This window comes from Hylobates moloch, unplaced genomic scaffold, assembly GCF_009828535.3.
Source record: "Hylobates moloch isolate HMO894 unplaced genomic scaffold, HMol_V3 SCAFFOLD_1, whole genome shotgun sequence".
Lineage (NCBI taxonomy): Eukaryota > Metazoa > Chordata > Mammalia > Primates > Hylobatidae > Hylobates > Hylobates moloch.
The window spans coordinates 175,956,178-176,100,356 of NW_026652276.1; the positions used below are offsets into that span (position 1 = coordinate 175,956,178).

The 144,179-nt window shown below is 34.8% G+C and overlaps 1 long non-coding RNA gene and 1 pseudogene across 1 annotated transcript; one reads left to right on the plus strand and one right to left on the minus strand.

The window, feature by feature from the left end:
- Positions 1-26,622: 26,622 nt before the first annotated feature.
- On the minus strand, positions 26,623-78,251 carry LOC116809639 (uncharacterized). The gene is made up of 4 exons (XR_004369919.1): positions 78,120-78,251; positions 61,850-61,956; positions 39,825-39,953; positions 26,623-26,785 (listed from the first exon to the last, which is right to left on the minus strand). It is a non-coding gene; the product is annotated as an uncharacterized LOC116809639 (long non-coding RNA).
- A 1,881-nt stretch (positions 78,252-80,132) lies between these two features.
- LOC116810882 (60S ribosomal protein L7-like) lies at positions 80,133-82,613 on the plus strand (annotated as a pseudogene).
- Positions 82,614-144,179: the final 61,566 nt, after the last annotated feature.

Here is a 144,179-nt window from a genome sequence, read left to right on the forward strand (position 1 = left end):
CTAAAACAGTATTATTATCCCCATCATATTTGATTATTCTGAGCTTTATGTGATTGTTCCCAAGTAACTTTTTCCCTTTTTTCAAACCATGCTAGATAAATGGCATAATTTTTGGGGCATGATTTTCCTGACATGATTTTTCTTCCTGGTTAGCTCCTTCTTATCTTTCATTTCTAAACTAAAATAGCAACTTAGATCAACTCAATATTGATTTGAAAGAGACCACCTGCAGCCAATTTAATTATCATATGAGTCAGCACGATATTATTTCAAAAGGGTGAAACTAAAAATGGTTTAAACAAACAAAAAGATGAAAAGATGAAGTTGCTAGCTCACATGGGTAAACTTCGAGAAGGCCAGAGGTCTAATTGATGACTGTCCGCAAAGACTTGAAAATCCTAAGAACTCTCTTCATCTCCTGTCTGTCTGTGCTGCTCTCAGTGTTAATTTCATTCTTCTGAAAAGCTTCTCCATGAGGTAGGCAATTATTCCTTTGGTTATCCCTGAAGATGCGATATACTTAATGAAAAATAGCAGGGAAGCACTTCAGTGTGTTCACTTTACGCCATTCACCTGCCTTCTGGCAGGTAGGCAGTTTCTAGTGCAGGTCATACCAGATTCATATACTTTGAAAAATTTCTTCACAGAGAAGAACTAGGGGAAGATGTTGAAATGCACATCAGAAAAATTCATACTCCAAAGTAAGAGTAATTGTTTCATTGTCAATTCTTTTAATAGAACTTATACATTTTTCCTAGTTTATAACAAAACCTTTGAGTCTTAACAGATTTCTACCTCAGCATAAATACTCTTCTTAATTTTTTTAGGAAAATGTCCCAAGTTCATCTCTCTCCAAGCTTTAAACAAACATGACTTGGATGTGCTTACTCCTCTCACCTCATCACTTCAGCTGTGTGGGTTCTATTCATGTTTCTGAAAACATGCCATCCTCTTTCCTGTCTGAAACCTTTTAACCACACTTTTTCCTCCTCCTGGCATGATTTTTCTTCCTGGTTAGCTCCTTCTTATCCTAGCTTATCATTTCTAAGCTAAAATACTAATTCAAATAAACTCAATATCAACTCGAAAGAGACCATCTCTTGCCACTTAAATCATAATCTTTGTCTGTTGATTTATTCATTATTTGTCTATGTCATTGGACAGTAACACCCACAAATATAAGGACTTGGCCTCTGAGCCACCATTCTGTCTGCAGAGGTTTGCATCAATCGAGTAAGCCAATAGGAAGCTCTAAAAAGCCATTTGTCAATTTCTTTAATTAATTATTAAATCTGTTTGACACTTTTATATCTTTAATCAGTTGCAGGCCTTGCTCTTCTTTAGCCCTCAACTTCTTTGACCACCGTGTCAATTATCTTTGGCTTTCTATTGTTAACTTGGTTCTAACTCCTTTTGTTTTCTTCTCCCTCGCCAATATTAGTTTTCTGGCAATCCTTATTTTCTTCTCAAACTATGTGCTCTGATAAAATTTTATTCTTGTTTATGGTTTTGACTACTGCTTGTCTGCTTTTGATTCACAAATGTCTTTGGCTGTCTTGATCTTCAGAATTATTTTATTATATATGTATTATATCTCTTGAATATTCATAGAAGGAATATAGCATAAATTGACCCTAGTTTCTATCTCATTGAAAGCAATGTCATGAGACCAGTCACCCAAGACAGAAGCCTTGGAGTTTCATCCAGCAGTCTTACCCCATTCCATCATTTGCTAATTATGTTTATACTCACATATTTAGTCACCAATACTAGGTTGTATTAATTTTGCCTTCTATATGACCCTAAAACTTATCCTTTCTTCTATAAACAGTTCCCAACTTGTCTCCTTACCCCATAGTATCTATTGTCCAGATGATAAATACTGCATACTGCCACCAAAGTGGATTTTCTCATCATAAACTTGCCTTTGACAGGATTTAAATATATCCATTTAATTTTCTTTTCCATTTGCCTTCAGAATCTTCCTTATTTAAGCTACATAAAATCAATTAGAAACAAACACAGTTGGTGTTCAATCGAAACCAAATCATTTAATACCTTATATTAAGTTATTATATAATACATAAAAATACTTATATCTTAAATGTTTCTAAGTTCTTTTATATCTCTGTGCCATTTACTCATTTTTCACTGTCAGTTGTCTAATCCTAAAATTACCAATCCAGATTTAATTATGGATCCCCTTTCCTGTAACATTTCTGAACTACTGCATCTCATAAGTACTTGTGTCTTCTCTTTACTGTTATAACGTTGCATGCTTCTACCATTATGGCATTTATCACACTGTGTCATAATTATTAATCTGAATTCCTCATGTATCCTTTGCACTTGAGATCATCTGGTTAAAATCAGAGTTAACACTTGTTACAATTCCAGGTGACTACTCAAGTTCTTCAGTGAAGTGGACTTGTTTGGTTTAAAAAAACAGAGCTCAGTCAAAAAACATTTCAGGTAAAAAGGAGGCTTAATATTAATGCAACCCAGATATAAACTCAAAAACTCTACTTTTCCAAATTCAGGAAAAGTTACATCAAACTCCTCACTTGTAAGATCTGAAGATGTCTAAACTGTTCCCCCAAAGTTTCCAAGAATTTCTTGGATGGAGAGGTGGGGGAAGGAAAGAAATAACACTCTCAGGGCTCCAACTGACTGATTCCTTTAAGGAAGTTACCATATTAATATGAACCTGAAATCCCACCGCTTTTTCATTGCCTTCTCTCAGACACACACACAAACAAATATATAGTCTTCCTCACACAGACACAAAAAAGATAACTAGCTTAATAGATAGTGATGAAGTGCTAGGGGAGAGAGGGGATATTATACTGCACTACAAAACAAATTTACAATTTCTTTTTGAAATTTCTTGTACTGAAAATTTCTTTAAACTGCACCTCTATCCACAATATCTTTCTTGGCTCTTTTAATTTTTCTGCAATCTTTAACCTTTACCTATGTGTTCCTCTTTGACAACCATTTTTCATTGGATTTTTCCCTGGAGCTCCAAATTCCTCTTTTTCTATTAACAAGAATTGTGAGTTCAATATGGCCTGTGTTTTTAAACTTTTACCTCCAAAGCCCAGTTTATGGCACTTTAGTATAGCAGCCCAAATGGACTAAGACAAATAGAATACAGAAAACAAAGCATTTTTTTCTTTCTAGTTTTTCCAATGGTTTTGGTCTCTGCTTCTCTTTTAAATATGTTTTATTAATCATTTTGCAGATGATAAATGACACCTACATAATGATCACCCCCAAATGGTGATCTAGAATCCCAAATACACTGGTTGTGCCAATTCATTTTAAGTTTCTAGGAGAGAAAATGAAGTTAACCCATCTTGGTCAAGGGTCCACCCAAAGGGCAATAACCTATATTTGAGATGAATAGGCTCTCTAAACAAAAAGAAAATTATTGACCTCTTTAAAAACTGTCCTTTTTATTCTCATGCACTTGGCCTCTGACAAATGCTACTTGTTTATCTTTTGTCTAACATTCAGCACAGGTAGTATTCTAGGGTTTATGTTACTTATTCACTGCACTATTCTTGCCCGTTTTAATGGTTTTCTGATGATTTAATAAAAAAAATTTCTTGCGGAAAATACTGAAAAAGCAATCAAAGATGAAATTGTTAGTTAAACAGGACTAGAGAATGAGAGTATAATAAGGGGAAATATAGAATATGCCAATAGAAATGTATAGAAAATATTACATTCCCATTAGTCGTTCTTTATCTGAAGGATAATGAGAATGAGCATTACAAACATTTCTTTCTATATATACAACTTAGTCTTAGAAGTAGTTTTTAGATACTTCTCCAAAAGTCCTCAAAACATGTCTGTCTCCTAACCTATGTCAAACTTTCAAGAGAATGTTTCATTTATTAATTTTTCTAAAGCTTTTTAGTAATTTTAGTTTTCCTAGATTTTATAAATTTGATTTAATTTTGAAGCAATCTATGCAATGCAATCAGCATAAATTTGGGAAAATCTGTTTGTAAAGATTGCACACTGAAACACATTTTATTGTGATTCAAGGTATTTAATTTTACAATTTCCTGAAGAATAGTGAGTAGAAGAATAACCAGAAGAAACAGTAAGAAGAAATTATTTAAGTATAGATATACATGATTTTTTAATCTTGATTCTCAGTCATTCTTGTTGCCAACCAAAAGTCTAGCCAGATCTTAATAATTTGAATGCATTGGTAAAGTAAAAATTAGACCAACCACACTTGAATGTGAGAAAAGTCATTGGCAGCTTTTAGGGGAACTAAACCTTCACTACAGGAAATGAATGTTATTCCATTTTGATTTTACAAACAAATAGCTTAATTGGAAAGACTCTTAGTGTGTTGGAGAAACTAAGCTCCATTATATATTTCTTAATCCATAGGCAATTCCTAAACGAAGACTTGATCATGAAAACTCTAGCTAATAATCCTGAAATTAATCTGCATTCAAAATGTTTACAGGTTTTCAGAAATTGGTTAGAATGTTAGTTTTTAAGTGCATGAATATGTGTGTGTGCACATATTTGTTATACATATGACATCATTTTTCAACTAAAAGTAATTTGTATTCTTTACTTATTTTATATATATTACAAATATATTAACATATTACTGATATAAGATATATGTAGGAATGGGTATGTGTTCTTAAATATTTGTCTATTCATATATTTTATTTATTTTTTATATATTTATTTTTATTTTACATTTTATAAATATAAGGTCTTGCTATGTTGGCCAAGCTGATCTTGAACTCCTGGCCTCATGCAATTCTCCTGTCACATCCTCCCAAAGTACTGGCATTACAGGTGTGAGCCACTGCACCTGGCTATTCATGTATTTTACATAACTGCTTTTCTAAATATTTCTAGGTTTTCAGAAACCCTACTCTATTGTTTCTCACAATCTACTCTCAGAAACCTACTCTTAAGTGATGAACATTAAAATGAACAGATATTCTTCCACAGTTTTCTCTTCCAAAAGGACTCCCAGAAATTTCCTAAGGAAATTATTATGCTTTCCATTTAAAACAGTGTGAAAACCAAAGAACCAGTTAATATTTGTTTAATAAACTTTACTTAAAATTTAAATTTTTAACACATTATTTGACATGACACTAAAACTGTTTATAGATAAGCATTGTTATAGGCAAGTTTGCCAAATGAGTTGCATTTAACTTGTAGCGTTTGTTAACACTGGCTGTTTGTTCTTCTGTCTCTGTGTGACAATTCCAAATTTCCTAGAGACCACGTGGAGGACTTTCTGGAACTGCCCTATACTTGACATCTTATCCCTAACACATCTCCTCATCAAAATGTATCTTACCAATGCTTCCCAGTTTATTGATGACAAGCTGTCAGCACTCCAAGTTTATTTTCTTGTTAAACCTTTTGGTTTCACATGTCTAGACAAACAGATTAAAATGACTTACCATAGAGTGGTATACATTCTAGAATCACTGTTTGGTCAAAAAGAAATACAAAGCATTTCCATTCTTTGTTTACGGTATTTGAAAGACATATCAAATACAACATAATTTACAGTCCTCTACTATTATTATATTTTTTTCCTACTCTGTGGGTTGTCTATTATTTCTTTTGCCGTGCAGAAGCTTTTTAGTTTAATTAGGTCCCTTTTATTATTTTTGTTTTTGTTGCATTTGCTTTGGGGGTCTTAATCATGAATTATTTACCTAAGCCAATATCTAGAAGAGTTTTTCTGATATTATTGTCTAGACATTTTATGATTTCATGTCTTAGATTTAAGTCTTTGATCTATCTTGCATTGATTTTTGTAGAAGGTGAGAGATGAGCATCCAGTTTCATTCTTCTACACGTGGCTTGTCAGTTTTGCCAGCACCATTTATTGAATAGGGTATCCTTTCCCCAAATTATGTTTCTGTATGTTTTGTTGAAGATCAGTTGGCTTATTTACTATTTTATCTGATATTAAAAAAAGTCTATATGTGTCTTTATGGGTAAGGTGAGTTTCTTGTAGGCAGCGGATAGTTTGATCATGGCTGTATCCATTCTACCAATCTGTATCTTCTAAGTAGAATATTTAATCTGTTTATATTTAAAGTTAATATTGATATGTAAGGTTTTGTTCCTGTCATATTGTTGTTTTCAAGTTTTTAAAATAAATTCATTGTTTTATTATTTTTGTCTTTGTGATTTGATGAGATTCCATTGTGTTGTCAGTGTGATTCCTTTCTCTTTTGCCTTTGTGCGATTGGTTTAATAAGAGCTGTGAGTTTTATATTACCATGTGTTTTTACAATGGTGAATGTCTACCTTTAATTTCCATGTTTAAGATCCTTTCCAGAACTTCCTGTAGGACTGGTCTTGAGTGATAGATTCCCTCATTATTAGCTTCTTTAGGAAAAAACTTTTTTTTCTCCTTCATTTATTAAGCTTCTTTGGCCAGATATAAAACTTTTGGCTGACAGGTTTGTTTGTTTGCTTACTTGCTTGCTTTCAGCACTTTAAAAATGTCTCTTCTGGCCTGTAATGTTTCTGCTGAAAAATCTGTTAGCCTGATGGTATTTAGATGCTTTTCTCTTGCTAATTTTACAGTTATTTCTTTCACTTCGACTTTAGGCATTCTGAACATAATATGCCATAGTGAAGTCCTTTTTGCAACGTCTTTTCCCAGGGATTTCTGGGCCTCCTGTGTCTGAATGTCTGACTGTCTTGCTAGACATACGAAGTTTTCATTGATTATTCCCTTTAACATGTTTTCTAAACCTCATGATCTCTCTTCCTCTTTGGGAATACCAATAATCATAAGGTCAGTTGCTTTATGTAGTCCCAGACATCTTGAAGGCCTTGTTTATTCTTTTACATTCTTTTTTTTTCTTATTTTTGTCTGACTGTATTATTTCAAAATACCTGTTCAAGTTTTACATTTTTTTCTTTTTTATTTTTGGCGACGGGGGGAGGATGTGTGTATGTGTATGTGTTTGGTATAGTCAATTATTGAAGCATTTGAATGTGCCTTGTATTTCCTTCAGTGAATTTTTTAGCTCCAGAATTTCTGCTTGGTTAGGATAGCCTGGTTCCCTGCCACTCCTTGTCCAGGTGGCAGCTACAGCTACATCAGCCTTAACTTGGCCAGGAGGCCGTGGAGTGCAATGCAGCTTTAAACTCTCAAAATGGCCTCAAACCAGAGAGGGCAGGGTCACTTCAAAGCAAGTAGCATAGGCAAGAAACTCTGGGGAGCGCACTTCACTCATATCTCAATCTTGGTATCAGTCCACAGTAGGGTGGTAAGGACCCTCCTGCAGTGCATGGGAGCACCTGGTTTCCCCCTCCTCCTCTGCAATACAGTGGCAGCAGCCATGTTTGTAGATCCCCTGTATCTATACTCTCAAAATGGCAGCCAGCTGAGGATAAACTAGGCCCAGATTCCTGTAAGATTCTATTTTGGGTGCCCCTTCTGGAGTAAAGTCTCTCTGCAATCTTTAGGCAGCTCTGTATGTCAGGCTGAAGTCCTTAGTGGATCAAAATTTTCTCTCATAGCCGTGATTATAAAATCTGAGCCTAGAGGGTTTCTCTCTTACTGTTTTCCCGTGTGCAGGAGCCTGTCATGGCAGCCAGGCAACCTGCCTTGGATCCTGTACTTACTCCTGGTGCTTCCTGTTTCTTCTCTAGTGCATCCAGGCATTTTCTCCTAAACTATCTGAAATGTGAATATATACTTACTATTCTGGTTCCTCTCTGTGGAAGAGGCACATACTAACTGCACCTAGTCAACCATCTTTCATATTTTCAAGTTTATATTATTAAACACAATACTAGCCCACTATAAGCAGATTTTTAAAAATAGAAGAAGGATGTATTTGCACAAAATAATCCAATAAATTTGAATAATACCAGATTCTCTTCAGAATGTCATTCACTATTCCAATGCCAATAACCTCTGTTCTGTCAAACTGGTGTACTTATTATGCCAGGACATGCTCACACTCTGAATTTGGCTTTCTTTATAATATTGACATCATCTAGAATGCTCTCTGCATCTTTGTCTTCTAAAATGCTATTCATTAGTATAAAACTATCAGAAATAGAACTTACATTATAGAGCTTTTTTTGAACTTTAACTATACAGATATAAGCTTGTTCTTTCTCTTCTTAAATTTCAAAAGCACATTTCCCAAAATCATCTTCACGATTTTATTTTTACTTTGTGTAGTGCTTGTTGAACTTTATTTCAGAATTACATGTATACAATCTTGAAAAGAAGTAATTCCATTAACAACATATGTCTCACTTGGCTTACTATTTTTCCCTTTATTATCGCTAAACAGATGAATGAAAGAAAGGATGTTTAGAATTAAACTGATGAGAGATAATCAAATGGTAGCTTCTACACCTTTAAAATTCTGTTTTACACAATGTTAACATACTTTAAATAAAAATAATGCCTAAAAACCCTTATTTATTCATTTTCTTATTGTAAAACTAAGTAGTTTCATAACTTTGGACATATTTCCACAGTTCTTATATTGCACATCATATATTTGGTAATATAATAATAAAAGCAATAATAAAATCTAGAAAATATTTTTCCAAGGTTGTATTTTAGCTGAAAACATCATTTCTCAATATTGTGTCTGCCATCTCTAAGAAGCCATAGCTTGTAGAATGAGGAAGAAACAATATTTATTATATTACTTGGTAGGATCAAAGTATTATACTTTACATTTACAGAGATTATTTAATTAATTTGGCACAACTTTGGAATGTAGATATCTTCATTTTTGTACTATCTGCGAGAAATAATAAATAACTTATTCAATATAACACAGCCTCTAAGAGCTCTATGTGAGATTTGGATACAAGTCTGTGATTTTTACTATATATTTGTCTTATCTAGAGGAACATCCTATTCATTTTGAAGATGAACACCTAAAAATAATGATGGATTTGGGTAGCAAAAATATCAGAAAATATTTCCATTTATTTACATGGTTTTTAGGAATAAATTGTTGTTCCTTTCTTGTTTGATTCTATTGTGGTCAGAAAAGAAACTTTCTATGATTTTAGTTCTTTAAATTGTTGAGATTTGTCTTATGTCCCAGGATATGGTCTATATCATTATGTATTTTGTGGATGCATGAAAAGAATGGGTGTTCTGATGTTGATGGGTGAATTGTCCCATTAAAGTCTATTTGATACTGTTGGATAATGACATTGTTGAATTCTTCTGTATCGTTGTTGATCTTTTTAGTTGTTCTGTCAATTGTTGAGAAGAGGGTATTGACTTCTCCAACTATCTTTGTGGATTTGTCTGTCTCTCCTCTCATTTCTATCAGTTTTTGCTTCACATAATTTTCTGATTTGTTATATGTTATATACACACTTAGGATTACTATGATTTCTTTATGGGTTGTCACATTTATCATTATGTAATATCTCTCTTAGTCTCTGGTAGAGTTCCTTATCCTTAAATCTATTTCATTTGGTATTAATATAGCCACTTTGCTTTTTTAAAATTGTACAATATAATGGTATTTAGTATAGTTACATGGATGCATAATCATAACTTTAATCATAATTAGTTATCAATAAAATATTATAATAGTATATTATAATATAGTGCTACTAATAATTATTACATTATGTTTTACTATTATACATAGTGTACATTATAATATATTAGAATAATCATAATACAATTAATAATTTAAATGGCATCCTGATCTTGATGTCAGTGTTGCTCAAGTGGGGGTAGCTGACTTGCTGGCCTTCTTTGTTGCTTCATACACTGCTGCTGACACCAGAAAACTTCACATTTCCCAGACCTCCAGGGATATTGTAGATTCAACCATGGGGGCTAATGGTTAATTCAAAGGGGTAAGGGAATACATACTTTATTCCTGGGGCCTGCAAAACACCAGCCAAAGTGACTCAATTACTAAGTGTCGAACACTTAGCTAGTGTACTTGGGTCTTATTAAATTCTGCTTCATATCAACATGAGAAAAGACTAAATTTGGACCAGGGAGTTAACTGTCTCAAGGATAGGCTGCTAGAGCTCTCTGAAATACAAACCCAGATGCCTCCAAGAGGGACTTACTGAGAAATTCTGAAAAAAGAAATGGCCACTGTATTAAGCCATTTTTGCATTGCTATAAAGAAATATCCAAGGCTGGATAATTTATTAAGAAAATAGGTTAAATTGGCTAACAGTTCTGCAGGCTGCACAGGAAGCACGGCATCAGTATCTGCTCAGCTACTGCTGAGGCTTCAGGGAGCTTTCACTCATGGTGGAAGGCAAAGCAGGACCAGGAATGTCACATGGTGAGAGCAGGAGCAAGGGAGAGAGTGGGAGGTGCCACACACTTTTAAACAAGTAGATTTCACATGATCTCACTGAGTGAAAAGTAACTTATCACCAAGAGGATGGTGTTAAACCATGAGGGATCTGAACCCATGTTCCACTCACCTCCCACCAGGTCCCACCTCCAACGCTGGGAATTATATTTCAACGTGAGATTTGGAGGGGACAAGTATCCAGGCCATATCAGCCCCCAAAAGGTAAGTCACCAAGACTCCTGTCCTCTTCTGTAAACACCCGAAGGCCCACATTATAAATCACCGAAAGATGACAAAAACAGAATGATAGCTTCACACAGCTAGAAACCCAAAAGAAGGGAAATAAGTGGGGAGGGGATTAGGAATAGAGTGGACAGTGTGAAAAGAAAAAGCAGAGCCATATGTGGTGGTTAATACTGAGTGTCAACTTGATCGAATTGAAGGATGAAAAATATCGATCCTGGGTGTGTCTGTGAGGGTGTTGCCAAAGGAGATTAACATTTGAATCAGTGGGCTGGGAAGGCAGACCCACCCTTAATCTGGTGTGTGCAATCTAATCAGCTGCCAGCAAATACAAACAGGCAGAAAAAAGTGAAAAGGCAAGACTGGCGTAGCTTACCAGCCTACATCTTTCTCCTGTGCTGGATGCTTCTAGCCCTCAAACATCGAACTCCAAGTTCTTCACTTCTGAGACACGGAATGGCTCTCTCTGCCCCTCAAACTTGAAGACAGCCTATTATGGGACCTTGTGATCATGTAAGTTAATACTTAATAAACTCCCCTTTGTGTATATGTATCTATCCTTTTAGTTCAGTCCCTCTAGGGAACCCTGACTAATAGACCATATCAAAGAGAAAATTCAGAGTTACATTACAGGGTGGTTTCAATCCAACCATCTTTGCGCTCTGAGACCTAGTGCTTTTCTGTTATACAACTATCCTACTTATGGCTGTGTTGAATAGTAGCCTAATTATCAGGGTTGCAAGGGAAAATACTCTGTACCTTTTGCCACAACAAAAGGATTAGTTCAATCAAAACGTAAGCCAGGCCCAGGGTCTTTAAAACATACAACCCTTACCATGGAGGAGATTCCTAACCCTGACAATACTAATTGGAAATTTTCTAGAGAAAAAAAAATTATATATATATAATATATACACATATATTATATATATAAATTATATATTATATATAATTTTATATATTTTATATTTACTATATCTAAATATATAATAGTATATAATATAATATATGTAATATATAAATTATATATAATTTATATACATAAAATATAATTTATATTATATATAATATATATGTTATAACTACTGCAAGGAGATGACATCAAAATATAACCAGTGCAAAAAATCAACAACGATAACACCAAAGAAAGAAGGAAACCTAAATACAAGGAGGAAAGGGATATGTGTGTGTGTGTGTGTGTGTGTGTGTGAGTGTGTGTGTGTGTGTGTGTTTGTGTGTGTTAGAGAGGGAGAGCGATTTATTATCAAAGTGAAACAATGGTGGACAGTTTGACCCATTTGGAAATACAAAGTTTAGAAAAAATAATTCATATAAGAAGCATATTTAAAAAGGTGCTGATAGGCTTTTATTTTTCTGTAACATCAGTTCTTAATTAACTTAACTTTTACTATAATGCACTAATTGGCAAAGATTTGTGGACTTCATTCTGGAGCTCAAATTACAGTTATATCTGGAGTCCCACTGAATATAAACATGTTAACTTCTAAAATCTTAGGAAAATAACTAAATATAAAATGGAGGAAATGTAGGTATACCTCACTTTAATTGTAGCCGTGCCTAAATTTCCCAAGATAATAGTACCCAGTGTCCTAAAATATCTCATAGTGGGCATAGAATCACTGATACAATGACTAATAAATTAAAATTGAATTAAATCTTTGGAACTTTTACAAATTGGCATGACAAGATATTACTTATGGAGTCCAGTTAAAATAGTTAATATGACCTAATGTAAGTAAAATAGGAATTTAAAGAATCAAAACTTGCTATATAAGTCTTAATTAGCTTTTCCATTTGACAGTTTTGCCTATTCTTTATTCTTTACTCATTTATTTATTTATTTATCAACTTTTATTTTAGATTTACAAGGTACACATGCAGGTTACTTAAATGGGTATATTGTATGATGCTGAGGTTTGGGGTAGAAAGTATCCTGTCACCTAGGTACTAAGCATAGTACCCAAAAGTTTTTCAATACTTACCTCCCTCCCTCCCTACCTCAACTCTTTAATAGTCCCTAGTTTCTATTGTTGTTGTCTTTAAGTCCCTGAGTACCCAATATTTACCTCCCGCTGATAAGAGATAACATGCAGTATTTGGTTTTCTGTTCCTGTATTAATTCACTTTGGACAATGGCCTCCAGCTGCATCCACGTTGCTGCAAAGGACATAATTTCATCCTTCTTTATGGCTATATAACACCCCATGGTGTACATGCACCATATTTTCTTTACCCAGTCCACTGGTGATGGACACCTAGGTTGATTCCATGCTTTTGCTATCGTGAATAGTGCTACAATGAATATGTGAATGCATATGTCTTTAGGTAGAATGATTTGTTTTCTTTGGGATATAAATCCAATAATGGGATTGCTGGGTAGAATGGTGGTTCTTTTTTAGGTTCTTTGAGAAATCTTCAACTGCTTTTCACAATAGCCAGATTAATTTCTATTCCCACCAACAGTGTGGGAATAAAATGTTCCCTTTCACCCGTAGCCTCACCAATGTCTGTGTTTTTTGATGCTTTAAAAATATCCATTCTGACTGAGTGAGATGGTATTTCATTGTGAATTTGATTTTCATTTCTCTGATGAATAGTGATATTGAGCATTTTTTCATGTCTGTTAGTTGCTTGTATGTCTTCAGAAGCGTCTGTTCATGTATTGCCAACTTTTTAATATGTTATTTGATTTTTCCTTATTCAATTGCTTAAGTTCTTCATAGAGTCTGAATATTAGACCTTTGCCAGGTATGTAGTTTGTGAATATTTTCTCCCTCTTTGTAGCTTATATGTTTACTCTGTTGATCATTTCTTTCACTATGCAGAAGCTCTTTAGTTTAATTAGTTTCTACTTGTCACTTTTTCTTTTCATTGCAATTGCTTTTAAAGACTTAATCATAAATTATTTCTGAGGGCTGATGTCCAGAATGGTGTTTCCTGGGTTTTTGTCTAGGATTCTTATAGTTTGAATTTTTACATTTAACTCTTTAATCTGTCTTGAGTTAATTTTGTATATAATGAAAGGTCAGGGTCCAGTTTCATTTTTTTAAATATGGTTAGCCAGCTGTCTCGGTACCATTTATTGAATAGGGAGTTCTTTCTGCATTGCTTATTTTTGTCAAATTTGTCGAAGATCAGATGGCTTTAGGAATAATGTCTTGTTTTTGGATTCTCTATTCTGTTCCACTGGTCTATGTGTCCATTTTTGTACCAGTACCATTCTGTTTTGATTGCTGTAGCCTTATAGTACACTTTGAAGTTAGATAACGTGACACCTCCAGCTTTGTTCTTTTTGCTTAGAATTGTTCTCGCTATTTAGGCTGTTTAGATTCCATAAAATTTTAGAATAGTTTTTTTTTTTTTTCTATTTCTGTAAAAAATGACATTTGTAGGCCGGGCGTGGTGGCTCACGCTTGTAATCCCAGCACTTTGGGAGGCCGAGGCAGGCGGATCACGAGGTCAGGAGATCGAGACCACAGTGAAAGTCCGTCTCTACTGAAAATACAAAAAATTAGCCAGGCGTGGTGGCAGGTGCCTGTAGTCCCAGCTACTCGGAGAGGCTGAGGCAGGAGAATGGCGTGAAGCCGGGAGGCGGAGCTTGCAGTGAGCCGAGATTGCGCCACTGCACTCCAGCCTGGGGGACAGAGTGAGACTCCGTCTCAAAAAAAAAAAAAAAAAAAATGACATTTGTAGTTTGACAGGAATAGCACTGAATCTGTAGATGCCTCTGGAAAATATCGCCATTTTAATGATATTGATTCTTCCAATCCATGAGCATGGAAAGTTTTTTCCATTTATTTGTGTCCTCTATGATATCTTTCAGTAGTGTTTTATAATTTTCCTTATAAAGATCATTTGTCACCTTGGTTAGATGTATTCTTAGGTATCTACTTTTTTGTATGTCTGTTGTAAATGGGATAACATTCTTGATATGAGTCTCAGCTTGAACATTATTGGCATATAAAAATGCTACTGATATTTGTACATTGATTTTGTACCCTGAAACTTTCCCAAAGTGCTTTATCTGTTCCAAGGGCCTTGAGGCAGTCTCTTTAGGGATTTTTAGTTATTGAATTGTATCATCAGTGAAGAGAAACAATTTGACTTATTCTTTTTCTATTTGGGTGCCTTTTACTTTTTTCTCTTGCCTTATTTCTCGTTAGAACTTTCACTACTATATTGAACTTTTTCCAGTTCTCAAGAATGCTTCCAGATTTTGCCTATTCAGTGAGATGTTAGCTTTGGGATTGTCATAGATGGCTGTTATTATTTTGAGGTGTGTTCCTTTGATGTCTAATTTGTTGAGGGTTTTTATTGTCAAGGTGCATTAATCTGTTCTCACATAGCTATGAAGAAATACCTGAGACTGAAAAATTTATGAAGAAGACAAGTTTAATTGGTTCATGGTTTTGCAGGCTGTACAGGAAGCATGGCAGCATCTGTTTGGCTTCAATCATGGCAGAAGGTGAAGGGGAAGCTGACACTTCACGTGGCGGAAGCAGGAGGAAGAGAGATAGAGCTGGGAGGTGCCACACACTTTTAAACAGCAGATCTCATGAGAACTCTATCACAAGACTGCATTAGGGGGATGGTGCTAACCCATTAGAAACCACCCCCATGATCCAATCACCTCTCACCAGACCCCATTTCCAACAACGAAGAATACAATTTGACATGAGCTTTGGGCAGGAACACAGATCCAAACCATATGAAAAGGATGTTGGATTTTACTGAAAGCTTTTTCTGCATCTATTAAGATGATCATATGGCTTTTGTTTTAATTGTTTGTATGGTCAATCACATGTATTGATTTGCATATGTTGAAACAACCTTGCATCCCAGGAATGAAGTGTGTTTGATCATGATGATTGAAATTTTTGATGTACTGTTGGATTCAGTTTGCTAGAACTTTGTTGAGGATTTTTGCATTTATGTCCATCAGGGTTATTGGCCTATAGTTTTCTTTCCTCGTTGTGCTTTGCCAGGTTTTAGTATCAGGATAATGTTGACTTCACAGAATGAATTAGGAAGGAGTCCCTCCTCCTCAATTTTTTGGAATAGTTTCTGTAGAATTAGTACCATGTCTTCTTTGTATGTCTGGCAGAATTCAGTTGTGAATCCATCTGGCCCAGAACTTTTTTTTAGTTGGAGGGTGTTTATACTTATTCAATTTTAGAATGTGAAATTGGTCTGTTCAGGGCTTCTATTTTTCCCTAATTTAACCTTGGGAAATTCTGTTTCCAGGAATTCATCCATTTTCTCTATATTTTCTAGTTTGTATGGGCAAAGGTGTTCGTAATATACTTAGAGGATCTTTTTTTTTTTGGGTGGTCAGTGGTAATGTGCTGTTTGTCATTTCTGATTGTGCTTATTTCAATCTTTTCTCTTTTTCTGTTTGTAAATGAATATAGCAGTGTATATCCTTTCAGAGGATATACACTGATATACAAGATAAAATATATAAAAGATAAAATATCTTGATATACAAGATAAAAATCTTGTTTATCCTTTCAAAGTACCAACTTTTGGTTTTGTCGATTCTTTGTATGGATTTTTGGGTCTGATTTCATTCAGTTCTGTGTTAATTTCAGTTATTCCTTTTTTTTCTGGTAGCTTGTTTTTTTTTCTTTTCCTCTTTCTTGTTTTTCTAGTTCCTCTGGGAGTGGTGTTAGATTGTTAATCGGAGGTCTTCCTAACTTTTTGGGTAGATATAAAATGCTATAAACTTTTCTCTCAACATTGCTTTTGCTGCAACCCAGATATTTTAGTATCTTGTGTCTCCATTTTCATTTACTTCAAATAATTTTTTGATTTCTGCCTTATTATTCTTGTTTACTCAAAAGTCATTCAAAAGCGAGTTGATCAATGCCATGTAATTCTGTGATTTGGGGAGATCTTCTAGCTATTTCTATATTTGTTCCTCTGTGGCCCAAGGGTTTGGTTGGCATAATTTGGATTTTTTTGAATGTATTGAGACTTGTTTTATAGTCAAGGATATGGTTGAATCACTCATGGAGCATGTTCCATTTTCAGAGAAGAAAAATACATATTATGTCATTGGTCATTGCAGTTTTTTGATAGCTATATATTAGGTCTAATTGGTCAAGTGTCGAGTTTAAGTCCAGAATTGCTTTTTCAGTTTTCTGCCTAGATTACCAGTCTAAGGCTGACATTGGGGTTTCAAAGTTCCTCACTGTTATTGTTTGTCTGTCAAAGTATTTTCATAGATATAGCAGCACTTGTTTTCTTTTTTTTTAATAGTTCTTTTTTTTATTATACTTTAAGTTCTGGGATACATGTGCAGAACCTGCAGGTTTGTTACATACGTATACACGTGCCGTGGTGGTTTGGTGTACCCATCAACCCATCATCTACATCAGGTTTTTCTGCTAATGCTATCCTGCCGCTAGCCCCCCGACCCCCGATACGCCCCAGTGTGTGATGTTCCCCTCCCTGTGTCCATGTGTTCTCCTTGTTAACTCCCACTTATGAGTGAGAACATGTGGTAATTGATTTTCTGTTCCTGTGTTAGTTTCCTGAGAATGATAGTTTCCAGCTTCACCCATGTTCCTGCAAAGGACATGAACTAATTCTTTATTATGGCTGCATGGTATTCTGTGGTGTATATGTGCCATATTTGCTTTATCCAGTCTATCATTGATGGGCATTTGGGTTGGTTCCAAGTCTTTGCTATTGTGAATAGTGCTGCAATAAACATACGTGTGCATGTGTTTTTATCGTAGAATGATTTATAATCCTTTGGGTATATACCCAGTAATGAGATTGCTGGGTCAAATGGTATTTCTGATTCTAGATCCTTGAGGAATCACCACACTGTCTTCCATAATGGTTGAATTAATTTACACTCCCACCAACAGTGTAAAAGCATTTTTATTTCTCCACATCCTCTCCAGCATCTGTTGTTTCCTGACTTTTTAATAATAGCTATTCTAACTGGAGTGAGATGGTATCTCATTGTGGTTGTGATATGCATTTATTTTAATGACCAGTGATGATGAGCTTTTTTTTCATATGTTTGTTGGCCACATAAATGTCTTCTTTTGAAAAGTGTCTGTTCATATCCTTTGCCCACTTTTTGATGGAGTTGTTTGTTTTTCTTTTGTAAATTTGTTTAAGTTTCTTGTAGATTTTGGATATTAGCCCTTTTTCGATGGATAGATTGTGAAAATTGTTTCTCATTTTGTAGGTTGCCTGTTCACTCTGATGATAGTTTCTTTTGCTGTGCAGAAACACTTTAGTTTAATTAGATCTATTTTTTAATTTTGGCTCTGCCCCAGATCAACAGGATATACATTCTTCTCAGCACCACATAGCCACTTATTCTAAACTTGACCACATAATTGGAAGTAAAATACTCCTTAGCAAATGCAAAAGAATGGAAATCATAACAAACAGTCTCTCAGACCACAGTGCCATCAAATTAGAACTCGGTTAAGAAACTCACTGAAAACCATACAATTACATGGAAACTGAACAGCCTGCTCCTGAATGACTACTGGGTAAATAACGAAATTCAGGCAGAAATAAATAAGTTCTTTGAAACCAATGAAAACAAAGACGCAAAGTACCAGAATCTCTGGAACACAGCTAAAGCACTGTTTAGAGGGAAATTTATAGCACTAAATGCCCACAGGAGAAAGCGGGAAAGATCTAAAATCGACACCCTAACATCTCAATTAAAAGAACTAGAGAAGCAAGAGCAAACACACCCAAAAGCTATCACAAGACAAGAAATAACTAAAATCAGAGCAGAACTAAAGGAGATAGAGAAACGAGAAACCCTTCAAAAAAATCAATGATCCCAGGAACTGGTTTTTTGAAAAGATTAACAAAATAGATAGTACTTTTTTAAAGAATCTGGGTGCTCCAATTTTGGATGCATATATATTTAGTTGAATTTAACACTTTATCATTATTTAATGCCATTCTTTGTTCTTTTTTACTTTTGATTTAAAGTTTTCTTTTATCTAAGTATAGTCACCCCTGCTTTTTGTTTATTTGTTTGTTTCCCATTTTTGTGGTAAAACTTTCTTCAATCCTTTACTTAGTGCCTATGAGTTTCATTATGTGTGAGATGGGTCTCTTGAAGACAGCAGATTGATGGGTCTTTTTAAAATTTTTTTTAATTTAACTTGCCACTCTATGCCCTTTAAGTGGGGCATTTAGACCACTTTTATTCAAAGTTAATATTGTTATGAGAGGATTTGATTCCGTCATGTAGTTGTTAGTTGTTTACTTTGTAATTTCCATTGTATGGTTGCTTTATAGGGTCTGTGGGCTATGTGCTTAAGTTTGTTTTGGGGTAGTGGGTATCTTTATTTCATTTGCATGTTTAAAACTTCCTTAAGGATCTTGCATAAGGCTGATCCAACGGTAATACATTATCTTAGTAATTTGGAATTTATTTCTCCTTTGCTTACAAATCTCATTTTTGTTATATGAAATTATTGGTTGCAATTTCTTTGCTTCAAGAATGCTGAAAATAGGCCCATGATCTCTCCTGGCTTGTAATGTTTCTTGTGAGAAGTCTGCTGTTAGCCTGACAGGATTCCATTTGTATATGATCCTAACTTTTTATCTAGCTGCCTTTAAGATTTTTTCTTTATTGTTGACCTTGGACAGTCTGGTGACTATATGCCTTTGTGATGTTTGTTTGTATAGTATCTTGCAGATATTCTCTGGATTCCTAGTCTCTGGATTTCTAGTATCTGGAAGTTTACCACTCTAACAAAATTAGAGAAATTTTATTAAATTATTGCCTCAAATATTTTTTAATTTTCTTTTTCTTCTTTTCTCTCAAGAATGTCAATAATTTGTAGGTTTGATTGCTCTACATAATCTCATATTTGTCGAAGACTGTTCACTTTTTAAAATTATTTGTACTTTATTTTTATATGACTGAGTTAGCTCAAAAATCAATCTTCAATGTCTCAAATTATTTCTTCTGCATGGTCCAGTCTATTAACAAAGCTTTCAATTGTATTTTGAAGTTCCTTAAATAAGCTTGCAATTTTAGAAGTTCTGAATAATTTCTTTTTAAGATGTTTATCTGTTCCTTCATTTAATGGATTGCTTTAGAAGTTTCTTTGTGTTGACCATGAAAAAATGCTTATCATCACTGGCCATCAGAGAAATGCAAATCAAAACCACCATGAGATACCATCTCACACCAGTTAGAATGGCGATCATTAAAAAGTCAGGAAACAACAGGTGCTGGAGAGGATGTGGAGAAATAGGAACACTTTTACACTGTTGGTGGGACTATAAACGAGTTCAACCATTGTGGAAGACAGTGTGGCGATTCCTCAGGGATCTAGAGCTAGAAATACCATTTTACCCAGCCATCCCATTACTGGGTATATACCCAAAGGATTATAAATCATGCTGCTATAAAGACACATGCATACATATATTTATTGCAGCACTATTCACAATAGCAAAGACTTGGAACCAACCCAAATGTCCATCAATGATAGACTGGATTAAGAAAATGTGGCACATATGCACCATGGAATACTATGCAGCCATAAAAAAGGATGAGTTCATGTCCTTTGTAGGGACATGGATGAGGCTGGAAACCATCATTCTCAGCAGACTACCGCAAGGCCAAAAAACCAAACACTGCATGTTCTCACTCACAGGTAGGAATTGAACAATGAGAATACTTGGACACAGGAAGGGGAACATCACACACCAGGGCCAGTCGTGGGGTAGGGGAAGTGGGAGGGATAGCATTAGGAGATATACCTAACGTAAGTGATGAGTTAATGGGTGCAGCACACCAACATGGCACATGTATACATATGTAACAAACCTGTACATTGTGCAAATGTACCCTAGAACTTAAAGTATAATAATAATAAAAAAAAGAAGTTTCTTTGTGTTGACTTTCAACTTTGTTTTGTATCTCCTTGAACTTCCTTGCAAATCATGCTTTGAATTATTTCTCTGTCATTTCTGAATTTCTGTTTTGCTTAGGAACCATTGCTGGAGAGCTACTATGACCCTTTTGTGGTATCACACTGTTCAGATTTTTCATGGTGCCAGAAGTTTTGCACTGGTTCCTTGTCAGCTGGAAATGCTGACACACTTCTAATTTGTTAAATTGTTTTTTGTGCAGGTAGATTTTTTTTTCCTTTTTCTCCCTTTTCCTGTAATATTTTTTTTTCTTTCCCACTCCCTAGAGGGTGCAACTCTAGAGAATGCTAAGTAGGGTCTTTTGGTGTTGCTTCTATAGCACTATGCAATTCTTTTAGCAGGTATTATATTGGGCTGGGAAGTTCAATGCATGAGCCAATAAAAAGCATGTACAGGTAATAGCTGGCTGCAGCTTATATGGTTGAGTGTACACTTGATCCATGCTTACTGGAATAAGCTCTCTGTTGTCTCAGAGAACGGGCTTATTCATATAATGCACAGTGGTCTGAGCCGTCTGTTCAGCTCTGAGGGTGTGGGGGCCATGATGGGTAGAGCCAGATCTGGCAGGTCCTCCTAAAGGTCTCCCATGGCAGGCACAAATACCTGTGCAGAAGGAAAAGCCAGTGGGTGGCCACCAAGAACCCAGAAGTATGTCTATGCATGGAGATGAGAAACCTCCTTGGGCTCAAGTTCTCTGCAAGAGGATGAGGATATATTAAATTTCTAATCCTGGAGAGTGGGCATTCCAGATGCCTGGAGATCTCCCTGGGCATGGAGCAGAGAGGGACCTACTGCACCAAGATGTCTCCACAGGACTGGTGGGGCAATTCAGGCTGTTGAACCAGGTCAGGAGGTTTTCTGAATGTCTGGAGATCTGCCTGGGTGTGGAGCAGATAGGGCCTTGCTGTACCACAATCAATGTTCAGGAGGAGTGGAGTGGCTTAGACTGCCGAACCAGATGAGTGGGTGCTCTGAATGTCTGGAGATCTGACGGGGTATTAAGCAGAGAATGCCTTTCTGCATCAGGATTTCTGTATGGGAAAGTTGGGACAGGTCAGCTTGCTGAACCAGGTGAGTGGGTGCTCTAAATACTTGAAGACCTGCCTGGGTGTGGAGTGAAGAGGGTTCCCCTGCAGCAAGATCTCTGCACAGGAGTGGAGGTGACTTAGGTTGGTGAACCAGGCAGACAGGTGTTCTGAATGCATGGAGATCTTCCTGGGCATGTAGCAGAGATCCTGCTCCCCACCTGTGCCATGCCATGCCCTGCACCAGGATCTCTTCACAGGAAGGGCAGGACAGCTTAGGCTGCTGATCCAGGTGATCTTATGCTCTGAATACCTGGAGATCTGCCTGGGTGTGCAGTGGAGAGGGTCTCACTGCATCACGATATATGTCCAGGAAGTGTGGGGTTCAGTTTTGCCTATTCTTAAACCTGGAAAAAATGAATAGTACATTACAATGTCTTACTGCAATCTTAATGCTCAGGTCCCATCCATTAAGGCCCCCCTAGCCAAAATTCAGTATTACTGAAATTAATAACTTTGTCAAATTAGCAGCTGGTAAATATTTTTCTATTGTACATTAGATGACTATGTTCTGTTTGGTGCTTATTTCAGCAGTATCTCAGCTGCAGTCTGCCTTCACCTTTGAAGGTATTACAATATCCCCTAGCCTATGCATGGGATATCTCAACAGATTTGTCTTTGCATGCCGTCTTTGCAGATAAGATCTTAGTTGCATCCAACTTTCTCCAGGAACACAAGTATGACACTTTCTCCTGAGTAGATTTGTTTGACACACATTTAATGGAAATATGAGTACATCTTTTTGTCTAAATTAAAATCAACAGACATTCCTGTTAGTATCCTCAGAGGCTTCCTCACTGTGGAAGCTTTAATAGTGTTCTCTCATGCCTCATGGTGTCTCTGAACCAGCTATGATGGACATAAATTGCCCATGGGCTTCCAGTGCAAGAAACTTTTCTTCTCAGACATCCACCATTAGAGTGGCAATTTCTGGCCACATGTTGGAATCTGTTGGAAATTGAAGCTCTTGAAGGCCCTGAGCCTGTGGCCCTGCACACCATACTGCCCATTATGACCTGGATCATGGAAGTAACATCCTACACGTTCAGCATGGCTAGTGAGTAGTCCTTGGTACAGGATGTACCTGAACCTGAGCCCTCTAGCATATTCCTCTTGCAGGAGAGAATGGCCTTGTCTGTCTTCAGTTCCTTGCCAGATGTCATGTTGCTGGATGCCTAGCTCCTTGGCTACCTATAAATTAAGTGAGATTAACTGAGTGAATAGCTGTGGGATTGCATAGACTGAACATATGGCATTACAACCATTAATAGTGGTGAAGCTCAGTAGAATGTTGCTGCTTTCCATAGTTAACCAAGAATTCCTTAATAATGGGCAGGGCAATTGGCCAAACTTTAGAAAGTCATTTTAGCACTGAATGCCCTAGCCAACAAATGACCCCATCTGCACATTTTTGCAAATTCTTGGGCCATTTCCTGAGCTGTTCTCTTCAGGATAAAGAGTTCTGAGATATTTCGCCTCACAGAAATCCAAACTATAAATCAAGTCCTCGTGTATCTTCACATATACTAAGACAACAATATAAAGCCTCACCAGGACGTTTTTTATTCCCTTCAAAGTTCCAGACATTACTAATGCATACACCTCACGTCTCAGAATACCCAATAATGGCTTTTAGAAAAGGCATTCAATGGAAATTTCATCTTCACTATAGGCCTCAGACCGAGGGTTTAATTGAGAGGCCTAATGGGCTCCTCAGAGAACGTATATTTAAGTTGTGAAATGACAAATAGACTTATAAATGGGTCCATATCATGCCCCAGACTTTCATCTATCTTAATTGAAGGCACATTGGCCTACTTTACACCTTATACAACTTTTAAAATCCTACCTTTTGCCCATTCCTATATATAATGAGTGATACGTTTCACTGCCGTATATATGAAGACTCTTTATTTATGAGTTCTCTCAATAATGTCTGCTCTTTCCTTTATAAATTTTCAGTTGTAACTCTGGCTCATAAGGCCTGGAAGCCATAGGGACAACACATACTCTCCTGAGAACCATTAGCTATAGATTGTCTCACAGACCAGACACCTGCCTATGTAGTATAGGACCCAATTGAACTTGAATTGCCACCACACTAAATACTTTCCTCAATATTTGGATTATAAGGGGTGGATAATTAATCTGGGTTCTCCTTCTCATCCCTCCATAAAATTAAAATTAGTGCTCCAGGGCCAATCCTACAGACAGTGTAGACTACACAGAAGGAAAACAAAAAACTCAACTTAGTAAATTAAAATTATCTTCAGAGATAATAATGGAATTAACACCATATTTCATAATGATAAAACCAGACCAACCCTCCTCGCTAATAACATATGACAGAGGAAAAGCGACATCAAGCAGCAAAACTCTGTCAAATCTAACTGCACACCATTCCATAGGCTATTAGTCTGGTCACTCTCAGTTTGGGTACTTTCATTGGCTTGTGATACACAGACTTAAACTTTCCAGGTCATTGTTTTAACCAAATATGGCAAATATTGAATTTGGCTAATGAAGCCCAAAGGCCTCACCAGCTTGTCCTTCACCAAACAAACCAACAACTGATGTGGAAGGAAGAAAAAGTGATTAAAAAAAAAAACTAACGAGAAAAAGCATAAACATTTATTTAATATGCTTTATGTTACATGAAAGTCCTCAGAAAATAAAGACTCAGAAAAATGAGGTAAACTCTGTACACATTATGATAAGTCTGAAGAAGTAGATCGTTGTGGATGAAGTAGATAATTGGATGAAAAAGGGTATGAAGTAATGGTAATAAATTGGGGAGGAAATTCATCAAGGCCTGGTGTTCAGATTCTTCTCTGTGTCTTTGTGTCTTCAGGGTTAAGGATGTTTTTCCCCTCTCTGGGTAGAAGGAAGACCCCTCTGGAATGAGAGTATTATAATCTATTTTAAGGGAAAGACAAGCTGGGTTTTATGGCCTGTGTCAGGATAGCTAGGGGGATTCTTTCTAGTTTCTAGGGTCTGCTTCTGCTCTTTTGTCAAATGCCAAGGTGCCATATTTTAGAGTAGCATTTTCCAAACCCTGTCTGATGCAAAGGATGCATAGTAATTGGTGAAATTGGAGGGCCTGCCTATAGGCTAATGTTGCAGCTCTACTCATAGCCACAGGTATTTTAATTGGCAAGCAACTTAACACCGTATTAACCACATGAACCAAAATCAGGCCATATGATTTAAAACATATTTGTATGAAAACCTTCTCCTCATCTATCTGGGAAAAACATGGAGCGTTAGGGGCCTTTAGATTCAGTCACCAATAATTGGCACTTTAATTGTGCCAGACAGGTTTGGCACTGTGCTCCAATTACTACCGTATCTGAGATGCTGGCATCATCTGTACCCAAAGGCCCCTTGACTTAAAAGATATTTTCAAGTCAAGCTCCCAGGTCAAAATTTTCCTTCAAATTTCATAGGTGGTTCAGACTCGTTATACTATAGAACCACAAAAATGTGATCCACAAGGCCTGAGTGGTTATCAGTTTGAGAAAGATACCGCAGTTCCACAGCCTAGATAACGTCTTCTCAGCCCGGGAGCTTGCTGCCGGAGAAGACTTCATCCTGTACACTGAGAACACTGCCTCAGCAATGGACTGCCTCTCCTAAGATGCAGACAAATTGGAGACGGGACATTTATTGCTTTTCTTCCTCCACTATTTCAGATTCTATTGTATTCTCTGAGCTCACTGTTTCCTTAGCCCATAATCCCTGCACTCTTCCAAAACATGCATTCCTACACTCTCAAGCCTAAAGGGAAATCTTGTAGCCATTACTACTATCTGTGCCATTCTAAAAGTTGATCAAGATTACTACTTTCTCCAGGAACTAACTGCCCCATATCAGTCCACTCCTCGGCCCCATGAAGAGAGAATTTCCCACTCCACAGCTTCTTCTCTTAAACCCCACTCCAGCTTTCCACCATGACCCCCCACACTACATCTCAGACCATGAGCACCATGACTGTCCCTTTCACCTTGATTACTCTTAACTTTGCATGTACCTTACTGAATATTAGTTCATGCCCTTTACAACGTAACTACTGGAATTGTCGCCTTGACTCAGGAATACACCGAGATATTATTGGCATACAAATTAATTCATACTTTTAACATACATTATAACATCTCAAAGATACTCTTAGACACCTCAGATATTTCAGATTTGTTTTTCTAGGTAATACTCTATACATGAGAAACTTCCTTTAAGGGAAACCTATAAAGATTTCTTGTACTTCTACTTGTTTTCTTCCTTTTTACTGTCATAATAAAATATTTTCTGCAGAGTTTGGGGCAATGTATGGAGTACCTACTGGAAGATTCTGCTATTTAGACCATTCAGATACCCCAAATAATTTATGTTAAAACTGATGTCAAGACACAAAGGGGTCAATCGTAACGTGGTTTGGTTTTTGTTTTAAATGCTGTCTTTACCAAGTTTTGAGGCCTTAACTAGAGGCTGACAGTTTCTTTTCTTGAGCAGCTAAGTCCACACCTCCAACATCTCTTTCTTTATAATTCTCAGACTCTAGGACCATCTAAACCTACCTCAATTGCCCAGGGCACATGCACCAGCTAGCTGGGACAGCACCTATGCTCAGAGCCCATGAAGTTAGTCAAATTAGTCCACAGAGAGCTCCTGACATCTAGCTAGTGTCACCCCACTTGCCCCACATAAATTACCCTCTAAATTTCAGCTTGCTGCTACCCTGGCCCTAGGTACAACTCCTTGTCTGGCCTTGAGTGTCAGCCTTCTCTTGTTTTGGAGCTATAAATAACAAAGAACTCTTCCTTTAATCTACCTGAATGCAACTGTGTTGTGTTCTGCCATCAAAAGAATCCTTAAATCTTATAAAACAATTGTATACACCTCAAGTCTCCTAATATGTTAATACTATGCTTTCCCTTTAGGCCTTCTTTGTTTAAAGAGTGAAAATGAATTAATAAATGGTGAACTGTAAACACTGAAAATTAATGCTTTTATTTCTCACGCAGTTATTATTGTTGTCACAAAAATTATGCTTTCAGATTTCTTCAGTAAGAGCAGTTTGCATATTTCTGCATGCTTACTGCAAAGATTATCAGTGGTATGTGGATTTTCATAAGAATTAGGATGTGGTACCTGAAAAAGAAAATTATATTTCAGAAATCTTTCTCTAATAACCATTTATACATTATATATTTTTCTATACTCTTTCTACTCTAGCCACTATAGATTTAGCCTAGAAAAAAATTATTTAACTGAAATTGCCACCCAATTAACAATATAACAAATTACAAAACATTATAGGAGTCCATATATCAGAATTTAACTTACAGACATTAGTAAAGTACGTAAAAATTAGTATTAATTTTATTTCTAATTATTTGTTTGAAAATTACACAGAATAATGAACAAAATTACTATATCTCTATATATAGTATATATGTATGTGAAATAGAATGAAATAGAATAAGCAAGAGAGAAAATAGATGAAAAATACAAAGCTACAGAATTATGTCATCATTCATTTCGAATCTTAAACATTCTGGTAAATTAAACTTTTAAAAATGTTAAATTCAGCACTTAAAATGGGGTTTGCATCTGTTTTTAGAGAGATGAGATAAAACAGTTCAAACTCAAGAAAAAAAATCTGAGTTTATAGAGATACATCATTAAAACACTGCAAAGCCCTGAAAATGTTAGATCTTTGGAGGGGCTCAGTGTTCCGGGTAGTAGAGTTTTAATAGATACCCGTGAGGCATTCTGGCAGAATGACAATTCCATTGGAGTAGTGGATAAATAGCTCTCCACTTGCAGTAACATTAATATTTGTAAACTCCTGTCTTTAAGAGTTAGACAGATGACTCTTTGTTTAAATTTGACAATAATAAACCAAATTGAAATACAAAGATGTGGATTTTAACATGTACTCTGTTACTTACTGGAAACTTTAAAAAAATGTGTTTGACCAATACAGAATGTGTTTAAAAGCAACATTGGAGAGTTTAGAGGGAAAGTTTAGTAGAAGAAAACAGAAAGAAAGCATCAACTATTGTGTTTATATATCTTAAGGTTACATACAAAAACGATTTTTCTTATGTCAATACAATTTGTCTTATTACGTCAGTATTTTATTAATCTTTTTCTTGGAAAATCCCTTCTACTTCATTAGTGGCATATGCCAGATATTTACTAATAATACATAACTTTGAGTAAATGGGTTTTATTTATATAGAAGTGATCCAATCTAGGAGTAAGCAAACTACAGCCAGATACCATATCTGGCTTGCACCTTGTTCTTGTAAATAAAGTTTTATCGAAACACAGTCACAGCTATTCATTTACAAATTATCTATGACTGCCTTCACACTACAACAACAGAGCTGAATACTTGAGTACTTGATGCACAGATCATTTGATCTGTAAATCCTAAAATGTTTGCTCCCCAGTCCTTCTTCTTCAAGGTAAGTTGTTCATAAAGAGGGTAGTTCTTTGTAAATGATCAAATTAGTCTAAAAGTTATCTGTGCCATTGATTCATATTACCTTGCCTGAAAGATACTATTAAATAAGATTATAGTGGCTGAATGCTTTCAATTGATATTTTTTATATATATATATATATATATATATTTGGTTTTATATATATATGCTTTAAGTTCTAGGGTACATGTGCACAACGTGCAGGTTTGTTACATATGTATACATGTGCCTTGTTGGAGTGCTGCACCCATTAACTCATCATTTACATTAGGTATATCTCCTAATGCTATCCATCTCCCCTTCCCCCACCCCATGGCAGGCCCCAGTGTGTGATGTTCCCCTTCCTGTGTCCAAGTGTTCTCGTTGTTCAATTCCCACCTATGAGTGAGAACATGTGGTGTTTAGTTTTTTTGTCCTTGTGATAGTTTGCTGAGAATGATGGTTTCCAGCTTCATCCATGTCCCTACAAAGGACATGAACTCATCCTTTTTTATGGCTGCATAGTATTCCATGGTGTATATGTGCCACATTTTCTTAATCCAGCCTATCATTGATGGACATTTGGGTTGGTTCCAAGTCTTTGCTATTGTGAATAGTGCTGCAATAAACATATGTGTGCATGTGTCTTTATAGCAGCATGATTTATAATCCTTTGGGTATATACCCAGTAATGGGATGGCTGGGTCAAATGGTATTTCTAGTTCTAGAACCTTGAGGAATCGGCACACTGTCTTCCACAATGGTTGAACTAGTTTACAGTCCCACCAACAGTGTAAAAGTGTTCCTATTTCTCCACATCCTCTCCAGCACCTGTTGTTTCCTGACTTTTTAATGATCGCCATTCTAACTGGTGTGAGATGGTATCTCATTGTGGTTTTGATTTGCATTTCTCTGATGGCCAGTGATGATGAGCATTTTTTCATGTGTCTGTTGGCTGCATAAATATCTTCTTTTGAGAAGTGTCTGTTCATATCCTTTGCCCACTTTTTGATGGGGTTGTTTGTTTTTTTCTTGTAAATTTGTTTGAGTTCTTTGTAGATTCTGGATATTAGCCCTTCGTCAGATGAGTAGATGGCAAAAATTTTCTCCCATTCTGTAGGCTGCCTGTTCACTCTGATGGTAGTTTCTTTTGCTGTGTAGAAGCTGTTTAGTTTAATTAGATCCCATTTGTCATTCCGTTGACATTTTTATCCCCCAAATTATCATTCCAACAAGCATTGAAAAATAAATTTATATATTTCTAGTTCACTTGAATTGCTTAAACTAAATAATCTGGAGATGAGTGTTTGAAGCACTCTGTATTAATAGCTTAATAATAAAATTGATGCCAAATATGGAATAGTCAGAACAGAGTTTCCATTTCAGGAATTTCTTTAAGATTATATCTGAGACTAGGAATTCAAATCACTCCTGGAAACTGAAGAAAGATACTAATATTCAGCTGGATACAATCCTTTCTTGTTAATACAATGCAAAATAATCCCTTCTATAAATAACAACACCTTGAATACTTTTTCCATATAGATATGTATTAGGAAATAATGAAGGCTAAAACCTTAACCAATTCTACTTTAAAAATTACTCCCAGGAATTAAAATAACAGGAAATAACTAAATTTAAGAGCACATACTTGGAAAAACTACTATGTGATATACTGTTATTTATATCTCTCTGAAATTTAAAGTTGCTTTAGAAAATATATTCCATCTTATTCCAGAGATTTTATATTGAAGTACCTCTCATAATTGCAAGAACTGTACAACAACTTGTATTTGCAAGAAACATGTTCAATAGTATTTCAAACCTCTTTGATTCAATGGCTGAACGCTGGTAAGTATATTACTAGATCCTTGTACTTATAATGGTTATTGTTAACATGGCCGAATTTTGCTAAATCAAGACTTCTTTTTCAATGAATATTAATTATGATAAACAATATTTTACTAAGTTTATGAGGCTATATATAAAATGGTCTTGCAAGTCAAGTCCAATTAGGTGCTCCCTGGTAAAATGCTTCTGTAAGATTCTGTATCATCCTTTAAGATATCTGCAATTGCACAAGCATCTTCAAGGCTCAGGTAAATTTAGCCTCCTCACGTCCACCCTTTTTAAAAATGTTCAGCTAATTGCCCCTGGAAACTTTAGATCATTCTGGTCTCACAGCATAACCTTGTAGATACAAATAAATTTCAGCTATATTGCTGAAATGATTGTTGCTATTGAAATGATGAAAGCTGTAGTAATTGTAACTCTGCTTATGATTGCTAAATTTCTCTAGTGAATTTTCTTCATTTCTTTTTCTGAAGACTACTGTACGGTTTTCCTTTTTCTCAAGTCTCCAAATTTCTCTTCTTTCCTCCATCCTATTTAAGCTTCTAATCTCATCTTTCAATTCATTAAGACAACAAAAGGATGGAAATATCATTATCTTCCCACCAACAATTCTATAAGCCAACTTTCTCCAGCACTGAAATATTTATCTTCCCTCTTGTTTCACTTTATATTGGTCCATATAGCTCATTCATTCATTTTTATTTCTCCAGAACACTCTAACTTATAATAATAACATAATTTACTGTCCCATTTTCCTACCAATATACATTCATTTTTATTGTAATTACCTGTGTATGTTAATGAAGCTGACAAGAGTCTCTCAGGTATATTCCCACATAAATTTGGGCACCTTCAACTTTACTTGATATTGATGAAGTGATCTGAAAGTGATTGGGTATAACCATGTTTCTACCAGCAGGGAATGTAATCCTTGTGAGACCTTATATTATGGTATTTTAATTTTTAGCAAATTTCAAAATATAAAATGGTATTTTATGATTTTTCTAATTTGCATTTCCTTATTTACCAGTGAGATTAAATGGTTTTATATCTATTTGTCTATAGCTCTTTTTTTTCAGCATATTACAAGTTGCAAAACTTTCTACCAACAAACTCCTATCAAGTCAAAAACATATTCCCTAACCTACGACGTAGACTATGCCCTGCAGCCCAGTATCAGTTGTTTACTTGATAGGATCAGGATCATGCCCTGTGGTTGCTGTCTAAACATATCATGCACCATCACACTCATTCTTCCAGCACGTTCTCTGATAGTGTAACCCTTCATGGTCTCCAGCATTGCTCTTCCAGTCTCCTGGACTACTTTGCACCTTTTCCTCTCTCTTCAAATTGTCAACAACTTTCTCCAACCCTGGGTCTCACTAATGCTCTTGCTTATTGTATCCCTGATGGGAAGGAAGAAAATCTACAAAACCACTTGTGTCTATATTTGTACATAAGATCTTCCTTCCTGAACTTATGGATGAAATGTCACTTCTTGTATTGAAGACTAATTCCTCCACAGCTTTGCTAGGTCCAATTCATTAAACTTCTCAAGGTTTTGTTCCCTAAAATAGCCATCTTGTTTTCCTATATAATCAGTTTTTCACTCTCTACTGTATAATTCCCATCATAATACGATCCATGTTTTAAAAGCTTTGTCTCATTCTCTAGTTGCCACCCTATTATTCTACTTCTCTTTATAACAACAGTCTTTGAAGCAATTATTACTTCTCCCCTTATATATTTCCTGAACTTAATTTTTTCTTTATTTCAACAACCCCATTGAAACTTGTCCTATTGAAGTTACTAGTAATCACCATCTTGCCAAGTTCTCAGTCCTCACCTTTTTGATTTCTTAGCAACTGTTAACTCAGTTGCATCTATCTTGAAATCCTTTCTTTATTTGGCTCTGTATTCCTACATCACTTTCTTTATCTTTGTAGCTGACTCCTGCATTTTTCCATAGCTCTAAATTATCAGGCACCTCAAGGATATCATTGGCCCTTTCTTCTCTAATTTTTTCTCTCCCTACATAATCTCATTTTGTCTGATGGCCTTGGTTAACATCTCTCCATTTTTTACTTCCAAGTATTTGTCTCCAAGCTGAACTTCTTTGTCAAACAGAAACCTCTGTATCCAATTGTCTAATTCATGCTTTCATTTGGTGCTATAATAGGCATGTTAAACTATGTCCAAAACATAACTGCCGTCCCCCCCACATATCATCCCAATCTGCTTTTCCTCCCCATCTCACTGAATAGAATCACTATTCACACAATGTGTCAGGGCCAAAGGCCTGGAAGTCATTCGCGATTGTTTTTTCTCCTTATATCTTATACCCAAATCGTAATTGTTTAAACTCTTAATTTTGCAAAGTCTAAAGGTAGGTACTTTTCTCTATCTTCAAAATCGAGAACAGTGATTGGCATGCCACAGGTGCTATCAAATAGCTGTTGAATGATTAATGAATGCAGCAGCAAAATTTATTTTTATGTAAAATATGTAAATCTTTTCTTAAACCATAGATGAGAAGCTTTCAGAAAAAATGCAATTTAGCATTCCTTTCATATGCGTATGTAAAAATGCTTTAGAAATAGTCAATCAAGATTATAATTATTTATGTTTTAAATTGTTATTCCATTGGCATAACTGTTATACTCTTTACTTTTTCAGGTGTGTTATTTTTGGCTTTCATTCCTGGGTGGATTTCCTGATATTTTATCTATTTCCACATCTTTCAATCTAAATGTATAATTTTTAAAAATTAATCATTCATGGAGAAAAGATAGTCTCTAGTGACATTTAAGGGTATCAAGCAAAAGAAAAAGACACATACAATTATCCAAGATAGATTTATAGTACTTCTGACAGCACAAGTTAAATAAATAGTTAACAAACCCAAAACAGAGCAAATCATATCCTTCATTAGAAGTATTCATTTCTATGTATGTCTGCTGAAGAAAGATTATAATAATAGTTAATTATTTTGATTTGGACTATGAACTATTCTCAATCATAGTTAGGAGTGAAAGAACACTATGTTTCTTTATACGGAAAAAAATACATACTTTGATAGATCACAATATCTTTCAAATACTGACTCTTGAAGTTGATATTTGTTGTTTTTATCTTCCTGGCATCCTTTTCTTTGCATCTTTTTCCTTAAGGAGGACAGCTCTTTCTTTCACTTGGTAGAGTCTATAATCACCTGGCTTCACTTCCTGAATTTTATGGTGCATATGAAAGAAAAAGCTTCAGTGACTTTATCTTCCAAAGATTGATATAAATCTTGGGAAGGGGATGCTATGCACTTTTCTCTGGCATTGCTAGTTGTTAAGTATAATCCAAACTATATCTGATGATGACCAGGAGACAAACTTCTTGAGCATGAAACCATTAGAAAGTAAAATTGAGCAGAGACAGAGCATAAAAAGAGGCAGGTTATCTGATATTTGATTATTTTATTGAGTTCTTGGATCCAGCTACACCTAAATGACCCTGAATTTTTATGTTTCTGAGCCAACATATTCTACTATTTATTGAGTTTTTGTGACTTGTAACCAAAGGGTGTTCTTGTAAATACAACCAATGATAGGGCTTTTAAGTAAATATTTACATAATTGTTTTTACTAATTTATAGTTAAAATGTGTCAATATGCTTTTCAGAGTACTCAAGTACTCCTATAAGCAAAATATTAGCAGTTAGAGCATTTGAATTTTACTTGGAGTGACCAAATAACAATTCGTGTCAAAGCATTAACTAAAAGTGCCTGACTTAAATAGAATCTGACATTGTTGATTTATTGTCTAGGAACTGCAGGATTATATAATTGATTGAATTATTGAATACATGTGATTTGACTTATCCTTCTGTTACTGTTGGTTCTGAATTTTATTTGTGAGTCCCTTTCTCCAAGTTAAATTTCTTTTTTGCTCTTTATACTCTCTCTGTGTTATTTCATCTACTTTTATGATTTCACCCCAACTCGTATGCTGATGATTTCCAAAATTTACCTTGATTTTCAGATTTCTGTATTCAACTGCCACTGGATATCTTTTATTAGAATAAAAGCATAATATTATCCCATTATTTCTTAGTCTCATGTGAAATCATAATTGTCATCATTGAGTAAATACCAAGAGAGAGGAAATACAAGGAAGTAACAGCTTCAAAACCTTTTAGAATATAAAATGATGTACACTAGGGGTTAGGAACCCCTACTATGTGCTTTTCTAATAACCTAAATAGCAACTCAGAGGAGATGGGGCATATAAATTAACTCTTCTCCCCTTGGTCCCTTACTTATCTAGTTATGCCTGGTAATTAAATTCAGCACTAATAGAATAGGCCTTGGGTGGTATGCTTAACTGATTTCCCATCTCCTCTTCTCTATGTTGTCCTAGTCTTGTAGGGCCCATCTAAATTAGTAGCTCTACATTCAAATTTTGGGAGTCATGATTGATTTGTCCATTTCCTTAACTCTTGCTAGCTAATCAAAAAATTTCGCACGTGGATATTTCTCCAGTCATTTCTTTTGTTCATTCCTAATTCTGTTATGCTACTCATATTTTGCCTGAAAACTGCTGCAACACACCATTGATCAAATAGCAATCACTGATGGCTTCACTGAACGTTCTCTGGGGTGAGTTAGAAACCCCTGTTCTGTGGTTTTCTAGTAACATGTAATAATTGGTATAATTGCATCAAGTACATATTAATGTCATCTTATTTTAGTTGTATGTCTATTTTTCTACGACAGGAGCAATTTGGTTTATTATTTTTCAACATGGAAGAGGTGGCGGGATATTGAGTCCCTTCAAAATATGACAAAGAACGTTAATCCTGTTTCATTTCTTTTTTTTATTTAAATGTACCATTGCTAATTACCTAAAAAAGTAAAATCTAGGAAACTAAGTTATCAGTTGATTTTTGTGCATTTCAGCATTGTTTCTAGGGTTAATAATTTGCTTCACAATCTTCAGCCTTTTATAAATGATGGCAACATCATATTAATCCTCTCATTCTGTGTCTTTGTAACATGTTCAAAGTAATGTTTACTCCTGGATGATGAGATCTGTAATAAACTTAAGCGCAATTCTTTTAGAGCCTTATCTGTCTTCAAATTTCAGAACCTGGGTGCAAGTTGAGACATTTCCTTTGACTGGAACATTTTTCTCCAAGAATCTTGTTTTCACAATTTTGCTCTGCTCCAATATAGCATCTTCAGAAAGGCATTCTCAGACTGTAATTGCAAAATAGTTACCACTTTCTGTAAACCACTCTGTGCCCTACCCTTCCACTTTCTATAATTGCCTGCCATTTTACCTTCTGTAAATCATTCTGTGTCTCGTTATGCTATTTTATTTTCCTCAACATACTAATAATTAACTGACATCACTTAATTTTATATTTGTTTATTTTTTATTGCCCTTATCACTCCTAAAATATAAAATCTTGAAGTCACAGACTTTGTCTTATACACTCTTTTATTTCCAGAGTCTAGAATACCACTTGGAATATAGTAGGCCTACCATATCTATTTTTAAAATAAAGAACTGGTGCATAAAATTACATTACTTTCCTGTCCCCTTCTATGTTTTTCATGAATATGTATTGTTTAGCCATTAAAGTAATTCACCTCCTCCCCCTTTTTAACTATATTATTGGCTTCATTCTTTTCCCATTTAGTAAAAACATAATACGAACATAATCATTTCACCTTTTCCCCTTCCATTTTGCTTTCCTTGCTATTGTCTGAAACTTCAAGCACCTTTGGTGGTTTACTTCTTCCCTAGTTCATTAACTAAGTATTCTTCCTTTACTTACTTATCTTATTTTTGGTATATCTAATTTTGAGATGTCCTATTAAATTATTTATTTTCTTATTTTATTTCTTAGGATTTCAGGTGATGTGAAATAATATTTCTTTTTTAGTAATAAGAATATTATGATATATAATATTCGAATACAATATTATATTTGCATTAAGAGAACTGTGCGCTCTTAGGCTCATCTCCTAAGATTGGCCTTAAGGGAAAAAAGTTAAAAAGAACTACTAACTTCCTATCTTAAATTATACTCTCTAAGAATGACAACTAAAAATAGTGGCTGTGAATGACACCAATAATTTATTCCCTTCTATACAAATGGAAACTGTGCAGTAACGAGAATTGAGCAGGGTACTTTCAAGTTACTAGATAGCCACAATAAAGATAATGAACTGGAAAATGGTACTTACAAACATAACGTAGTTTATACGGCATGGACATCTTATATAACTCCTGGAGGTTAGCTATGCTCCGGGACACTCAGAATAAATAATTCATTTTCCATGTAACATGATTCTGACCAATGACCTATAAGTAGAAGTGCCTTGTGGAATATCCAGGAAGTGTCTTAAAGGAGGAATCTGTTACTACCATGTTTTTTCTTACTTCAGGCATTTACTTGAGGAGCTGCCTTAGAAAATGATGTAGAAACTGTATATTGTGATCAACAGATCAGCAAAGGAGAAAGAGCTGGCATTCCTGATAATGTGGGGCTTCAGACCAGTGTTAGAGTGCTTACAATTACTTCAGAAGGATATAAACTTTTCTATTGCTTAAGACACACTTATATTGGATTTTCTGTTAATTACAGATTAATTTATCTTCCAAAGCAAAAGTCAGTTGGCAGAGTTGAAATTGTGTTTCAAGTTAGTTATATTGATAAACAATGTGTCATTGAAGGAATAAAATAAATGGGAAATAATGACTATCATAAGAATCTCTTGTCTCAAAAATTGGGCTGAGACATTTTGTTAGTATTTATGAACTTTCTCATTCCACATATGCAAACCTTTTCCTGATTGCACAGTTAGAGAAGGCTTTGCATTAGACAACTTAGCATTGCACAGAGATGAAAATGGAAGGGGAGGAAGAATGTAAAAGAAAGCCAAAGAGATTGTAATTCCCCCTTTTTGTTTAGAAATTTAAACCATTCATCATCTGAGTGAATTTTAAATATTTCTTAAACAGCATTACTTTGAACAAAGGAGATGATCTAAGTTTTGTGGAGCCCGAAGCTTAAAAAATGTTTTTATCCTCTTTAAGATAAAACAAGGATAAAATTATAAATACAACTTTGGGTGTTAAAGGATTTTTTGAAGAGAAAAAAATGCCAAACACACAAATATTTAACAGCTATAAAACCTATAAAGGTCACCTTTATCATCTTAGTAGAAGAGAATGATCACCATCGATCATAGTTGATTATTAGTTGTTTTTAATTTTAAAATTTAAGTATTTCAACTTATATTTTTATTAAATCATGAAATACTTATGGTTGTCCTTCTTTTGAGGTGTATTCTGATTTGTATAGTCTCTTTACCAATGCATTTTTTATCAAACTGCCATTTAAAATTTTTTAAAAATGTGTTCATATTTCATTACTGTTATTAAATAGATTGTCAAAAATCCAAGAGCCTATTTAATACTTCTTTTTGAAATTTATATCCCTGTAATCAATTACTTCATTTAGTATCATCTGAAAAAGAAACAAATGTTACAAATACTGTTATCTTTCATCTTTATCACTTTTATGTCACATTCCATTAATATTTATCTAAACTTTTCTGTTATTTAATAAATAAATTTTAAAATGACAAGAGAAAGCAACATACAACAATAAAAATGTGACTAAAAATTTAAAAAAAATTTTTTTTAAAGTGACTAAGTTCATAAAGTTAAGCTGGAGCCATTAAGGCCTTCACAGAATCATCTATTTTGGTAAGATAATCTAAAAACACTAATAATATGTGAAGTATGAAACCTGTAATATAGTTATAAATTCATCCTCACTTTTTGGAATCTAAGTTCAAAAGGTTATCCATATATGAAAGTTTAGAATACATATTTATCTTATATTTATATTGGTTAAAAGAAATAGTAGTCATTTTATTAAACTACTTAATATTAATATTTTCTTAATTTTACAAATAAGTAACTGTGATAAAAATATAATAACACTCAGGTCAAAAATTAGCACTGCAGCATTGAGATGAATATTTAACCAGTGAGTAAATTTTAAATGTAAATTCCCAAAGAACATAACAAAAATATTGTTCATTTACCATTAAAAAAAGCATTTCCCTCACCAAATCTTAAATTATGGTCTCACTTCAAAATCTAATAATGAAGTGCATTAAAAAAGCACTAGGTCCTCTGTAGTTCTCTTTATCAACACCTAGATAAACATTAAAAGATTGATTCTAATCTGAACAGGGAAGTGTTACTGTGAAATGAAGGTGAACATGTTGATAATTTCATTAAATTCTAATGATATAATTAACTTAAATTCAGAAAATTCAAAAGGCTGGTTAGCCCAGGAGAATTTCTTTTTTTTTTTTTAAATCCGACCTTTCACCTCTGTTTTACCATTTTGAATCCAAACCAGATTAAAAGTGACCGAAAATTGTTAACACATGATGTTGCTTGATGGTTTATAGGAAATTGGTTGGTGGTCTCAATCACAGGGACAGATATTCACATCATAAAAAAGACCATTAGCGTTTGTAGCAATTTATCTCCTTACATTTAGGCCTAAATGAAACAAAAACATTATTTCAAGACAACAACAACAAATTTTTTCAAGTACAAAAATTGTTTAGATTCTGAAAAAAATATATTTCAAAAGAAAACTCTCTTAAAGTATATGTAAATGTAAATGGAAATAAATATAAATGAAATAACTGTAAATGATGTTTGAATCACTATAGAAACTCTAAGATTAATAGTGTAATTTCTTTGATAAATAATCTATTCATTTCAAAGAAAATACAATGTTTTGAATTTTTCAGTATTTGGGAACAATGAGAAAAGTAGAGCAACAGATAGTTGTACAGAATTATCACAAAATCTGTAGTGTTTGTACATGCATATAGATTCCCCAAGAAATGTATTAAAATTTTCTCAAGTTAACCACTAAAGGATTAAACATAATATTGGTTCATACATCCCTAAATCCAAGTACAAATTCTACACAAATTAAGTTTGAAAGTTATTTTATAGTATATATCCATCTGATAAAGAAGTTTTACATTTAGTAAACTTTGTTTCTATAAATGAATATAGTCTTGAAATTCAAGTATAAAATATACTTGAATGAGAATTTAATTTAAGCCAATTCAATTAAACTAAAACCAGAGAATTTGAAAATCTCAGATTGGAAACATCTTTTGCTGCTTCCTCATGCAACCTCCCTTCTTTCTCATCTGATACATGCATTTCTTTCTTTAACTCGTAGTCACATTTTCTCTACTAAAATACATTTAAAGATGGAGAAATTGTGTGTCATAAAACACTAAATTTCATTTTGAAGTTGCTTCAATGAAGATTCTTCAGTGTATTACATGGAAAATATATACTCCTATCATATCTATCAGGAAATCCTAGTTTTGCCTTCTGTGGTGACATGTAAAACCTATATACCTCTTTCCCCTGAAGTAATGTTTTTAATACCTGCCTTTCAAACATAGTCAGCTACTTTCTGTGAGTATATAGCTAACAATGGAGAGCATCAATATAAACCCTGGCTTATCACCTTCCCCAAGTCTTGTGTTCTTAGGACCATCGCATGCTGACTTCACTATGCTGTGAAAAAGAGGACAATGGTTTTATGAAAAAGAAAGAAATAGTTAAGCACATGTTGCAGAAATACCAGTTTGAAAATACTGTCACAGATTTTTAAGGGGACAGGCCTTGGGCAAAGAGTTTGTTACAAAACCTCAACAGGTTGGCTAGGGTATGGGTATAAGTAACGCACAAATTACATGACTAGTTGGGTGTTGCAGGATCAGGGAGGGATAGGAAGTTAAACTCACTCGAAGATTTCTGGTTTATCATGTTGGGATGATGTAGCACAATCAGCCACAGGAGGGAGGGCATTTGGCCCGTCTTCATGGAGACAGCTCTTCTTTTCAAACTTCTAATACTCAGGAGAGAGGTACAGCCTATTTTCAAGATGAAACAGAAAGTGGGGAGGTGTCAGAGAGTTGAATTGCAATTTAATACATTCAAAACCTTTAACAGTTGGAATAGATTCTAGGGTGAAATTCCATCTGAAATTTAACATACTGTGATGAAAATATGAAGCTTAAAAAAAAACTCAATATACTACCCATAGACCAATGAGTTCAGCAACTTCAGGTTAATTTGCAAAATGGTTTTACTGTAAAACGTTTGAGTTGTGGCCATGAATTTCTAATGTGCTAATTAGAATGAGAACTTTCAAAATGCTATGGAGTCTTATTGAAGTTTTCTAAGGAATTCAGTGGATTTTTAGAGATCATATTTGGAATCTTAGAAATAATGATAAGAACTTGAGAACACAAATAAGGGAACAACAGACACTGGGATCTACTTGAGGTGGGAGGATGGGAGGCGGGATAGGAGCAGAAAAGATAACTATTGGGTACTGAGCTTAATACCTGGGTGATGTAATAATATGTACAACAACCCCCAAGACATCTGTTTATGTATGTAACAAACCTTCACATGTACCCCCAAACCTAAAATAAAAATTTTAAAAAATATATGAAAAAAAGAAATAATGTGACAAATTTAAAAATTCAGGCCCAGGAAGATTGGGATTTTTCCACAAATACACACCTAGTGAGTAGAAAAGCTAAAAATCAAATCCAGAAAGGTGAGGTGGATCAGATCTGAAGCATTTTATACCCATGGTTTTATGCCAGTCAGTCACAGATGCGTGAGGTTTTCATATAAAGCCTCATGGCCTCATGTCTGTCAGAGGGTTCTCACCCTGCTTTCCTTTGTAATAAATACCCTTAAAAAAGATCAAAGCATTTTTGGTACCAAACAACATAATGTAATTGATGGTTTTCCTTATTGAACAAAAAGCCTATATACACAAGATCAAAGTTCTGCTTTCTAAGAAAAGCTATCACTTGGGACATATGTATCTGTACTGAGTGGGTCAGTTTATGGGAAAGTTACACCCAACAATAAACACAATTCTATTGAAAAACATTTTTTCAGTAAGATGTAGAATTCATCCTACTGAAATCATTTCCATAAAACATCAACATCTTGGGCAATTTACAGGTTATTTAAATTAATACAGGAGCCAGCAGCTATCTCTTATGAATGAAGTAAGTTTGGTAGGGATAAGAGAGAGAAGTGGGGATTCTGGCAAACTAAACATACCATATCAGAGTCAATTTCAGTCATGTGGAAATGTAACTATTATGTTGCCAGATCTTTCATTTTTTTTTCAACATCAGTTGGAGATTCAGAATTTAGTTTTGTTTTTGTTTTACATGAAGGGAGGTGGGTGGAAATATACTGCCTTTAAATCTTGTTGACAAATAAACCTTAAAAACATTTTATCAGCCCAACAGACAACTTTAAGCTTCATTTAATCTGGGGTCCTTCAACTTCCAATCTCCATTGTGGTAGTATCAAATATTTTAAAATCTCCATTGTATTTATATCAAATGTTTTTGAGATGGAATATAATGACAGTGAGAGAAAACTTACAAATTTTTCTTAGTAACTTAAATCTCATGGAATATTGTTGAAAATCAGTAAGAATCTACAATAAATAGTTTCAGTACAAAGCAAACTTAATCAGCAATACTGTATAAATATACCAAATATGTTTTGAACTAATGAGATTGAGAAATAGTGTTTGTAAATGCTTTATTTCTTCCCCTTTGATTAAAATACAGGAGCCCACCAATAGTAGCTCTTGTTCATAGCAGTTACCCGGGGAACACATCTTTCAAGATCAAATGCAGGGCCACTTCACATACATCTGGGGACAGAAATCAGAAATCTATGCTTCTACACTTGTGATTAACTGCTATGTCTTGGATATTTCTTAATGGGTTAAGACACGGAGTCAGAAAAATAAAACTGAATTATCTATCAGGAACAGAAATCAGATTTCCAGGCTATGCTTGGAAACACAATTATCTGGGTTATGCAGTGAAACAGATGCAGCAAAATGAAAGTGAGACAAAACCATGGTAGCTTGTGTCAGACTGTACAATGCAGATGAGACACAGCGGAGGTCAGAGGTAGGAGGAGGAGAAGAAATATTGGGCTCAGTCTCTGAGACTGAAAGAATTTATAGGCAGATCATCAAAAGACGCAGAATATCTGGAAGGCTTGAATACCTGGCAAGATACAGTGGTGAATCCTCCACCAAGTCTGGTTCACATTAAGATGTGTGTTTCAGCTTGCATACTTCCATCCCTGGCCTAGCAGGACAAGCTGGGTCTATAATAGAGGTTAACACATGGCAATATTTTTATGCCTTCTCTTAATACTAAGTTCTGAGAAACAGACAACAACTACGAATCTACAAACAGAAATCTAGTTCAGAGGCCAGGGACTGCTTTCTGTCTCTTCACTCTTACTTTTCAGTCCACTATATCATCAGTAAATTTGGTCTTCTAAAACCCTTTTAAAAAACGATATATCTCGCTTATAGTAATCATGTTGAAAAAAGATATGGTGAGAGTCCAGTCTTGAACTGTTTTGTATGTCTCGTTTATTACTATTTTGAGTAAAAATCTTACTTAAATAACAATCTAGCTAAAATTCTAAATATGATGGCAAAGATAGTCTCATCGTTTTTTGAAGACATTTAATGAACGTGTACTATGTGTCATGTACCATTATAGGATTCTGAGGTTAAGAAGCTACATGTGGTCCCAGGCTTCTTCGATTTCGAGATGATGACAGAGACAGATCTGAAGATAAATGATCATAACCATGTGAAAAGCACTATTAACATACATATGAAACAAGTGCTATGCGGGTTCTGAAGAGCAAGCTGATAATTAACCAGCAATTATAGAAAAAATTTACCCTTCAGGATTATATAAAATAACAATCCTTCAAAATTGTATTAATTTCTCTTTTCTCTGCCCATCATTCATTATTCACCTGATTCATTATTTGCTATTGATTAACGATACTGAATTTTGTTGCATTATTTTGCTAAAAAGTCCATAACAAAATATCACCAACTGGGTGGCTTAAACAACTGAAATGGAATTGTTTCACAGTTCTGGAGGCCAAAAGTCTGAGATCAAGTTTTTGACAGGGCTGTATTCCCTGTAAGGATATGGGAAGATCAGTTCCAACCCTTTTTCCTAGCTTCTGGTTGTTCATTGGCTTGTAGCATTTTAACACCAATATTCACATAGAATTCTCCGTGTGTGTGTTTCTCTGTCCAAATATTTCCTTTTTATAAGGATACCTGTCATATGGTTTTGGGGCCTACCCTACTGTAGTATAACCTCAATTTAACTAGTTACATCTGTAATGACCCTATTTCCAAATAAGACCACATTTCAAGGTACTTTTGGGGTTAGGACTTCAATATGTGAATCTGGGAGATATACAATCTATCCATAACATTTGTCTGAAGCCTGTTTATCTTGTGAAAGGCCTGAGTTCCCTCCGGGGATAGGATACTCTGAATCTGAATTTAAGTGCAAATATTACCAGATGGATACAGAGCCAGGTGTGTTTTCTGTAAACTGTGGGCACTTGGGAAATATTGACAATGAGGTCTGCAAGTGATCTGGCAATCTGAATAATCCATATAAGAGAAATAGATGATTATAAAATAGTCTAAGTTCAGAACAAATGTCCCTAGTAACAGCAAAGTATATACTGGGTTTATGATTTTTTACAAAGTCACTGTAAGATTTTGCTGAAATATTTGTATGTTTTTCAGTTAATCCAGGAATTTGGCAATTCTTTCATGGTTTCTTCCAAAAGAGAATCTGTGGTGATACAAAACTATTTGATTAGATTTATTCAATCTGGAAGGAGTAAGAATAGGTTCACCACTGCTTAGTTTGATTTGTCTGACACTAGGCATTACATTGAAATGGTTAGAAAAGTGAGAGAGACACATTGTTTTATTTATACAAAGAAGGATAAACTATGGTTACTATACATAAGTGTTGGTGGAGTACCAAAGAGTGATTGACATATGTTAATAAGAAACCTATGTTTCATTGTGATTGATTTATCATATTAAAATACAAGACATAAGCTTTGCATTACAGCAAAGGCATGTTATATAGAGCATGGGATAGCAGTGGCAGGTCTGGGGACAGGGTTGGTAGATGGGGAAACTTGTTCTGGCTATTTTGACATGAGTGGCACATTTTAAAAGGTGGCATAAAAATAACAAGATTTGTACATTGTAGTTAAGTCATGAAACTTGTATCACTGTGGGTTAAATACATTTTTTTACAAGCACATCATTTAGGAAATTAGAGTGTTGATATAGCTTCTGTGACTTTTGACTCATCAGTCTAAGGTAAAAGATGATAAATTTAAAAAATTAGCAGTAGTGATGACGTAATCACATTTGGCATTTTCATAGAAAACTTTACATCAAAGGAACACATATGGATACTCAAATATTGATAAGTTTAAGAAAAACAACAACAAGGAGATTAGTTAGAAAGGTCTGAAAGGAAAAAGGTAGGAAACTTAAATACATAGAAATACCATATACCCTGACTGAGGATACATTATCAGAGATCTGTGAACACTGACAAAAGTAAATATGAAGGTTAAATGTTTGAGTTTGGAAAAGATGGAGGAGAAGTGATCAGAGACCACAATACTGATCTTTAGGGATAATGTTAAAAAAAAATCAAAAGTCATTCCCAAGTACATAATAAAAGAATTCCCTTCAGACAAGTGACAAGTATATCAGAAACGCAAAATCCACTGAAGATTATATTGACCTATTAGACGATGTTGGGAATGAAACATTCCAAAGAGATAGCAAAAAATACAAAGAGACTGAATGGATCCTTTGTGCTTGGCCTGCTTTCCAGGATGATGAAGAAGTATCTACTCTGGAATTACTTTATACAAAGAAAGAAGGTGGAGAACTGTCAGAGAAATCAAAACAAAGACCTGATTGAAAAAATATGAGAAATCAAGTGGCCATAAATCACTATGTTCAAATGGTCTTCATCTAAAACTTCTGAAAGAGTTAAAGAAGGATGTAGCTAAGCTACCACCAAAAATGTATCAACACCTTCCATCAAAGAGGAGGGTGATGAATGCCCATCCATCTTTAAGAATAGTTCAGTGTTACTTGTAAGGTTAGGTTTTAATAAAAAATATGGTGTTGTCTAGAATTATTCAAGTCTTTAAAAAAGAGTGTATTTTTCCCCTTGTGGAAACTGTGTACTTTTACAATTAGTTGTTTCTGGAAATGTTTCTCCACACATAGCCTTTCTTTCTTGTTTTGTTTGTTTTGTTACTGTTTTTGTTTTAATTTCTAAGTGTTTCTACGTAAGTTTACTACCCTGAACATTATTGAACACTGCTTATTAGACACACACTGATGGGTTACCAAGGAGAGGATTGTAATCCAGCCTACAACAACTCATAGCAGCATTTGTTGGTTGTCAACTTGGTCTGATTGATAAGGAATAGCTTTATTGTTACAACATGTGGTGGCACTTTAGATACTAAGAACCATGCTGAGAAGAGCACAACAAAACCTGCCGGGTAAACTTGATTTTCCAAAGCGATGCATGATACTATTTTGCCTGAGAATTTTCGCATATCTTGGGAGGGTGGTTGTTTTCAAGTTAGGGCAGTTCTATGGTGCCCAAACTAACACAAATTAATAAATGGCTCATTAGCTTGTTAGAGTTTCAGTGCTAAATAAATAAATTCAGTGCTGCCCATTAAACACCAGGCATTGATTGCGCAAGCTCTCTGTTGAACTCTTAGCAGGTGAGCACAAGCCATGCTTTCCCATCTTGCATTGCTGGTGAACCTCAAACGTGACCTCTCCAAAGGAAGGAGGAGAATTCATTTGCCATGTTTACTTTATATTAAACTCTTTTTAGATGGAGACTCCTAACTGAGCCGAATGTTCTTAGTTAAGAGTGTGAGATGTGCTGCATGATTGGTGTTTTTGACAGTCTCATGAACAATTATTTCATTTCTATCTTTCAGCCGTCACCATACCTAAAGAATAAGTTAATGTGAAATACCTGTGAAGTCAAATGTGTTTCATGATCCATTTTCATAAACGGTGTGATATTTAAAAACCAGTTCACTTTTTTTTTTTTGCTGAAAGATAAGAAGGGAGCTTATTCAAGGAACATTTCTCTTCTGTCTCATTCTCAGAATTACCTGTATGTTCTATGATGGCAATGAATACTCACACTGCTGCCTTCTCATTGCAACTATTTCATCTAAGCCATTCACATTTTGTGTTTTGTTTTTGTTTGTTTTACTGTTTTCCTTAATGGGGCAATTGTCCCAGAGCAATTATGGACATCCTTTTTTTCCTTTTATCTGGATTATGTCTCACTTTCTAAATTATGGCAGAAAAAAAATAATAGCAAATAATTGTGAATGAAGTGGTGAGAAAAAAGAATGCTTCAGCAGATAATCAGGACATTCGAAATGGGCACTTCTCTCAATGTTTTTCAATTATTCAATGCTTTGAATATCTAACAAAAATTATGTACTTATCCCTCAGAACAATGTACGATTACAGGTAAATATTTTGCTATGCAATTTCAGTGGTTTATAAATCTACAAATAACCATCTCCAGACTAGAAACTTTTGCCTGGCTGATACATTGAGTACAATAAACTACTATTACTTTCAAATAATATTATATCTACTAACAAATAATAGACACCTTGGCCGAGCATAGTGGCTCATGTCTATAATCCCAGTGTTTTGGGAAACTGTGGAAAGAGGATCACTGAGGCCAGGAGTTTGAGCCCAGCCTAGGTAACATAGCAAAATCCCATCTCTATAAATAAAAATAAATAAATAAACAAATAAATAAATAATTAAAACAAATAATAGACACCATGAAACCCTCAATCTATACAGGGATATTTAGCCTGTAAATATCTTAAGCAGATTGCGTACTTTTCCATCAAATGGAGGCAGAAGATTCTTTTCATACATGAGATGTAGTGAAACTGTTACTAGATTTACAATTAGAACTAGATCTAAATACAATTCGAACTGTAATTAAGTTGCTACAACATGTAGTTCTTCTAATTCTCTAATAGTTTTTTTATTGATAAATTAAACAGATTGAATTAGGTTTTCTCTAAGTCCAGTCCAGACTGGAAATTATATGACCATCTATATTTTACAGGAAAAAGTTCCTGCTCTCATTGCCTGCTGACTTATTAATAGGAGAAGTCATACATCAGTTGAAAACATATAGGAATGGTACAGTTATAGGAATGGGATGTCTGTCTATTTAAAAGTAATTTAAAAAGTCGTTAATTTATATTTTCAGAAGTTTATGTTTTTATATGCTGTTGAGATTTCATCTTTTTCTATCTTAAGCTCATGAACATGATTCCTAGAACATGTATATCTAAAATGTATTACTTTCAGATAGCTTCATTTTTTGAAACATATTGCAGTTTTCATGCCTAGTGAAAAAGACAGAAAATATATATTCAAAACTCAATGAATTTATTAATTTTGTCTTCATGATTTCAGAAAAAAAATCAATTGTTTTGTTTTTCTTAGTTTGTGTCTAGTTAGGGAAGGCAGAATATGCAAGACAGGAAGAGCGAAACACTCGATTTCAACTGCCTGGTTCAAATCCTGATTGATCTCTTCACTAACTCTTTGACCTTGAGCCTTCACCCCTGTATATTGGAGCAGCTAATAATAAGGCCTACCTCAAGGGATGCTGAGAAACTTAGATGAGATACATATACCTAAGTAAAGTGTTAGACCACCAGAGGTGATCTAGAAGTGTTAACTGTTATTCTACTTAACTTTGTCATTCATTTACAAAATATTTTTTAAGTGAGGGTTGTAAGATTAAAACTGTATTCATTATGATCGTTTGGCTCTGAATAATAGAAAACTCTGATATGCATATTTGTTTCTTTCTCCAATTAAAAAAAAAAAAAGAGCCCAGGATAGCTAATCCATGCGTGGGGGTGGGATGCTGGTCCATGGGGCCAGCGGGGACTTGGGCTCCTCTGTGTTTTTCTCTGCCATCTTCAACTTGCAATTATTACAGCATTGTCCAAAAAGACTGTTCCAGCTCCAGCCAACATGACTGTATTCTCACCACCTGTAAGAAGGAAGGGATAGAGAAGGATATGTTACTGTTTTTTAAGGACATTGCTCCTGTTTATATCCTATGGACCAGAACTTAATCATTAATTATAGACCAATCTTAGCTGCCAGCTTTATACTAGGCCTAGCTCCCTTACTGATAAAAAAGATAATGTATATCATGGGACAATGAGCAGCCCTGCCACAAAAATTAAACAGATCACTTTTTAATGATCAAAATTAACAAAATTCATATAAAATATAATTACTTTAATGACTTAGACTTAGTGATATATTAAAGCACAATTTTTTCTCCCTCAATGGTTATTAATCCCCCTACTTAATAGCTTTATGAACTTTTATATTATATCTTTCTCATTATTCTCTTCTTTTTTATGTGTAACTGAAATAGTTCATCTCTTCAAAAATTTTTTTAATCTCTCACCTTGTTTAGATACCCCTTCTATGTAATTCCATACCACCCATTCCATACTCTAATCATAGGCACTTATAACACTATAATTATGAATTACATGCCTATATCCCTTATTCAAATATTCCTTGTGGGCAAGCACTACATCTAACATGTTTTTGTAACCTCAGACTATTTCTGAGGTTTTGTAACCTCAGCGTATTTCTGGAACATAGTACATTCAATCATTACTCGTCGAAAAAAAATAAATCAATGGACTGTGTGAGGAAATTTATGTGCAGTGGAATGTAGAACACTTTGTCAATTATTTGATGCATGTAAAAACTAGAAATCAACTATCATGCATACAACACATACTTGTCTAAGCTCTCTAGTTATATAACAGGTCTTTGAATTATTGCTCTACTCTAACGTACCCAAAGGAATACTGCTCCCGATTTCCCGCATATTGAGGAAGGTGAGAGCTTTGAGCCATGATTACAATTTAACCTGTATTAATAGTAATCCCAAAATTCTGCAACTCTGTTCTTTTCACAGAGAGTGGACAATGAATCTCTACATTTTCAGCTACTTTCATATTCCAGACAGGCTGAAAGTGTTTACTCTGAACTCATTGACAAAGGAATGGAACTGACACTCTCTGACCTGACTGACAAAATTAAGTATTGTCCCAGAGAGAGGATGCTTGCACATTGTAAGACAGTTAGAAAATAGTTCTCCTACTCTTATTTATTTATTTATTTATTTATTTATTTATTTATTTATTTATTTATAGTTTTCATAGTTGTGAGACCACTTAACATGAGATCTACCCTCATAAGAAATGTTTAAGTGTCCAACAACAGTATTGTTAACTACAGGCACAATATATTGCAACAGATCTCTAAAACTGACATATTTGCATTCCTGAAACTTCATGCCAATGGATTAGCAACTTCCCATGTCACTCTATCTACCTAGACACTGGCAACAATTATGCTATTTTCTGTTTCTAATAATTTGACTATTTCAGATACTTCATATTAGTGGAATGTGCCTCTCTGTGTCTGGCTTATTTTACTTAGCATAAGATACTCAAGGTTCATCCACACTGTCACATTGGCAAAAATTCTTTCTTAAGGCTGAAAATATTCCATTGTATTTATATATCACATTTTCTTTATCCACCTGTCCTGCTGATAGACATTAAAGTTGTTTCCACACCGTGACTATTGTGAATAATGGTGTAATGAACATGAGAATGCATTATCTTGTTGAGATCCTAACTTAAGTTCTTTTGGATAAATACCTAGAAGTAGAATTGCTAGATTATATGGTAGTTCTTTTTTAAAATTTTTTGAAAAAATCCCATATTGTTTTCCATAAGAGCTGCACCATTTTACACGTTACCGACAGCTCACGGGAGTTCAATTTCTTAACTGCCAAGATTTGTTATTATTATTATTATTTAATATTAACCATATCAACATGTGTGGAGTGATAACTTGTATTGTGGTTTTTATTTGCATTTCCCTGATGATTAGTGATGTTAAGCATCTTTTCATAGGCCTGCTGGCCATTGGTATGACTACTTTGGAGAAATGTCTATTCAAATCCTTAGCCAATTTTTAAAATAGGATTAGTAGGTTTGTTTTTGTTGATATGATTTTACTTTGAATTTTAGAAATCCCTTTTTTATTTTGTAAATTAATCTCATTGGATATCTGGTTTGCAAATATTTTCTCCCATTTGATAGGTTGCCTTTTCATTTTGTTGCTTATTATCTTTGCTGCACACAAGCTTTTAGTTAGATGTAATCCCATTTGTTCATTTTTGTTTTTGCTGTCTGTGCCTTTGGTGTCATATTTATGAAATCACTGCCAAGACCAATGTCATGAAGCTTATTCTCTATGTTTTCTTCTCTTACTATTACAGTTTCAGGCCTTAAATTTAAGGCCTTAATTTATTTTGAGTTTGCTTTTTTGCATATGATGTAAGATAAGGGTTCAAATTAATTGTTTCTACATTTGGATGTTGTTTTCCCAATACTATTTGTTAAAGCAATTATCATTTCCCATTTTATATTTTTATTACCTTTGTCAAAGATCTGTTGGCCATAAATGTATGGATATATTTCTGGGCTCTGTATTCTGCTCTATTGATCTATATATGTCTATATTTATGCTAGTACCATACTGTTTCAATTAGTGTAGAGTTGTACTATACTTTTGAATTAAGAAGTGTGATGCCTCTAGCTTTATTCTTTCTCAAGATGTTTTGGCTATTTGGGGTCTTTGGGGCTTCCATATAAATTTTAAGCAATTTTCTACTGCTGTGAAGACAACAACTGCAAATTGTATGGGGATTGCATTGAATCTGTAGATTATTTTGGTATGGATATTTTAAAAACATCATGCTTGACAATTGATAAGTGCAGGATGTATTTCAACTTGTGTATTCTTTGTTTCATTGATGTTTTATACTTTTCATTACACAGGATTGTTCATCTCCTTAGTTAAGGTTATTCCTAAGTATTTTTAAATGCATTTTTAGATGGGATTGTTTTGGTAATCTCCTTTTCAGATATTTTGTTGCTAATGCATAAAAACACAAAAACTTACTATAAAAAAACTTATTTTTGTATCTTGATTTTGTATCCTTCAATTTTATTGTATTATTTGTTCATTCTAAAATATTTTTTCATTCTTGGTTTTTGGTGGAGTCTTTGGGATTTTCAACATGTGAGATCAGGTCATCCACAAACAGGGACAATTTTACTTCTTTTTTCTCTTTCTGAGGACTTTTATTTCCTTCTCTTGTCTAATTGCTCTTGCTAGGACATTTATTATTATAGTAGAATGTCAAGAATAGGCATATTTGCCTCATTCTTGAATTTAAAAGGAAGGTTTTCAGTTTTTCACATAGAATGTGATGTTAGCCATGGACTTTTCTTGTATGTTTTTTTATTATGTTAAAGTAATTTCTTTCTATACCTAATTTGCTGAGATTTTATCGTGAAAGTGTGTTGAATTTTTCAAATGCTTTCTGTGCATATATTAAGATGATCATGTAATTTATATTCTTCATTCTTTTAATGTGGTATATTATATTGATATTTATATGTTGAGTCATCTTTGCATCCTAGAAATAACACCTACATTGTCATGGTGTATGAACATTTTAGTGTGCTGTTGGATGCAGTTTGCTAGTATTTTGTTATGAATTTTAAATTCTATATCCATCAGAGATATTGACCTGCAGTTTTCTTTTCTTATTGTGTCATTGTCTTGCTGGGTTATCAGGGTAATACTGGCCTCATAAAATGAGTTCGGGAGTGTTCTCCTCTTCAATATTTTGGAAGAGTTTGGGAAGACCCAGCATTAATTTTTCTTTAAATCTAGTTTATTTCATCAGTGAAGTTATCTATTTCTTCTTTACTTAATCTTGGTAAGCTATATCTTTCTAGGGTTTGATTCATTTTTTCTAGGTTATTCAGAAAGTATACAATGGTAATATTCTCTCATTATCCTTTTTATTCTCATGGCATCAGTTTCAATGTCTCCTTTTTTATTTCTGATTATTTATTTAAATCTTCTCTTTTTTTCTTAGTCTAGATACAGGTTTTGTTTAGCTTTGAAAAGATAAATACTTCATTTAAAAAACCCTTAGTTTTGTTGATTTTTTCCTATCATTTTTGTATTCTTCATATATTTTGCTCTAATCTTTATTATTTCCTTTTTTTGCTAAATTTGGGTTTAGGCTGTTTTTTTCCATTTCCTTGAGGTTTAAAGTTAATTTGTTTATTTGTGTTCTTCTTTTTTTAATGTTAGTGTTTTATCACTATAAATTTTCCTTAGTATACACAGCCTTTGCTGCATCCCATAAGTTTTCTATGTTGTGCTTTTTTCATTTGTCTCAAGATATTTTCTATTTTCTATTTTGATTACTTCTTTGACTCATTGGTTGTTCAAATTGTGTTGTTTAGTTTACACATGTTTATGTATTTTCCAGTTGTCCTACTGCTGTTGATTTCTAGTTTTCTTCCATTGTGATTGGAAAACATAATTGGTAGGATTTCAATCTTCTTCGATTTGTTAAGATTCTTTTGTGGCATAAAATGTGATCTGCCCTGAGAAATGTTTTATGTACACTTGAGAAGAATGTGTACTTTACTCAATATATAGGCTACTGTTGGGTGGAGTGCTCTGTATATGTTTGGTAGATCTATCGATCAATACTTTTGTTCATGTTTGCTGTTTCTGGTCTCCCATTATTACACTGCAGTCAATTTCTTCCTTCAGGTCTGTCAATGATTGCTTTATATATTTATATGTTCTGATGTTGAGTACACACACACACACACACACACACACACATGCAACACCGTAATTATATATATGTATATCTTTCAGACAATTTTACTCTTGTATCCTTATATAATGTGCTTCTTTATCTCTTGTGAAGGTCCTCTACTTAAAGTGTATTTTGCCTGATCTAAGTCTAGCCACTTCTGCTATCTTTTGGCAATCATTTGCATGGAGTATCTTTTCCATTTCTTTACTTTCAGTCACTGTGTATCATTAAACATAAAGTGAATTTCTTGTAGATAGTATATGGATTGATCATATTTATTTCTGATTAATTCAACCCCTCAATGCTTCTAGCTTGAGTACTTTAATCCATTTACATTTAAAGTAATTATTGATTAGAAAATAATTTGCTCTTGCCATCTTGTTAATTGCTTTCTATGAAGTTTTGTTTTTTGTTCTGTCACTCTTCCGCTTGTGTGGTGTTCCTTTGTCTTTAGTAGATTTTTTTATTGATATGCTTTGTTTACGTTCTCTTTTGTGTTGTGTGATTTATATATATATATTTTTTTCTTTGTGGTTACAATGAGATTTAAATAAAATTCCTTATAGTTATATGAGTCATTTTAAGCTGATAACAGCTTAACTTCAATTGCATTAAAAACTCTACATATTTATTTCTCCCTTTCCCACACTTCGTTATTTTTGTCACAATTTCAACCAATTTATATTGTGTATCTATTAATATATTTTTACTTAGTCATTTTTAATACTTTTTGTTTTTAGCTTTTATACTAGAATAAAAAGTTATTTATCCACTGCTATTACAGCATTTTATATATGTCTATATATTTACCTTTACCAATTAGTTTTATACTCTCACATACTGTCATGTTATGGTTTAGCATCCTTTCATTTCGACTTGAAAAAAATCCCTTTAGTACTTCTTGTAAGGCAGATATAGTGGTAATAAAATTATTCAGATTTTCTTTGCCTGGGAAAATCTTTGTTTCTTTCAATTTTGAAAGATAGTTTTAATGAGTATAATATTCTTGGTTGTCAGTTTTTTCGTTTCTTTCAGCACTTTGAATATATCATCCTTCTAACTACTGGCCTGAAAGGTAAAAATCTGCTGTTAGTCTTATAGAGATTCTTTGTATGTGAAAGTTTCCTTTCTCTTTCTGATTTTGGAATTTTCTTTCAATTTGACAATTTGATTTTAATGTGTCTTGGCATGTTTTTCTTTTTTGGTGCATCTTATTTAGAATCCTTTGAGCTTTCTGCATTTGAATTTCCAGTTTCTTCCCCAGATTTTGGAAGTTTTCAGCCATTATTTCTTTGAGTAAACTTTATGGTTCTTTCTCTCTCTCTCGTCTTTTTGAAATTTCCATAATGCATATATTGATCTGCTTAATGTTTTCCCATAAGCCCCTTAAGCTTTTTTCACTATTTTTCATTTCTTTTTCTTTTTGCAACTCTCACTGTATAATTTCAAATGACCGGTCTTTATTTATTTATTTGTTTATTTTTGAGATGGAGTCTCGCTCTGTCACCTAGGCTGGAGTGCAGTGGCGTGATCTCAGCTCACTGTAACCTCCGCCTCCCAGGCTCACCCCATTCTCCTGCCTCAGCCTCCGAAGTAGCTGGGACTACAGGCGCCTGCCACCACACCCGGCTAATTTTTTGTATTTTTAGTTGAGACGGGGTTTCACCGTATTAGCCAGGATGGTCTCGATCTCCTGACCTCATGATCCACCCACCTCAGCCTCCCAAAGTGCTGGGATTACAGGCATGAGCCACCAAATGACCTGTCTTTGAGTTTTTTGATTATTTCTTCTGATTGCTCTAGTCTGCTGCTGAAACTTCTATATTACATTTTTATTTCAGTTATTATATTCTTCAGCTTCAAGATTTCAGTTTTGTTCTTCTAAAAATTTTCTATCTGCTTGTTCAACTTCTTCTATTTTTCTTATATTGTTCACCTGAACTCATTAAACATTTTATAATGGTGATTGCATGTTTTCTGTCAGTTAATTTATATTTATCTGTTTTATTAAGGTTGGTTTCTGGAGTTTCATCTTGTTGCTTTATTTGAATTGTGTTTTCTTGTTTCTTCATTTCCTTTACTTTGTACGTTGGTATGATCTACACATTTGAAAAAAAAAAACACTTCATTTAGTCTTCACATACTTGCCTTGTGCAGAAAAAGACCTTCTTCAATCAGTTTGGCCAGATTTTCTATTGATCTCCCAAACCTTTGTGGTAGCCCATACTGCTATCGTAGTTCCCAGCCACCCTCAGGTGTCTAGAGTACAACAGATCCTGCCACTGCTCCAAGATAGCAGAGATAGAAGCCATTCTCTCATATAGAACCCAGAGAGTTAGATCATTGGGTTCATCTTCCAACTCTTTACTTCCCTGGGGAGAAGATAGAATATAAGGTTTTTTCACTCATTCACTATTCCCTAGGCAGGGGAGGGGCTTGATGGAGGTTGCTTTTGTGCTTGTTTAAACCCCATAAATAGGTACAATTATGTGTCAATTAAAAAGTAAACATAATCTATAAAAAGGTAAAAGTAAAAATATTTCCAACAATGAAGAGAGGTTTCAGAGGTGATATAATGTTAAAAGTAAAATAATTTTTAATTTTTTAACAAAAATGAAGACACTATTTAGCATAGATTATTCAAAAATACAGGGAGAACATATAATTTAAATTTATGAAAGAAACAGCCAGAATAACTAAAAACAAAACAGTAAAAAGTAGTTGCTATTAAGAAATAGAACCCACAAGTAAGAGGCTGGAGATGGTTGGAAGGGAAATTTTCTGTCTGTATTTTGTAACTTTATGCATTTATTTTTATCTCTATTTCAATATAAATGGAATTTTTAACAGTAAAATATTCAAATTAAAGAAACAAGAAATTTTTAAAAATAATATTTATTTTCAGTGACCATCAGGCTTCTAGACTGTGATCGATTCTGTCAGCACTCCAAGAAAAGCAAGACAGAAGCCAGACTCTTGAGCAGCTCCTGAAAAATTTGGAACCTTGGATTTGTGGTTCAACTATTTTCTTTCCAGTGAAAAGCTATGAGCTGAGGCTCTTCTCTAACCACTTACTGTATGCAGTTAGTGAGATGATTTGTGGTGAATGTCCACATACTAGGTCAAACCACTGCCTTTGTTCACAGTAGCCCTGAGATGTTTGGTGTATGCTGGGTTCTGTCAGTGCCCCTAGACAGATGATGCAAAAAGCCAGTTCCTCAACAAATAGCTGAAAAAGGTGGAATGTTTAATGCACAGTCCAGCTTCCTCCCTAGGGAGAAGCTGGGAACTGAGGGGTTTTCTCACAATTGAGTGGAACTGTGCCATGAGTGGGGAATTATAGTGAAAGCATGTATGATCTATGGTGTGCAAAATAACTGAGGCGTGACAGGGACTTCATTCATATTTTGGTCATACTCAACCAGACATTGACTGGATGCAAGACATTGATCATCCAGTCTTGAGAAAACAGCAAGCACAGAATGATCTATTGGGATACATATTGCATACACACTTTTCTCTGCCCATTTTCCTTTTTCTCTTCACTCACTTGTGGGCCTTGAGCTCATATTAAAAACATTTTTCTCAAACCTGTCTCCAGTTCTTAGCTTTGCGTTAGCCCTGAAAAATCATCACTTAATCCTTCTAGCACTATCTCTTAGATCTCAATATCCACCCTATACTCTTTTCATACTCCTTCCCTAAACTACTGCAATGCTAACAAAGTTGCAGCCTTAGAAGTTCACAGGTTGCTACATTCTCTCAGCTTGTGCCTCTTTTCTTCCTCTTTGAGCTTCTGCTTCCTCTCAGTCCCATGGGTCCTTCCTGTGTTGCAGCCTCACATTCCCCACAGTGCCACATCTTCATATTTGAATTTCAGATTTAGAAGTCCTAAAAGCAATTTTTCATTCCTTTCTACCCCTAAGAGTGATCCAGTCCTTCTTTGTAATGTTTAAATTCCATAATTTAAAAAATGATAATTTTATTACACTACAATGAACTATCCCTGTGTAACTAAAGACGCTGTAAAACAAAAAAGTAAATCGAATTAAATACACACACACTAGGAGCAAATATTTGCAACATATATTATAAACAAATGATAAAATGCTGAACATATAAAAATCTCCCAGAAGCTGATAATGGTGGTGTGAGAGGGTGGTACAACTCAAGAAGAAAATAGATAATTATGAAGGCAAGTCACAAAAGAAGAATAAGGATATTTAAGCAGGGGGAAAGTTCCCTAAGAAAATAGCAATCAGTAAACAATTTAAAACTAGGAGACTTCATTTACTTCTCATGAGAGGTGCTAGTGTTATCAAGGATTAGGAGAGTCTAACAGCTCCATACATTGCCAGAAAGGGTGAAAACAAACATGCCTTCTAGAAATGCTGATGTTGGTAACTTTTTATTGCAATGTATTTAAGAAAATTGGGCAGTGTATATAAGATTAAATCTCAGTGGCAGGAACACTATTGTGTATTCTTAATTGCCTGTACTTTTCTGTTTGATCAATTTCATAGGAAAACAAATAGAAAAAACAGTAAATAGGTCCTAAGAAAAAATAAACACATTGAGTCTACCAGGCAAAATAACAGTGAGTCTGTAAAGCAGAGTAACAGAAAGAATATAACTTACATTGTTCGATTAGGATAGTTCTCTCAAACACTTTAGCTTTTAAAACTCGGACTTTTTATTTAGATAGATATTTCCTGAGGCACAGTTGGGAAAATAGCATTCGAGGCAAAGAAAGGGCAGATATTAAAGCTCTGATAACAAAAAGAGTTTGAACATTTCTAGAAATAGAAAAAAAGCCACTTTGGCTTGAGTACAGTGAAAGATGATATGGGCCTGAGAGAAGGTCACCATAGCAAGGAATATTCAATTTATTCACACACAATAAGAAATCAATCAAATGATTTGAAGAAGGGAATTGCAGAAAACAAGTTTATATTTTAAGATTGCATTAGATTATGGGAAGAGTAGATTAAAGGAAGTAAAAAGAGTCTAGGAGATACTAAGTTGAAGGTGGTTGTTCTTCTTCAGGAAAGAAACGATAGTAGTGTAGGCAGAAGAATGTAGACCAATCTAAGATATAGTTTGAAGTGGAATCATTGAAATGGGAAAGGTTCCCTTGTCCCCCTCATAGGGCGTGTGATGGGGATGTGTGGCTTGCTTCTTCAGTGCACTGCTGCTGAAACCTTTAGGGGAGCATACAGACGGCAGACTGTGGGGATCGGAAGTCACGATAGTGTCTAGGGGTGAATGTTTACAGCTCCTGAAGCCCCGGTGGGTGTGTGTAACAGGGTGCTCTCTTAGTTGCCATCTATAGGCAACTTGTGTTAACCAGCTCAATTAGACTCCCTTCCTTATCACAAGGACAGAAGGATTCCTGTATACACGGGTTTCTTGCCTTAGTGTACTGGCAGAATCAGATCACATGTTGGCTTAGAGAATGAGTGCAACGTTTTATTGAGTAGAAGTAGCTCTCAGCAGATCCAGGAGCCAGAAGGGAGATGGTTTTCCCCGACCACTCCAGCCGAACTCTGTGTTGTTCCACTGGTGAATGGCCTGCCTGAGTTCTGGCATCTGTTGGTGTGCTCCTCCCTTGGCGTGCTCCTCCCTTGGCGTGCTCCTCCCCTGGTGTGCTCCTCTCCACAACCAGCTGCTTGCGTCTTCTTCAGCTGATGTGCTTCTCTTGACATCTGGCCACCTCTGTGCATGCTAGGGTCTCGGGTTTTTATAGGCCCAGGATGGGGGCATGGCAGGGTCTGGGGAAATGCAACATTTGAGCAGGAAATACCTATCCTCACAGAAGTCCATGGGGGTGGAACCCTAGCCAAGGACCCGCCTTTCTCTATCCAGCACTTCTCTTCCCACCTTCCATATCATTTAAACGGACTATGCTCTTTCCTTCCCAGCACTCCCATATCGTTGTGACAGACTGCATATGGAGAGTGAAGAGGAGGCTTTTGAAGGGTGACACTAAGCCTTCTCACTTACGCAAATGTAGAGAGACAAAGAAAACTGAAAAGGAAAAGGTTGAAGTAAGGGGTAGAAGAATGAAGAAAGTCAAGTCACCAACATAGAGAGATATGTGTAAACACCCGAGACAGATACAAAACCAAGAAATGATCAAAATATATCTAGCAGTACAATGTAATGTATAGCTTACTTCCTCTTTCAGTATTCTTTAACATAAAAATGTTTACTTCTTCATTCATTCATTTATAAAATTTGAGCGCTTTCTTTGTGTTGTTTCAATTAATTTTGATTCTTTCAAATATATATTAATTCATTTATCAGAATTTTAAAATGTGCATATTATATTAGAGATTGGATAAGCTATTAGCTACTGTAAGCTTCTATTGGTTCTTTTGAAAAATATTAATGATTTTTTACTTGTAATATCTACATGGTAGAGATTTGCATTTTTTTTTTTTTTTTTGGACAGAGTCTTGCTCTGTTGCCCAGGCTGCAGTATGCAGGGGCTTGATCTCAGCTCCCTGCAACCTCTGCCTCCGGGGGTCAAGCAATTCTCCTGCCTCAGCCTCCTGAGTAGCTGAGACTACAGGCATACACGACCTCGCATGGCTAATTTTTGTGTTTTTAGCAGAGATGGGTTTTCACCATGTTGGCAAAGCTGGTCTCGAACTCCTGACCTCAGGTGATCCTCCCACCTCGGCCTCTCAACATGCTGGGATTACAGGAGTGAGCCACCGCGCCTGGCTGAGATTTGAAATTTTTATGTTTTTTTTTTAATTGAGAAAAGATAAAGACTTGCAATTAGGTGATATCCAAGAAGGTAAATATCTTTCAAGACTTTTTTAACCAACATATTTTTCATAACCTGTCCACAGATTAATTGATTTTTAAATCAATCATTTGCTCTTTTAATGGCATGACAAAGACTCTGTGCTTTAAAAGTAGGTAAAAACTATTACAGTTATAGAATTAGCTAAGATTTTGAGCACTTACCGTATGTCAGATAGTGCACAAAGCAATTTAGGAGCCTCATAACAACTCATGTGCTAAGTATTGTTATCCTCCATTAACAGATATAGAAATACAAGCAAAGTGGAAAAAAATGGCATACTTCGGAAAATAAGCAAAATGAGAATTCAATTATCTACTTGTAGTTCTACATGCCAGATAGCCAGACCTTTCATAGACCCAAAATTTGGAGGAAGACTGTCCATTAAGGCAATCTTTCAGACATAGAGTAGGAAGTGATTCTTATTTGGCTCCATATTATTGTAAAGAAAGTCATCTCTCTCACCTACGCAGGTTATTTAATAGTAATTTTGGATCCAAAAAAGACTATTTTTTTGGTGTAATCATGGCAATTGTACGATAATCATATTTTCATTTCCAAAAGCCAGATTATTGGTCTTAACTGAAGAGGGTAGCAAACACATTAAAACAGACTAAAGTTGTTTCAGAAATCTTGTAAGAGGCAATGAGAGGGAAAAAATTTAGTATATGGATTTGTTCAAAAGTAAGGCAGGTTTGTATTTATACAAGATGCCTGTATTTGAAAACAACATAAAATGATAAAACTATGCATTTTTAACTATTGTGCTAATATGTTTTGCATTGTTATAATGAATACCTGAGGCCGGGTAATTTATAAATGTAAGAGATATGGCTCATGATTCTACAGGTTGTACTAACATGACACCAGCATTTGCTCAGCTTCTGGTGAGCCCTCAGGAAACTTCTCCTCATGGTAGAAGGTGAAGGAGGAGCAGACCTGCCACATGGTGAGAGAGAGAGCAAGAGAACAGGGAAAGAGGTGCTAGACTCTTTTAAACAACTAGCTCTTGCTTGAACTAATAGAGTGAGAACTCACTTGTTACCACAAGCATGGCACCAAGTCATTTATGAGAAATCCACTTTCATGATCCAAACACATCCCACCAGGTCCACCTCCAACATTGGAGGTCACATTTCGACATGAGATTTTGAGGGTACAAACATCCAAACCATATCAGTTTTCATACTTTAGTCAACCTGAATATGTTATGTTTAATACATCAGTTTCTACTTTATACTTATAGATACTGATGAAAATAACCAGAGGAGACATGATGCTAATATTCATGCAGGTAAAAACAAAATAAAAATTAAGTGATATAGTAGTACTATGACAAATTATCAAATCTATAGAATTTTATAAGGAGTAATATATCTCACTTTACCACAGTAAAAGATTGTAAGGTTGCATTTGTCTTACGACATCAAAAGCTTTTACTTTTTTAAAATTGAACTCATAGGTTACTATTTACTTCCAATTTTTGAAAATCTCAGAGCACAGAACACTCCACACACAAAAAAAGTTAGTATTTTTATCTTTTCTCTGTAAGATTCCCTTCAGAATCTAAGTAAGGTTCTTTTCTGCCAAAAGAAGACAGGCTTTACCTATAAAGATGTTTAAGTTGATTTTTCTTATAATATCAGGATCTATGAAATACTAAATTTGCCATTGTTCCTGTCTCTTTTTCTATTCCAAGCAATGTTTTCAAACTAACAAACTATGGATTTAGCTTATGCTCAGCAATGTCCAAATAATATGAACAATCTTTTTATATTATTGTTTGACAGCATTCATTGACCCATATGCCTAGTCAGTTTAAATGCACTATTGCACCGTAATATATAACTGCTCCCTTAAGACTACACTGCTAGAAATAAAAGCAGCACATTTCCAAATGTAAAAATTATTTTTAAACCTACCTTACTAATAGCATCATTTGAAGGGTATTTGTTATCTTTAAATGAAACTTTTGAATTCTTTATAATGGTATGAAGTTTCTACTGTTCTTAAAGGGATCTTTCACCATTCAGATGACCTTTGTTCGAATCCTAAAAAGTTTGGCTTTTTTTGGTTTTGTCTTTTGTTAGTTTGTACATCTAAACAATTTTGCATATGCACAAGAAGGGACTAGTGACCACACAGGCCTAGCATATTTTGGGGCATTGGTATTCCTTTTAATCTTTACCTTATAGCTCATATCAAAGCTGTAATTGTTTGCTAGCCAGCAAAATCTAATGGCTCCCTCTGGTCAAAAGCTGTCAACAGCAATCTATCCAGCAGTGGGGGCACTGCCTGAAATAGAAAAAGCATCACATATGGTCGTATTCCTTGGTGAACTACAAACAAGGTAAGGCTTAACATTTTCAAACACAAAACCATTACTAACTCCACATAATAAGACTAGGACACTAACATATCATTGCTAGAGAATTTTGCTTTTTGGTTCATTACTGTCCTATATGTCAAAGAACATAGCAAGATATTCCAAGTATTTACACTGTTTTTTTTTCTTCCCTTGATTTCACAATATAGCAATAAGTCTCTCTTAGATGTTGGATCATGATTTATTAGGTGTCCAAAAGCAAACCCGTACTCCAAAATGTATAAAGAAAACAGGCCTCAAATGATCAGTCCAGATTTCCTGCTAAGTGTAAAGACTGCTAAATTCATTAGGAAATCTAACAAAGAAAAATACTACGATTTTTTTTATTCGCTACAAAAACTGTAAAGTTCTGTTTAGAAATTTCTGAGGTAGGTGGTTTATTTAACATTTGTATTATCACAATAGTATTGTATAATCCTATCGACACAGTTCAGTGTAATGACTCTAAACATCAAACCAGCTCTCGAACATCATGCTGAGTTTCCCATCCAGACTAATTAGAATTCTTGTCTTCTTAAAACATTTGCACTCTTGGCATTCCAGTGGTTTTTCCACTGGTGGCCGGGCCTTTTGGATATTTCTAAATCAGAATGAGCTGCATGCTGCTAGTTTTACATGCCTCTTGGTCCCTTCTGCCCTCTCACCTGAATGTCAGAAATCGTTTAGTAATTCTTCATAATGAAATCAAAGAAAGTTTCTCTTCGCTCAGTTTAGATGCATCCAGATGGAAGCAGCAAACTAAAAACAGAACATTCACCCAGTAGTTTTCATATATTCTAGAATACCCTCTTTGTTAACCCACTTCATATAATATATAATGTAGGAGGGATTGTGGATTGTTCTCTTATTAGAAGCAAAATAATTCATATATAAATAAGCTATGCTGGATTTGATGTACTACATAAAATATGTGTTCAATTTCAATTCATCTAAAAGAGTGATAACATAGAAGTAGACTTCAGGTAATAAAAGGAAGAAGAAAATAGTCTTGGATCAGTAGAAGGGGAACTCATTTTGTACACATTTGACATGAAGAATAGACAGCGTACAAGGTAAAAGTAAGAATTTGTACTGCTCTGTGTCTATTATGAGACATAATAAGGCTCTGAAAGTTCCTACAACAGGAGCGTATGGTGTGTGTTTTTACTAACATTTTTCTAATGCAAAAACTTCCATGTACCACTGCTAGGAAATTCATTCCCCAATATAAAATTTAGACAACTCATTAAATGCTGTTGTGTCCTTTTGTGAAAGTCTTCAAAGCATATATGCCCAATTCCATTTCAGAGATTATTATAAGCAACTGATGAAAAGTTTTATTGGAATCTGCCATTGGTTTAATCACACTAATTCATCTCAGAGCTGAATTAAAAATGGGATAAGTCTTTAGTAAAATTCAAATGCAAAAGAATGGCTTTGGTTAAGTGAAAGCATGATAACATATTTGGTATTTTGTCTGCTTTCCTGACACATATCGCCAAGGTTCAGTGAACTAGTAGTATGTTTTGTTCATTATAACGTCTTCAAGCATTTCTAAGATGTCTGGGGTTTGGCAAGATCCAAAGATACCTTGCCAAGTGCATTTTCCACTATTATTTACACTCGTATATATTTTCAAGGATACAGTTTGAGTGTTTCTGATTAAATAGAGCTATTGAATGTACAAATGGCCCCATTTAATACACTATAAGTAACTTAATTCAGTTTTTTGGGGAAAAATAAAAAATAATTTACATTTGCTAATAATCTAAAATTTCAGAGATTTGGATTCTATCTAACCTTAAATCAAAATATCATTAAATCGTAGAATTGAATAAGACACATTATTATCATGCTTAGCCTCCATGCCATTTTCCATTCATTTTGTCATCTCTGTCCAATTTACCATATCTCATCCTATACAACATTTTAAGTACTTTAACATGTGTATGTCATTTTACTACCAATGCTTTCCTGATTACCTTTTAAGTAATCTAAGTTGGTAATAATAGTAATTGTTCACAGAGAAGGCTACAATTCCTCTTGTCAAAAACCATACCAAATATTAGGTGGAATTTTTATGTACTTTCATAATGTGTAACTGTGTGTAAGTATGTATTACATGATACTGCAGGTGGACAGGGAAGTGATAGGTAGAGAAGCGTGGGTCCCTGGCTAGAGCTCCACCCTCGAGTCTGTACCCATGGACCTAGGTGAGGACAGGCACTCCTGTTTTCATGCCCAAATGTTGCATTTTCCAAGACCATCCTGGCCCGCCATACCCCCATCCTGTGCTATAAAAACCCCAAGATCCTAGTGGTCACAGACACAAGCGGCTACATGTCGAGAGGAACACACTGACAGAACACATCGTCAGATCCTGGAAGGCCATCCGTAGCGGAACGACGCGGACGCCGAGGGGAATTCTGCAAAAGGAGAGTCTGGCCGCTGGGCGGCTCTATTCCAACTTCCCACTCCATCCCCTGCTGTCCTCCCCATTCAACTCAATGAGAGCTACTGAGAGCTACTTCCAGTCAACAGAACTTTGCCCTCATTCTCCAAGATCATGTGTGATCCGATTTTTCCAGTACACTAAGGCAAGAACCCAGGATACAGAAAGCCCTCTGTCCTTGCGAATAGGCAGAGTTTCTAACTGAGCTGATTAACACAAGCTGATTAATGCAAAGGAGAAACAGATTCCAGTTGACTACTTTTAGAGTCTTCTAAGGAAAGAGACAACACAGGGTTCCAGAATATATATATTTTTAAACCCACGATGATCTAAACAAATTTGAAGTGCTGGCTCCTGAATTAGCTTATTGAAACTTATCAGCATCTCCTCTATCAACATTTCTTTCCTTTTGAAAGGCACCGCACGTGACTTTGTGGGAACCTATGGAAAGTGTTCTTCAAACTGAGAGACATGTGTACCCTGGAATACATACTTACCAAGGGAGAAGCTGACATGGACAATTTTTAGGCAGTCCCTTTCCAGATCATATTCTCACTTTCATAGTTACTATTTGCAAAATCTATTTGCCTGAGAAGACACTTGCTGTAAAGATGTTCTGTCAGTTCCCACACTTTCTGACCAACTCCCTGCCATCATTCATTCTCACTTACTTTGTACTACTAAACAACAACAACAAAAAAAATGAAATTTGCTGTTGCCTAAGAAGCATCCTTTAACTTCTAACACAGGTATGAAAACTAAGACGTTGGACAGATCTTGGTCATGTCAATTTTTAGACTTCCCCAAAATTGAGGATGTCCATGACTTTGCTGATTGGGTAACAAATGTTTTTACAATTCAAGTGCTTTCCAATATTTGCTTTCAACAAAATTGAAAGATGGTCAAATAGGGTTGTCAGTTAATAAATCATTAAAATTAATGTTTGGTAAATGATCACAATACAGTTTTCGTATACAATACAGAAGGGATTTAGATAACTAAGTGATACATCTATGGTAGAATTCCTTGTATTCCCATCTATTTATTTATTTGAAATACGAAAAAAGTTAGTAACTGCTGACTTTCTGAAAATAAAAAAGGGAAAACAATTAAGGCTGCATCTTGCATGATTTTAGAAACAAGTCATATTAACCCATGCATGCATAAAATAATGAGGGGAAATACCCATGCTCTCATTAAAAGGTGAAAAAAATTGTTTAAAAATTATTTATCAAAACATGTACTATATATACTCAATTATTCTAGTAAAATTGAATACAAAAATATTTTTGAAACTTATAGTTTACAATTATCAATTTAAAAAATTGTTCACATATTTTTGTTGAATGTGATCTCTTTTTTTAGCAATTTGCTTTGTCTGCCTAGAATAAGGTAACAAGTAAAAAGAAAAATTATTTAAATCATTCGCCATTAAAATGTCTACTGATTATATGATGATTTGGCATGATTTGATATAATAAGTCTTAATACTTGTATCATTATTAAGGCAAGTTTAGATCCTTAACTTAATAACAATATAAGTATTAACATAATTTTAAAAATAAAAGTAGATGAAAACAGAAAACTACAGATAATTTTTTAAAAATTAGGCAACTATAATTCTAGCTGCCATAACACATTTTCAATTTTTTATTTTAGTTTGAGTATTATTTTTATAAAGTATGTCAATCTATATTAAATAATTCATTGATAAATTTTATTTTTAAATTATAAATAAGGTTTAATTAATTAAAATTAACTAAATTTTGATGTATTATAAGTTTTATTTCTACAAATTTCAAGGAAAAGTGTATGACAGAGAGATGATCTGTGTTGACTTGTTTAATGACAAATTATAGTACCATTAATGGTGGGTCAAACTGATATTACATAAATTCTGCTATGATGTACTAGGAAGGATATAATTTTATCAGTTTTTATTCTAGTCAAAAATGCTTCATTTGATTTTATAAAGCTTTTTATATTTAACTTCTAGCAAAATAAGAAATAAAGTAAAATATCTCAAAAGGAAGCAAGCAGACAAACCCAAGAGGCAGGACATTCTTCTGGACAGCTGCTTCATTAACTTCAACAAGTTCATATGATTAAAACTGGTACCCTATAATAGATATTCCAGAAATAGCCCAAATTGTGAATATAAATTTGGTATAAGACAAAGATGAGACTTCAAGTCAGTGAGTAAAATACACTAGTTTTTAATAATTAAGATCTTGTGATGAAGTAGCCATGTAAGAAAAAATAAATGTTTTGTTCCAGTTCTTACCTAGTATGCCAGAATAAATTTTAAATGGATTAAAATCTAAAATTAAAAAACTATACACCAGTGCTAGGTAAAAACATAGGCTAATTTCACTGTGCATCTAGAATGGAGAAAATTGTTCAAACTATGACAATTTATAGACAAAACAGTAGACAATATTGATAAATTTGTTCATATAAAAATTTGTAAATGCAAAAAAAATCAAAGTGTAAAAGGCAAATGAGAAATTGGAAATATGTAATGCACACAACAAAAAGAGGTAGTATATGAGACATATTAATATCTTCTAAAAATAAAAAAAGCCTCAACACTATAGAAAATAGGCAAAATATACAGATAGGTCACAAAGAATGAAAATATAAATGCCTTTAAAGATATGAAAAAATGTTCTGCTTTGTTCATAATAAGAAAACTGCAAATTAAAATACTCTGTGATCCAATTCCTCACATATTGAATTGGCTAAAATCCAGAAGTCTGACAATGTCCTCTGTGGATAAGGATGAATAAAACAGTCTCATACGTTGATGATGAAAATGCAGAATGTTCAAAACCACTTTGAAGGGAAATTTAATAAAGTCTAGCACCATTTGTGCTTTTGTCTTGTGACCCAGCAATCCCACTTTGAAGAACATGTCCCAAAGATATATACTGACAAAAATATGAAAAGGAGAACAATATGTACAATGCCACTTATGCTGCAAATTCTGAATTGTAAGAACTGGGAAAAAACAAATGCACATTAGTATGATACGGGAGTTGGTTGAATAAACACAGTATAGTAACGCAATAGATATCTAGATAATACTAAAATGACAAAAGGAATACCTCAATAAACTACGAAGAAGTTTTCTCCAATATATAGTTAGATATAGAAAGCAAGTTCAAGAAAAGTGGGTATAATACGTAATTGTTTATCTAAGAAAGAGACAACATATGCAGGATATTATATATAAATAGCAAAATGTTAGGATATAGGCAACATGTATTGACTAGGTTAATATATGCATATGTATATGGGTATGTTAAAAGCTGGAAAATAATTTTAAATTTAGAAAATATACAGATAACGACCGGGTGTGGTGGCTCATATATATATACACACATATATACAGATACCTATGGGAAAAGGAGAGACAAGGATTAGAGGGAAAGAAATAAGAGTTGGACTTCTCCGACTATACTTTGTTTTGTAGATTTTTATTCTCTATCCATGTAAATGTTTTGCATAATTCTAAAAAATATTTTAAGTGGGGAAAAAATAGCAATTCCTAAAACCTGAAACAAAGTGAAGCAAATTAAACTATGTATTGAAATGATGATAAAGCCACACATAGTGAAATTATTCCAAATGCCTTTAAAACATAATAATTTGACTGTACACCCCTATACATACAGCACAAGGACAAAAACAATTTTTAAAATATTAATATACTGTATTCAATAGATATTTTTAGTCTACCATGTTATTCATTATATTAATACTTTTATTCTGACACATGTAATTACACATACAAACACATGTACAGGAAATGTGTGTGTACATGTACACGTCCTTTTAGATACTTAAAAAACCCACATCCACATATTTACATATACATAGTATGTATATTGATGTTATTATGTTATATTTTTAAAAGAGCACCTTTTTGCTTTATTGTTGTTTATAAATTTTTTAATTTTAATTTTTATGAATAAATAATTGTACATATTTATGGCATACATGTGATAATTTGATATTAGCATACAAGGTATAGGTCAAATCAAGGTAATCAGAGTATTGATCACCTCAAGCATTTGCCGTTTCTTTGTGTTAGGAACATTTTAATTCCACTGTTTTAGTTATTTTGAAATATACATATATTATTTCTAACTAGTCATCCTACTGTGATACCAAACACTATTTCTTATTCCTTTTATCTAAGTACATTTTGTTTCCACTAACCATATGCCTTCATTCCTCAACCCCCTGCACTACCTGTCCCAGCCTCTAGTGACCATCATTCTATTCCCTAAAAGAGCACCTGTCTTACAGAGATGTAACTGGAGTTTTACAGATAAAGTGATATGAGGCCACGCGCGGAGGCTCATGCCTGTAATCCCTGAACTTTGGGAGGCCGAGGCAGGGGGATAACCTGAGGTCAGGAGTTTGAGACCAGCCTGATCAACGTGGAGAAACCTCGTCTCTATTAAAAATACAAAATTAGCTGAGCGTGACAGCGCATGCCTGTAATCACAGCTACTCAGGAGGCTGAGGCAAGAGAATTGCTTGAACCTGGGAGGCGGAGATTGTGGTGAGCCAAGATTGCGCCATTAACTCCATCTCAAAAAAAAAAAAAAAAGGAAAATGATATGATAATATTAAGACTAGGATTTACTGCAAATAATTTAGTTTTGTTTTATGCAGGGACAGGAAGTATGTCTTTGGGAATAAAGGATTGGCTTGAGTTAACATATGTTGAAATTAGCTGATGAGTACACAGGGAGTCATCCTATTCTCCTATTTTATAAATGTTAGAAACTCTCAGTGATAAAATATTTTTAAGAAGAGACAGTAGAAAAACATCCTAAATTAAGAGGTTTAAGAAACATCTAATAAAGAGGAAAGAAGATTAAGAAACATTAGAAGCAGAAACTATATTTTGTCTGGAACTAGCCACTGATTTGAACATTTTGGAGTCCATTAAGATAATTTAAATGTAAATTATGTATTAAAAAGTTATAATTTTACAGAAATAGAGAAATGAAAATAGATGCTGGTAAAAAAAAAAAAAAACAGGTCACAAGAGAATGTAAGATAAGATCAGAAAAAGAATAAAACGTAAATACATATAAAAAGATCCAAAATTCAATATACTAGTTATGCTTTCGATTGGGAAAATATTAATTTTGTTGCTGCGTTTATTTTCTACAATGTATATTTACTATCTCAATAATAGTAGAAATTTATTTTATTTAAAAAATAAAACATAAATTCAGTTTTTCTCAATTTTTTCTATACTAGAGTCAGTGATATTTCTCTTTTACATAAATGTAAAACATTATTATAATCATTAAAATTATTCCCCTTTTCTTTCATTATATCTTAGAATATAAATCCTTTGTATTAAACAAAAAGAACATTTAAGAGAAATATTATCAATCAAATTCAGTCAAAACTGAAGCCTTAATTATTTATTATTTTATAACTTTAAATATGTAAAATTTCTCAAACCACTCTTTGCTGAAAGGCTTTGATTTTCTTGAAGTTAGTTTATCTTCTACCAAATGCCACTTAATGCTATACTTATTTTTGGTCATGCAAATAATATTTTCTATGGGGCATAACTGGTGATGCACATGGAATTTTATATCTGCTTGTACTTTTCTGTGTAAAATAGAAAATACATTTTGCATTTTTATGTAAATGGTGAAAAGAACTTCATCATTGCTAAGTGATTTTTAGAAGTACTTTTTATATACTTGTTACTATAAAGACATACTCAGCGATCCAGCTCACACATTACCTTATTAGACCAACACAATTTATTACCATAGTCTATCCTGTATATTGTAAGCTAAATTGCAAAGTATGAGGATAGCTGACAGGAATTTTACATGGTCTAGTGACACACATGCTAAGAAAGAAATGACATATTCTGGAAGATGGAGATGTGCTTCCCTTTCTAACAATTTCCTTCTTTCAATACATTTTTCTTTATTAAAATTACTCATTAACTTGTTTTATGCCTGTCATGTCTTGCCCTTCAGTTTCATGGCCTGCTTCTTGCCTATCCCTTTCAAATTAAAATTGGAATTAGAAATATATAAGGGTGTGTGTGTGCATGTGTGTGTATGTTATCAGTAATAGTTACTAATATCCAAGTAGTTGTAAGTCTAAAACGAATTTTAAGTACCAGTCCTTTGGCAGACTGACTAACAATGTCTTTTCAGTCAAAAAGAATAGTAAGTCTTTTTCATCTTGTTTCTCACCCTGGTAGACAATAGCTCTTGGTTCTTTTAGGATTGGCTGCATTCATTGTCATCAGTTGTAGCATATGTTATTGGAATTTCATTCTGCTTAAGGCTTCTGCATGTTTGAAAAATTATTAGGTTTCTGTATTGTGATTTAGATGAAGGTCATTTTGGCCATAAGTTTTTTATAGAGACTTTGAGGCCCCAGGTTTACTACTTACTAAACAGTTCTAAATAAAGTATCCTTTATACAAATTACATCTTAGAGAAAAGTGTGAACCTTATAAAAATGCTGCAAGTGATTTTAATAAAGGGGGCTACAAAAAAGGGAAGCTATAACCTGCCCCTCTTTTCACTCTGACCCCATCTGTTGTAAATGAATAAAAGCACAAATTGGGTTTTATGCTGAACACTTTAAAGTCAGTAGTGGTTTAAAGTTATAAACAAATAAAAACCAGAAGGAGACTTAGAAGTTATGCGAACCTATGTGCTTGAAGATGCAAGTTTCTACCAGGTAATTATAGTGAGAAAAGTGGTGACAAAAATAAAATAAAAGAGTTATTCCAATATTCCCAATCACTTGCTTGCACTTTGGAGTCAGTCTGTGAATAATTCATATTGGGTCTGGGCCAAATAAAAACTAGAACATAATATTTAAAAATTTTTACAAAGCTACATTTATTTTATTTAAGGAGTTTTTAATTATTTGTCTAAGAAGCTTTTCTACCCTTTCTGGTGTTAAAATACCCTTTCATTTGTGAAATGATTATATGTAGAGGTCATTTTGTTGTTATTTTTTAACTTTTCACTTATCCAAATTACAAAACTTAGTAGCTATAATGAATTAATATTTATTTTTGAAATGTACTAAGTGAAATTTAAAAGTCAGAGAACCACAGAATTGGTCTTTTTACTGATATGTAAGTCCTGTACCCAGTGTTAAACTTGTGTCTAACCTCTCTAACATTCCCAGTTGAGGTTAATAGACTAACATGTGAAATATAAGGCATGGAGGATTGAGTAGCTCTACCATTGAGAAACTCAAGAACAGAAAAGGAAATGCATTTAAGGGTATGGTTTCCTTCACTTGGAAAACCACCCTATAAATTCCCATATTTGTTAAAGGCACTACTCATTAGATATTTGTATTCTTAAGTCTTCCAGGCCAACCCTCTTTAGGCTAAGATTCACCTCTCTGTACCACCCAGATATATATACAGATAGATAGATTTTTATATATATTATATATATAAGTATATATTATATAATTATATATATATTATATATAAGTATATATTATATAATTATATATATTTATATGTATATAATATATATATATATATATTTTTTTTTTTTTTTTTTCTGAGACAGAGCTTTGTGCAGTGGCAAGATTTCAGCTGACTGCAAACTCCACCTCCTGCCACCCAGATATTTTCATAAGGAATATATGCTCTTTGAAAACAGCTTGGCTTGAAGTGGACATTTATCAATTCAACTGTTGGCTGAGCCAAAGTGTGTTTATCTTAATCACTGCCCAATTTGGTTCTTGATTCCTGTTACTATAGAGTTTTCCTATGTCTCAGCTCAGTGGGAAAGAAGAAACTATTCCAGAGCAGTCACACCGGGCTTGTTTGTTGGCCTTGTTTTCTGCCAATGTGTATAAACACGGCCTCTAGGTTTTAAATGTTAACTAGGATCTGGTTACTAAATTCAGACCTAATCCTTTTTCCTACTAATTTAAGATAATGGGAAAAAAAACCACCTTGGTTTATATTATGAAGACTCATGTAGCATTACAGCTCTTACAAGATCTACTATCAAATATATTAAATAATTACAAATCTTAGAGAGAGGGCAGAAAAAGTTTAATTTGTAAGAACTGATTGGAGGATTACCTTGATGGGTCTTCAATTTGTGAAAAAGCAGAAAAGCAGTTTTAGGTAAGTGCCTAGACTAGAGAAGCTGGCTGAAAATGAAAATGTAAAGAGGAGGCCTGGCGCGGTGGCTCATGCCTGTAATCCCAGCATTTTGGGAGGGATCACCTGAGGTCAAGAGTTCGAGACCAGTCTGAACAACATGGAGAAGCCCCATCTCTACTAAAAATACAAAATTAGCTAGGCATGGTGGTGCATGCCTGTAATCCCAGCTACTCAGGAGGCTAAGGCAGGAGAATCGCTTGAACCCGGGAGGCGGAAGTTGCAGTGAGCCCAGATCGTGCCAACGCATTCCAGCCTGGGCAACAATAGTGAAACTCCATCTCAAAAAATAATAATGGTAATAATAATAATAATAAAGAAAATGTAAAGAAATGTGTAATTTGTAATTTTCTATGAAGTAATATACAGGTGCCTGGGATATTGAGAATTCAGAGATGGCCCCAGAAGTGAAAATAATATTTTTTCAGTTGTGGAACTGACCTTACTTTTTTATTAAAGAAGGCTGTATAATGTACCCATTTAAATTATGTGCTGCTCATTGATGCAGCACTATTTCTTGTATACCAACTATGTTTCCGTTACTCCTTAATCTTTAGTAGAAGTCTCCTACACAACAGCTGGGTGGAAGAGGGACTGATTTGGGTGACATGAGAGGAAAGACAGAAACAGCCATATGTAGAAATACTTGAGGGAGATGAAGAGTTTGCTGAGAAGCAATAAATAGGGACCACATATGATCAGGCACAAAGTTCAAGCCCCTTACTAAACCCAAAGCATGTTGACGGGAGCTGGGATGTGAAATGGTGTTTCAACCTAATTGATACTTAGAACAAAAAGGACAAGGTAACTTTAACATCCTGGGCAACCTAAAAGAATCTGTGGCACCAATATATATGTTTCTGGCATGACATACAGAAAAAATAAATACCACTTATAATTTGTTTTAAACTTTGTTTTTTTGTTTTTGTTTTTGCTTATATTTTTGTTTTGCTTGTTTTAAAATTTCCTGTATGTTTTCCTTTATCAAATGGAGTTTACTGACTCTTCTGTTTGGTTTCATCAACCTGAAACCAATAAAATTATTTATTTTTATTTATAAAAATTCACTATTAATGCCAACAACAATATTCAAAGACTATATAAATTGTAGCAGGCACTGTACCATTATTGCAATTTTTGTTAAACATGATGACAACTTCCGTCTGGTTTACCCAAAGTCCAGGACTTTGAGGAGTGCTGTGGTCTGAAAGTGTGTGTCGCCACCAAATTGATACATTAAAATCCTATCCACTAAGGAAATGATATTGGTAGATGGGGCCTTTGGGAAGTATTTGGGTCATGAAGACAGAGCCCTCATAAATGTAGTAAGATCCCTCAGCTTGTTTGCAAGGTGACTTTATGTGAGGACTAAGAAGGCACCATCAATAAACCAGTAAACAAACCCTCACCAGACACCAGACCTGCTGGCTTTGATCTTAGACTTAGAAAAGTGAGAAATCTATTTCTGTTGTTTATAAGCTATCTGGTCCATGATATTCTGTTTCAGCAACACGAATGGACCGAGACAAGGGTCAGGAGAGCACTGGAGCATGTCTTCTCTACCAGGAAAGGCATAGGTATTTATGAAGGGCACAGCAAGGATTTAGCCGTGTCTGTGCAGTACTTCTCAACATTCCTTAAATGTCATGGCAACTCAGAAAATGGTTCATTTGTTGTTTACATTGCATACTTGGGTAAACACAAGAGGATTGTCATGACACTCTCCTGAGACATCCTAGATCTCACACAACAGACTCCAAAACTAAAAGATAAATATTTAGGCATCCTAAAACCCATTTTTGATGTACCAGTTAAGTCCCTGGAACAATTTCAGCAGACTCTCAATATTGACACACCTTAGGATTTGATATTCTAAAGAAACCACATATATACTTGCAGTGTGGCCTTGTGCCTAAGTTTTGTCCTTAAGAAATGCCTTAGCCCAGCAGTATACACAGACTAATGAGTTGGTGTTTAAAACCAAGACAGAAAGAATTCTCTTCTTAAAAGCCAATTTGCAAGTGAAACTATTCTCATCCCTATAAACAGAGCAGTAACTGTTTTGTGGTGCTTACTAACTATAAGCAAGTGAATAAATAAGATCAATTCTTAGGATGATGATTCCCTGGAAAAAAATAAAGCAGAGGAAGGCATTCACAAGTGACTGGGGTTCAGAGGCTGCTTTAGATTGGACCAACATGACAGGGCTGTCTCAAGATCAGCTGAGACTTGTATGATTCCAAACAGTGGTGTATTTTATGCAGGAATTAATTACCTTCCAGCTCAGGACACAGCAAGCTCTGAAAGTGGAGATAAGCTCAGCATAGTTAATGATGAACAGAAGGAAGGCTAATGTGGCTAGCGAGAGGGGAAGGGAGTGGTAGGAGATGAGGTGAGCTGGGGGCACATCACCCAGCATCACAGTACAACTTTGGATTAGATCCCAAAATTAGAGGGCTTGCAACTGGTAAACTGAAATAATCTGATTTACCTGTTTAAATGATCACTGTGTGGGAAATGAATTGCAGAGAAGCAAGAGTGGAATAAAGGAGACTGGTTAAAAGATGATTAGAGCAATTGAGGCAAAAGGTGATAGCTTAGACCAGAGTGGTAGTAGTAGAAATGAAGTAAATTGAATAAATTCTGGATGTGTTTTGAATTACGTATCTTCCAGGATCAGAAAGTCAAAATTGTTAGAGTCCTAGAGTAAAAAAACAAACCAAATCAAAGCACAGCACAACACACACACACACACACACACACACACACACACAATTGAGAAGTGTTATTTGGGTTGAGTGAAAGGCAGATCAGTTTTAGGACTGACTCTCCCGCCGTTGGACTTTAATTTTTTTTTTTCTTAACGGTTTAAAGACTCCCAAATACATCTTGGTGGATGTAAAACCTACAATCTTGTCACATTGGTCATCTGTTCATTCTTTCTCTCTAAGGAGCAACTGTTTCTTTCCCATTTATCATGTGGGTCATTATGACACATCTATAGGCAATTCTCAGAAAACAACATTCTCATTACAGGCATGCCCCACAGAATATATTCCTGGTTTATGCTCTCCTAGTAGAGTATAAACACACACACAAACAATAAAACTCCATTTTAATAACTATATTCATAAGATAATGGTCAGGAAGTAGCATTTTAAGTACGTATTTTATATATTTACATGGTAGTATATTTCTTACACGAAAGTGTTTTACCATGTTTTAGTTACATGGTATCGCCTGAGAGTCTTGGTTTAACATGTAGCCTATTATCATTTTTCCAACTTAATAGAAAATACATTCTGTATTAGGCTGAATAATATTCTCTAGATACTATAATAAATCCTAATTTCTGTAACTTTTAAATGTTTTGCTATTTGGAAAAAAGGTCTTTGTAGATATGATTAAGTTAATGGCCTGGAGATGAGGAGGTTATTCTGAATTATCTGAGTGGACCCTAAAGGCAATTACATGAATCTTTATAAAAGTGAGGCAGAGGTAAATTCAACATGCATAGAGAGGAGAAGGCTGTGTACAGGGAGACAGAGGTTGGATTATATGGTCACCAGCCAAGGAATGCTGATAGCAACCAGAAACTGGAAAAGACAATAAATGGATTATCCTGTAGAGCCTCCAGAGAGTGCAATGATGCTAACACCTTGTTTCAGGTACAGCGATACTGATTTCAGATTTCTGGCCTGCAGAACTGTGGGAGAATAAATTTCTGTTGTTCTAAGCCACCCAGTTTGTGGTAATTTGTTACAGCAGCCACATGAAACTAATATAGGCCCCCAGTTAGTATTTTCATGCAGAACCTCTGAATTTTCAAAAATGGATTCCTAATGTTCAGGAAATGGTGTGATGTATATATTTCTGTTTCTTGGATGGAAGTCTACTTTTATAACGTATATGTTTTTATGGACCCTCTAGTTGATAAACTTCAACCACAACTTCTTACTCTGCATTCAAAAATGAACCCGCATTATTAGGTTCTGTTGTGAACATAAACCTTTGATCCAGAATTTTTTGAGACTTTGCTTCTCTCCATCCCATTATCATCTATTACCTGAAACTACCTGGCTGAAGGTGGAGAGTGTTTTATATTGAAAGTGAGGGTTTTTGGCTATTTTTCAATAGAAAAACCAAACTCTGATTGAATCAGATAACCCGTAGAGGGTCAATTAAGCATCACACCACACTTCATGGAAAGAACACCCAGTAATCTCTTTGGAAAATAGTCTTAAGCAGGATTGATTTATTGTATTGCCACCTCTCATTAAATATTGAATCTTGGTATTACTGCTCACTCCTATTGCCCACTCCTGGTCTATTTGTTTCTCGCTGGTTATGCTTGCTTACTCCATTATTGGCAGAGATCCAGAACTCTACATACCTCAGAATGTAGGCTCAGCCTCCCATTGGATTTAGATAGAGTATATTCCTCCTCACCTCAAGTCAGATACTTACAGTATTCCTGGCTGTAATTAATGACTTCCCAAGGAAAATCTCACTCCCATGCATGATTGTACGGTCTTTCTCCATGAACCTGACAAAATAGTCAACAACAGCACAGTATTCTAAAGTAGAAGCAGCAGTAGTAGCACTACCTAAAGACAGCCCGCTCTGGGGACAGGCAGCATGTGATGCATTCATTGTAGAATGCTCCATTATCAAGCAAGCCCTGCTGAGTTTCAGCTCCATTAGCAAGTGGCAAAAGAAGTAGAAGTTGATATTTTGGATGACAGGAAAGCAGCATTAAACTCCCCTCTTGTGTAGTACTATAAAATTGTCATAGGCCAAAAAAAAAAAAAAAAAAAAACCAAAAAAAAACATGATTTTGTGTCATAGTCCTGAGCTAATGAAGGCCAGGGCCTATGAATAACAACTAAATAGAAAATATTCAAAAACAGTTTCCAAGAGACTGTTTTACTTTCAATAGAGGAAATAATTATCTTAACTAAATTATAAGCTTAATAAGAGAAAAAATAATTTATATATCTTAATAGGTAAAAGTATTAATATCCAATCTGACTTTGCCACTTACTTGCTGGGTGACATTGGGCAAATTACATAAGGTTTTAAAACTTCTGTTATTTCATCTTTAAAATGGGCATTTACTCAGGATTAGATGATACATTTGGAGTACATAGAACAAAATCTGGAATTTGAAAACAAATAATGTTAGTCACTGATGCTATTCCTCCTTCTGCTCCCACTCCTACTACTGTAACAAATATTATTTGATATTCTCATGGTGTTTAGTATTAATCATGCATGTTTAAGTCATGGAATTAGTTGCAAACTAAACCAAATTAAGACAAGCCAAGAAATTAAAGTATATTTGTTTTATCAGAAATAAAGTGTCAGAGCTATTAAAAAGTACCAAGACTTAGTTTTACCGTAAACAAGTAATGAAATAACAAAATTCTTACCAGGAAATTTAGATTACAATATTGGAGCTATCAAGTCCATGCTTTGGAAGCACAGGCACAACCAGTAATATTAAGAAGTCTGTTGACAACTATACTTGATGTTCTTCTACCATGAACATTTAAAAAGAAAGTACTCCTCTTGCTTGAGGCACTGTAAATAAAAGATAGCTGTTAATGAGTTATCTGAATTCCTAGAATACCACAGAAGGAGGGATTACTAAATAACAAGAGGGTTATTTTGTTTGGTTTTAATTTCCACCCCCTGCCCCCACCATGTCTTCAATCTATGTCCTAGCACTGTCATGCAGGGAAGGAAAAAGTTAGCAAGAGAAAAAAAATACATATAAACATATTAAAGGAATTAAACCTTTTCATAGTTTAAATGCACAATTATGCTGCATTTGGACTCTTCATCATCTGGTTCCCAACCCAACAGTAATGACCTAGCTTTGTTATTCTCCTTTATTCTTCTGTTTTATTCATTTTTTTCACACATGGGCTTACCCTTATAACACTGGCAAATTACCTTCTTCTCCTGTGTTTCATGCCACCCATGTGGAAAATGTTCTTGAATTTGAAAACTGGTATTTGCCATGTCTTGACAGTAAGTATAATGTCTTACCATTTAACTTTTTTAAGATTTCCTTTTTTTGTTAGTCTTATTTAACTTTTTTGACTCCCCCAACTGCCTCTGACTTGCACATTTAAATTTGTCATTGATGCTGTTATACTACATTCAGAATTTTAACATTAATCTAATGCATTGGAAGAGGAAAAAAACAAGAATGAAAACACGAATATGATGTTTTTATATTGATTTATCCTTTTCGCATTTACTTTTTATTGAATTTCAGTTTTAGTAGCTATTTTGCTATTTAAATTATTTGGACTCACTTTTTTTTTAACCAGTTGCCAGGGATGAGTAATATTGTGTGCACCATGACAAATTTATACCCATTCAGAGCCCAAAGACGACAGGTAATGATTGTTTTCTAGGAGATATTTTACTGGTAGCTTACCTAATGAGGGAGTCTAATTTATAATATTCATATTGGTAGCTACTTTATATTCATTATTTCTGTATTTTTCAAAGTAATTACCCAAGTAATACAATTATTCTTATTTTAGAAATGAGGTAACTTATTGCTATTGCTAAATCTGACTTCAGAGCTTGTTGTTTTCAGTCTCCCAAGATACTCTGTGTCATGGAGTCTGTCATGGAGTAATAAGGGACTGCAAATGGAGCAAATACATCATGTATTTGAAGCCACAAAAAAGATAAGAAATATGTGGGCACAGCACATGCCTAAAAAATAATGACTAGCATTACCTATCGGGTAGTAATGATCCAGAAGCTTGAATGAAGTATAAAAAATGGAATTATAAATTCCAAATCCCAACACTGGTTCCTCCCAAGCCAACAGGCCAATAGAACAATTCAAGAACAAAAACCTTACTTAAATCAGAACTACATAGTAATGGTTCAATATAGCTAATTAACAAATGCATTACCTCCTATGGATTTATACATGAAAACATCATGTTGTATATGGTAAATGCATGACATTGTATCTGTCAATTTAAAAAATAAAAATAAAAGAAATACTTCATTGTAGAAAACGACTACTTAGGAAATAGTTGTATGTTTATTGTTTTTCTTTTGTTTGGAGGCTTTCATAAGCTCATTCATCAGCCATTCAATTGATATATATTTTTTGTGTCCTTACTATGCCTAGGTGCTAGGCAAAGTGTTAGTTTACATGTAAAATGTATTTCTCTTATTCAAAATAGGAATGAGTTTCTTTAAAAGATGTTATACTCTAAATGTAAAATCACCTTTATCAAAAACAGAAGAGGACCAGAGCCCATATCTTAACTGCAGTCATATAAAAAGAAAGCTGCCGTACAAAAAACTTTGGACTGCATCATTAGATCATGTCTGAGTGTGCAGTGGCAAATATAAAATAAACAGTAGTCATCACATATTCAAGCAAGCATCATTGAAAGGTAGAAATGACAGACCTGGAAAAGTGCGTAAGGGTAAGAGCAATATAGTAGTATATATTAGTTTACATCAAGGGGTGGAAATGTTTATACACAGTTGTGTGTGTGTGTGTGTGTGTGTGTGTGTTAATTTGTATAGTGTCCTTAGAAAAGTCTGTAAACAGATTCCATGGGTGAAGTTTCCTTAATGATGTTCAGGAGGGTATTTTCTGAATTTTCAAAGAATATGATCTAAATAATTTGGCCAAATAGGAAGAAAGTTACAGCATCTGGTTTAAACTCATCTATCACGCACAGTAACATGAATAAATGGAGACATTCAGCACTATACACACAACAGAAATTGTGTTCTCCTATTGATATAATTAAATACTCATAGAAGCCTAAATGCATAATAGCTTCCAGACCCTTTGCTTAATGCCAAAAAGGAATGGCTCCGCTTCCAATGAACTTGATAGGCAGGCGTATGTTCCTAGTCAGGACCATTGTGAGCCCTCTCCAGTTTCTAAACATTTATTGCTGTTACTGTAATAATAAACATCTTGCATTTATAAGATGTAATGTTGCCTAGAATTTTTCATTTTTCAAGAATGCAGAGCACACTCTCTAATGGCTCTCATATGTCCAGTGTGCCCACGAACAATTTGTCTTCTGAGTGGAGTGTTAATCTGACACCTCAAGGACAGACCTGTTTTCAGAAGGACTTAAAGAAAAGCTACACACATTCATAGGCCTCAATAACTACTGAAAATCCTAGTAAACTGTGGCTGGGATTACTCAGAGTTCTGGATCACATCACTTCATGCCACATTTTGCTTACATAAGAGCTATTAAAGATGATAGTAGAATATTTTTCAACTCATTGTCAAATCTGTACATACCAAACACACATTTAATATATGTACATATATATGAAATCAAGCTAATGATGACATTTATGGTCCCGTTCTTTTGTTTTTATCTGGACTCAGAGGTGGGTGTGTGATAGGAATGTATTTTTCATTTGTTTAACCCAGTTGCACATGATAACCTCACAGCAGTGACGAAGGAAGCAAATATGTGCTTTGGTCATAAACACTGTGGGGCATAGCAAAATCCCTTCTCTAAAGACAAATCCAAGATTTTCTTCTCAGGTCAAGGGCAGCACATTAAACCTGTGGCTTAAAAAAAAAAAAAAAAAAAAAAAAAAACTATATCTCAAAAAAAGAAAAGAAAGTTAAGTTTCCTTAATGGTGCTATTCTGCATGGAGTAAAAAATTGGAAACACAGCTCACCAATGGAATAAAAGATTGCTTCCTGTAAAAAAAAAAAAGTTGATAGGCAGAGAGAAGAAAAAATATACTCAGCAAAGCTAGAAACAAGACAAATAACATTTACACCTGGATCCATAATGTTTGCTTTTCTTATTTGACATGCATTATTAATCTTAACATTCTGGGGTGGCTTGAGTGGGACTTGAATATTCACACCAATACTTTGAACTAGAACAATATTTTATACAGGTGTGAGAAAAACATACAATGAAAGTTATATCCATCTGGCTCACCTACATCTTTTGCTCATTTCTTTAACTCACACTTTATATCTAAGAAAAAGATGCTTGCCCACAAACAATTGTCAACTTTTTGCCTTGTCAGTGAATTTTCAGGCCCTCTCTGCATTTCTTACCACCATGGAAATACTTAATTCAATGCTTTGAAAAAATGACAACTTCTTAAATGGAAAAACCAACCACTCTTTTCTGGCTGGAATCAAGAAAGATGTCAAAGGGAAGAAGAAGGTTCCTGCTGTGCCAGAAACCCTTAAGAAAAGGTGAAGGAATTTTGCAGACCTGAAGATCAAATGCCTGAGAAAGAAGTTTAACCCAAAAGATGCTTCTGAAGGCAAGGAGGAAGCTTATCTATGAAAAAATGAAGCACTGTTCCAAAGAATATAGGCAAATGTATAGAACTGATAATTTGATTGGATAGGATGGCAAGAAAAACTGACAACTTCTATGTAACTGTGGAACCCAAATTGGCATTTGTCATCAGGATCAGAGGTATTAATGGTGTGAGTCCAAAGGTCCAAAAGGTATTCCAGCTTCTTTGCATTCATCAGGTCTTGAAAGGAAATTTTTAACCTCAACGAGGCTTCAATTAACATGCTAAGAGTTGTAGAAGCATATTTTGCATGGGAGTATCCGAACCTAAAGTCAGTAAATGAACTAATCTATAAGCATGATTATGGCAAAATCTGTAAGAAGTGAATTGCCTTGACAGTTAACACTTTGGTCGATCTCTTGGTAAATACGGCATCATCAGCATGGAGTACTTCATTCATGAGATCTATACTGTTAGAAAATGCTTCAAAGAAGCAGATAACTCCCTGTGGCCCTTCAAATCATCCTCTCCAGGATGTTCAATAAAGAAAAAGACCACTCATTTTGTAGAAGGTGGAGATGCTGACAACAGGGAAGACCAGATCAAAAGCATTAGAAGGATGAACTAAGGTGTTTGCTGTGATTATTTTTGTAACCTGGAATAAACACTGTCTGCTTTCAAAAAGAAAAAGCAACTATACCCATCATATATGTTGATCACAATTATAGTTTACAGTGCTGACATCTTTTTTTTAATCTACAAGTATATAGGCAACTGATATGACCTGTATTCAATGTACAAAAAGCCAAAAAGATGTTTAAAGTGAAAAATTTTCATGTGAGTTTAGTATTTCAGACTACTTATTGTTTTTACTAAGATTTCAGCTACTGACATTTCCACATTGGCGGAAATGATTCACTGAACTTCCAAAGTGTATCTGTTCAAACTCTAAGAGTGCCCAAACTTCACTGCTCACACACTGTGGGCTAGATGTACCTCTGGAGCAGGTCTGCAGAGTTTGGCATAAGCTCTGTGGTATTATCAGGAGGATAACACACAGTGCATGAAGAGGAGACTCTTTAAGGTTTTATTTCCATTTATTTTAGTATTTCAAAACATTTTCCTTCTAAACTCAAATTGATTGACATGACACAATTTAAGGCAACTCCAAGCATAACTTCCTATGTTTAATAAGGAAACTATGATCAATGGAGCAAAACCAAGAAAGAGGTATTCTTTGAGCTACATTTAGTTTCAAAATTCTTTTCATTGTTGTATACAAAGTTGATTTTAAAAAGTAATGATCAGACATCTAGTACTAGAAATAACTCTGTTATAAAACTTAGTTGTAACATATTGCACATTTACTTCACTCTTTTTCTGAATTATTATTATTATTATTATTATTTGCTGGGAACGAGAACTGCTTGATAATTAACTGCAAAATACTTTAACATCTACTGAGTGTTAAGGTAGAATGAACAATTAGATATAAAAATTAGAAATTTTTATATCCATGTGTATTTTATAAAAAGTAAGCTGATATTCCACACATTATTTTTAAGCTTAAATTTGCCTGATACTATGTGACTATCTTTACACATACATAATGAAATATGTAAAATATCATTTTAGTGACCACGTAATACTTTACTCATCATTTAACTTATTTACTTTTAGGCTATTATCAACATTTTCATATCATTAAATAATGCTGTGATGAAATCCTTATTGCTAATTCCTTAAATCCTGATCACTTACTTCATTCACTAAGTTCCTTTATATTCATTCTTAGCTATAAAAATTGGGGGCCAAACAAAAATACGTATTTTGCCAATGTTGGAAACCACTGTTCTTTGTAAACAGCCTACTAAGTTACATGCATACAAGCAGTGTAACTCATTTTTGGGGTGTTCATAGTGTTATAAAAAAGGTAAGAGGAGTATGTAAAAATCTATTATTGTAAGTTAAATAATCATGTTAATAGCTGCTAGCTGTGTATTGAATTGTGTATGATTACTTTTTATAATAAACATTTAAATATTACTCTCTGTTTAGATTCTCTCAACCATGCTCATAATTAGTTTATAGACTTTTATAGTTAGAAAAGAATGGAAAAACTTACAGGATTTGGAACACATTAAACGTGGTGGAGATGCAGTCATTTGAGGAGAGGTTGTCCGCCCTATTTTCAGCCTTCCTTGTGAAAGTGACAACTCAGTGACTCTAACCACTTAGACTTAATTTCCACAAAGACTGTAAAGTCTACCCTAATTTTGTATTTTTGAAAAATTATGATGCTTGTTTTCCAGACCTAGTATATAACTTACACCATTAACTACGGGGATTTTAATAATTCTAATATAAGGCAATACCTCAAATATAATGGAAAAAAAATCCCAATCTCTTTTTACAGCAGACTACATTGTCAATAAAAAAAGAAAAAAAAAATTGTTATATCAATCAATGTTTTTTTCTTGGCCCTCATTGTGTGTAATATTTTTTTTTTAACCTGAGTAAATTTAAGGTGAACACTTGTTACCTTTCTCCCTACCCCAATCATACTTGCAAATTGTGTTAGGGTAAACCTGAGGGCAATGTAAATTTCTTTATGGATAAGAAAGAATCTGTAAGATGAAAGCTCTAAATATAAAGTCCTAGAATATTATCATATGATTGTAGAAACTGGAAATTAAAAGGCATAAAGTAGTAAAGTAATATGCATAGCAAATTAAAGTATACATTATTATTCATGATTTTGGGAAGAAATAGGAAAAAAGTGAATAAATGACAAATTTTCATATTTCCTAGTTCTCTGGTAACATAGGCTTTGCTTGCATTACCTACACGAAGAATTACCATCTTAAATTCCACAAAACTTCTCCAAAGAGCTTGTCGGCCAGTACGGCAGCCCTATTGGCCTGAGAGAGGGATCCAAGAACAGCGTATCTCTGATAGTGCCTAGGGTCTGTAATAGATTTTTCATTAACTTCAACAAAAATTGCTAGCATAACTACATGTGGTGAAAAGTATTTCCAAAGACTAATGTCCCTACTCCTGCATATTTTATTCTACTAAAAGAGAGAGGTGGATTGCTGTAAAGAATTCTTGGCATCTGAATGTTTGGCAAATTGTCTAGCTGTTTCTTGTCGTTTCTTTCTAAGTTTTGTTGATTTGTTTTTAAGACATCACTGTGCATGTTCTTCCATTTGACTCAACAGGATGCCAGCACTGACACTGAAAATGACACAGCAAAAGAGCAAGTTTGTATAAACGATGATGTTAAGTTATTAATATTATTAATAATCAAATGCAGTGTGTGATGACATAAGGAAAGAACTAAGAATTATTGTTTATTTATAGTTACACAATACACTAGGCGGTGTTTGATTATCTAAGCATGTTTCTAATTGTAGCCTTAAAACAAGTAAAAAAAAAAAAAGATGATGTTAACCACGAATGAAATAAGAACTCTGAGGAAAAAGGCACATGATTCAGTTTATATTTCACAATGTGTTGATTCAATTGGTTATTTAACCACATAAAAAGTAATAAATAATATGGATCCTGTTTTGTCCAGGTAATAATTATTATTAACACTGGCGAAGTAGTTTATGAAAAATAAAATAAATCCAGAATACTAAAATGTTTGACTGCAGTTTCAATGGTTGATGATATATCACTATTTTCAATATTGTGATTAGGCTGGGTTATTTAAAAGTAAGTATTTCATTTTCATCTATATGCATTCAAAGCCTGTGCTTGCATGTTTATACTATTTACGGTTAGAATGAAAAGTTGCCTAAATGGAAATTATTTGAAACCTATTCAATTTATTTGTAACTGCTTTATTTTCAAAGTAGCTTATTTTTGAAATATTGTGCTGAAAAAATTAGAATTTAATGTTATTATACTAATATAATATTGTTCACATTCATTTTGTTTTAATTATATAGTGATGACCTGTTAATAAGGTAATTTAAAATAACACAATGTGTGAGATCACTGAGATTCACACTTGTTTCTTTTGTAACTTTTATGTTAACTATCAGAGGGGAAAATATTAAATATCTCAAAGCAACTCCCAAGATAAACTAGTGTTGTAACTAATTTTTAAAAATATATTAGTATCTTCATTTACAATGTAACAAACATATGAAAATTGTGCATTTTTGCTTTAATGCCTGAGATAAATATCATTATCCTTTTTCATAGAATTACCTTATGGGCAAAGACTGGTATATACGAGAAGAAATAATGATAAAAGAACCAAAGTTCTCAATTTTATTTATCGCATCTGCTATGAACCTACCATGTAACTAGTATATACTAGGTGGGATGGGCCATTTATAAAACATACATGATTATGACCCTGAAGAGTTTTACAGTTTCTGTGAGGGAAACTATAAACAGAAAAAAAGTATAAAATAAAATTAAAAGTGATAGAAAATGTAATCACCATACCATATAGCTAATATTCCCAGCTAAGTAGCCAAAATAAAAATATAAAGAGTTAGCACATTTAGAGTTTATAACAAACTTAAAACTCTACATGCTTAATGTTTTTAATGACTGAATTTTTAAATTCTTACTTTCTTAATGAAAAAGCAAAATATTTACAAATCGTTGTTGTTTTTGCACGAAAATTTCAATGTATTAAATTACTTCCGTAATAGTAAGGGTAAGCTAAACTGCAGTAACAACCAGAACCCAAAATGCTTAATGACATAAACACAGCAGGAATTTATTTATTGTTCACATAATGACCCAAAATAGACATTCCTGGTTGGTAGGCAGCTGTCTTTCATATGGTAATACAGGGAATTTTGGGCTCCACCCTTTTCTGTGACCCCTGTCACCTGCCACTTCCAGAGAGACAAAGCAGAAAGTCAGAGTGGAATGGGCACATATGCCCTTACCAGAAGCCTCGATTTTTGTAACATTGGAGAAACTTAGTAATGTGGCCATATTCACCTTCAGGGAGGATGAGGAATGGAGTCCAGTCATGTGCTTGGCTCTAATTCTATTCCACAGAAAGAAAAAAAAATGGAATTTGGTGGACAGGTAGTGGTATTTACAATAGTTTCTGTTAAAATACTTGATTGACAAAAAGAAGAAACGTACTCTGATTTTTTTGACTTTTAGTCTCTGGTATTACTGGCACAATTAGGTGCATTTATACATATGTTTTTCCTTCTATGTATAATAAAGGATATGTCTTTTTAATAATTTATATATATTTTTTTATTATACTTTAAGTTCTAGGGTACATGTACACAATGTGCAGGTTTGTTACATATGTATACATGTGCCATGTTGGTGTGCTACACCCATTAACTCGTCATTTACATTAGGTATATCTCCTAATGCTATCCCTCCCCCCTCTCCCCACCCCACAAGAGGCCCCAGTGTGTGACGTTCCCCTTCCTGTGTCCATGTGTTCTCATTGTTCAATTCCCACCAATGAGTGAGAATAAGCGGTGTTTGGTTTTTTGTCCTTGCAATAGTTTGCTGAGAATGATGGTTTCCAGCTTCATCCATGTCCCTACAAAGGACATGAACTCATCCTTTTTTATGGCTGCATAGTATTCCTTGGTTCATATGTGCCACATTTTCTTAATCCAGTCTATCATTGTTGGACATTTGAGTTGGTTCCAAGTCTTTGCTATTGTGAGTAGGGCTGCAATAAACATGTGTGCATGTGTCTTTATAGTAGCATGATTTATATTCCTTTGGGTATATATTCAGTAATGGGATGGCTGGGTCAAATGGTGTTTCTAGTTCTAGATCCCTGAGGAAACTCCACACTGTCTTCCACAATGGTTGAACTAGTCTACAGTCCCACCAACAGTATAAAAGTATTCCTATTTCTCCACATCCTCTCCAGCACCTGTTTTTTCCTGACTTTTTAATGATCACCATTCTAACTGGTGTGAGATGCTATCTCATTGTGGTTTTGATTTGCATTTCTCTGATGGCCAGTGATGATGAGCATTTTTTCATGTGTGTTTTGGCTGCATAAATGTCTTCTTTTGAGAAGTGTCTGTTCATATCCTTTGCCCACTTTTTGATGGGGGTTGTTTCTTTCTTTCTTGTAAATTTGTTTGAGTTCTTTGTAGATTCTGGATATTAGCCTTTGTCAGATGGGTAGATTACAAAATTTTTCTCCCATTCTGTAGGTTGCCTGTTCACTCTGATAGTAGTTTCTTTTGCTGTGCAGAAGCTCTTTAGTTTAATTAGATCCCATTTGTCAATTTTGGCTTTTGTTGCCATTGCTTTTGGTGTTTTAGACATGAAGTCCTTGCCCATGCCTATGTCCTGAATGGTATTGCCCAGGTTTTCTTCTAGGGTTTTTATGGTTTTAGGTCTAACATTTAAGTCTAATATATCTTGAATTAATTTTTGTATAAGGTGTAAGGAAGGGATCCAGTTTCAACTTTCTACATGTGGCTAGCCAGTTTTCCCAGCACCATTTATTACATAGGGAATCCTTTCCCCATTTCTTATTTTTGTCAGGTTTGTCAAAGATCAGATAGTTGTAGATGTGTGGTACTATTACTGAGGGCTCTGTTCTGTTCCATTGGTCTATATCTCTGTTTTAGTACCAGCACCATGCTGTTTTGGATACTGTAGCCTTTTAGTATAGTTTGAAGTCAGGTAGCATCATGCCTCCAGCTTTGTTCTTTTGGCTTAGGATTGACTTGGCAATGCAGGCTCTTTTTTGGTTCCATATGAACTTTAAAGTAGTTTTTTCCAATTCTGTGAAGAAAGTCACTGGTACCTTGATGGGGATGGCATTGAATCTCTAAATTACCTTGGGCAGTATGGCCATTATCACGATATTGATTCTTCCTATCCATGAGCATGGAATGTTCCTCCATTTGTTTGTGTGTTCTTTTATTTCATTGAGCAGTGGTTTGTAGTTCTCCTTGAAGAGGTCCTTCACATCCCTTGTAAATTGGATTCCTAGGTATTTTATTCTCTTTGAAGCAATTGTGAATGGGATTACACTCATGATTTGGCTCTCTGTTTGTCTGTTACTGATGTATAAGAATGCTTGTGATTTTTTCACATTGATTTTGTATCCTGAGAATTTGCTGAAGTTGCTTATCAGCTTAAGGAGATTTTGGGCTGAGACATGGGGTTTTCTAGATATACAATCATGTCATCTGCAAACAGGGACAATTTGACTTCCTCTTTTCCTAATTGAATACCCTTTATTTCTTTGTCCTGCCTGATTGCCCTGGCCAGAACTTCCAACACTATGTTGAATAGGAGTGGTGAGAGAGAGCATCCATCTTGTGCCAGTTTTCAAAGGGAATGCTTCCAGTTTTTGCCCATTCAGTATGATATTGGCTGTGGGTTTGTCATAAATAGCTCTTATTATTTTGAGATACATCCTATCAATACCTAATTAATTGAGAGTTTTTAGCATGAAGGGCTGTTGAATTTTGTCGAAGACCTTTTCTGCATCTATTGAGATAATCATGTGGTTTTTGTCTTTGGTTCTGTTTATATGCTGGATTACATTTATTGATTTGCATATGTTGAACCAGCCTTGCATCCCAGGGATGAAGCCCACTTGATCACGGTGGATAAGCTTTTTGATGTGCTGCTGGATTCGGTTTGCCAGTATTTTATTGAGGAGTTTTGCATCGATGTTCATCAGGGATATTGGTCTAAAATTCTCTTTTTTTGTGTGTCTCTGCCAGGCTTTGGTATCAGGATGATGCTGGCCTCAAAAAATGAGTTAGGGAGGATTCCCTCTTTTTCTATTGATTGGAATAGTTTCAGAAGGAATGGTACCAGCTCCTCCTTGTACCTCTGGTAGAATTTGGCTGTGAATCCGTCTGGTCCTGGACTTTTTTTAGTTGATAAGCTATTAATTATGGCCTCAATTTCAGAGCTTGTTATTGGTCTATTCAGAGATTCAACTTCTTCCTGATTTAGTCTTGGGAGGGTGTATGTTTTGAGGAATTTATGCATTTCTTCTAGATTTTCTAGTTTATTTGCCTGGAGGTGTTTATAGTATTCTTTGACAGTAGTTTGCATTTCTGTGGGATCGGTGATGATATCCCCTTTATCATTTTTTGTTGCGTCTATTTGATTCTTCTCTCTTTTCTTCTTTATTAGTCTTGCTAGCGGTCTACCAATTTTGTTGATCTTTTCAAAAAACCAGCTCCTGGATTCATTGATTTTTTGAAGGGATTTTTGTGTCTCTATCTCCTTTACTTCTGCTCTGATCTTAGTTATTTCTTGCCTTCTGCTAGCTTTTGAATGTGTTTGCTCTGGCTTCTCTAGTTCTTTTAATTGTGATGTTAGGGTGTCCATTTTAGATATTTCCTGCTTTCTCTTGTGGGCATTTAGTGCTATAAATTTCCCTCTACACACTGCTTTAAATGTGTCCCAGAGATTCTGGTATGTTGTGTCTTTGTTCTCATTGGTTTCAAAGAACATCTTTATTTCTGCCTTCATTTCGTTATGTACCCAGTAGTCATTCAGGAGCAGGTTGTTCAGTTTCCACATAGTTGAGAGGTTTTGAGTGAGTTTCTTAATCCTGAGTTCTATTTTGAATGCATGTCATCTGAGAGACCGTTTCTTATAATTTCTGTTCTTTTACATTTGCTGAGGAGTGCTTTACTTCCAACTATGTGGTCAATTTTGGAATAGGTGCAGTGTGGTGCTGAGAAGAATGTATAATCTGTTGATTTGGGGTGTAGAGTTCTGTAGATGTCTATTAGGTCTGCCTGGTGCGGAGCTGATTTCAATTCTTGGATATCCTTGTTAACTTTCTGTCTGGTTGATCTGTGTAATGTTGACAGTGGGCTGTTAAAGTCTCCCATTATTATTGTGTGGGAGTCTAAGTCCCTTTGTAGGTCTTTAAGGACTTGCTTTAGGAATCTGGATGCTCCTGTATTGGGTGCATATATATTTAGGATAGTTAGCTCTTCTTGTTGAAGTGATCCCTTTACCATTGTGTAATGGCCTTCTTTGTCTCTTCTGATCTCTGTTGGTTTAAAGTCTGTTTTATCAGAGACTAGGATTGCAACCCTTGCCTTTTTTCGTTTTCCATTTGCTTGGTAGATCTTCCTCCATCCCTTTATTTTGAGCCTATGTGTGTCTATGCACGTCAGATGGGTTTCCTGAATACAGCACACTTTATCTTGACTCTTTATCCAATTTGCCAGACTGTGTCTTTTAATTGGAGCATTTAGCCCATTTACATTTAAGGTTAATATTTTTATGTGTGACTTTGATCCTGTCATTATGATGTTAGCTGGTTATTTTGCTCGTTAGTTGATGCAGTTTCTTCCTAGCATCGATGGTCTTTACAATTTGGCATGTTTTTGCAGTGGCTGGTACCAGTTGTTCCTTTCCATGTTTAGTGCTTCCTTCAGGAGCTCTTTTAGGGCAGGCCTGGTGGTGACAAAATCTCTCAGCATTTGCTTGTCTGTAAAGGATTTTACTTCTCCTTCACTTATGAAGCTTAGTTTGGCTGGATATGAAATTCTGGGTTGAAAATTCTTTTCTTTAAGAATGTTGAATATTAGCCCCCACTCTCTTCTGGCTTGTAGAGTTTCTGCCGAGAGATCAGCTGTTAGTCTGATGGGCTTCCCTTTGTGGGTTACCCGACCTTTCTCTGTGGCTGCCCTTAACATTTTTTACTTCATTTCAACTTTGGTGAATCTGACAATTATGTGTCTTGGAGTTGCTCTTCTCGAGAAGTATCTTCGTGGCGTTCTCTGTATTTCCTGAATTTGAATGTTGGCCTGCCTTGCTAGGTTGGGAAAGTTCTCCTGGATAATATCTTGCAGAGTGTTTTCCAACTTGGTTCCATTCTCCCCATCACTTTGAGGTATACCGATCAGACATAGATTTGGTCTTTTCACATAGTGCTATATTTCTTGGAGGCTTTGTTCATTTCTTTTTATTCTTTTTTTCTCTAAACTTCCCTTTTCACTTCATTTCATTCATTTGATCTTCCATTACTGATATCCCTTCTTCCAGTTGATCGAATTGGCTACTGAAGCTTGTGCATTTGTCACATAGTTCTCGTGCCATGGTTTTCAGCTCCGTCAGGTCCTGTAAGGACTTCTCTGCATTGGTTATTCTAGTCAGCCATTCGTCTAATCTTTTTTCAAAGTTTTTAACTTCTTTGTGATGGGTTCAAACTTCCTCCTTTAGCTTGGAGAAGTTTGATTGTCTGAAGACTTCTCTCAACTCGTCAAAGTCATTCTCCATCCAGCTTTGTTCTGTTGCTGGTGAGGAGCTGCGTTCCTTTGGAGGAGGATAGGTTCTCTGATTTTTAGAATTTTCAGTTTTTCTGTTCTGTTTTTTCCCCATCTTTGTGGTTTTATCTACCTTTCGTCTTTGATGATGGTGACGTACAGATGGGGTTTTGGTGTGGATGTGCTTTCTGTTTGTTAGTTATCCTTTTAACAGTCAGGACACTCAGCTGTGGGTCTGTTGGAGTTTTCTGGAGGTCTACTGCAGACCCTGTTTGCCTGGGTATCAGCAGCGGAGTCTGCAGAACAGTGAACATTGCTGAAGAGCAAATGTTGCTGTCTGATTGTTCCTCTGGACTGGAGGTTTTGTCTCAGAGGGGTACCCAGCCATGTGAGGTGTCAGTCTGCCCCTACTGGGGGTTGCCTCCCAGACAGGCTACTCGGGAGTCAGGGACCCACTTGAGGAGGCAGTCTGTCCATTCTCAGATCTCAAACTCCGTGCTGGGAGAACCACTACTCTCTTCAAAGCTGTCAGACAGGGACATTTAAGTCTGCAGCGGTTTCTGCTGCCTTTTGTTAGGCTATGCCCTGCCCCCAGAGGTGGGGTGGACAGAGGCAGGCGGGCCTCCTTGAGCTGCGGTGGGCTCCACCCAGTTCAAGCTTCCCAGCCACTTTGTTTACCTACTCAAGCCTCAGCTATGGTGGGCACCCATCCCCCAGCCTCGCTGCCACCTTGCAGTTCGATCTCAGACTGATGTGCTAGCAATGAGCGAGGCTCCCTGGGCATGGGATCCTTCAAGCCAGGCACAGGATATAATCTCCTGGTGTGCCGTTTGCTAAAACCATTGGAAAAGTGCAGTATTAGGGTAGGAATGACCTGATTTTCCAGGTGCCGTCTGTCACAGCTTTGCTTGGCTATGAAAGGGAATTCCCTGACCCCTTGCACTTCCTGGGTGAGGCAATGCCTCACCCTGCTTCGGCTCATGCTTGGTGCACTGCACCCACTCTCCTGCACCCACTGTCTGACAAGCCCCAGTGAGATGAACCTGGTACCTCAGTTGGAAATGCAGAAATCACCCATCTTCTGCATCGCTCACGCTGGGAGCAGTAGACTGGAGCTGTTCCTATTCGGCCATCTTGGAACCGCCCACTGTCTTTTTAATAATTTTTTAAAGATTATTTTAGTGAGTGCAACAAATGTTAATATCTAATGAAGAGAAAGTAATGTATCTCAAATAAAGTAAATAAAGGTTATATATACTTTCATAAATTGTCATTTTTCATAAACATTTCCTTTGTTAACAAAAATTATGTAGGCATATATGTAGTAAATCTTATGGAAATACCATCTAGTTTTTAATATCAAAATTTCTTAGGATATAAGAATATGTCACTAATAGGTTTTTCAACTGATGCTTGTTGAAGAAAAAAATTATATATACATACATGTATATACATGTACGTATATGTTTAATTACATATGTAGACATATATGTGGGCACATGTTTATATACAATTTTTAAAGTTTACATATAAATATAAGCTTAATTTAAGTTCAAAGTTTATGCATATAGATATTACACATAGATGTATATATAAAATATGTGTATATTAAGTTTGGAGGGTCATTTTGGGGGGGTGTATGTGTGTGTGCATGTGTGTGGGTGTATAAATTTCCAAACTGAAATATTTTTACAAAATTATGTGGAAGTAATTTCTCATGTTACATTTGAAATCTAACAGTAAAACAGCAAAATCACATGATATTTTAAAAGGTATTTTGAGTGCTAATAAAAGGGATGTGAATATCAAATGTTGCTAGCACCAAGAGGTTCATCACAGGATCACACTTAGTGTAACTATTTTTCCTCAGCTATACAATGTCCTAAACTTATTTTTACAATGTATACTTACATGTAGGCTTTATTTTTGTCTCATGTTATAAAATATCTTCATAAGTTTGAAAAAGTTTAAAAAAAAAAGCATGAAAAAGTTAGGAAAGAGTATGAGGGATGATTACAATAGAAGAGAAAATGAAGTTAATAGTGTTTTGACAACGGACAGCCAGCCCACCAAAGACATCATGTGCGTACTGCACTATTTAATCATCACCTTGTGTACTATCATAATAAGCAGTGAAAAAAAAATGAAAGCCATAAAGCACTTTGGTAGCAATATGTGCAGTGGGGGAAATAATACACTGTTCTATGTTAAGAAGGCTTAGAATAAACCTGGAAAAGTTGATGTTAAGCCAAAGTGATCAAGACACTTTTTTCTGTACTATGTTGATCTGGGAGACTGTGAACACGTCTGAGAAGCTTAAGGGGAAGAATGTCGTAGAGAAGGATAATTAATAAAGGAGGAAGCCCTGAGGTTTGCTGTATATTTAAGCCATATTCCACAATATCAAGACAACAGGGGAGGCAGGTATAGCTCACAGTGAGGTGAACATCTCATTACCATCTAATTTTAAAAAAGTATTGATGAAGGAGTCTATACAAGTGAGCAATCATTCAACGTAAAAAATTATAGGCAAAACAAATTTTAGTTTTGAAAGTATATGTCTTTCTCAGCATTTATTTTACTATAGAAGAAGAAAGCATTGGACCACAAAGCCTCCAGAAAAGATCAACTTCATTGCTGGGAGTTAAGTTTCAACCTTTTCTAATGATCATTTTGTAAATCTCCGTGCCCTCAAAAAATGTTCAAAAAAATTATCATTTGTCTGGAGATTCAGTATCAACACTAGTTAATGAGAAAGTTTTTGTAAATTACATACAATGCTAATAACTGTGCTTTCTGAAGGAGAAACAGCCAAATAAAACCTCACAAAGAAGGCTTTACACATTGGCCGGGCGCGTTGGCTCACGCCTGTAATCCCAGCACTTTGGGAGGCCGAGGCGGGCGGATCACGAGGTCAGGAGATCGAGACCATCCTGGCTAACACGGTGAAACCCTGTCTCTACTAAAACTACAAAAAATTAGCCGGGTGTGGTTGCAGGCGCCTGTAGTCCCAGCTACTTGGGAGGCTGAGGCAGGAGAATGGCGTGAACCTGGTAGGCGGAGCTTGCAGTGAGCCAAGATAGTGCCACTGCACTCTGGCCTGGGCGAAAGAGAAAAAAAAAAAAAAAAAAAAAAAAAAAAAAAAAAGAAGGCTTTACACATTATTGACAATATTCCTAGACAACCACACAGTGTTGTAATATGTAGTGACAACATTCAGGTTGCTTTCCTTCTCCCAAACAGGACCTCTCTAATGCATCCTGTGAATGTACAGTATTCATTCGCAGGATGTGAATGTACGTACTGTGAATGTACAGTAGTACAGTATTGCCTCCTTTATAGCTTCTTGTGCTTATTTCCCTGTGCAAACAATATGTGGTCTACAGTGTGACTGCCAATCAAAAAGATTCACTGAAAGGCCTTTGGAAATGCTTTTACATAAAAAGGTTTTAGAAATCATTGACAAGGCATGGCAAAGAGTTTCTCCATGAATGATGAACAGTATATCGAAGAAACAGATCCTGCAATTGTGGTTAATTTCAAAAGCTTTGAAAAGATAGTCAGTGCCAGAAGGAAAAGTTTTGCTCTTGCAATAGTAACTAGCTTAGAAGAGATCAAAGAAATAACTGAAAAGCTTTTAGGTTTCACCTAGTCTGAAGAAGACCATGGTGTAAAAAAACCTAAAACAGTAGTCAATCAAAACGCAAGACACCATTAGCTTGAAGAAATGTGGATTACTCAACAATAAGCATTGTCTTTTAATGTATCATGAGTGTCCTTTCTTTTAAAATGGTCTGATGTCCTTTATAACACCATTCACATAATTCCAAACACACACACACACACACACACACACACACACACACACACACACACACACACACACACACACACACACACACAAATAAGAACGTGAGTAAAGCTGCATTTTGTATTGGTTTTAAAATTCAAAAGACTTTGCTAAATCCACTAAAAGTATTTCAAGATCTTTTTGCTTTGGAATGTCAATAGGAACACCAAAATAATGAAAAATCTAAGGTAGAGCCTCTGAGTCTTAATAGTTTACCTAAAATTCTCCCTTTTTCACCTGGCTTATCCACACCATCATCTTTCACATCCAGTGACACTGATCTACTTCTCTTTCCCACCTTATTTCTGAACTTTTCTTAAAGCTTCAAGTCTCTACCTCAGCTAATAACTGTTTGCTCCAGAAAATTGCTGTTAAAGAAGGGTTCAGCAACCTTTGTCTAATAGTACCTTAGACTTTGTGGGACATATGTTCTCTGTCACAATTACTCAATTCTGCCCTTATATAGTGAACACAGACATAGACAATATGTAAACTAATGAGTGTGGCACTGTTACGATAAAGCTGTATTTAAAAACCCAGGTGGTAAGACAGATTTTGCCTGGAAGTTGTAGTTTGCTAATTTCTGTGGTGGACAATCTTCAAATATGCTCACTATAAATTATTTTCCTTCCTTATATGCAAATGCTTATGCTGCATCTGACACCAAGAGGTAGAATCTAAATCTCCTTCTCTTTAAATCTGAGCTGATCTTAAAATAAACTTGTCACTAAGAGAATGCAACAGAAATAATGTTCTGGGACTTCTGAAGCTAAATAAGAAGACTTGCAGATTCTGCTTGGACGTCTTGAAATGCTTGTTCTTGGAATGTTTCCTATATGAAGTTAGTCACCATACCGTGAGAAGATCAGGTGTAGGTGCTCTGCTAGACGGCTCCAGATCCTGGGCAACAGCTAGTATCAACTGCCAGCTGTGTACATGAACAATCTTGGACATCCAATCCAGCTGCACCTTTAGATAACTACAATGCCAGCTTCCATCTGACTGTCACCACGTGAAAAACCCTAAGCTAGAAGGATCCTGCAGAGTCCAGTCAACCCACAGAACTGTAAGTGTTGATAATATTAGGCATTAAGAGATAACCAGAGCAATCCCCTAGTTTTCATTTGTCATTCTATATTTTTAGATAATTTCATTATATTTTGTATAACTGCATTTTTTTCTAAATATGTTTATTATATTGCATTTGACATGCCTTATCAAAAATAAATGCTGATGGTAAGGAGTGCAAACCACACAGTGTACTGCACTTACTGCTTCTTTTAAACGGCACATATTATTCTTTTGGTCATCAGGAACTAATGTTTTAAAACATTTAACATTCTAATGTGGTAGTTTGTTACTTATACATACTTATATTAAATAATTGGTTTAAGATTAGAGATTGACATGCAATGCATTATAATTTCTCCCATTGATACAATATGAAATGGACTTCCAGTAGTTATTTTCACACAGGACTTCTGATTTTCAGAAATGAATTACTGACATTAATGGGGAGTGCCTAGATAAACTATTTTAGGCTGTAACTATAAAGCAAAGAATATTGAATTTGCCATTACTCAGTCTACAGATGTGGCTTTGTTTAAATACTGTCTTATTTGAGCTATATGAATAGTTGTGTTAGTTTGCAATAAAATTACATCCAATATATTTGAATTAAAATGTTTCAATACTATTAGATTTAGACTGAGAAGCTAAATGTTTTGTAAATAAAAATAATCTTTATTTCATCTGGCTTATTTAGGCTTTTAATAATAAGTGACAAGTTTAGGGAATATGATTTTGACTGTTTACCTAGTTTAAGCCCAGAAATAAACTAAAGGCATTAAGAAAAAAAAAACTTCAAAGCCATTTATAGTTGTTTTGCTGTCCTTCCTTTGATTATATGGCAGTGAGAAGAAAAAAAAAACAAACCCTGTACATAGTTTGCATTTTAATGGGAGCTATATTAACCTAGGCTGCTTCTCTGTTCACAATCATTCAAGGTTTAAAGACGAATACATGATATACTTGTAGTAATAATTAACACTCTAATCTAGAAAAAAACACAAAATGAAGCCTTGACACAGAGGCCAGAGCATTAAGTGTAATACAGACTTAGTGAGCACACTTGTTCTTCCCCAAGGCATTGTTGTTACCTAAATATGAAGAATTTTCTTTACTCCATTCTAGAGTTCTGTAAAAAACATATGTCAGGCTTGGCTTGTAAAATCAGTGGACACCTTTCTATGCTTGGGCCAAAAACCCTGAAACAGATCCAGAAAAAGCAACAGTTCTGATGGGATATTACAACGTGTTTGGATATTCCATATTTCACTTTGTAAAATAAGCATTCGAGTTACAAAAAAAAAAAAAAGTGTACCTGTGTTTGAAAAAATTCAAGCACCTAACAGATGTCACATGTATTTGGTTGCACTGTAAACAAAAGAAAAATACGCCAAAATAGTAAAGACATAATTCTATTAGTAAAAGTAAACAGACATTGACTTACCACATCAGAGTTCGGCCTTAAGCATAAAATAAAGTCACAAATACTATTTACATATGTTTTACTATGCATATGTATAAAATATGTAGAAAAATTAAGCCATCTCTAAGCTGGAAAGCTTGGAAGTGTGCTGTCTTCAGACTCTATTATCACTGAACTTAGAAGAGTATATTTTGGCAGCATTATTGGATTGAAGTCCCAAGGGCCGAATTAAAATAAGACTTTCACCATATGTAGACATACGAAACGTTGCTTGTTGGATACTTCCATAAACAATATGTTACAGGCCATCCCAACCTTGTGCTTCTTTCTCTGGGGCTCCCAAGGGTAGAAGAAAAGTATTTTTCATAAAATATGTTTTCTTCCTAAGTGGCGAGGCATACAGAAGAAATAAATAGAACTATGACAGAAGCAGATACCAGATCCCGGATATCAGAAGCTATAAAAATACTGGTATGCCCACAGCACTGATAGAATATTTAATTGGGGGAAACCTTGTAGGCAACAAAGAAAGGCTCTGCAGGGCTACAACGACGTCTCCAGAAATTTCTTTAAACTATATGTTTCCAGGAGAATTCCTACTGTATGCTTCATTTATTCTGACTAATTTTTAAACAGGAAAAATAAATTCCAAAAGTCTGAAATGGCCACTTTATAAACTTTAAAATAAACCTAAAAGTGTGTTCCGAGAAAACATACATTTAATTTGAAATACGCAATTAACTATCTGAATGTTTGCCATAAAATGATAAAGATCTAGATTAATTTAATTGTTAGTTCAATTTATAGTTAGTTGAATTGCCAAAATTGACTAGCTGGTATATTATAGAGCTTCAGTGTGTTATAGGTGGAAAATAAGGTTTGCTAAAATGAAATTTGTATTATCAGGGTCTCATTTACAGTTTCTAATATGTTCTTGAGCAGAAGATAAAGAAAAGAAATTATAAACAATTCTTACTGCATATTATTCTCCTGAAACTTGTATCTGACTGGTAATCAGTGTTCTAAATTAAAGAAACATCATAATAAAATCTTGTGTGCCTTGCTCACAAGGCAGACTGTATCATATAGGTTAATTTCTTAGTTTGAGGTTAGCTTGTATTTGTGGTAGTTTCAAGACTCTGAAGAAGAAATCTTTGATGTTAGGAGAAAGCATTTCTTTTTTTTTTTTTTTTTTTTTTTTTTTTTGAGACGGAGTCTCGCTCTGTCGCCCAGGCTGGAGTGCAGTGGCGCAATCTCGGCTCACTGCAAGCTCCGCCTCCCGGGTTCACGCCATTCTCCTGCCTCAGCCTCTCCGAGTAGCTGGGACTACAGGCGCCCGCCACCACGCCCGGCTAATTTTTTGTATTTTTAGTAGAGACGGGGTTTCACCGTGGTCTCGATCTCCTGACCTCGTGATCCGCCCGCCTCGGCCTCCCAAAGTGCTGGGATTACAAGCGTGAGCCACCGCGCCCTGCCAGCATTTCTTTCCACCATTCCTATTTTCCTCCTTCAAAGCACATGTTTGAAACATAGGAACACATGAATATTCTGGATAAGATTGTATCATTTTTATGAGGTTCCAGATTCAAAGAGTAAATTTCCTGGAATTTATGTTATCACATCTTCCCATTTTTCCATTTAAAAGACTGCTCAATTTATGTTTCGCTTTAGACACATAAATATATTATTGAAAAATTTTGTGTGTAAAAATTACTTTTGAAAAACAGATTAATTTAGCCTAGTTTGGAATGACTTTTTTTTAAGATAGAAAAAAAAATCGGGGCCGGGTGCGGTGGCTCACGCTTGTAATCCCAGCACTTTGGGAGGCCGAGGCGGGCGGATCACGAGGTCAGGAGATCGAGACCACGGTGAAACCCCGTCTCTACTAAAAACACAAAAAATTAGCCGGGCGTAGTGGCGGGCGCCTGTAGTCCCAGCTACTCGGAAAGGCTGAGGCAGGAGAATGGCGTGAACCCGGGAGGCGGAGCTTGCAGTGAGCCGAGATCGCGCCACTGCACTCCAGCCTGGGCGGCAGAGAGAGACTCTGTCTCAAAAAAAAAAAAAAATCTCAGTATTTTGAGCATCATTAGTGAAATACGTTAATCATTTTTTTTTTCTTTTAATGGGAAAGATATACTAATGATGGATTGTCCATCGAAGTTCACTTTTGAAGACTCTCAGACAGCTTATATAAACTTACATGTGGAAAGCTATAGCAACAGAGCAGTAAAATGTTACTGCAGATCACTTGAGATTTAGCAAAAGCCTTTTATGATATTAGGTAACCTCCTGGAAATGTGATTCTATTCTACCTTCGCTGAGTCCAAGATATACTGTAAAGATTCAAATCCCTAGAGGTCTTCATGCTGCCATAAACAAAAAGCACAGTTGTTTTTGAAACGTATTCCATCATTGTGGAAGGAAGAGGGAAGATTGCTTTTTTTTTTTCCTTTGTCTTCCTTATATATGTAGTTCATATAATGGACTAACACTCCATGAATAATATTGGGAAATGCAATGTTAAGGTATAATAAGAAACGTGAATCTTTCTAGTTAAAGTGGCAATCAAAAAGAGTTACTTGAATTTTAATGTGTCCTGTTAATTTATAACTCAAGTACTGATTACAATATTTATAGAAAAATATATAAAATGTTAACAGAGTATTGCATTTATTTAAAACATTTGACTTCGGAATTGGAAAAAATTCAATTCCCATTATCCCACTTTCCTGGGCAATCTAACTTCCCAGAAACGCCATTTCCCCATTTCTAAGGTGGAAATCATGCATCATAGTATTGTTTAATGTTTTCAACAGCAATTATTTATTCAGTACCTACTATGTGTCCAAAAACTCAGGCTCAACACCTGTTGGGAAAAGAGATATTGTTAACAAAACTTTGTTCTGGTCCTCATGGTGCATATATTTCAACGGATGAGAGAGATGATGCTAAATAAATGAATATAAAATTGAATACATAATAATGCACTTTATGGGGGTTAAGAAGTGCTCCTTTAGACTACTTTTACTCTGCCTCAGTATAGTCTCAACCTAGCTACCAGAGTAATGTGGTTCAAATGTAATACAGAACATGTCACTCCGCTTAATGTGTCCATGGCTTCTCATCTCAATCAGGGTTAGAGCCTAAGGTCATCCCAGCCTGGTGCCCAGTTGCCTGCCTGGCCTCATCTTCTGCTGCACTTGCCCTTGCTCAGCAGGCTCCAGCTATTTGCATTTCCTAGCTTTTTCCTCCTCAGTGCCTTTGGACTTCACATTTCTTCAGCCTGCCATACTCTTACACATATTTCCATGTGGCACAAGCCTTCACATTCTTGAGTCTTTAGTAAAGAACTAATTTTTCACAGAGGCCTTCCCTGAAGAACATTTTGAAACGTACAACCCCCAAACACACCGGTCTTTCTCATTTCCTTTCCTTCTGCATTTTTCCTGTGATTCAGACAATCTGTCATAACAGGATTTTACTTCTTGCTTTCTCGTCTGTCTTCCTACTACCTTTTAAACTCCATGAGGGCAGAGGTTTTTGTCTGTTTTACTCACTGCTGTATTCCCATTGTCTAGGACAAATTCTGCTGTGTAATAAGTAATTGTATTAGTCAGGGTTCTCTAGAGGGACATAACTAATAGTATAGGTGTATCTATAAAGGGGAGTTTAGTAAAGAGTATTGACTCACACAATCACAAGGTGAAATCTCACAGTAGGCTGTCTGTAAGCTGAATAACAAGGAAGTCAGTCCGAGTCCCAAAATCTCAAAAGCAGGGAAGCCAACAGTCCAGCCTTCAGTATGTGGTTGAAGGTCTGAGGGCCCCTGGCAAACCGATGGTATAAGTCCAAGAGTCCAAAATCTGAAAAACTTGGCGTTTGGTGTCCAAAGGCAGGAAGCATCCAGCATGGAAGAAAGATGAATGTAGGAGACTCAGGCCAGTCTAGCCCATCCACCATCCTCTGCCTGATTTTATCCTAGCTGTGCTGGCAACTGATTGGATGGTGCCCACCCAGATTGAGAGTGGGTCTGCCTCTCCCAGTCCACTGATTCAAATGTTAATCTTCTTTGGCACACACGGAAGAACAATATTTTGCATCCAATCAGGTTGACAATATTAATGATCACAGTAATCAGTGAATATCTATTGATTGGTCTGGTCAGGGCAGACCTATTTGAGGAAGTGACATTTAAACTAAGAAACTACTAGGAGTAATGAAGACTAGGAAAAGCTATTCAAAGAGGAGGAAATTGTGAATTGACAACCCTTGAAATTAGCAAGAGCTTGCTCTAGGGAGAAACTGAAACAAGGTTCTGGATTGGGTACAGGTTAGTAAATAGTGGCTTTAGATGCAGGAGGAGAGTTGGACAGGAGAACACACACACAGCAAGACTTCTTAGTAAAGAATAATATTATAGTAAACTTTATTTTTTAAAGAAAATAAACAATTCACTTAAAATTTGGAACATAAGAAAAAAAGAAGAAACATTAAAATTATACTTTATTTGACCAACTGAAACAAAGAAAAAGGAAAGAAAAAAACAGAGAAAGAAAAAGAAAACTAACATAGATGAGAACAGAGAATAGGAGTTGATTGAGAGTGAAAACAGGATTACAGAATGATAAAGAGATTAGCACAATATTCAACAGATAGATATAAAGATGAAAGAGAAAACTAAAACAAATTTTTAGAAAATCTTTAATTTATTTTTTAAAACATGTCTGTAAGTCACGACTTTAGAGATATCAGCGACGAGGCAAAGTGAGGGTGGCTGACATAGTTCAGGCAAGAGTGTGAGCAGGAGGGATTGGGGAAAAATAAGACATTGAGAAGGAAGAACTTAGGTGAGCAAAGGGACTAGATGTGTGATGCAAGGAGGATGGAATAGATCACTGTGAACTTAGGTATTAAACAGTGGGTTTCTGAAATAAAATTTAGTTCATGAATGAAAACTAGAGAATGGCAGGAAATAAAGAGAACTGAAGAAATAAAGTCAAGAATAAAATCAACATTTTATGTTTACATTTATATAATCCTTTCTGTTTCCATTATATATCTATGACTATGTTTTTTTCACATTTTTAAAAATTTGCTTTTTACATTTTGTGATTTGATAACTCTCTCCAAATTCAACTTTCTACAGCATTCCTGTTACTTCCTTTTCCCCGTGGTGCTATTGTAAACATATTTTCTGCTCCATCACTGCCAAAATCCTTCTCTGAAAACTTCCTGGTCTTGTGGCTTTTAGCTCCAACATCTCTCTTTGACCCTAAGACAGCCACCTCCTATTCTGTTCCTGATTAGAACACACTGGCCTAGAACACTCCCCAATCCCTAGCCCCTTGTCTAACTGACTCTGAGGCTAAATGGTGGCTGCTCCACCACTAAATCCATATTTCATATTTTTATATTTGAAACATCTCTGCATAGCATGAGCAAATAATTTTTTGTACCAACAAAGGGACCACCAACAGAATGGGATACTGGCTGAAACAACAGGCATGAGCAGAGACTGTCTTGGTCATGACTACCTTTAGGGAACATATCTTGGTTAATCTGCTAGGGTTGCCACCTTTGTCCCTCGGGAATACCATCTCAGGGTTAGAAATAGGGCATTTCTGTATAGGGCATTGGAAACAGCATCAGCAGCAGCAGCTAACACTTACTGGAGGAAAGAGTATACATCATGCACTGTGTTAAGCCCTTGGCTTTAGTTTCACACATTTATATAATTGTATTTATTGATTTCAAGGCCAGGGCAGGAAAAGCCAAGTAAAACCGCACTTTACATTTTACTTAATGACAGATAAAATAACCCAGCAGGTATGCATAATCTGTGTGCTAAAATTTCTCCAATTACTGGTTGATTTTTTTTTTTAAAACACAGCCATTTGAAAAAGAAATTACTTTTCTTTCTTGTTCCCTAAAGAAGTTCTGTCAATGTTTTACACAACTACAGGAAAAGCTTCCTTATAATAAACCCAACTGTTTCATTATGTAATTCAGTGTAGTCTTTTTGAGATATTCAGTCAATCCTCTTTATTAAAGGTAGTTATGTTTTAGGAAGTTGCTGCAAACGTTGCTGCAAACACTGAATCAGCGAATATGGAACCATTGCTCCTTGGGGAAACACAAGATTAGGTTCCTGTAAATTTGCTGGCTGCAAAATTTTTATCAACCAGTCAATACATAATCTTGTTTTAAGTGTGTTTCTGTTAAAGACACTTTATTTAATATATCGCATTGATTCATTAACTTTGAACCTCAGGACCAACAGCACCTTAATTCATAGTTGTATAAAGCTTATCTAACACAGGTATCTGTCCCTTAAGGCACATCACAGACATCTTGCACTTAGGAACACTAGACAGCACGTCAGCACTATGGCTGGAGACGATTTTAAATCACAAAATCAGCAACAAAAAGCATAAGCATGAGGGAAATGTGGCACTAAATAGACAACAAAAAGAAAACTTACATAGTATGAGAACTGAAACAAGAAAGCAGAACATCACCTTGTTCAGCCTCAGCTGGGCACATGGGCATCTGGAGACTCAAATTTTTGCTACCTGTGTATGTTGGCGAGTGACCATACAAATGCTGTGAGTATATATTTTTTGGGTATGGGTAGACAAATTCACAAATAGGGAATCCACAAATAATGACAACCTCTTATAAACCGAATCACGTCACTCCCCTGTTTAAAAATCCATGCGATTTCTTCTCAGTACTTTTGGAATAAAATATAACCTGGTTAACATATGGCATGCAAGGACCTACATGATATGACTCTGCTTACCTTTCTAATTTCTTATACCAGAGTCTTCATAACTCACTACACCCAAAGACATTGACATTTTCCCAAATTTATACTTCCAGCCCTAGCCGTTTTCTTACCTCTGGGCCCTGGGCTCATGTATCTAACTGCATATTGAAGATCTTGGTTTAGATGCTTATGAATCAATGAAAACTCAACAAAACCAAAAGAGAATTTATGATATTTCTTTCTAGTTCTGCTCCTCTCTCAATCTTGTACATCACAGTGAATGTTACCATTTCCAAAAGATGCTGTGTCCACCTCAGCCTTTTTTCTGGCCCTATATCATGCTAAGCTTACTTTCATCTTTGAGCCTTGTCATTTACTGTTTCCTCAGGCTGGAACTCCCTCCCTTCAGGTGTTTTCAAAGCTGTATTCTTCTTTATTTTCAGGTCAAATGTGTCATGCTCATACATCCCTTGCTACCAAATCATACTATCGTATGAACTTGTTTCATTTTCTCTGTAGCACTTTTCATGATCTGAAATTCTCTGCCTCATTTATGTGTGTACAGTTATTTTTTAAACGGCCTCATTCCATTTGAATGTAATACTCTGTCTGGATGGTAGCTACTTTTTCTTTTTTACCATCTCCTTCCTCTTACTTAGAACAGGCCCTTTATCTGTTGCTGCCTGGCCTTTCTTAGGGCATCACCTGCACAAATGTCATTCTGCTCCACAGCCTTTGTCGCAGTGTGGATTGGCAAACCATGAACATTCTTCATGTCTCATCTGAAATGTCACTTCCTCAGTAAAACCTTTCCAAACCACCCACTCTAAAATAGTCTTCTTTCCCATCTCTCAGTATTTTATCACATGACACTCTATTTGTGTTTATATCAAGTTTTTACTTGTTTAATGCCTATCTTATCCCCTGGAACAGGGGTTGGCAAACTGAGACCCGTGGGCTAAATTTGCCCTACTGCCTATTTTTTATAAAGAAATGTCTATTGGAACACAGCCATACCTCTTTATTTGTGTATTGTATGTGGCTGGTTTTGTGCTACAACAGCAGAGTTGACTCATTGCAACAGATACCATATGGCCAACAAAAGTCTAAGGTATTTACTATCTGGCCTTTTACAATTTGCTGACTCCTGCCCTAGATATGGGCTCACTGAGGTCAGAGATTCTATTGCTTATTCCACAGCCACATACCAGTACTTAACTGAGTACCACACATGGTTATTACTTAACTATCATTTCTTGACTGGTTGTTGAATAACTTAATATTGTAAACAATGTGATTAAGAAAAATATTCAAAATACACAAAATCTTTTTTTTGCAAGTATAGGTTGTTCTTTAACTACTTGATCCCAATTTTTTGAACTATACTTATTTATACTTATTAGCTACATTAAATATAGTTTTAATGCTACATAACAAATGTATGTAGCAAATGTTTGTGATGTAGCATTAAAACAACAAAAACAACACAGATGAATCCATCCAGTAAATATCTATTGCTGAACTGTTACATAGAAAATCTTTGTGAGGATTTGAGCCCCTAGGTAATTACCAAAGAAAGTTTTAGAATGTGGTGAATTTGTTTTTTCTGTGCCAGGCTGCCATTACAGGTACCATTCCCCACTCTTTTTTGGCATGGCATCACTAAAGAGAATATTTCAAACACTATTCTAAATCACGTTTCCCCCATTAGTACAAATATATTGTTGTGTATCTTTTGACATTGGATCTTTGTCTGTATTGCACTAACTTGAATCTGACCTCTTTGAACTTTGTTCAGTTCATCTCTCACTGCCTTTCCAATTTGCCAAGTTCATTTTGAATACTGAATCCATCTTCCATGAGTCGTTCTGTCCTTATTCTCTTCAGGAGATTGAACTCATCTACAAATTTGATGAGCCTATTCTCTATTTCATTTTCCAGGTCATTGAAGAAACACTTAAGCAGCCCTCAATGTAAAGGTGACCCCTTCAAAACATCACTTGTTATGTCTCCCTGGGCTGACACTAATTCATCAGTAACATTTCTCTGGGTATGGATGGCCATTCAACCTACTGACTATTGTTGGCATAAAATAACAGAGCAGAAAAAAAAACGAATTCACTTAAAATTTTCAGGAAAAGCACTTTGTCTTCTGCCACACTAAAAATATGCAGAACAGAGGATCATACTGTTTAGAAATTAAATATCTTTTGTGTATGGAGAATTATATTCTTGGTTTGTGTAGTCAACTTTGCAATGTGGCCTTTCGTAAACATTGCGATTAGAAAGATAGTTGATCACTCTTGTTTTGTCACAGAATACTCTGTATTTGTTTTCAAGTCTCATTTGTATCTGTTATTCTCTTTCCCCTGTGTTTGAGTAATTACCAAATGCAGCTCATCATGCTATTTTCTGGAATTATTCTTTGCTCTGTTATTACAGTTAGAGCCTCAGCTCAAGTCATCACTACCTGTAGCCAAACTACTGAAAAAAAAAATTTTTTTTTCAAATGATGGCATTCTTGTCTCCAAACTCTTGTGAAGCTCTCAGAGGGAAATATTTTGTCAAATATAATGTTTCATGATTCCCGTTCTGAGGATCCACAAGTGCCTTTCAATTGACACTCAAAATAAAATAAAACACTCAATGTGGTATTCAGGGCCTTCTCCTTGTTAACATTTATTCTCCAGTGCTTAAAGCTCAGTTCACACATGTATTCTGATGAGCAAGCACGGTTACCAACACAGTGTCTCCATAATCACTAACATAATTTAAAACAACATTTGCTGGCAGCTTATAATATGCTTTCATTAGCAGGATTACTATCATTATTATTTTATCAATTTGCTTATCTTTACCAATCCACAAGTCACTAGTAGTTTGAAGCATTCCCATGTAGAGTAGTTTTGAACACAATTTATATTTGTAGATGGGCTTTACTGACTGAAAAAAAAAAATTAAAAAAGGAGATTTCTCTTGGCATTATTGACAATCAATGCCACTATAAGGGAATACAAAAGAACCTTTAAAAACATTACCTAACATGTTTTTGTAATTTCAAAAAGCCAAAGGGCAATATTTTAAAACTATTTACTAATAATTTAACTGCAGTTTGTCTAATCTAAACAGTATTAATAATGTTTTATTTACCCACTGCATCTAGTATAATGCCTTGTATATAGTAGATTCTCAATGAAAAACTGTTGAAGAATTATTTGTTTGTCAGCATAGGCACATAAAGATATACATTTCTAACTTCATTTTCCTGTTTTACAAATGTGTACAGGGAAATGAAAAATGAGAGAGAATAAGAAAAACTTACAGAAATGCTAGGTTTACATAGCACCTGTTAACCACTGTGCTTTCGGGGCATAATAGGCAATTTTTGATAGTGATTAAAGATTAATTAATGAGGGGAAGTAGAAGGATATATAAAATTATATGAGGTTATTTCTAAATTTAAAGAATTCCTTTTTGGATGAAATTACTTTCCTTCATTAAGCAACGACAAGGTACAAAATAAATTTTACAATTCCATAAACCCTAATTATATTTAACATATATGAAATAGTCAATCAATGTTTAAAAGTCTAAAAGATTGTAAAACCTCTAATTACCAAGAAAGAACTTACACAATCGAAAATTTAAAAGAAAAATATAATTTAAAAAAGAGAAAATTTAAAAGATAAAAAATAAAAAGAGGCTGGGCACAGTGGCTCACGCCTGTAATCTTAGCACTTTGGGAGGCTGAAGAGGGCGGATCGCAAGGTCAGGAGTTCGAGACCAACCTGACCAACATGGTGAAACCCCGTCTCTACTAAAAATACAAAAATTACCCAGGAGTGGTGGTGCACACCTATAATCCCAACTACTGGGGAGGCTGAGGCAGGAGAATTGCTTGAACCTGGGAGGCAGAGGTTGCAGTGAGCCAGGATCATGCCACTGCATTCCAGCATAGGCGACAAAGCGAGACTTCACGAAAAAAAAAAAAAAAAAACCCACAAAGAAACTCATACATATATGGCTAATCTAAAGTATCAACAAGTGATTCTTTTTTTAAAATATAAACAGTATTGCTAAAATAAAGATTTGAGAAAACTTGGATGAGCTTAGATTGGTTAGAAAGTTAGGAAGAGTTAGTTGTGTTTAAATGAGTTAGAAAAATTTGCTAATTTATGATTGGACATAATATAATAAGATTTTATTCTTGATTATTGCTCTACCAAAATCTGGATTTACTAAATAAGTTGTACTTCCTTGTACGTTCCCATCACATAAATAAAATGACACATGTAACATGCCACTGTGAAATGTTGAAGTATTGTAAAATGATTATTTGAACAATGAAAACCAGCTTTCACTCCTCTGATACTTCCTGCCTAAAGGATTTTTAACATTTGCTTTAGTTTTTCAAATTCCTTTAGTGCTCTTTAAAAAGCAATGTCCAAATAAGTATAATCAAAATGTGCTATGGTAAACTTCTACTAAATCATGGTGACAAGTTTTAAATCTTGGTGGTAGAAAATGTTTTTATATAGAAACTTATAGAAATATTCTTGACGTATGGAAATACAGTTAACCATCCTTTTCTAACACTTACAAGATAGAAAGTAAAGATTTAGTAATCATTCTGGTGGTCAATACTAGCAAGTCAAGCTAGCTATGTGCATTTGAATGCTCATAATTACTAAATTAGCCCAGATTAAGAGGTAATGTGGCATGTTTCTAGTAATTTGTATTTTACCATCTGTCTCCGCCACTTCCCAGCTGTGTAACTTTTGGTAAATTATTTAGTATATTGTAGCTTTATTTCCTCATCTATAAAATTGGATAAGAGTAGGAACTAATTCACACAGTTATTATGAGAGATAAATGAATTAACATTTCTAAAGTAATGCATTAGTTGCCCAGGGCTGGTATAACAAATTACAGCAAACTTCATCACTAAAAACAACAAAAATTTATTCTCTCACAATTCTGGAGACCAGAAGTCCAAAATTAAGGAGTTGGCAGAGTTGGTTACTTCTGGAGGCTCTGAGCGAGAATCTGTTCCATAATTCTTCGTTTCTGGTTGTTGCCAGGAATACTGCCTGTTCCTTGGCACATAGAGCAATCTTTGCCTTCATCATCACATGGCACATTCCTCTGTGTGTCTCTGCAGCTTTTTCTCCTATAAGAATACCAGTCATTAAATCTAGAGGTAATCCTAAATAGAGAATAATCTCTTTCCACAGTCCTTAACTAAATTATATCTGCAAAACCCTATTTCCAAATAAATTTACATTCTGAGTTCTGAGACTTTATCAAACTGAAAAGCTTCTGCTCAGTAAACAACTAAGTAAAGAGACAACCGATAGAATGAAAGAAAATGTTTGCAAACCACATATCTGTTAAGGTGTTAATATCCAAAACATATAAGAAACTCAAACAACTCAATAGTTTATAGTTTGAAAGGAGACAACCCATTTAAAAGAATGGGCAAAGGACCCAAATGTCTTCTATTTCTCAAAAGAAGCCATAAAAATGGTCAACAGGTATATGAAAAAATGTTCAACATCACTAATCATCAGAGAAATGCAAATTAAAACCACAATGAGATATTACTTCACATCTGTTACAATGACTGTTATTAACAAGGTGAAAGATAAGTAATGCTGGTGAGGATGTGGAGAAAAGAAAATCATTGCACACTGTAGGGGAAGTATAAATTAGCATAATGTTAGGTAAACAGTGTGAAAGTTTCTTTAAAAAACAAAAATAGAACTACCATATTCCAGTAATCCCACTGCTAGATATATATTTAAAGGAAATAAAATCAGTGTGTTGAAGAGATATCTACACTCCCTGGTTTATTACAATATTACTAAAAATAGCTAAGATATAAAATCAATCTATGTGTTCATTAATGAATGAACAAAAAATGATGTATATACATAATGGAATACTATTTGGCTTCAAAAAAGAAGGAAATCCTGTCATTTTACAAAAGTATGGATAATCTTGGAGGACATTATGCTAAATGTAAGAAGCCAGGCACAGAAACACAAGTATACCATGATCTCACTTATATGCAAAATCTAAAGAGTTGACCTTATAAAAGTACAGAGTAAAATGATGGTTAACAAGTGCTAGGGGTGGGGTGGAGTGAGGTTGAAGAGATGTTGAGCAAAGGATACAAATTTAAGTCAGGAGGAATAAGTTCAAGAGATCTGTTTTACAACATAGTAACTATAGTTAGTAACAATGTACTGTCTTTAAAATTGGTAACAGAGATTTTAAGTGTTCTCACTACAAAAAAAGGTAAGTGTATGTAATAATGCATGTGTTAGTTAGCTTAATTTGGCCATTTTACAATGTGTACGTATTTCAAAACATCATGTTGTACATAATAAATATATATAATTTGTGTTGATTTTTAAAAGTAAATATTTTTTAAAAAATTTATCAAGAAAGAAATATTATACAAAAAACAGCCATGTAACAAACCTGTGCATGTAATCTCTGAATCTAGAATACAAAATAAAAGTAAATAAATAAATAAAGCAAAAACAACCAAAAGAAGATAGATGAAACTGTTTACTTACTAAAAATATTGTATGAGTCACATGATAAACTTTGTCACCATTGTTAAAATAATTAACTCTATTTATATTAACATGAATCTGTAATGTTGGGTTTTAAAAAGTAAACTTTAAAACCCAGGGAATACTATTAATGCAAATTAATACTATTACCTTTTAAAATTATAAAAACCAAATTTATGATCATTATAGATTCTGGAGGGATAGAAGAGGTATTGAGCTTGGTAGAACAGCGAATATCAGATACTTCAAATCTTCTGTAATAATTACTCTTAGAAATACTAAACAGTTTTTCAATTTAATTTACAACAGTGATATGATTCAGCTTTGTATCCACCCAAATCTCATCTTGAATTTTAGCTCTCATAATTCCCATGTGTTTTGGGAGGGACCCAGTGGGAAATAATTGAATCGTGGGGACGGTTTCCTCCTTACTGTTCTCATGGTAGTGAATATGTGTCGTGAGATCAGAAGGTTTTATAAGGGGAAAACCCTTTCTCTTGGTTCTCATTCTCTCTTGCCTGCTGCCGTGTAAGATGTCCCTTTCACCTTTCGTCATGATTGTGAGGCCTCTCCATCCACGTGGAACTGTGAGTCCATTAAACCTCATTTTCTTGATAAATTACTCAGTCTCAGGTATGTCTTTGTCAGCAATGTGAAAGCATACTATTACAAACAGTATCAAAAAGAGTAAAATACTTACGAATAAATCTAACCCACGAGGCAAAATATGTGTACACTGCAAACTTTAAAAAGTTGCTGAAAGATACTAAAGACACATAAAAAATAAAAAGATATCCCATGTTTATGGGCTGGAAGACTTCATGTTGTTGAGTTCAATATTACCCAATGTGATCTATAGATTCAGTGTAATCTCTGTCAAAATTTCAATTATGATTTTGCAAAGATAGAAAAATCTTTCCAAAAATTTATATGCAGTCTCAAAAAACCACAAATTAGCAAAACAATCTTGAAAAAAAAAATCACAAAACACAAAGTTAGAAGTCTCATACTTTCTGATTTTAAAACTTACTGCAGGCCGGGCGCGGTGGCTCACGCGTATAATCCCAGCACTTTGGGAGGCCGAGGTGGGCGGATCACGAGGTCAGGAGATCGAGACCACGGTGAAACCCCGTCTCTACTAAAAAAAAAAATACAAAAAAAAATTAGCCGGGCGTGGTGGCGGGCGCCTGTAGTCCCAGCTACTCGGAGAGGCTGAGGCAGGACAATGGCGTGAACCCGGGAGGCGGAGCTTGCAGTGAGCCGAGATTGCGCCACTGCAGTCCAGCCTGGGCGACAGAGTGAGACTCCGTCTCAAAAAAAAAAAAAACTTACTGCAAAGCTACTGTAATCAGAAGGCTGTATGGTGGCATAAAAATAGACATACACACCAATGGAGCAGAATACAGAGCCCAAAAATAAACCCTCACATATATGGTGAAGTGATTTTTAACAAGGTTGACAAGACCATTCAATGAGGAAAAGGCTGTTTTTTCCATAAATGGTGTTGGTAAAACTGTATATCCACATTCAAAAGAATGATTTGAACTATTACCTTATGCCATATACCAAAATTAATAAAAAATAGATTAAAAACACAAATGTAAGAGCTACAACAATAAAACTCTTGGAAGAAAACAGAGGAAAATCGTCATATTATTGGATCTGGCAATGATTTTTTGGCTATGACACCCAAAGCATAGGCAACAAAAGAAAAAAAGAGGTAAACTGGACTACATCAAAATTTCAAACACTTGTGCATCAAAAGACACAATCAATAGTCATCCCAGCTCACTGCAACCTCTGCCTCTGGGACTCAAGTGATCCTCCTGCCTCAGCTCCCTGGAGTAGTTGGGGCTATAGCCACATGCCACCATGCCCAGCCAATTTTTGTATTTTTTTTTTTTTTTTGAGAAATGGGGTTTCACCATGTTTCCCAGGCTGATCTCGAACTCCTGGGCTCAAATGATCTGCCCTCCTTGGCCTCCCAAAATGCTAGGATTACAAGATCCACTCATATTTAAAGTCAATAAATTCCAACTTAAAATAGTTCCTCCTCCAAATATTTCTACTTCTCCCAAATACTGATCTTCATTTTAATTGGTAAAGGAGAGACTTTTAGTTTCCTCTCCAAAGTATTTAGCTGTACTTCTCAGTAATATATTTCTGATTTATATTTCAAGTAGTTAACACAACTACATTATCAACCTTCCTTACCGCTAGTGAAGCCAACATTATATAAACAAAAGTTTATATGTGGAGCATTTTGGATTGGCCCTTTAACACCTGGTATGGGCTTGTTTTTATCCTCTCCATCAAACTTTTGGTCACCACAAAACCAATGACCAGAATTCCAGCAGCTATTTTTTTTTTCTTACCTTGAAAATTACATCCATTAGATGGAAATGGCAGGGCAGAAACAAAGAAGATAGTGGATCTCTTATGTTTTGAGACATGATGCCCTACAAGACTTGGAATGCTACTGGTGGACTTCTCTTACTTGAACAAGAAAGAAACATGAAATAAACAGCGGTCTTGTTTAATCCACTGTAATTTTCTGTTATTTGTGAAATCAATTTTGACTCAGCCTCCTTCGTCTCTAATTCGTTATCAAGTATTGTTGCTTTTAGCTTTGAAATTTCTCTTGAATATAAGACTTTTTTTGTTAGTTTGTTTCTAATGTCATTATCATTAACCATCCATTTGGTAATTCTACAAAATTAAACTTGGTAAGTTTTTTTGCATTTTTGAGAAATACTATGAAAAATATTATGATACACAAATATTTGAAAAAATATTTTGGACATCTATACTAGAATCTAGTCATCATATTAGAAATTGGAGATATAAAGACATTAATTAACTACCTCAAGCTTCTATTTAATTCATTTTATAAAGTTCCAGTTTAGAGACCTCATCACAGCTCAACTTCAAAAGTAGGTGTTGCAATTCCATTTATCGAATAGGATTAGGGAAGTTAAATTACTATTAAGTGGTGGAATCAGGATTTGGGTCAAAGACTGTTTTTAAATCCTGTCCTTTCCAGTGAACTACAAGCACGTGGCATAAACATGGGAGTAGAAATGAGAATGGAATGCTACAAGGACTAGAGTGTATCGGTCTGCAGGGATACTTTTATGCTGAGGGAAAAGTGACGATCAAATCAGTAAAGTAGGTCAGTGCCTGAGTTATTGCAGCAGCCTCAAAGGCAGTCTTGCATTTTGCTAATCCCTTCCAATTAATCTTTCCCAAACATGATATTTATCATGCCAGACACTTACCAGAAAACTTCTAACAGTGTTTCTTTGTTCTACACAATCTTGCCCTTCCCACATTTATTCATGATTCCCCAAATTAAACCTTCTATATGACAGAGACAACTTTTGTCATCATTTCTGAACCAACGTCCTTGAGTACTTATGAATTCATGCAATCCATATTGAACTTACATTTTCTGACTTTTTATTAAATTTGCTGTATATATCATTCTTGAAATGAAATATTATTTACTTTGTTTTGTGTGTATATTCTCATCCCCAATAGTTTGTAAATGTTGAGGTCAGACATTAGGCCTTGTTATGTATCAGTGATAGCTAAATTAAAAATTGTCTGGCAAATCTTGAAAACATGGTAAAATAATAATTTTTATGCAAGAGTTTTAGTGTTTTGATTAACTGGCTCACAAATTGTCTCCAGTTATCTTACATATTTCCCAGTGTTGGCCAAGGCAAAATTGTAAAGTTGGCAGAAATTTTTTGAGACCTCTTTCCTTTAAATTGTCCTCTATCCCTCTGTCCCCCACCCCCAAAAGTTGCCTAATTTTGAACTCACTCAAATGTATCTTTTTAAAATAATAACTTTCCTTGGCTTGGTCACCTCATCGGGATTTATGGTTTTAAGGACTTCAACCTGGAGCCTTTTTGATCACACCACCTGTACCACTTTTGACAACCCATACTATTCATATTCCCCAAAGTAATTATTCCCTGATGCAGCTTGTCCTTTGAAAAGTATACTACACCAGACTATCATTAGCTAATGTCCTAAACTAATATAGAGAATAAATAATAAGTTTTGCCGGGTGCGGTGGCTCACGCTTGTAATCCCAGCACTTTGGGAGGCCGAGGCGGGCGGATCACGAGGTCAGGAGATCGAGACCACCGTGAAACCCCGTCTCTACTAAAAATACAAAAAATTAGCCGGGCGTGTTGGCGGGCGCCTGTAGTCCCAGCTACTCAGAGAGGCTGAGGCAGGAGAATGGCGTGAACCCGGGAGGCGGAGCTTGCAGTGAGCCGAGATTGCACCACTGCACTCCGGCCTGGGTGACAGAGCGAGACTCTGTCTCAAAAACAATAAAAAATAAAAATAAAAATAAAATAATAAAAATAAAATAAAATAATAAGTTTTAAAAATATTTAATTTGGTGCATTTTATCCTCCTCCTAGATCACTAGCATTTTTATTGTAATAAAATTTTTGGAGAGAATGTTCTTACCTTGGCCGGATTATTTTTTAGGATGATATTTAAGATCTAATATCAGATTGAAAAAATCTTCTTACTTTTTAATAACAAAAACCATGATTACTCTTGCACCAACCTAATAGGAGAAGAGAACCAATATTGGAAATATTTTCATATCATAAAATTATGTAAATAATGCCTAGTCTCATAAAAGGAGTTACCCCAAATATTTGTTGAATTCTTGATTATTCACATCCAACTGGCAAATCTCTGTACAGTTTTATCAGATCTGCTCATAGAAATATATCTTTTTCTACAATCCTATCCAATCTTTTTCTATTGATAGCTTATCCTATTAATGTAATATCATCATATTAATATAATATTAATGGTCTGGTACCTAAATTTTTACTTTCTCTGCCCATTGCATGATATATTTTAGAGTTGGTGAATCAACAACAACATAAAGTAACATTTCAGTCCCATTTTCTAAAGCTGATGAATCAGCAAAAACACAAAACTCTGTTTTATCTTCACCTTACATATAATCTCACTCCAATAAACCACTCTGGGAAGAAGATATATCTGTAAAAGGGACAGAGAAGCCTGTGCTTTAAGGAACTCCATATGTTTTATATCCTTGCATTAATGAGGCACAAAATTGAAACTGTGGAGTGAAAAAGTATAAAAATATGGAAAGATTTTTTTTTTTTTTTTTTTTTGAGACAGAGTTTCTCTCTTGTTGCCCAGGCTAGAGTGCAATGGCGTGATCTCGGCTCACCACAACCTCTGCCTCCTGGGTTCAAGTGATTCTCCTGCCTCAGCCTCTCGAGTAGCTGGGATTACAGGCATGCACCACCACGCCCGGTTAATTTTGTATCTTTAGTAGAGATAGGGTTTCTCCATGTTCGTCAGGCTGGTCTCGAACTCCCGACCTAAGGTGATCCACCCGCCTTGCCCTCCCAAAGTGTTGGGATTACAGGTGTGAGCCACCACGCCAAGCAGAAACTTTTTTTAAAGGAATTTATATCGAGTGTGTTTACATTTAGGAGCTGAAGCACTGTTTTCAGAAATGCCAATTTGATACTAGGGATCATCATGCTGTTTTTCCATTATCTTAAATTCAGAAATAAGTGGCTTGGAACTAAAATTATTTACCATTTGGACTTCAAAAGCTTGATCAAAGCAAGACACACGTTTAAAAGAGAATCAAGTCTTAAACCAGATTATTAAAAGAGCCCTAAATTTTTGTTTCAATGACATATCATAAATAGTTGAATATATTTATTAAGGAGAAATATTTCTACATCATTTCAGGAAACTATTTTGATATTTAATTGGAAATGACAGACCATATTGAAGTTTGTTAAAAGAATCTTATTAATAACAACTTCACAGATACCACAACCACTGCCATAGTCTCCATTAGTAAAACTAAAGGGGAATTTGTGAGTTAATAGAATGGGAATAAACATACACAATTGAAGGCAGGTCCAAATCAAGAATGATGTGGCCAGCTAGACATGTGTTGGGGAAATTTTGATTTTTGCCTTCCTACAGGTAAAAGAAAAACTAGCAAGCATTGAATCATTAGTTCATAAATTAGAGAGTATTTGTTAAAGAGGACCCCCTTGTGAATAGGCTTGTATGATGGGTTGGGAAAAAAACCTGGATATAAATCAAAACAAAGAAACTGCATGCTTCTCTAAATCTTATCCAAACTTTAGTATAAAAGTTAGACTGGAAACTCCCCAGCATATTTTTTTCTTGGGATGTTTCCAATATGTTTCATTTTCAACTAAGATAGAAAAAAAAATCACAATGAAAGTCTTCATGGCAAATTATGTGAAACCATGAAAATGCAGAAGTTTTGTTTTTTTTTCCAATGAAAATTTTTGAAATCTGAAAATGCTAAATTTAATTACAGAGAGTTCGGATAGCCAGAAACTTCAACCTAATTTACTTAAATCCAATTAAAGAAAGTTATTATAAATTGCTCTCCCATATAATATTTCTACAGGTAATTTTGTGCTCATCCAGTGGTATGATTTCTGAAACCTGAATATCAACACATGATCGTAATGTCTTTAGGATATGAAAATCGCATCTACATACACGCACTTCTACACAAACACTGTCTAAAATAACCAGACATTGTTAAAGAGACCCTCTTCTCATACCACAGCTATATACAAATGATATTTATGAACCATTTAGACCTCTTCAAATTGCATTGGCCCCTTGGGGTACACTGAAATCACAATCTGTTTACTTATTTTTTTCTTGGATTGTTATCTCTGTTCTTTGCTTCCATCTGTCTTTTCCTTGGTATCCTATCCCCATTTTTCCCATATATTAATATTCTCCTTTATAAACTTTTAATATTTCCCTTAAAAATGGTTTTGCATTTTGAAGCTTGTTTGTTCTTATTCCTTTTTTTAGATGGAATACCAGAGAGAACACTTTTCTGATTGTTTAGTGTGATTATTATAAATATCCAAAATCAGAGGACAAAAGATACGTATGCTAATGTGATCTGCCATACAGCATAAGACAATGCAATTATTTAAAAATCAGACTTATCTATCGTTGTTTAACTTTTATAATTTTCAATAAATGTTAGTCTCATAATTTAAATACAGTTTTTATTGAAGTTTAACATACTTTTTAAAATAATTATTTTCTTGTCTTTTTTGTTTCCAGGAGTGAAATGAGGTTTTTTCTTTTTATTCTGATAAATTATATTATTTTACTGATGAGTAAGATAAGCTTCTGTTAGAATAAAGTAATTATTTACAGAGAAATGGTAAAATCTGAAAAGGATAATACAAATTTTTGATCAAACAATGAATGAATTTTGGACAACTTATAGAAACATGGAAAATTGATTGATAATTTTTACTGTTTAATCCTGTACTTATTTCTTCAAGTTTGCTACAAAGGAATTAGGGATATTAAAGAAACATTTGCTCAAGAGATTTTCATTGTAAAAAAGTTCTAATAAACTATTTTAAAAATATAAGTGCTTAGGTAATTCTTAACTTGATGGGTCCCTCTATTGTGAGCCTACACTTGTATCAGTAGACTAGACTATATTTCTACTACCTGTTTGGGCACATGAAGTTAGAGTATCTACTTCTAAACTATAATTATCCATATAAATAGGAGTTTATTTTTTATTTTCTTATAAAATAAATCAATGATAATCATTTGATTCTGTGCTGGATAAAAATTATTCTTCATGGAGACTGTCTGATATGGGGAAGAGTGAGAATTCTAGAGGTAAATCAAATTGAATCCTGCTTCCAACCATAACAAAACCATGACCTTGGGTACAGTAACCTCTCAGAGACTCCCTCATTTGTTAAAAAGAAAAAAAAAAAGTGATAATAATAGTAATATTGACCTTAGAGTGTCCTTGTAGGACTCAAAAGAGATGATGTGTGTAACGCTCTTTACATAGTTTGTCACATAGCAACTGTTCAATTACCATTATCATCATGATTAACAATCGTAGTCGCACACAGTTTAACACAGGAAAATAGCTCTCAGCAACATAGGAAAATACATCCAACAGCCTGATTTTTGGAAGTTAATTATACTCATTCTGATTACTTATGCATTTTTTTTCTTGTGAAAAAGAGTGGTGACACAGAAAACCCTGAAGTTTTCATGGGTTAAGGTGCCTGAGATAATAAGTAATATAGAGAAATACCTAGATGAGGACATTTTCCATAAAAATTGGCTTCAAGAACATTAAAATAAATGTCCAATTGCAGAATGTCAATCTGCCTGACAGTGTAAATCTCCTTAAAGCAATTTAATTCAGATTAAAAAGATAACTTGGCTTATGCAGCAGAATGAGGGATCTGTTTCAAATCCATCACATTAACACTATCAATAACCCACTATGACCCATGATTGAGTAGTTTTAATTAAGTTCAGTTAGGGTATTGGGGGAAGGGTGCATTATTTAGCCCCTCATTAATAGTTAAAGTGATTATTAAAAATATCTCTATAACTATTGTAGTTTGAGAATCTTTCTTTTTTATTGAATTTATTGTTTTCTTTGCTACAGAGCAATACCATTTGGGGAACTCTGTCTCCTAGGAGTTTTAATGCTACCCCACTTCCAGCACTATAAAACAGAGGCCTGCTGTTTTAATCACGCCTCTCTCTCTCTCAATGTTGTTTGCGCCCTGGTACAACCCATCTGCCTTGAATCTAGTGCTCCACTGGGGCTGCACACATCTGCCAGCCAGACTACCTTCGTACACAATTACTCAATCCACCGTAAGGCTCTTTAATAGGAAACAAGTGTGACAACGGCAAGCCTCCTTTTTTTTTTTTTTCTCCTCCCTTTTAAACCACAGAGTCAAATAGCTCTAATAGAGATGAAGCCTGATAGATCCGCCCAGGTGTAGGTGAAATGGTAGAGCCTCAGGGGTAATAGATTCTGTGCTCTCGTGCTGAAGTTTAGTGCTGTGTCCTGATGGGCTCTCTAGCATCAGTGTGATGGGCTGCTCCTGGTACAGTTACAAAGTGAAAATGCTTCTTGCCGCTCACGTTTGTGCCTAATCTGGAGGGCAACCTGGAGCTAGGTAAGAACAGCCCTTTCACTTCAACGCATGGACAAAGGACAACAAATGCAGTAAGTGGAAAAAATTATCTTTCTTTCTTTTACTTGGGAATTAAGGGTGTTTACTCCCAGGGAATCCTCTAAAGACCGTGCAAAAGTGAACTAGGACAAAGCTTATGTTCATAACCCCATTAATTTCTCCAGTTTCATTTTGCACAATGCCCTGGCACTGTCATTAATACTTAAATGCTCCTGAAGTGACTCCTCATTCAGAAGGTCTCGGAACTGAAATGTGGTGCTAATAATACTGTTAATTCAATCCTGTATTTTGGCGTATTAACTGCTGCTTCTGGGTGAAATGTCCTTTATTACTGTCAAAAATGATGGTTGCAAGTGTTTTGTCAGTTTCGAGAACACACAAAAAAATCTTTAAAGCACATACCCTTCTTGAAAATGGATTTCACTTTTATGCATAACTATACTGCTATGTTACTCTTCATACATTAATGTGAGGAATTTGCTTATAATTTTTGCCTAACAAATCTGTTCTATAGCTTGATCTCTTACTAGAGAAGTGACACTAAAAACTCTAAGAGTATTAGGTTGTAGCAGCAATGACAATGATAGTGAATTTTTAAAACAAACAAAACAAAACAAAAGGTCATTTGTCTAATAACATAAGATATATTAAAACCAGATGTACGAAATCTCAACTTTGACTTTTTAGTCTTTCATGCTTGGTTTAAAGCAGTCTTCACATTGCGTTTATTTTGCATTTACAACTTTGGATTCACCATTAAACTATGTTTGAACTTGAAGTTCAGATTTGATCTAAGTACAGCCTTGTTCCTTGAGCCCCCTACTCTGATTTTTACTTGGCTGTGGGGAATCTTTTTACTACTCTACCATATATTCTGAATTGTGTTAACAGGCTAACTGTGGTGGACTTTCAGGTGGAATGTCAGCCAATGTAAAAGAATGTGTTTGCTGCTCAAATGTATGATGCTTCATGTAAGAAATAAACACATAGAACATATGCCCTACCAAAGATTCAAGTTATTAATGATTTCTGAATTAATCCATCAAACATTGCACAAAGCTGATCAGATTAAAGAGAATGCAAGAAAAACTTTCTGCATTTCTTATCTATTAATAGTCATTTGAGTTGATTTTTTTAAATTTAACCATTATTAATTTGAAAAATTAGTCTGGAAGACATTGTCATCTCAAAAGGCAATGCACATATGTAGAGTAGATAGACAGGCAAAATTAGACAAAACAGTATTGCACTGTTTAAATGATTCCCCATCGGCCAATGTTTTGTTTTTATTTTCTAACTATTATAGATGGACATCATTGAAAATGATGATTTAAAAGCCATGACGGTAGAATCCTGATGACTCCTTTGTGTATATTCAGAAATGATTTAGCTTGGATAAAGTTGCTGCTATGAGTGGTTTAATTAATTACTTCTAGTTAAATATATTTCTTTAAGAATTGCATTTGACATTACTGATGGTGGAGTAAACGGAGTTTCACAGTCATTCTTCATGAAATACTTTAACCGACAATCGTTGGCATTGAATAGCGGTCAATGTCTACCCCCTACAGGGAGAGATTCTAATTTCACTATGCCTTCCCCAGCACATGAATGCCATAGAGTACAGTTCACACATATGAATGCCCTAACCGTGTCAATGACTTCAACAAGTGCCCCTTAATGAAAAGGTCAGCACTGTGATTAATAGGAAGCTGATTTCAAAGGCTGGACCTCACTTCAACACGGCATTTAGATTTGTTTCTTCTTGATTTACTCCATTTGCTTTTCAAAGTGTAATAAAAATCAAGTAGTATTATATTGCACATTTTTAATGCATTGTGGTTGCATTTATATGATAGCAACCCAACAGTATATTCGGTTTAGTAAAGAAAAAATAACAACTAAGTGAAAAAATCCATCAAGCTAATAATTGGTGAATGAAAATTTTACTCTTTATCGAAATGGAATATATAGCCTTTGCCTAAGTTTCAGTTAATTTAATGAACTTTAAAAAGGCACTGTATGGATAAAGGTAGAGTGGAAAAAAGGTCTGATTTTTTAACCTAGGCTTATTATGCTTAAATGCTAGCTATGTGCTAGCAAGTGAATATAAACACGTAACTCATAAAGATAATGATTTTTCACCATTAGTGAATATAGCTGAGTGAGGATGAATACAGTAATTTTAATCCTAGTGACAACCTCAAAGAAGAAGATTTATAATGGTGGTGGTGTTATAGTCTTTCCAGTTAAATTTTTTTTTTTTTTTTTTTTTTTTTTGCTGGAAAAGCATTGTGGTTATATCCAACTTACATTTTTTAAAATAATTCTTTTTACTGGAATTATAATTTGTTAATAAATATCCTATAAAATTAAGGCAATGAATAAATTAAGTGGTCCTTAAATATGTTTAAAATTTTTTCATGTATTATGCATTTTGTGTCCCTGTGGCTTTATCTATACATGTTTTCAAATAAGATTGCAATATAAGTAATTAAAGAATACAAACAATATAAGTATATATACTATATTTATTACATATGAAAATTGCTATATGCTTAGAGGAAAATTTTTAGAAGACATAGGATATATCAACTTATTCTAAGGGATATTCTCTTTCTAATAAATTTTCTTTTTTAACCACATATCAACACTTATATAACTTATTAACTTCATGTTCACTTACAGTGAAGGAATTATATTAGACATCAAGATTGAAAGTGTAGAAAAAAGGAGTTCAATTTTGAACGCCAATATCGCACAAGAGGAGCTTTCAACAGCCACTCAAGGAAGAGAAAAATCTAGTAACTCTGTAAAATGGGCACAGTGCTTCCTAGATGTGTCACATTTTGTCAATGGCCACAGCTACGTCTTCCCAGTATTCCATTATTCAAGATTCCATTTTTTTTGCTCTGAGTTGGAAGCCAACTACTTCCGAGTTCTAATGAATAACATTAGTGGGCTCTCACAAAATAAATTCCTCGAAACTGCTCTAAACATGCCATGATTTATTTAATCCTTACAGTCCAATGAAGTAGATAGTGTTCCTATTCCCATTTACGAATGTGAAAACGGAGTGGTTAAGGGTTAGTGACATGCAGATTGTGATATGGTTTGGCTCTGTGTTCCCACCCAAGTCTCTCCATGGATTGTAATAATCCCCAGGTGTCAAGGGCGGTACCAGGTGGAGATAATTGAGTCATGGGGGCGGTTTCCCCCGTGCTGCTCTCCTGATAGTGAGTGAGTTCTCACGAGATCTGATGGTTTGACGAGAGGCTTCCTTCTTTGCTCAGCACTCATTCTGTCTCCTGCTACCCTGTGAAAAGGTGCCTTCTGCCATTATTGTAAGCTTCCTGAGGCCTCCTCAGCCGTGTGGAACTGTGAGTCAATTAAACCTCTTTTCTTTTTAAATTATCCTGTCTCCGGTATCTCTTCATAGCAGTGTGAGAACAAACTCATACAGGTAGTAAATAGTGTAACTTGGGTTCGAATTAACTTTGCTTGAGGGAAAATGCTACCCCAACCACCGGACTGTACTACCTCTCTAATAGGTGACTTCGTTATTAGTGGAAAGTTAGCTTTATCTCTGACCATCTTATCGGGACTACTTGAATTTAGAAAGAAATTCCAAAATGAATTTGATGGAATGCCCAATCAAATAAAGCATAAATAGTTGGTTGTCAATCAAGGAGTATGATCTCACTTCAGGTTACATATCTCAATACTTTACCCCACTATTTTCAGAGGTTTGACTATAGGTGAAGGAGTTGCAGTTATATTTCTGACATGTGAGGAAGAGCTGACCCTGCAACTCTCACTCATTTCACATGTCCACACCTGTTAATAGTGGGCCTCTGGAAAGTTTGCCTCCTCAGGGTATTTCCAACCCAGCGATGTCTGGCTGACTGACAAACAGAGATCACTCTAATCACAATAGTCTTTCAATGAGAGTCACCTAAACACATTCCCGCCTGCAAGGCAGTGAAAAAAAAAATGAGCTGTCAACCACTTTCAAAGACTTAGGCCTCAGTTATTAAATAGGACTATCTGGATATTTGTTTTTTGAAAGATAGAATGCCAATTGAATTTTCTTCTTATCTGTGGGGAGTATGTATATATGTATGTATGTATGTGTGTGTGTGTGTGTGTGTGTATATATATGAAGAAACATAGCCTGGAAAACACCTCTTTGTAATATTACATTTAAAATATAATTTCCTAGAACCTACATACGTGGTATGTCTCTCTAGTGGAAAACATTCTCAAGACAGACATTCATCACTATGATTGAGATTCTTTGTGAAGAAAATAAAAACAAAATATTTATGACAAAAAAAACCTTATATCTCATATTTTTAATATTATAGGTTTATCCTTTCCCATATAAACACAGGATATTCATTTTAAAGAGAGATTTCATTTTATTTTTAACAGTCCATATTATTATAATTATTAAACCAACACAGTTTACTTTTAGAAACACAAGCAGACTTATGCAAGACAAATGGAATGAACACAAGGAAATTCCTTCAAACCTGAGCAACCCCAACTCATTTTCTACAAAATAGTAGGTAGAAATAAATGTTCCTTTAATTCTCATTTTTCCTTTGGTTTGTATAAAAGATATTTAAATATGATCAGCATTTATAAAGTCATAGACTATTCTTTTTTTTTTTTAAAGAGAAAAAATGGTTTTTAAAAACTAATCTCAAGATCCTGGAAAAATTAATCTGTGGTGACAGGATCTGAAAGCTCTAAATACCTTGAGGATTGATGATTACTTAAAAACAGTGGTCAAAGACTTCCTCTATCACTATCATTAGTCAAAGAGATCCACAGGTTAACTTCTTGAAGTTAATCTTATCCTCATAAATCCTTTTTGAATTATCTAGTAACTATTTTTATTTGTAGGTTCATCTTAAGTGGAAAAGTGTTTCCCTCTTTCTGTTCTTACTTGACATTACAAGCTTTTCACCAGGGAACCAGTCTAGAATTAATTCTTATGCTAATTGCTTCTGGCTCATGTTCCAGGGAAATACTGGGAACACTGCAGACCTAGACACTGCTGGTGGACACTTCTATCCAGATCTGGGTAGAAGTCTCTGCTCACTTCCACGGTTTCAAACAACCTGAAGTTCCAGCCCGCAGTCACAACAATCAATCCAACTCATGGTCTTCCCTTTGCATGGGGCGGGGGGGAGGGGGGGCGGCTCTTGGTCCCAGTTTCCCTACATGAGTTAGACTCCTGGCCACCTGGGTCTGGATTTGCAGGCAGCCAAAATCTAATATTTTTTCATTTCTAGCCCTGCTTAATATTAAACATTTCTTTTCATTTGAGGCCCATTAAAATACCCATTTTTTTAAGCATGGGTATAAATTTTTAATATTATCATTGCTATATGTTCACAGTAGAAGTTAGCTGCAGGTATGTCTAAAGCAAGAAATCAAAGAGGCATCTAATTAGTAGTAACTTCACTTTTGTTTTATTACTTAATATTGTGCATTTCAAATTTGTATGAAAGAGACAGGAATCGTCAGTATTCTATCTGTACTTCTATTAAAAGCTTGAGGATTTAATCTTTTTTTTTTTCTGGTGAGATGCACTAATATGCTTGAATTTTACATGCTACATAATCATGTTTTTCTGACAAATAATATTTTTGGTCACTCTCAAACTTATTTTCCTGAAATAAATTAAACGCTATTAACTATGCAATGCATTTCTGTGTTTATAATTATACTTGGCTAACTCACAAATCCAAAATTCTCTATAAAGAGAAGAGTGAGCATTAAGTAAAAACATGGGGCTCGGGTGCTCTTTGTGACAATCACTGCCTTGTTTTCAAAATGTACAGAGTATCCATCATGCAACATTTGTGTGAATACTTGTGAATAAACTTTGCAAAACTATTTGTAAAGTACCATAGGGAATTCTGAGAAGTTATTATAAGAAAGAAAAGAACATAGGAGCATGCACAAGCCGTATATATGATGTTTCATGTAATATGCTTGGTAGACTTGTAAAATATTTTAGATGTGGTGTAGGAATAAATCTTTGATGTAATTTGGTTTTTGTATTTGTTTTTGTTTTTGTATTTTGAGACAGAATCTCGCCCTGTTGCCAGGCTGGAATGCAATGGCACGATTTTGGCTCACTGCAACCTGCAACTCCCTGGTTCAAGTGATTCTCCTTCCTCAGCCTCCCAAGTATCTGAGATTACAGGCACGTGCCACCACACCCAGCTAATTTTTGTATTTTTAATGGAGACAGGGTTTCACCATGTTGGCCAGGATTGTCTTGATCGTCTGACCTCATGATCTGCCTGCCTCAGCCTCCCAAAGTGCTGGGATTACAGGCGTGAGCCACCGTGCCCAGCCTGTAATTTGTTTTATATCATATAAACCATAATGCCTATTTTCCCCTTTAGATTAAAATATGTTGTAATGATACCTAATCGTTAAACATTTTTCTGAGTCTAATTTCCATTTCACCAAAAATCAAAATTTCTTTCTCTGGCCAAGAAAACACTTATCAAACCTTTTCCCAATTTGTAAACTTGATGAAGGACTCATTTGATTAACACTATTTCTAAATGAGCCTCTTCTCTACCCCAGTTTTCAACAATTTCAGAAATGAAACAAAGTTAACAATGGGAGCCCCAAATCTTTATTACTTGAAAGTAAGCCCTACAATACTGAACCTTTGAATTAAGTTTGGTTTACCCATTCAATCACAGCTAATATTGGTTCGAAGCATGGTAAAGAAGAGAATATTGTTAGTACTGGTAAGGATGTCTGAAATTCACATAAAGCGGGAGCAGTAAATCACACTTGCAGTCTCAGCACATTTGGAGGCCTAGGTAGGAGGATTGCTAGAGCCCAGGAGTTCATGACTAGCCTGGGCAATATGGCAAAACTCCACCTCTACAAAAGGCAAATACAAATATTAGGGGTGGTGTGTGCCTGTAGTCCCAGCTACTCAGGAGGCTGAGGCAGGAGAATTGCTTGACCTCAGGAGGTCGAGGCTGTAATCAACTATGATCGCCCCACTGCACTCCAGCCTGGGTGACAGAGTAAGACCCATTTTTTCAAAAAAAAAAAAAAAATTACATAAAATATTAACATGTATTTTCATGTTTGCTCTCAGCTACCCCATGAAATAGTACGAAAAATCTTTGATTTTTTTTCACTTCTTAAATAATGATAGAAGTATATTTTATCACATCCAATACTGTGGCCAAATACATGAAAATTTGAGTACTGTTAGTTTATGTGCAAACATTTACATTTTATTTAAAATATTAAAAAATACGTTAATAAATATGGAAAAGGAACATTACTGCAGTAACTACTATGTGTCATGTGGCTTACATTATCTTATGTAATCTTTATATTAACAAATAAAGGTAGATTTGCCATTTCCATTTTACAAATGAGCAATGTGTTCTATTTTCTTGACTTTCTAAAGATTAAGCATACAGAAATCTATTCAGATGACTAATCCAATTATAAAAGCAGTAAATGTGTACAAACATGCCAAGATGCCAACATGCAGTGCAGGTTGCAATAGAAACTTTGTATTATAGTTCCATTCCTTTGGACTGGAATTTAGAGACTTGTACTACTTCAATATATTATGATCCTTAAGGATGAGCATTCATACTTTATTTGAGTCATAAGTGTCTTAAGAGCATCAGTATTGCCATCATATTTTTATTCAAGAAACAAGTAATGCCGTTCTTTGGAATGTATTCTACTTTGGCACTTTTATGAGGATATAATGCTAAAGATGATGTCACCAGTCGGAAATGCTATATTTTTACATAAAGTCTTTACATCCTATGTTATGGTATATTTATTAATTTCAGTGTTACAATGTGATAAAAACTTGCTCTGTCTGTGTGTGTGTGTGTGTGTGTGTGTGTGAGAAAGTGAACAAGTGAATATGTGCATGCATAAGTTACTTGACAGGATTCCTATTAGATATTCCACAGTGATAGGTTTGTTAAATTAAGAAGAATTTTTATTTTGTTTAAATAACTATATAATTTTTTAAAAAAGCTCTTATCACAAATTTTTATATTAACCAACAAGAAAAATGTATGCATTTAAAATATTTGTTTCCTGTTTTATTCAGTCTTTCAATGTTTTGAATATTTAGGTTAACCACTTGCTATTCTCTGCTGCTATAGGAACACTACATTTTTTTATTATTTAATGTGTAACTTTAAACTGTGTTAAAGCTACCCACAGCCTTACAGAGTGGTCTTCTTGGTAGATTATAATATTTTTAGTACTATATTGTTATCGACACTTTTTTTTTTTAACTAGTCCATTTTGGAAATTATGAATTTTCCTTTTTGACTGTGACAAAACCCAGATTTTCTTTTTTCTTTTTTTTTTTTTTTTTGAGACAGAGTTTCGCTCTTGTTGCCCAAGCTGGAGTACAGTGGCACAATCTTAGCTCGCTGCAACCTCCTTCTCCTGGGTTTAAGTGGTTCTCCTGCCTCAGCCTCCTGAGTAGTTGGGATTACAGGCACGCACCACCACACCTGGCTGATTTTTTGTATTTTTTTAGTAGAAACGAGGGTTCACCATGTTATCCAGGTGGTCTTGAACTCCTGAACTCAGGTGATCTGCCCACCTGAGCCTCCCAAAGTGCTGGGATTACAGGCGTGAGCCATCGTGCCTGACGCAGATGTTTTTTAAATTAGTATGATATGGGTTGTATATTCCCCACTCAGTCTTTGAAAACGTTCCTTAACAACCAGACTCAAAAAACCACAATTGGCTGCATCTGACGCTACCCTACTCAGAAGATAGAACTAGAATGAACCATGGACCACCAGCAAAGCACCACTGAGGCACAAATTCAGGCAGTCCTTAAGTAGCCCAACAACTCAGGTGCTAGCAGGCAAGGTCAAAATGTGACAAGTGAGGGAAATTCCTGGCTTGAAAGCCTCCTTCTCTATAAAAAATGATATCTTTTATAACAAGAGAGTCACAGCTTCTAGGATTCTTGCAAGGGGCCTGCCCAGTGAAAATCATCACCATATTCAGGGATATCCAAGGTTAGGTTTACTATCAGGTATTTACAATTGTCTTAGTCCTGATTCATTGTAGCAGTTAAGGGTCATTTTTCCTATAGGTAAATTTTCCTAGTAATGTGGTTGACATTCCAATTTTTATCCTTTTCAAGGGGAATGGAACTAGATAGTTAACAAATGGTCAAATTACCATGAAGTGAAAATTTTATTGTTAGCTCTTTACCCACGGGTAGTTAACATGGAGTTTGAGAAAATTAATTTTAAGGACTAGCATGGCCTATTCCCATTATGTCTACAAATGCAATCCTGTGCTTTAGTTTATGGTTATAGTTATTGCAGATAGAGCTCTCATTATTTATAGTTTTGATTTTCTTCCAAAACATTTTATGTATTTCTGTCCCTTCTGTAAACTTTAAAAACTACACCTACAAGTAAACATTTCAAAGGGCTGAAGGAGATTAGATTTGTTAATTAAACATTCCACGGGTATTTTGTCTTTCAGATAAGACTAGACTAAGAAAGTTTGAGACTACACTCCAAAAAAAAACTAGAATTTTGAGTCTATCATGTAACTTTTTGAAATAAATAAGGTTTCACATAAGAAAAGCAGGGATTTTCTACCAAAACTCAGGATACTAGTTATGCAGCACTATCTTTAACAGTGGGAAGAGGCTATAACAGGATGCAGGCATCTAACAGCAGTTGTGGCCACAACAATAATGCCATATATAGGCCACACATGAGGTAAGCATGCCTTAAGGGAAAAATGTGAATGTGCTGGGTACTTGGGCTGTTCTATAGGGAAGCAGTGTAATGGACAAATAACACCTTGTAAATTCCTACCACTATGATCATCAGTGTTTAAAGACTGACTCCAACTGTTTTTTTAGGAAGGGCCCTGGGTTGAACAGTCTCAGAATATTTTAGGTGCATTTACTATGTTATTGCCAATGCTATTGATTAGATTTTAAAAGCACAACTAAAAATTCAAAAGAATAACATGTCATTAATGAACACTAAATATATGTTGAATGAAATCGAGTCTACTAATTTACTGTTTAGGAATAGATATTAGATATCTATTCCTAAATCTAAGGTTTGCTATTTATTTATGATAAGTAGAGAATTAACCAAAAGTTCAGAGATTCTACTGTACTAAAGTCAAAATAAACATGAGCTTGGACAAGTAACATTAATAGCACTTACACACTTCTTACATTAATAACATGAATAACACTACCTCAATATTTTAACTTGTAAAATGAGAAGTTTGAAATAGATGAATTTGATTTTATGCCTAATTTTTCAAATGCCTATATATATAATTTCATTTATGATAAGTGAACATCAATCAACATTAAGACATAAAACAAGGTTTTAAAAATAAACTTTAGGTAGAAGCTATATTACTCTTAAAAAGATATGTACTAATTTAAACACATCTTACTTTTACGATGCTTTTTAATGACTTACAGTCAATCATGACTAAATTAATAAACTACTCTTGAGTAAATATTCTCATTACTTGAATATTGAAAAATGAGGGCATTGATTATTTTAGTTAACTTTGCTGTCTTCTTTTGAGTGCTTATCACAAATTAAATAATTAAAATTCATTTCTTCCACTTTAAATAGATAATAATTTGCGTTTTCTATTAAAGGTAACATTTTATTCTGTCAAGCTATAGAAACTGTAATAAAATGAAGATGGTGCAATGTAATTAGCTGAAAAGAGTGAACTTCATTTATCTTGAATTATGTGTAATAAGGAAAAACATAAGAAACCATATTTAGCATTACTTAAAAAAGTATTGCAATTATTTCATATTCCTTTTGAAATCAAAGATATAAATTTTGGGGAAATATCAGAGATATATAAAGTTTATGCTAGATCTTTTTTCTATTAAACACTGCATTTCTTATTTAACAGATAGTGGATTTCAACATCAGTTGTAGCTGGCTCTTTCAATTTGGATGAATAATATACTTAAAGCATTTTTTGGGTTTATTTCCTGTAGGAAAACATCTCAGAGTTACCCTAAAAGAGCTTTGAAATAATGATCATTTTTAATTAGGTTTGGTCCCACCCTGTGCAGCAGAAGCCATTAATAATGAGACACATACAAAAGGTGAGGGTAGTAAATATTTAAAAGACCAGTGGATCCCTGAAGATTTAGATTTGCCCTCATATCTTTTCATTGATCAACCCCACCATTAGGTTGTATCTTTCTTTACTTAGAAGCCTTTGGAGCTAGAAAATACAAAGAACAGGATTGCTCCTTAGCAAATTTCAAGAGTCATCAGCTTTATCTTTGACGCTCTCTCCTCACACTTTTCCAAAATCAGGGTAACTTCTCTACCCTTCTTTCAAAAACAGTCACCCTCATGCCATAGGCTTCTTTCTAACTTTAATTTTTCCCAATACTGAACTTCTGCCAACATCAGTGTTTCCAATTCATAAAGCTCTATGCTATTAAAGTCTTTATTTTATTTTTTTTTTGGTATGCTACCCACTTTCCCACTAATTCCTAAGTCAAAACACTCATCCTATTTAATACTCACTGCTACATTATGGGAGCAAAGATTATTAAACATAGACACAGTATGTTGAAAATACAGTTTGATAGGACATCCTTAAACTGATAAAGTTCTAACACTTCGGGGGTAGTTACATTTTAAAATGAGGACACCTCCAATTCAAAAACAGATAATTATTCAATTTCAGAAAAATTCAAAAAGAGATGAATTTCAGGTCGAGGAGCTGAGGGGCCCTTCAGTCTTGCCTTAGAGCTCTAATCTTCTGCTCAGGCCAACCCTGGGCACAACCAGCACTCTGGCTGTCAGAAGATCCGGATGTATTCACTATGAATTTCTGGTACTCATTTATCTTTGTCTGTTTTATGCTTATGCTCTAAACATTTTGAAATTAGCTAATGGAAGAAAATTACTGAAAGATGCCCTACGAGCAGTTTTAAACTTACTTTTAATGTTTTTGTTACTATATTTCACTTCTGCTCCATTCCAGGTGTTTCTCTTCAGTCCCTTACCTTCGCATTCTCTATTCCTAGTATACCTTCCTTCTGCAATCAAAATCCAATCTTGCAGTTGGAAATTCAGGGAGAGTGAAAAAAGTTAAAAAAACAAACAAGCAAACAAAACACCCCAGAGCCCTGCCTGAATGTTGCTAATTGAGTGAAAGTGAGGCTATTCCATCTATGAAGCACTGTTCTCAGTGTTTTTTTGTAGAAATGAACATTAATCTTGTTTTAGTAAACTTCTTTATCTAATTAATCATGTTGTCATTTAAGGGTTAGTGACGCAGTGTGCCTTAAATAACTGCTGGATACTTTAGACCCTCATATTAACTTAAACTTTTCTGGTTTGCCTCGCTTAAGAAAGTTTGCATTGGATTCAGAGTTAATGCACTAACCTAGCTTTGCTTTGGCTATCTGTGTTGTTGTTGTCGCTGCTGCTTTAAATTGATCTTGATATTTTGTGTGTAAAAAAGAGGAACATACGCATATTCCTAACTATTGAGCTTCTTATTTATTAGTATTGTTGTTAAATTGTTGAAGTCGGCTTAATGCAGAACAGTATGTATGGCGCATCATGTCATTGACATATGTTCACATTATTTAGGATTGTATTTTTTAAAAGAATAAAATATAGCTCTTTGACAAACATTAATTTTAAGGTTTATTTTCAGAAAATTCCTGATTTTCTGAAATCTTGAGCTACATAGTATCTTTACCTTCTCTGAATTCTATAGCATGTCTCATCTGTGTCATTTATTTGATAGCTGCCCATACTGATGTATTTCCATACCTAGTTCTATTCTCTGCTAGATACTAAGCATTTTTAACACAGCGGCCATGATGTCTACGTTTTTGTGTGCAACACAGCCATGACAAAATAGGTGTTCAATAAGTACTTCTTGATTGAAAGTTGACCATTCCACCCTATAAATGCAGGTTAAAGGGTCTTTACCTATGTCTCTATCCCCCATTTGCTGTTTAATTGGCTATTAGCTAGAACTGATTGATAGACATAAAGACTTTTTTTTAAGGAATTGACAGCTATGTAAATATAGCACTTAACCTTAAGCACTTAGCCATTAACCTTAATCACTGTCCATTAACCTTAAAGCACCCCAGGTTTCTCCCCTTACAATCCCCCAAAGCAGACCCTACTCGATGCATTTTTTACCATGAAAAATAATCTTAGTAGAATGCCTTTATTGTTCTGTGGATAGCTGTAAAAATTATATTTTGAAAAAGAACACTTGACCTAATTGTTTTATAGTTACTAATGTATTTTCCAGATGTCCAAAGAAAGATAAGAAATTGGGAAATTATTTTGAGGAGCACATTAGTATATATTTGACAAGAGAAGGACTAGAGGATGCTTTTATAAGTATGATTTTATTTAAGGTTGATAATCACAAGCATGTCATATCACCTTCTATTTAACTTAGAAAATTTATAAAAAATAAATAATATTTTCTATAGCTATTGCTAAAAAGATTTAATTATTGTTAATTCCAGACATGTGGAAGTAACTAATAATTTTAAGAATAGAAACTGCTTAATATTTTCTAACTAATGTCAAATTATAACAGAGAAAAAGAATAAATGAAATTCCTTTCTTTAAACATAACACTTTAGATTTGTTTTTTTAATATTCTTGTCCCATAAATCTAACTAATTATATTGAAATATTACCTTTTAAAATAATCCTTTGTAGTCTACAAAATCTATATTTTCTCTTTTGGGTGTTTCACGAACACCATATGAAATAATAATTATACATTATTGGAAAGAAAATTTCATGTTAATATATTCCAATTTATTGTATTTTTAATCATGGTTTTATTTTCACCAAGATCTATATTTACTAAGTATGAATTGAGTAAAATAACATTACAAAGTTGCAAAAAGTTTTGTGTGTAATTTTATATGCAATTATGTTTTATGACTAATCCTTGGGGTGAAAACAGTAAGTCAGGGAAGTTCCCATTGTATTCTGAACATAATACATCTTAGGGTGAGGTCAGGTAGAGTGTGGGAGGATGGCTGGGGATGGGGAGGTAGAAAGAACACCTTGGTATATTCAGGAAAGCAACTTGATACTAATGGACTGATTATTTTTAGCTTTGCCAGAGTGCTCAGTTTTGCTCCAAGTCCCGCAGGGAACTGACACTAGAAGGTGTGAGCAACTGAGGGCAGGGGAGGGTCTCTCTTACCACTAAATTTCAAAGTATATTTTAACGAATGTGAAATCTCACTGGAATAACAAACCAGTGTAACATGATGACTTCAACTCTAAAAAGATGTTACCTCAACACCAGGCTGCTTAGCTGTTCATTTGGAATTTTACAGTTACCTAACATAGGAGGAAGGTGATAATGAGGGTGATTTGGCAAAAGAAAGTCCAGGCAGAATGAGCTCCATAAAGGCAAATCAAATGCCAACATTGACCATGTGTTTTGAAAATCAATAAATCAATAACTTTCACAGAAATTGCCGGCCTATATTTATTTCACTCACTGAACATTTTTACCATGCAGTCATTCATGACCAAGAGGATGCTCTCAGAGATAGACATATGCTAAGAGGATATTAATTCACTGTTTCATTCTTTATTTTGTAGATCTCACACCCCAACACCTCTAAAGATATGGAAATATATCTTAGTTATATCACTATACACAGGCCTTCTTTTCACACAAGATGATGAAAAAACAAGCAAATTTAGCTGAGAATCTGAGCAAATAAGTGGGAGTAAATTTCTATCTTTTCAGAATGTCTTCTCCAATATACACATTTTATTTACTTAAACAACATTGCTTGAGGAATCATTTTATGCAAAGAATATTTTGAGTCTTTTTTTTTTTTTTTTTTTTTTTTGAGACAGAGTCTCACTCTGTAGCCCAGGCTGGAGTACAGTGCTGTGATCTCGACTCACTGCAACTTCTGTCTCCCAGGTTCAAGCGATTCTTCTGTCTCAGACTGCTGAGTAGCTGCGACTACAGGCGCCCTCCACCATGCCTGGCTAATTTTTTTGTATTTTTAGTAGAGATGGAGTTTCACCATATTGGACAGGCTGGTCTTGAACTCCTGACCTTGTGATCCTCCCACCTCGGCCCCCAAAGTGCTGGGATTACAGGCAAGAGCCACAGCACCCTGCCTATTTTCAGTCATTTTAATTGTTGAAATAGTGATGTAAACATATGAAGGATGTGTTTTTGAAGTCTTTTTTTTTTTTTTTTTTTTTTTTTTTTACAAACACATGGCATATACTCTACCATTTTGCTTTTTACTTTACAGAGGAACAACTAGAAGTAAGATAAGTCTTTTTCCTTTAGCACAAGTGTTAAGTGTTATAAAAGAGGTTAATTAAATACTGGAAAACTGATCAAAATGTTATCTTATTATTTTTTCCTTCAGAACATGGCTAAGAATTGTTAATAATGGTAGTTATGTCTCTAAGTTACAAGAAATAGTCAACTTAATGTCAGCACAGTGAAGAGCAAAGTATTGATATTGTGCAAGTTTGTTTCTTGCATTAGATTTTCAGCTACAATGTAAAGAATCTGGAATCAATAATTTGTGTGTTGTTTTCTAACTCTTTTTTTCTATTTTATCACTTTTTGGTTAATTTATCCGTTTTAATTATTACATCTAAGGAATATAAGATTTTAATATCTTATTTTTCTAGTTAATAGCAACACAATGTATTCAGTATTTATAAATGATAGAATTTTATATATTTTTTAGGCACTTGAATGCCTACAATGTTGTAGGCATTCATGCTATTTGTTGAATGTTGTTTCAATTAAGCACTGTCAGTCTAATTTAATGAAACTAACTTCAAGTGTTACTACTCTACTGCATTATTTTGCTGACTCTACATGGTTGGCTCTACATTTAGATGACAACTAAGACACACTGGAAAAAAAAGATTTTTTTCTTTTTCTTTTTTTTGAGATGGAGTCTCACTCTGTCACCCAGGCTGGAGGGCAGTGGTGCGATCTTGGCTCACTGCAACCTCTGCCTCCCGGGGTGAAGTGATTCTCCTGCCTCAGCTCTCCTGAGTAGCTGGGATTACAGGTGCACGCCACCACACCCGACTAATTTTCTTTGAATTTTTTTTTTTTTTTTTTTTTTTTTTTGAGATGGAGTCTTGCTCTGTCGCCCAGGCTGGAGTGCAGTGGCACAATCTCGGCTCACTGCAAGCTCCGCCTCCCGGGTTCACGCCATTCTCCTGCCTCAGCCTCTCCGAGTAGCTGGGACTACAGGCGTCTGCCGCCACGCCCGGCTAATTTTTTGTATTTTTAGTAGAGACGGGGTTTCACTGTGGTCTCGATCTCCTGACCTCGTGATCCGCCCACCTCGGCCTCCCAAAGTGCTGGGACTACAGGCGTGAGCCACCGCACCCAGCCAAAAAAAATTTTTAAACAACTTTCTTTACCTTATCTCTAAGTTCTAAGGAAATATAAAACTTTTATGGAAATTGAAAACTAGCATCATGCATATTGTATCTTTCCTGCAAAACTGGCTTTATTTGTATGTTTTACTAAGATGTATCTTAAATCTAGATTCATGTGAAATCTAAAGATTAAGTCTACCATGACAACAAAACCGGTCCAAAAAAATAATGCTGAAACATTTTAGGGAGAACTTCAAAGGTTGAGACTATTCTATAGGGAATAGTCTGCTTTGATCCAAGTGTCTAGGGATGAAAGCAGAAACAAGTGCCACAGGTAATCCGGAGTTCTGTAAGTAAACCCATATTCCTGTACTCATCATCTGTTAAGTTAACAAATGATTTGCTCAGCACTAGTTACTAACACTATATTGGGAAAAAAAAGTAAAGCAAATAGGGGCACATCCGACTTGCCAACTAAACCACCAGGTTGCATGTTATGTGAATTTTCTTTTTAAAAGCTGCCCTTGAAATTCATTTTGTGAGCATATTTTTATGTAAAAGATTTAGGTGAGCGTGTAAAACCTACCCCAATAAAGTCTGCTCTAACATCTGTATGGCTGCTTTTCTCACTTGAGATTTTCTCAAATGCTAAAAATTTAAGGAAATTCTGTCTGTTTCCTATGAATTTTTTTAACCTTAAAACAGCAACCAAACAAACCACCACCACTCCAAAAGCAATGACAAGGAACAGCACAAGCACTCATCACATTCACAGACACCCTGACACAGAATGAACAAACAAACATATAAGCAGGCAGAAAAAACAAACCAACTACAAAAACAGACTCTCTAACAATCCATTATTGCTAGGAAATTTCAGGTTGAATATGTACAGTTAAAAAAAAAAAGCACATTCACCAGGGAGTATGACACGGGCTGTACCACTCCCCTCTTTCCCAGCCCCTGCACTCCTGGGACCCGGCACTCTTGGGGGTGAGGGGAGAAGGGGGAGCAAGAACTCTGGCGCCTCCAGCCCATCTGAGGCCTTAGGTAAGAAGAATGATGTCACAGATGTTTCACTGTTTTTTCTTCATCCTATTTCCTTGTCTTTTCTTAGGCCTTTAAATAGTTTTCTCTCTTTATAGTTTCTCTTCACTTTTTTTTTAAACCTCTAACATTTCTCCAAAGCTCTCTGATCCCCTAAAATAGAGAGACAATTCTTCTGACTAAATATAAACATTTATTCCTACTGGTCCTTTGTATTTTCTCTCCATTTTTACTGTGGATGGGGCTTATTTTTTCTCAGGTGGAAGCAAGGGTGTCAGGATCATCATCAGCAGCTCTCATCTCTAGGGATGTATTGAAGAATACCAGCTATTAATTAACAGCTTATGATGTGCCTCACACTCTGCAGAGGAAGCACTCTATATAACTGTCAAGTAGTAATAACTCAGCTCCCTTCTTTGGGCTCTGGACCCACCAGCTCTTACACTCCCGATGGGGAAAAAGAGTCATCTTCCTCATTACACCTACCTAGAGGATACAGTGTCAAGTGTAAAAGCTGCTACAAAGAGGAGTAGTCATAAGTATTTCAAAGTGATTTCAAATGTTACTCTGGGAGAGAGAGAGAAAAAAGGAGCAGTCCTCAACATACTGTCAAAGGAGGGAACCACACAATCTGCGTAGGGGAACAGAATTTCTCATACAGTCATTTTCCTATCTGGGAAACAACCTGTCTTAGGAACAAGCCTCAAATTCACTTGTTTCAAAGTCTATCTTCACTACACAAGAAGCCTTGTCCTAGGTGAAGTTTCTATGTAATCCTGTTTTTGAAATACAATTTGCATCTTTTTATTCATTTTCTCATTTAAAATAATAGACTTTAGCAAAGTTCAGGTTTAGCTGGTTTCTTTTCTCTAATCATATAATTTTGTAATATTGTGTTATAGTCAGATAAAACAGAAAGAAACTTATTTCCAAGGCTGAGAGATAAGAAAATTGAAAGAGTTAGGATTCTCCCACTTCTTAGTAGATGAGACAGAAAGCCATTGTTGCAGTGATAGAAAACACACAGCCGTGGAGGGTTTGGAACTGATTCAGATCTCCAACAAGATCCTGACTAATGTGCGGTTCAGGGATCTGGTTTTTTGCTCAATAAAGGTATGGAAAACAGAACGATAACTCATTCCTGACTCAGCACGGTGTTGTTAATATTTGTCTTTTTAATGTTCTTAATGTAAAATTTTACTCTTAGAACCAATGTTTAGTATTATTTCTATAATTTTGAGGCTCCTAATCATTATTTAAAATGTTTTTGTTTCTGTGCAGTCTGATTAATCAGATATTTATATTTAACTATTCCATAGAAATTAAAATATTTAGGCCAGGAGGGGTGTGGCTCATGCCTGTAATCCCAACACTTTGGGAGGCCGAGGAGGGTGGATAACTGGAAGTCAGGAGTTGGAGTCCAGCCTGGCTAATATGGTGAAACCCTGTCTCTACTAAAAATACAAAAATTAGCCAGGCGTGGTGGTACACACCTGTAATCCCAGCTACTCAGGAGGCAAGAGAATCTCTTGAACCAGGGAGGCAGAGGTTGCAATGAGCCGAGAATGCGCCACTGCACTCCAGCCTGGGCAACAGAGTGAGAGTCAATTGCAAATAATAATACTAATGATACTAATAATACAAAAGTATAAAGTATATAAGATTTATCTATAGATGACATTTTAATATTTCCCAATTCTTTGTTCCTGTGAATAATTTTATTCATTGTAAAGTTATAGAGAATAAAAAAGTGAATAGACACAAAAATTTATAATAAAACCTTCAGAGGAAATAACAAAGAAGGAAACTAATGCGTAAGAAGTATGTAGGTTTCACACACACACACACACACACACACCATTTCTTTTTTCCCATTAAGCCCAAACAATACTTCTCTGAAGCAATTTTATATATGCTATTCCAAAGAGACTAAGTAAATTGTAGAGTTTCTTATCTAGATTTAGTGGCAGAGCTGTAATTAAGACCTAGACCTAATTCCAAAATCGAGTTTTGGAACACCGAATATACAGTATCGTTTTTACTGCCGCTAATGCTGTCACATGACGATCTCTCTAAACTAATAGCAGTATTAAAAGCTGTTGTTAATTATATCATCTGCCACTTTGGGAGGTAATACTACTTCTTAAATGTCAATGTTTCCTTTTGTTTGAATTTTATTTTTCCCTAACATAAGCTATTGATGTGATTCTATCGATAGAATTGGTTTAGTGGGATTATGTTCTTCTGAAACAATATCGTAAATTATGTAATGCTAACAGTTTAAGAGCAGGATATTGTTTTCTGATTGAGTTCCTCTAATATGATCCTATGTGGCATATAAGTTTACTTTTAACAGAAGATTTTATTTAGCTCTAAAATATTTGAAGGTATTTTGAAATTTGACAAACATTGAACATTGTATCTGATAGAAAGTGGTGACATGTTTTAGCTGAAAAACAAAAAAAAGACATGCAAAATACAGATTGAAAAATGGAACAAACATTGGGAGCTTCGTGATACAAATACAATACACATAATACAATACGAAGCACTAATGCGTTTTAGACTATTTGTCTAATAATGAAGATGTTAGTTAAGCTCTCCTTGCAATTTAAGATCTACATCTTTACCTCAGCTCCTCCTTGTCCCAACCCACATCCCACAAAAGACCAAAGTCTTCCTCAAACTTTCTGCATATTTCTGACGCATGTGTTCGAGTGGGGAGGTGGGAAAATATAACTCATGTTTGTCATTGTAGCTCTTGACTCTAACCTAACTTTTCCTCAGTTCATGAACAATATTATCATTTTTCTCTTTTACTTATATGGACATGTAATCAATACACTCACACATGCCTTCTTTTCTATTACAGCCATATATATAAATATTTTATTATAGACTGGACACTCATTTTAGGTTAAGTAATCCTCAGAGATATGTACTATTTATTCATTGAGTTAGTCTCTTAAAGCTATTAAATTTGGTTAGCGATCAGTGTCAGGTCAATGCAATTAATAATAATCATGGGCATTAACCTAAGATACCAAAAGAAAAAAAACCTGAAAGTCAGACGATTTGAAGATCCACTGATCCTAATGTGCTTTTTACAATTAGAAGCAGCAAATTTGTATTGGAATAAGGGATCTAAAAAAAGATTTCCCCAGCCAGCCTTATGTATAAAAGTATGTTTCCCTAGAAACCAGGAAAAATATGCATAGAAATATGGATGGTTTAGACTGTTTCTTTTTGGTTGGGGGAATTGGGGATTTTGTTGCACTCTAGCAATTCCAGGTCTAGATTTCATAACGCTTTCATTCTCTCTTTCTCTCATGAGGATATAAAGCCATTGGGATGGGTTGCTAACACAATTTCTATTTTTATCCCTCAAAAACCTGGTATTATTGTCTCACAAATCTAAGGTTTGCTTTTTTAACATCACTGTAAATTTCAAGGTCTTTTGATTCTTCTCCCATAGATGTGTTTATTTATGCCATAGAAAGACAAGATGTATTACATTAAGCAATATTTCATTAAAAATGTTGCACCGAAAAAAGATACTTAAATATCTCCTTTAGAGATGTCCTTAACGTCCTTTTAAAGCTTTATGTGTCTGTTTAATAAGTGAAATATAAATATGATGAATCAGAAAAATTGTCAGCCTTTTGAAATGATATTGAGTCAAGCAGTCACTCTGATTGCTAAGAAGAAAAACTGTTGGGGGTGTGGGAACCAACAGCATAGTTTGTATCAGTTCACCTGCAAGGCCACTCATAAGCATTAATACTTATGATCCAGGGCAGAAAAGAAACATTACAGAAGATGGGGGGAAATGATTTAGTCTGTGTTTAATAGCTTCAAAAAGCAGTCTATTTGTGTATTGCTGGTTATGAACCTGAAAGTTTTTACTGAAATTCATAATTAAAATATCCTAATTCCCCATTTCAGTGTATTTGCTTTTTGGAAAGCCTATTAAAATAGGCACATCTCTCTTTTTTTCCTGTCTACTCTCAGTGTTCCCATCTTTACTGGTTGCAAGCCAGTAGAGAATCATAATCTATTTTTCCCTCTGACCCAAATAGCTTTACATGTGAAATCCAATTATTTAAAAAAAGATGTCAAGTACAGTCTACAAGGAGAAAGAATTAAAATCTTAGGCAGCCTAATGGTTGAATGGGGATGAGGTTGAGCTGGGCCTGCTTTTATTCTTTTAGAGTATTCTTCTAGAGCTAATGCTAAGGACTATTGCTAAAATAGAAGTGTTTAAAAAGAAAAAGATAATTGGAGAAGAGTTCTGGGATTCCTGTGTATAAACCTTGCTATGTACCATAAGTAAGTAACTATTAGCCATGATCTATATATGAGCCTTACGTTTTTAGCATCAACTGACAGTCATAGTCTTATATTCATTATGCTTTAAGTTAAACCACTAGGGCATGGCAAAGGTAAGACCCATCCACAAAGGCACAGTCTGTACTCTCCCATCTTCTCACCTTCCAGAATTTGTTTTATCAATTTGTTTGTTTTAGCAATGTTTTACAACTGTTATTGTCTTCTTCTGTTCACAGGATCATATATGTCTCCAGAAATGCTTCATCACACAGCTTAGTTCAAATCGAGAATAAAATATATTTTTGATTAGGAAGATAAATTTGGCCAAATTAATAGAAAATAAAAATGAGGTTTATTAAGAATATTGTTTTGAAGGAAAACACTTCTCCTTATTTATTTCTGACCTTGAAACTTCTGATAATGGAAGCAAAAGAGGATTTATGAATTCTTTAAAATTAGAAGTATAGTAGAATCCCAAGCACTTAAGAAATCTAACAAGTTTTCTCTCCTTTTCATTCTTTGTTAGATTATCTACTAATAAATTTAGTAATTGGCAAATACATGTTCCCTGTACTAATGATAGAACTGATAAAAGCATTTCCAAATTAATTTTTGTTTAGAATATTTAATGTTTTTGTTTCAATTTATCCTTTTTATTTCATTAACAATAAAAAATCTAATACCACATAACCATTATTTTATATTATATTACATTTTTACACTTTTCTAACATTTATATTCTTCATGAATAGAACAAACTATCAACATGATTTGGAACTAAAATTCATTACTCTTATTATATGTAAGAACTCCTTACCACTTGGCAATTGCAATAGATTTATCATGAAGACATCTCATTTTACATTAGTAATTAAACCATTTTGTAAAGAGAAGTAAATTGTATGTGAGAAATAATAGAAATTGATCCATGTCACTCTTATATTCATTAGAAGAATGATTTTACTTTCTTCAAACGCATTTTTTACATATACTTCATTAAGTGCATGTGGACAATGATTTAGGTTAACAAAAAAAATCTTAATGATCTTAAGTCACCATGGAAAAAGCACAAAAATATTCCTTATGTTTTGGAACACAAAAGAAGGAAGTAACTCAACCTGCACTTTATTATTTTGTATCAGATGCAAAGCTTTCTCTAAACTTTAAATCCAAGTGAAAGCAGCTGCTGGAAAAATATCATTACATTATACCTTAAGCTACAAAAACCAATTTAATGGTGATATTTTATTTTGTTCAGATGGTCTACTCTTTTCTTCTGTTTAAACCAGTAAAACTTATGGAAACTATATCTGGATGAAATCACTGGAAGGTGAAGGTCCATG